Source organism: Chionomys nivalis, chromosome 14, assembly GCF_950005125.1.
Source record: "Chionomys nivalis chromosome 14, mChiNiv1.1, whole genome shotgun sequence".
Classification (NCBI taxonomy): Eukaryota; Metazoa; Chordata; class Mammalia; order Rodentia; family Cricetidae; genus Chionomys; species Chionomys nivalis.
The window spans coordinates 38,741,195-38,885,373 of NC_080099.1; the positions used below are offsets into that span (position 1 = coordinate 38,741,195).

The following is a 144,179-nucleotide window of genomic DNA, read 5'->3' on the forward strand; positions in this document are numbered from 1 at the left end:
AGGGGAATGGAATTCCTGGGTGGAGCTTGGATTTTCCACATCTTCAAGATGTACTTGAAGGAGAGAGGCATTCTTCATTGTCACCAGAGCTTCATCAGAATGAACATTTCAGGGCAGGAATAAGCTTGTCAGTTTAAAAGTCACTGCTGCAGTCCAATGGCAGGGATTTCCCATTTTTAAATTTATATCAAGCCAATGTCTTACTTTCATTTTGTTAAAAACATTGAAAAGTTACTATATTGAGAATTTGGAATAAATAATATTGAATATTTTCTTGATTCTTCAAGCTAAAAATAGAAGTTGTAATAGATAGCCTTAAGTTTAAAATCTTTGGTAAGATGTCTTTATATAAATTAAATGAAGCTAGTAAGTGTAAGACCTATCAAAGGGTAAGATTCAGAACACTTTAGAGAACAGAACTATGAACAAAGAGAAAGTTATAGTCATAGTAGCAAATTCTGCCTAGAAACATATTTTGCCATTTAAAATACACTGAGGTAAATGATCACAAATTAAATAGGAAAATTATATAAAACGTTCCCAATTGAAACATGGAGTATTGCTACAATCTCTTCATAAGAAAGCTATAAGTTATATGTCAAAAAACTTTCTCTCTTCATTTAAAATGTATATATCACATGTTCCATTTTCTCAAGACATTTTATTTTCTTTTGAAAATTATGTGAAAATTTTAATGATATACTTCAAGAGCCAGGATGGATTTTGTGTCTTTCAAAATGATTGGCATGGCAGTAATGTGCCTGCAATTTGGCTGCTCCCGTGTATAATTAAAGGGAATCTTAAAAGTTAAAAAAAATGATTGACAAACTCTTGGACTTTACAATCAGAATGTCATCAATTTGATCAATAGGAATTGTAATTGTAACAAAAATAATTATTTTCATAACTTTTCTGATAATTATATGACATAGATGTCCCATTCAGGACTGAGAACTCCACAGACTATTTTTCTTTGTACCTTGACCAGTTGTGGAACTCTGTGTTAATCTACATTCATTTCAGAGAGAAGCTTCTATGATGAGGCTCAAGAGAGGCACTCATTTGGTAGTATAGTGATATGTTATTAAGATGAAAAGTTGCCTGAGACGGCAAAGCCTAGCCCCCTCCAAGTGTGGTTCCTGAGATGCAGGAAGCAATTTCCTCCAGGCAACCCAGTGGCAGCTAAATGAGCGTGTTACTTGAGGGCCAAGGAGGAAACACCCATGTGCCCCGAGGATGGCTTCTATGGCGTCTGCATACGCATCTGGCAATGTTACAGATGATTATGGTTATAGCAATTCTACTAATGCACTTGTTCTTCATGTTCTTTCTCTCCTTCCACAACAGTGGCTTCTGAAAATATGGATGTGCTATATGATAAAATGAGTCTTCCTGATCTGATAGAGTGGGCAGCCATTGAAGCTGTAAAACAGGTTATGGAAAAAACCTGACTGATGAAAGAATTGGGGAAATCTGGGAAAACTGCAGAAATTGTTTTTTTATCTGATTATAAAACTAGGCAAAAGAATTATACTAAAACAGAAAAGAACTCGGTTGATGTGGGAGTGTCATATCAATCTGTTGATTTCATTGTTTAAGTAATAAAGAAACTGCTTGGCCCTCATAGGTTAAAACATAGGTGGGTGGAGTAAACAGAATAGAATGCTGGGAGGAAGAGGAAGTGAGCTCAGATGCAGGGCAGCTCTTCTGAGAGACAGATGCCATGCTCTCCTCTCCAGAGCAGATGCGATGAAGCTCCGACCCAGGATGGACGTAGGCTAGAATCTTCCCGGTAAGCGCTCCTTGGGGTGCTACACACATGAATAGAAATGGGTCAAGCAGTGTTTAAAAGAATACAATTTGTGTGTCGTTATTTTGGGGCATAAGCTAGCCAGGCAGCCATGAGCCGGACTGTGGGAAGAGGCCCGCAGCTCCCTACTACAGATGGCACCCAGACATGGATGACTGAATCCACTGAAAGCCTGAGAAAGCTTGGGAAAGAATAGAGTAAAGCATGTTTTCTTGGTAGCAGCAATTTCTCGGGTCTGCTCTGCTTGCTAGAGGCAAGCAAGCGCTCTCATCTAAGAGAGGCTTCCTGACTCAGCTTTAGCTGCAAAATCCTGCAGCTCATTAAGAGGTTCTGCCAGAAAACACTTAAATGGTATTGATAAAAGCTGACTGAATGCTTGTTTGTTTTCAGCTGTAGCAGGAAAAAAGTTGTGCTGTTTTAAAATGCTGGCATTCTGGTCCGTCCTGCCAGGGCAAACTCTGACTCTGAGGCAGGAGGTCAGCTACAGAGAGAGCATTTGACTGTTGTAGCTTGTTTGCTGGCAAGGACCTTGAAACGCCACAGGGTTGTGGTGATAAACATGGCTACAGCCGGTACCTCTGCCATGAGGCTGGAAAGCTAAGGAATGGGCTAGATCTAACCGGCAAAGCCACGGCTTTAGTCCTACCCATATTGCTCAGTAATTTCAAGGCTCGTGTGGTCAGAAAAAGAGAGATATACAGTAAAAGAAAGATTCAAAGTCAAAGAAAATGTTTAAATGATTTACAGTGTGTTAAAAATATATGCAGGCTAAAAATTTAGTTCTTAAAATTAAAAAAGGAAGAAAGAAAGTAGTTGGGTGTGGTAGTACACACCTTTAATCCCAACACTTGGGAGGCAGAGGGAGATTTACCTCTGTGACTTCAAGGTGTGGTAGCACACACCTTTAATCCCAATGCCTGGAAGGCAGAGACAGAAGGATCTCTGAGAGTTCAAGGACAGTCTGGTCTACAGAGTTATTCCAGGACAAATATATACAGAGAATATAAAACAAAAGTAAAAATAAACAAAATAGAGTTAAAATAAAGCTGCACAAAGATGGAAAATACACAGAGAATCTTGATACTGTATGCTATTATGCTCTCTTTGAATTGTTTGAATGCTGAGGAAGGAGCAACAGATGCTAAAAGATATTTGTTTATAAGTGCTGCTGAACTAATCCAAGATAGATATTTTCAAAATACCTTGACTTTAAAATTTGAATCTAAGGACATGATGCTTTGGAAAGGAGTTTCTTCTTTTGTTTTCACAGAGGATGAGACCCTGTCGATTTTTTCTATTCCAATATGGTATGATAGACCACGCCCTCCTGAAAGGTTGCTGTGAACACCTTCAGAAAATTACTTCACTCAACTGCCGACTGAGATGACCCTGGCACACAGGTTACTCCATGAAAGATCTGAATAACAGCGCCCCCATTCAGCAGGAAGCAGTTTGGAGAGAAAAAACTGCGCCCATGTTCCCATATATTGTTCATAAATGTTCTTTTACATTTAAAGAGGGAGATGATATAGATGTGGAAAATTTGCATTGATATGAATCTTGGTTTACTGATATTAATTTAAGGTCAATTTTATTATATGTATATGTATTTCTGATATTGATTAAGGTATTGTGATTGTGTAGTTCATGTAAAAATGTAATGTATATAGGTTGTTAATGAATAATCATCGATAATTGTCAAGCTTTTAGTAATGTTAGTTAGATTTTCTAGATGTACATAGATATATTTTAGATAGGCATTCTTCATATCTTTCAAAGATTATAAAATATGGCATTTTAAGTGTTTTAATAATTTAGGGTTTTTCTGACAATGAGACACGTCTGCTTCTGGCAGCACCAATCTACTTCAAGAAGAACGAAGATGGGCATCGAAGAGGCACCTTATGGAGTTTGGTAGCCATTTGGGCAAGAAACTGCTCTTGCCTGGACTATTGTATAAACTGGACACAGAGAACCCACAGAGAGAGGACTACTGAACTTGCCTAAAGGTGAGATGATCTTTCGGGGTTCCTGATTCATGAAAGAGTCTGCGAGACATTCTGCAGGACACAGCAGATAGTGACTGACTGCCTTTGAATTTTCCTGCTTCATGGAAATGTCTGCTGGATACTATGGGCCTGTAGGCCGAAGATGGATGCCCCAACGGTACAGAGAAACTTTGGGAGACTGTCCAGGCAGCGAGATGTCTCTGTCATTTCTAGAGTTTTGAAAATTGCTTACTTTTTGTTTGCTTAGGTAATATTGTATTCTTCTGGAGTCTTTGGTGGAGTTGAAGAATAGATAGGTATAGTTTTCCATTATTATGATAAAAGATAAAATAGATATAACTGTTGTGTTATATGTAATTTTGCTATGTTAAAGTTAAAGCCTTCCTTTTTTTTGTTTAAACAGAAAAAGGGGAAGTGATGTGGGAGTGTCATATCAATCTGTTGATTTCGTTGGTTAAGTAATAAAGAAACTGCTTGGCCCTCATAGGTTAAAACATAGGTGGGTGGAGTAAACAGAATAGAATGCTGGGAGGAAGAGGAAGTGAGCTCAGATGCAGGGCAGCTCCTCTGAGAGACAGATGCCATGCTCTCCTCTCCAGAGCAGATGCGATGAAGCTCCGACCCAGGATGGACGTAGGCTAGAATCTTCCCGGTAAGCGCTCCTTGGGGGTGCTACACACATGAATAGAAATGGGTCAAGCAGTGTTTAAAAGAATACAGTTTGTGTGGGGCATAAGCTAGCCAGGCAGCCATGAGCCAGACTGTGGGAAGAGGCCCGCAGCTCCCTACTACACTTGGTTATGATGAATAAAGTTTCTGAAGAACCTAAGGTTGTAGGTCTGACTGTCTATGACCTTATAAATCAAAATTGAAGTTATGAGGAACAACAATGAGAAAGGTACAACAATGGAGTAAAACCCACTGAACTATGTTTCTGTAAACAGCAAGTAGTTAGCTTTTGAGGTGAGCTCCTCAGAAGTTGCTTTATGATTAACTCAGCTAAGAATTAAGAATATAGTGGCTGACATAGGGCTTGGGAACTGGGAAAATGTCATAATGAATGATGATGTTCTGATTTCAAAGAATCTTTATACTTCTTGTGAACTGCTTGGCCAGTAATGATTAAGCTTTGGCAAAAAAAAAAAAGAATCATTTTCCTTGTGTAAAATTTACAATAAAAGACTGAGGTTTAAAGCTCAGGGCAGAAGAAAAAAAGAGGAAGCAGAAGAAGAAAAAGAAAAAGAAGGAGGAAGAGAAGGAGGAGGAGAAGAGGAGGAGGAGGAGGAGGAGGAGGAGGAGGAGGAGGAGGAGAAGAAGAAGAAGAAGAAGAAGAAGAAGAAGAAGAAGAAGAAGAAGAAGAAGAAGAAGAAGAAGAAGAAGAAGTTGTCTCGCAGCTGATAGTTAATCAGCTTGCATCAGAATCCTGTGTTCGTGCACTCATTTTGCCTTCCAGACATCCCAGAATCGAGACCCACTTCTCTGCTGAGGTTGGTCCTCAGCAAAAAGTGACACAAATGTTCGTGTAACTCTGAAGAACAGAGAATACTCATTCATAACTGGTAGGATTATAAACTCATGCAGCCTCTGGGAAAATCAATGTGGTGATCTTTTAAAGAGTTAGAAATAGATCAAGCTATGCCATTTCTCAGGATATACTCAAAAGACTCTATGTCCCTTTATAGAGACACTTCCTTATTCATCTTCATTGTTGTTCTATTTAAAATAGCTAGTAAATGAAACAGCCTAGATGCCCAGGAATCGATGAATGGATAATAAAAATCTGGTACATTTACATAATGGAATATTTTCATTGGTGAAGAAAAGCACTATGTATTATGAAATTTATATGTAAAGAGATGGAGATGGAAATAGTCAGTATAAGGAAGGTAACCCCAGCTCAGAAATACAAATACATATTTTCTCTAATTTGTGGATGTAAGCCTTGAATATTTAGATATGTGTGCTTCATTTGGAGTACCCACAGAGGTTAGGAAACTAGTAAGAGACTATAGAGCAGGACTCAAGGGAAGAAAGATAGAACACAGTGATTTAAAGTGGTAAGTGGTCTAAAATGGAGCAGGAAAAGTGGAATGGGTGTTCAAAAGCAGAGTACAAAAAAGAAAACACAGAGGAATAAACAACACTAAGAACCTTCTGAAAAAGTCATGTAAAACTTCTGTGCAGAAATTTCCCAAACTATAAACCTATACATGGATAAAATTAATCAAAATGGAATTATTCTATAATAGGGAATGTTACAACTAGACACTACAGAACTATAGATTAAAAAGTAACCTCTATTGGAGTTGTTGGCCAGTGGGGTCTCATAGATTCCCCAAATCATGTTTACTATTCCCATTGCTCTTGGTTACTCTCCAGAATTGATGGTAAGTCCCTATTGCTGAAGACACCACATACCTGAATCATAGAACATGGAGAAATCAAGCTGTTACTGTCTGGAAGCTTCATTGCTCATGGCTAGCTTTCATGATGCTTGGATGTGCTATCATGCTACCAGAGGAGGAAATTCTCATCATTCCTATCTAGCTGTAAACACTGTAAGCTACAATGCCAGGCCTGACAAGATATTGGTACAACTGTGGCATGAATATCCAGGGAATTAACCACCTTTTGGTTGGATTTGAGGACCTCTCAACAAATTGGAACCCACAGCTAGCACACCTATAAAGATGTCAATAACCTGTTCTTGGATAGGTCATAGGCCTAGTATTAAAGTGACTGCCAATGATATTCTTTAATCAATACATGATTAAATTCTACATACTAAACAAAGTCCACATTGCAATACTTTCTTTAGAACATTTATTTTCAAAGGCAAATATTCTAAAATGGTATCATGAGACCTAACACTGCCTTAATAGGTCTTATTTTATCTACAAAATGGGCCAGGTGTGGAGGAACCCGCCCTTAGTCCCAGCACTGGGGAATCAGAAGCAAACAGATCTCTGGAAGCCGGAGGCCAGATTTGTCTCATAGTGTGTTCCAAGACAGCCAAAGCCACAGAGTAAGACCTTGTTTTAAAACAGCAGACCATGGCTTTAAAAAATGTAATATTTTTAAAAAACTCAACCAATAAGATATAAGTATTCCTGAAAGTATCGGGGACCTTAACTGCTATAGCAAAAGTCAGCTGGTGATCAGGTGAGTCTGCCTCTTCTAAATCTGCTTTGGTTCCATTTGCTTGCCTTATTTGTTATAGATTGCACAAAGATATTGATTTTGACATCCCCCCCAATTTTCTCTGATTATCATGCTTGAGTATATAGGCAACCAAAGTCAAAATTGAAGGTCAGCTTTTTGCAATGTCCGTACTTTCAGATACCAGTTCTCCCTGTGTCTAGTTCATGCAACCTATCGCTTCCAGTTCCTTAATACGTCACCTATCTCGAAAAGGTTGAGTATGTGCTCTGTTACCATACAAAACCACACAGCATCTATCTATCATATCTCCCAGTGTGTCTGCTTGACTGTCTGCCTATCTGTCTATCTTTCTATCATCTATCTATCTATCTATCTATCTATCTATCTATCTATCTATCTATCTATCTATCTATCTTTCTTTCTATCTATCTATCTATCTATCTATCTATCTATCTATCTATCTATCTAATCTATCATCTGTTCATTTACTTAAATATTTATTTTTGACATGTCAGCTATTGAAACCAAGAACTTCTGCATGCTATCCAGATACCCTACTTCTGGGCTACTAATTTATTTTTAGAAGTTTTAATATATATATATATATATACACACATATACATATATCAAAGGATACTTAAATTTCTGATTTTTAAATCCAAGTATTTCTGGATTAATTAATTTGGCATTAATTAAGAATGTATTCAAGGTTAGGCTTAGAAACATAATATACATAACAAAAGAATTTTACAATCTTTAGATTCATAAAAACAGTAGGTAAAAGTAATTTTTTTCTTTTTTTAATGTGGTCACTAGACCAGTAGATCTGTATAATATAATAGTTACGTAATGGGCTTGACCTTCTGCAAGGCATTAGATAAGAACTCCCATGATATAACTGTTAATGGATAAAGATAGATGAGGTGATAAATTATAGGAACAATAAATGATAGGAACTCTGGGTCAATTACTCCAGTCATTACTGGAGTAAAAAAATTAAACCCAGGAGACAAACTTCTGAGGCAACCAAATCCTTTGTAACAGACCTGAATGAAGACAGAAAGCAGGCTTTTCTTTTCTTTTTCTTTTTTACTGATTTTTATTGAGCTCTACATTTTTTTTCTGCTCCCCTCCTGAAAGCAGGCTTTTAAATGTGGGGGAATATCTCTCTCTTTTCTCCCTTATGGCTCATTTTCTTGACTTACATGAATAGATTTTAAGTTTTTTTTGTTTTTCATTTTGGGAGGTCTCAGTACACAGAGGTCTTTTGAACTCGACATAGAGTCTTATTTCTGAGCTTTGAATAAAATTTATTAAAGAAATTATTCAAAAGAGTGAAGGCAATGGCATCCATAAAGCTATAAAAATCATCTAGGTGGGCTTCTGGGGGCACATGCAAAAGATTTTAAAAGAGAATCTCACACAGATATTTACAGAACCACACTTATGGTAGATTTAGTTACAATAACTTAAGCATAGACGAAAGTGAAGTGTCCTTCAGTAGATGAGTAGGTAAGAAAGATGATTGAGATTATATATATCCATACACACACATGCCCACAAGAGACACAAAAAAAGGCATGGTATGGTTTCACTTTTAAGGAATGTTTATAACACTCAAGAAGCATGTGCTCTGATATTAGATATTAGGCCTCGAAGAAAGAGCAATGTGGCTTACTGCTTCATGGATGTAATTGCAGTTTCAGGGAAACTGTAAAAGCATCCCAGGAACCCATCATATAGCAATGGCTGCTCACAAGACCTACAATATCTACAAGAACAATCAACTGCTATACACTTAAAATGGCTCAGATGGTGTATTACATGTTACAAATATTTTTGCGTAAGTTTTGATAAGTCCATGTTGGGAGGTAGAGGAGGCTCAGGAGTATGTGGCTGGTTCTGCTCTCATGGCCATTCCCATCCTTCTTTCTAGAACTTTCCTCACTGGGATCTACAGAGGTGAATTCTGAATTGTTTTGACACTATTTACTGGATGCATCATGTTTGATAGCTTCATTTACAAGATAATCTTATAATGACTTGACAGTAAATTATGAATCATATTATTTTTCTTTTAAATTCTACCAATTTACCAAGATGACGTATGACCATCAATGTTGTTGAAGCAGACATGCAGTCTTTTAATATGTATCAATTTGTTAACCTTTTGATGGACTTATCTAAAACACTGCTCTTTGAAGACTAAGTGGTTTTTATAGATTGGTCTGGGTTCTGTTCTTCAATATCCTCACACCAATTTGCACATATCTTGAATGTTTTACTTATAATATTGACTTACCCTGTACTCAAGGATCCCAGGATTAGCAAATCAGGTATAGACAATGCACACCAATATAAAGTGATACATTTCAGAAAATATATTTTTCAAGATGCTACGCAAACGTAAAGAACTAATTATTTTTGCTAAAATGGTGCCCAGAGAGAAGGTTCAGTTAATAAATAAGCAAAAGACACAGTCACATAATTGTCATTCTTGAAAGACCTAAGGGTTCCGTGGCAAAATGAGACTGGGGTAAGTGGAGATGATGGCAGACCCGGAAGAGGAGGGGCTAGAACCATGAGCAGGCTTGCAGATGTGCAAAGACTCGGGGTTACACTAACACCGAATGGTTCATTTGACTGGAATGTAGAATACTCAGCAACAATAATAAATAAGCTGACATTAGCCAAGACCAAATAGAGTCGGCATGCGAGGCCATTCAGAGTGGACACTGGCCCACAGTAAAGACAGAGACCTTTTGTCAACTGACAGCACTGAGAACTCTTGCTGGCACTCTGACCTGCCACCCTGAATCATAACAGTGAGTCAGCCTTTGGAAAGTGTGAGGTGGACAAACGAGAGCAAACTGCACCAAATTAAGAAGGTGGAAAAAAAGGAAACAGCCCATTTAAATGGCTGGCTTTGCCCAGTCCCTTTGAAGCTTAATTATAGCCATCAGAGGAAGCCTCTTAAACACTAGCTAAGACACAGCAGTGTGAGGAGGGGAAAGTTTGCCAAAGGTTTTTAAAGTCTCCGGGAAGCGGTACAGCCCATGTCAGGTGATTTAGTTCAAACAACTTGTAACAAGGTTTGCCTTTTAAAAAAAGAAAAAAAAATGATACTTTAAGAATTTCATATATAGGATTTAAAAAAAAATCCCATGATGTTTTGCATACAAATATTATCCCAAGCCTATCCACACTGGTCCTACCAAACTAACCCAGGGAACAGTTAGTGGATGTGCCTCTTTATGGCTTGACACAGTCCAGGCAGGGATGCTAATAAGCTTCAGCTTGAAAGTCAAGGCTTTCCTCTGACCCGCACACTTCCATCTGACCCAGCTTATCCCCTGTTTCCTCCCAACTTGGACCTGACCCAGCCTCAGCTCTGCTTCCTTCCAAACATTGAAGCTCAAAGAAGGAGACTCCTGAGTAAACTTGATTTGTCTCTTCATAAACTCTTGCCCATTTATGTTTCTGCTTGTTCATCTGAAGTACATTTTACAAGGTCTAACTGCTAGATTCTGATTTAATTTCCCGTGTATCCCAAAGCAAAGCATATTGTAAAATGAGTACCACAATTGATCAAGGCAGGAGGACCAGGAACCTTTTTGACCCAAACATGTTTTATTTCACAGCAGACGGGAGCTCTTAGACAAACAGCTACAGTCAAGCAAAGGCTGCTGAGCGAGGGAGAATCAGGTTCCCGCCAGCATCCCAGGAATGAGCTTCCTGATTCCAAGTGGTGAGCCCTAAACACACGCATCTATGAACAATACTAAATAGACTCAACAGGTTTTATGAATGCTTGTAAAAGCCAGTAGGATTTGATGTATATACAAATAAAAAGATAAAATATAAGTGTATGTGGGTAATAAATAAAGATCACAAATTTGAGAGTGGGTGGGAGGCATGGGAGGAATTGGAACTGGTAGAAGAAGAGTTAAAACAATGTAAATACAATATTCATGTATGAAATTCTCAAAATACCAAGAATATTAAGTAAAAAAAGAAAAATAATTTAGAGTTGGCTTCCAAGGCAGTATTAGTAAATAGAACTAAATTGTGGGCAGAGCTAGGAAGGTTTTGAGAAAACCTTTAGTAGAAAGCCTGTAATTTTGATAAGATTATTGGTGAGAAATTAAATAAGAAGGATGACAATATTGCCAGAAGCTGGAGGAAAGGGGCTGCTTTTTCAGATTAGTGGGTGATTTTTACCAGCACGGAGGTTCTGCAGTGACTTGGAAAATAAGGACATTCATATGCAGTGAATGGTAGATCTTGATGGTGGACATTAGTCAAATGTTAAAAGTGTCAACCGGCTTCATCATACTGTATAGTTCTCAATCAGATTCTTAAGAAAATGTGAAGGACCGGTGTTTTCTGGGGTTGAAAGCATAATCACTTCACAACCTTGATCAGGCACCAACCACCAATTAGGTTGCTGACAGGACATATATTAAGGGAAGGAAAAATCCAAGCTTAGAACTACCAAGACCTTTAAAACTTCAGGCAAGTGATGCCCAACCTTCCTAGTGCTGGGGCACTTTAACACAATTCCTCATGTTGCTGACCCCCCATCAACCACAAAATTGTTTTTGCTGCTACTTCATAACCATAATTTTGTGACTGTTATGAGATATAATGTAAATATCTGTGTTATCCTACGGCTTTAGGTGATTCCCTTTGGAGACCGAACTACTCACGTTGAGAGCTGCTGCTCTAGACTGACTTAGTATGCTCTCTCAAGGACCTTCAGGACTCAACAAAAAAAGTCATTTAAACATTCTAATTAGGCCATCTCTGCCATTTCTCTCTGAAGTACTGGACATTTTCTACCATGGCAGCTGGTTAAACTAGAGAAGAAATTCATGTAAAGTACTCAACAGAGTCTGAAAGGAAGAGTGGAACAGAGTCCACACGAAGTTGGCAGCATGTATTTGGTCTTGAGAAGGCAAGGGTGGAGAAACCAAGGTCTTCAGGCTAGAGTTAGCAGTTAGTCTGTAAAGTATAAATCTCAGCAGCTTTGTTGTGACAGAATTGATCGATGACAAGCTATGCATAATTCAAATGTACAATCTGAAAAGTTCAAAACTTTTACACTCTTTAAAGCAACAGCAGCAAAATTAATATATCCAACTTTTTCATGTTCTGTAATCCTTACACTACCATTAATTCACTATCTGTAACTTTAAATTTGAGCTTTTAAGAACTTTTGTAAGTAGAGTGACATAGAATGGACTCTTTCTTGTTTGGTTTTCTTTCCCTTAGCAAAACAGTTTTGAGACTCATCTCTGTTCGTTTCAGGGTCTTGCAATACATGTAAACTTTTTGTCTGGAACATCTATTCAAAACTGCTGTGCATTTGTAGTCAGTTGATAGTTTTTTTCTTCTTAACTTTATATGGGATTATGTCCAAGAAAAACACAAGTTCTGCTTTATATTTCTATTAAAATTTTATAGTTTTAGAATTTAGTAGTGAATTTAAATTCATTATTTAAACTAGTATGCATATAATTTGTGCCAACATGTATTGAAGATTACCTTTACTTAACTGATTTATTTTTACATATTTTGCTTTTAAAAAGCAAAACTTTTATTGCATCGATCTATTGTTAGACTCTCTGTCTTTTTGTTCTACATAATTATCTTGATTATAGATCCACACCCCTAACAGTTACTATGGATTTGTAATTAGTTCTAAAAATTGGCAAATACTTTAAACCTTCTTTTTAATCAATGCTGTTTAGACTATTTTAGAACCCTTATATTTCTATGTGCATGTTTCAACAGATTGTTGACTTCTAAAAGCAATAGTACTGGGATATCACCTCAGACTGCATTGACTGCAAAAATACATGGAGGTTCCCTGACAACCAAATAATTACCATAAAAAACACAATTAATACAGTTAGAATGATGCAACTGGTACAAGAAATGTTGTAAAAAGTATTCATAATATTAAGCTGATTGTTTGACCCTTCTGCTAAAATGGCAAAAGATGTAGTAACACAGGCCAGTAAACCAGAAATAATTGGAGAATCTTGAAGGGGGCATTTAAATACCATATAATTAGTGACAGCCAAAGATTTACACAAATGTCTTTGTAAAACAGGATGTTTAACATAGATAAACATAATAAAGACAATATCCAGCAAGGCAACAGCCAACATCAAAATAAATGGAGAGAAACTCAAAGCTCTTCCAGTAGAATCAGAAACAAGACAAGGTTGTCCACTCTCTCTGTATGTATTTAATACAGTACTTGAGGTTCAAGCTAGAGCAATAAGTTGACAAAAGGAAATCAAAGGGATACAAATTGGAAGGAAGAAGTCAAACTATGACTATTTGTTGATGATAAGATAGTTGCATAAGTGACCCAAAAATTCTACCATGGAACTGCTACAGCTGATAAACACCTTTAGTAATGTGGCTGGATACAAGATCAACTCAAAAACATTAGTAGCCCTCCTATATCCAGATGATAAATAGGCTGAGAAAGAAATCAGAGAATCATCACCCTTCACTATAGTCATACACAACATAGAATATCTTGGGGGTAACTCTAACTAAACAAGTGAAAGAACTATATGACAAGAACTTCAAATCTTTGAAGAAAGAAATTCAAGAAGATATGAGAAAATGGAAAGATCCCTAATGCTCTTAGATAGGTAAGATCAACATAGTAAAAATGGCAATCTTACCAAAAACAATCTACAGATTCAATCAAAATTCCTGCACAATTCTTCATAGACCTGAAAGAACAATGTAGACAGAAGTTTCTGTCTTGCCTGGTCACACAGCCATTCAGACCCAAAGAAACACAAAGAGGCTCATATTAATTATAAACTGTTTGGCCTATTAGCTCAGGCTTAATATTAACTAGCTCTTACTACTAAATTATCCCATAATTCTTGTCTATGTTTAACCATGTGGCTTGCTACTTTTTCTCAGTAAGGTATCCTCAACTCTGCTTCTGAATAATGACTGCATCTCTGCCTTTCTGCTTCCCAACATTCTTTTGGTCTGGTTGCCCTGCCTATACTTCCTGCCTGGCTACTGGCCAATCAGCATTTTATTAAACCAATATGCATGACAAATCTTTACAATGTACAAGAGCATTATCCTACAGCAGAAAAACAATCAACTTCATATGAATAAAACAAAGAACCAAATCCAGGATAGCCAAAATAATCCTGTACAATAAAGGAACTTCCAGAGGCATCACCACCCCTGACTTCCAGCTCTACTATCAAGAAATAGTATTGAAAACAGCTTGGTATTGGCAGAACAACAGACAGATGGACCAATGGAATCAAATGGAAGACTCTGATTGATACTAATACACATACCTATAAACACCTGATTTTTGACAAAGAAGTTAAAATTTTAGAATGGAAAAAAGAAAGCTTCTTCAACAAATGGTGCTGGCATACCTGGGTGTTGACATGTAGAAGAATGCAAATAGATCAATATCTATCATCATGCACAAAACTCAAGTTCAAATGGATCAAACACCTCAACATAAATCCAGCCACATTGAGCCTCATAGAAGAGAAAATGGGAAGTGGCTTTGAACTCATTGGCACAGGAGACCCTTTCCTGAATATATCACGAGTAGCACAGACACTGAGACCAACGTATAAATGGGGACCTCCTAAAACTGAGAATCTTCTTTAAGGCAAAGAACACAGTCAAGAAGACAAAATAGCAAGGTAAAGAATGGGAAAAAATCTTCACCAACCCCACACTGTGTAGAGGGCTTGCAGTCAGAAGGCCACTTGTTCGTTACTGGCCATGCAGCCCCCCAAAATTACACATAAACTATATTATTTAAAACACTACTTGGCCAATAGCTTAAGCATATTGCTAACTAGCTCTTATATCTTAAATTAACCCATTTCCATTAATTTGTGTATCGCCAAGTGGCTGTAGCTTACTGGTCAAAGGTCTAGCATCTGTCTCCTCTGGCAGCTACATGGCTTCGAACTGACTCCACCATTTTTCTCTCAGCATTCAGTTCAGTTTTCCTGCCTGGCCATACTCTGCCCAAATACAGGCCAAATTAGCTTCTTTATTCATTAATCAATCAAAGCAACACATATACAGAAGAACTTCCCACATCAAATGTTGGGTACCAGATGATGATGAATGCTATAAAATAGTCCCACATTAGCTCAGAATTGAGTATAATAAAGAGTTATTTGTTTAGGGATAGACTCACAAAGCAAAGTCCTCTGCACTAACAGGGAACAGGTACTGAATCCAGAAGCCAGGGGAGACAAACACATGCTTTACATAGGCATTTATAGTATAAAAGGCCATGGGCAAGTGGGCTGGTATCTTAAAGGCTAATAGCTGAAGAAGTTCCCACAGCACCCCCCCCTTTTGTTTAAATAAAAGAGTTCTAAGCCTAATGTAAAACTATATGTAATAAGAACAAGTATCATGTAGGCTCCAGTAAAGGCATCTGTCTCCTGGGGAAGCTACATGGCTTCTCACTGACTCCACCTTTTTTCTCCTAGCATTCAGTTTAGTTTTCCTGCCTAGCTTTACTCTGCCCTATCATAGGCCAAAGCAGCTTCTTTATTCATTAAGCAATAAAAGCAACACATATACAGAAAGACTTCCCATATCATCTCCCCTTTTCTGTTCAAATAAAAAGGAAGGTTCTAACTTTAACATAGTAAAATTACATATAACAAAACCAAGTAAGAATTACAGTTATAATATTTATAACTATTTTATCTTTTATCATAACTAGGAAAACTATAATGATAACCATCTATTCTTTAACTCCATCAAGGGCCCAGAAGGACATGATAATATTACCTAAGTTAACAGGACATGCATTGTAAGCAACTTCAAAAACTGTAGAAATGACAGAGACATCTCACTGCCTAGGGATCAAGGTCTGATCTCCAAAATATACACAGAACTCCAGAAACTAGATATCAAAATTTCAAATAATCCAATTTAAAAATGGGATACAAAGCTAAACAGAGAATTCTCAACAGAGGATTCTCAAATGGCCAAAAGATACATAAGGAAATGCTCAACATCCTTTGCCATCAGGAAAATGCAAATTAATACAATTGCGAGATATCATACACCTGTCAAAATGGCTAAGGTCAAAACCACAAAAAATTATGCTGGAGAGGATGTGGAGTAAGGGGAACACTTCTCCATTGCTATTGGAAGTGCAAACTTGCACATTCACTTTGGAAATCCATATGGCAGTTTCTCAGCAAATTGGAAATCAATCTACCTCAAGACCCAGCAATACCATTCTTGGACATATACCCAAAGGATGAACATACTTCTACTACAAGGACATTTGCTCAATCATGAACATAGCAGACTTATTTGTAATAGCAAGAACCTGAAAACAGCCTAGATGCCTGTCAACTGAAGAATGGATAAAGAAAATGTACATTTACACAATGGGGTACTACTCAGAGGATTTTTTTTTAAAAAAAAAAAATCAAGCAAACAAACAAAACCAAAACAAGAAAGCAATGACATCTTGAAATTTGTAGGCAAATGGCTAGAACTAGAAAAAGTCATTCTGAGTGAGGTAACCCAGATGCAGAAAGACAAACATGGTGTGTACTCACTCCTAAATGGATATTAGACATAAAGCAAAAAATAATAAGCCCATAGTCCAAAATCTCAGAGAAGAAAAGAAACAAGGAGAGCCCTAATGTATCCCCTGGGAAGGAGAAATAGACAAGATCTCCTTAGTAAATTGGCAGTGTGGAAGGAGTGGGGATGATAGTAGGGGAGTGGGAAGGAGAAAAGGGTCATAGGGAGGAGAATAAGACAGATTAGAAGGTCAAGTTGGGTGAAGAACAGAGAGGGAGAGCAAGTAAAGAGATACCTTGAAAGAGGGAGCCATTGTGGGGTGAGCGAGAAACCAGGCACTAGGAAAATTCCCAGGAATCTACAAGGATGAGTCCAGCTAAGAATCTAAGCAATAGTATACAGGGTACCTTAACTGCCCTTCCTCTGAAATCAGATTGATTGTCTGACAACTACATTAATTATTATCATTGAACCTTCATCCAGCAACTAATGGAAGCAGATACAGAGATCCACAGATAAGCCCTGGGCTGAACTCCTGGAGTCCAGTCATAGAGAGAGAGAAGCAATAATATGAGCAAACAGGTCGAGACCATGATGGGAAAACCCACAGAACCAGTTGACCAGAACAAGTGGGAGCTCAATGACTCTGGGCTGATAGCTGGGGAACCTGCATAAGACCTAGCTAGGCCCTCTGAATGTGGGTGACAGCTTATAGCTTTGGCAGTTGGTGGACCCACTAGCAGTGGAACCTTATTTATCCCTAGTGCGTGAACTGACTCTTCATAGCCCATTCCCTCTGGAGGAAAACCTTACTCAGCCTAGATACGTGGGGGAAGGCCTTGGTCCTACCTCAATTAATGTGACAGGCTTTGTGAACTCCCTATGAGAGGCCTCACCCTCTCTGAGGAGTGGAAGGGTGGTGGGGAGGGGAGGAAGTGGAGGAGCAGGAGAACAGAAGAGAGAGGGAACTGGGATTGGTATATAAAATAAGACTGTTCGCTTATAGACTTAGACTAATCATAGATTTTATCCTGAGAATCCTGAACTGAATAAATAACACCTTTAAGAGGAAATGCACCGGAAAGCCAATGAGGATAGCCTGAATTTGTCCTGACAGTGCCTCAGGTAGGAGTGTACTGATGGGCCCATAGACAACTGAGCAAGGAGTCAGGGGGAAAATCTTTAGTCCTGCCCAATTTAGTAAGAGAATCTTTGTCTGCTACAGAAACAAAACTTAGAGTAATGAGAATCTTCCACAGGCTATTTAGTAGGAGAGCTAGTAAGTGATGTACTGTAAATAGACTAACACAAGCAGATTGAGGGGACATACCAACAGTAGGAAAGCAGATAGGTAAAGCATTTGCATCTGTATAATTCAGTATCCCAGAAAATTTTGGATATATAAAAGCATCTCATCCATTTAGAATCATTAGGTACAATTTCAACTTCTTGAAAATTCCAAGTCAGCTTTCCATAGTAGAAAGTTTCCTCCTGTTAAGCGGGCCTTAACTACCTGGAACCAAACATATGGGGTCACCCATCGACTACTAAGGTTCTCAACTAAAGTCATAGTATAAGATGAGGTAGATCCATAATCAGCTGTAGCTTGTTTAATTTCCTTTAATAGTTTGTATAGGAGAGGCTCCCATAAAGGTTCATCAGTTTTGGGACCACAAAGTATTGGAAAACAGTTAACATTTTCCCATCCTCTTGTGCCTGTTTTAATGCTCCCTTAAATCCTATGCAATCCAAAGAGATTTTGAGAATTTAATCAGAGGTTTTTTGAAGGCAATTTATTAACCATTTTAGGGAGAGGCCAATCAGGATTATGATATTTAGCTGCCTCTTTCTCAAGGTCTAGTTCATCTTGTTGGTCAAGTTTTTCCTGTGTTTTCTCATCTTTATTCAAACCTTCTCTTTTAGGAAACGGTTTATAGTCAGAGTTTTTCAGAGATTCTTGTGAAATGCCATCTTTAAATTTATCTGAATAGTACTGAGAGGCTAAAGCAGTATTTCCTTCTTGTTTAAGATCCATAGCCACTTTTAAGAGGCTCCAGGTAGAAAAGGCAGTTGGTGGCATTTTTGAAGCACTGTGATCATTATACCATCATTTAAATTCTTCTGATCATTCCCAGATGTCTATATCCAGGATTCCTTGTTCTGGGAAGCAGGAATGTACCTTTTTTTACTTTTTTTTTTTTATTAAAAATTTCTGCCTCCTCCCCGCCTTCCTATTCCTTCCCCATCCCCCCACTTCCCACATCCCACTCCCCTTCCCCTTCCTCTCCAGTCCAAAGAGCAGTCAGGGTTCCTGTGGGCAGTCCAAGGTCCTCCCCCCCTCCATCCAGGTCTAGGAAGGTGAGCATCCAAACAGGCTAGACTCCCACAAAGCCAGTACATGCAGTAGGATCAAAACTCAGTGCCATTGTCCTTGGCTTCTCAGCAGCCCTCATTGTCCATCATATTCAGAGAGTTCGATTTTATCCCATGCATTTTCAGTCCCAGTCCAGCTGGTCTTGGTGAGCTCCCAATAGATCAGCCCCACCGTCTCAGTGGGTGGGTGCCCCCCTCGCGGGCTTGACTTCCTTGCTCATGTTCTCCCTCCTTCTGTTCCTCATTTGGACCTTGGGAGCTCAGTCCATTGCTCCAGTGTGGGTCTCTGTCTCTATCTCCATCCATCGCCAGATGAACGTTCTATGGTGATATGCAAGATATTCATTAGTATGGCTATAGGATCGGGCCGTTTCAGGCTCTCTCTCCTCAGATGCCCAAGGACCTAGTTTGAACAGACTGCAAGAGGTCTTGAATCAGGGTAGCACTAACTTTGTAATTTCTTCCTTTTAGGGTATGCTCAATGATGTTGCTACAAAGGGCAGTGTCCTTAGATTTACCCTGTCCCATAGTAACAGAGGGCCTTAAAGTGTCTCCAAAATGTCCTGAGATTCTCTACCCATACTCAACTGGCTTATTTCCAGTGAGACTGCAGATCCCTAGGTAGAATTCCTAGATATTTACACCACAATCAGTCTTGGGTGGGATCTTACCATCCTGAAGGTCATACACGCGTTAGGCACCAGTTGCTGGAGTCCAGCTTCAATGGGGTTCTGTGCTGCCGCCGGATGGATGTGTGAAGTCAGCAAAAAATAACCACAGTCTGTCTTTCAAACTGATGGTCTCGACTAGCACAGACCATCTTTATTTATACAAGTTCTAATACTTTCAAACATGGGCTATTTCAAAGCATTTCTCTTTAAGCATTTTCCAAGAATGATTAGCATTGACTCATTTTAGTTTCTCTTCCTTTACCACTCCCTTTACCCCTTATCATTATAATGCAAGCCAAATGTTTATATCTAGCCAGGCACCTCTTATTCACACTGTGCCCTGGCCAGCAACAAACATGTGGTTACAAAGAAAGAGATTTAAGTCCTGTGATTAGTTCTTAACAATATGATATTTTCATATTTTGAAATCAGCTGAATGTATTGTCATGCTTAGGTTATCATTTTCAGGTGTATGTCAGTTTCTAAGTAACCTGTACATCACTTTTATGTGGACTGCAGTTATCATCCTGGCATAAGTTTATAAGTTCTCAAAATAGTAACAATAAAAACCTAACTCTTTAATTGTTGGTACTAAATGTCCATTCTTACTGAAAATTTCAGCATGTGCCTTTCTCTTAAGAGAACAGGGAGTTTTATATTCCTTTGTTGATACTTTGACATTGGAAAAATATCTGAGTATACATGTCCTGGCGCCAGAGAGATATATGCCATGTTGTGTCCTATATCTTTTCCTCATTACTTCCTATAAGTTTTGAATCTTTTTCTTATATATGTCTATAAGTTTTTAATGCAATCTTCTAGAAAACCATTTTCTAAGTTTGTAAATTCTTTGGATTATATTTATCTCCTTTTAGAATAATTGAATATCAGTAGTCATTAATCTTAGTGAGTTCCTCTTGCTTTCTCATGATGATACAAAGGCAGTCAGGGGCAACAAGAGAAAACAGTTTCTGTAACGAATCAGAGGTTTTGTTACCAGTAACCTCAGGCACAATCAAGACTAGCAAAGCAAACTCAAGAGTTATCATAAGAATAAGCATAGAGAGAGTGTAAGAGATGCCTGAAGCCCATGAGCCTCTAGAATCAGCACAGGAGTCTGCAGTGTTGTTTCCGCAGGTTCTTGCCAAGCGGATGGGGTTCTTCAAAGGGCCTTGTCATCTAAGAAGCTCCATCTGCAAAACATTTATGTGCCATTCCCAGGGGTGACAACATGACATCTGCCAAAAACTTAGGAATATGGTGGCCTAGCTAAGGTCTGAACAATGACAACAGTGCTTGACAAGCCAACATAGATGGGGAAATCTTACAAGGCCTCACCTGAAGTAAAGAGCTGTTGGTAATTAACAGCTTCATATTGAGGTGGATCAGTCTTCTCCAGAGATAAAACTCTGATGGTCAGCCCTAAACACATGTTAGTAACACTAAATAGATTCAGTAGGATTTGGTTCAGATTTATTTATTTATTTATTTATTTATTTATTTATTTATTATGTATTGAGTACTTTGACTGCATGTATGCCTGCATGCCAGAAAAAGGCATCAGATTGATCTCTTTATGGATGGTTGTGAGCCACCATGTGTTTGCTGGGAATTGATCTCAGGACCCCTGGAAGAGAAAGCAGTGCTCTTTACCTCTGAGCCTTCTCTCCAGACCTGTCAGTAGGTTTTATTAATACATTCGTGTGTGTGTGTGTGTGTGTTTGTGTGTGTGTATTTGAAGGAGAAGTAAATAATTTCAAAAATATGGTGGCATCATAAGGGTTGGAGAGAGAGAAAGAGTTGGGGTAGGAATGTTGTAAACACTGTACTCGTGTACAAAATTTTCAAAAATAAAACAAATATTTAGAATGAATAAACAGGCAAACAAACTAAAGAGCAAAATCATACCTCTAAAAAGGAAAACCTAGGTAAACTAACATTGACAGTACCTAGGTCATGACTCATACAGAATCTCTTTGTCTTCAGTGTAAACATGTTTTTAGTAAGATTAATTATGATTTTAAATACATACTTTGTTAACTTTTACATTAAAAGTACAACAACTAATAAAATAAAAACTTTCAACTGATTAAAAAATATGTGAGGATATAGATTTCCTCTTAATTTAACAATTCTACATTATTGTATGCAGGTATGCATTGTTTCCTCCGAAATCTATATGCATTATCTGAATTAAAATATATAGAATTAAAATATAGAATTAAAAGTTTATTATAAATGCAATTTATTTTGCACTTATTGTTGTATCTCTCAGCCTTGCTTAATTCACTTACTGAGATCCTTCTTTTTTTAAAAAAATATTTAATTAATTTATTTATTTTACATCCGAGCTGCAGTTTCCCCTCCCTCCTCTCCTCCCATTTCTTCCCCTGTCACATCCTGTTCCCCAGTCCATTCCTTTTCTGAGGTTCTTGGGAAGCTTTTCCAGTCTTACTACAAGGGGAGGTACTTAGTCTTACTGCAAAGTTATATGCCATGTTTTGTTGATATCCGTGGGAGGCCTGCTCTTTTCTGAACTGAGTTCCTTCTTGAAAAATAGATTTCATCATATTTCCTGCATAAAACATCATGATATTCTTACTATCCTGTTGTCGGGGTTTCTGTCCTGCCTGGTTCCCACAATCGTTAAGTCCCAAAGATAACACACAAAGGTCTACATTAGTTATAAACTGATTGGCCCAGTAGTTCAGGCTTCTTATTAACTATTATAACTTATATTTGCCCATTATTTTTGACTATGTTAGCCACGTGGCTCGGTACCTTATTCAGCGGGGCAGTCACATTTTGCTTCTTCTGTGGCTGGGACAGGACTGCAGAGCAAGCTTTTCTCTTCCCAAAATTCCCCTGTTCTCATTGACCTGCCTCTACTTCCTGTCTGGTTGTCCCTCCTATACTTCCTGCCTGGCTATTGGTCAATCAGCATTTATTTAAAATATAATTGACAGGATATAGACCATTGTCCCATAGCACTATTCTTTTTCTTATAATATTTTTTCTCTTTTTTCTTCTTTCTTTTCTTCCTGCTTTGAGTAGATTTTTCAGTCCAATAATGAATGCAAAGGTGTGGAAAGGGTTGAACTTGCTGCTTCAGCCACTCTTATTAGTGTTTTACATCTTTGTGCTGTTTCTGAGCTTAGAGTTGTATCAGTTTTACTAATTGTAAGTGACTAGCTTTTACTTAATTTTTAGATTCACTTTTTTCCCTTCTGCTTTCTTGGGTTTTATTTTATTTGTTTTTCCCTTTTGATATTTATTTCCTTTCCTATGTTTATTTTGGTTTCACTTCCTCTTTCTTTACTTAAAATAGAGTTTATGGTCATGGTCATTGGCTTGACATTTTTCTTTCTATATTTTACTCTATAATTTATTTGGGATTTCTTTTTTCAGTCAGAGTATTGTGTATTCCAGACTGGCATCTAATTTTCTGAGGATGGTCTTGAACTCCTGATTCTCCTGTCTCTATCTTCAAGTACTGGGATAGGTGTGTTCCATAATGCCTAGTTGCATTTTATTTTATTTTTAAGATAGTTTCATACTGTATGTAGCTCAAGTCTACTTGTAACTCACTATTTAGCTTAGACTGACCTTAAAGACCAGGCCATCCTCCTGCCTTTCATGCCCGAGTATTGAGTTTGCAGATATAATCTGCCAAGCCCAGCCAATGTCTCCTCTTCCTCCTATAAAAAGAAAAAAATTATGTTTCTTAGAAAAATAGAAAGTTTTTAAATAGAAATAGTACATAACTAGATACGGTAGTAGGAGGCGACTATAGAACTTTTAGGATTGGTTTTCAAGTCTCATTTAAATAGGAAATGTGTTTGAGAATGGGGGTTCTAAATGTTTTCTGATTTGAACCCAGCTCTGCAATTAATGCTGAAGATTGCTGGATTATCCTGTCCTTTGGTGTGTATTATTTTATATTCTATTTTTTAATGTAATATTTTTTTAATTGTAATACAGTTTTTGAGTATTTCTCATGTTTTTGTAGTAGAAAAGATTATGCTGCTGTTTATTATAATGGTTTTTTTGAAGTACTTGTCCTTTTCTTTGGAAATTTTTAAATCTTCCTTATTTATTTTTTTCTTCGGGAATTTTTTTAAACAGCAGATTTAGTGCTCAGTTATCACAGAATAGAGCTTTGGATTTAACATCTCAAAGAGGAGTTTTGTCTCAGTTTTCAGTCATGCTTTGAACTCTCATGGAAAGGGGAGGAAATAGCGAGCGCTCTTGACTTCTTGCCTCTTCGTGAGCTGGCCCGCACTTCTTTCCTTCAGTATGTTCTTTGAAAACTGCACTTGTGATACTAATCTTTAATGTTAAATTATGTGAAATGCTGATAAAGCAGCATGTCATTTTACAGGTGAGCAAACAAATGCTCAGCAGGATGAACTGAATTCTCAACAGCTGTGCATCAGTGGATAAGGTGCTGGAACAGGATCACAGTTCTTTGTGTAATACAATCGTTGGTTTTCAAGCTTATAAACTACTTAATAAATGCATATAAAACACCTACAGGAATCAGCCCAATGGACACCAAGTTGACAAGTGATCAGCAAGCAAAGAATTTACAGTCCTGTGTGGAAGACAAAGATTCAGTTACCTAATCAAATAGTTTCAGGTGTGCTAGGGAGGTGGCGCAGAATGTCTTCTCTGTCCCAGGCAGTGATTTCTTTTCTTAGTCACGAGTCCTTTTGCAACAAGGAGGTCTATGGGGATGTGACTGACAAAGCGACAAAGGTTTTGCTTCAGGTTCAGATGCTATTCTGCAATATGGGATTTTCCTCTTTTAAAACTTAGTCATGATGATAACATGCCCTGATTTCCATTGGAACATTGATGTTGAGTAAGTGTGTACTCATAGAAGCTGCTCTTACAATACAGAATGCATGCTTTTGACAGACTCGTTTGTCCATGTCCCATTCCATCTGCTGGAAAATGTTCAGCAAGCTGAGGAAATTGAGCAAGGTGCTCCCCATGGCAGTGGAAAGATTCCATTAGGACTATTTTTTTCAAACAGATGTTGCATCATAAAGAGAAGTTGACAGGTTTCTCTTAATCATGTGCACATACATACACTTTACGTGTGTGATATTTGCAGTGGCTACTTCTCCATATGCTTTATTTGTTATTATTACTATTGTTACTATTGTGATGATGATTGATGGTTATGATGGTGATGACAATGATGATGGTGATGATGATGGTGATCAGATTTGGGGTATATGACAAAGCATGTGGTGCACAAGCATGAGATCCTGAGTTCAGCTATCCAGCACTAAAGTAAAAAGCCAGAGTGTGGCAGAAAGGACCCCCCCCAGCAAACCCAGTGGTGGTAGAAAGAGACGGGGAAGTCCTGGGGTTTGACCGGCTATTCAGTCCAGCCAATTTGTCTTTTCCAGGTTCAAGTGACATCAACCACTGTCCTTCACACGTTCATTCAGGTCCATGTATCCATCGTCCATGCACACAAACAGAAAGAGCCGAAAATAATGTCATCATAATCATGTTATATTAAATTGATATCTCTAAATGTAACAACCATTTTTAAGGCATCATTTTCTTAGAAATAGCTCTAGATAAGGAACAATAATTATGTGACTGTGTTTGGAAAACTCTGATGGCCATAATGAGATGTTCATCTAAGAGATTACAAAATAAAGAAATTAAGAATATAACTTTTTCCACAACCTCTCCAGCAAAGGCTATCATTGGTGTTTTTTATTTTAGCCATTCTGACAGGTGTAAGATGGTATCTTAAAGTTGTCTTGATTTGCATTTCCCTGATCGCTAGGGAAGTTGAGCATGACCTTAAATGTCTTTTGGCCATTCGAACTTCTTCTGTTGAGAATTCTCTGTTCAGCTCAGTGCCCCATTTTTAAATTGGGTTGATTAGCCCTTTACGGTCCACTTTCTTGAGTTCTCTATATATTTTGGAGATCAGACCTTTGTCTGTTGCGGGGTTGGTGAAGATCTTCTCCCAGTCAGTGGGTTGCCTTTTTGTCTTAGTGACAGTGTCCTTTGCTTTACAGAAGCTTCTCAGTCTCAGGAGGTCCCATTTATTCAATGATGCCCTTAATGTCTGTGCTGCTGGGGTTGTACGTAGGAAGTGTTCTCCTTTGCCCATGTATTGTAGAGTACTTCCCACTTTCTCTTCTATCAGGTTCAGTGTGTTCGGACTGATATTGAGGTCTTTAATCCATTTGGACTTGAGTTTTTTGCATGATGATAGATATGGATCTATTTTCATTCTTCTACAGGCTGACATCCAGTTTTGCCAGCACCATTTGTTAAAGATGCTCTCTTTTTTCCATTGTATACTTTTAGCTCCTTTATCAAAAATCAGGTGTTCATAGGTTTGTGGGTTAAAGTCAGGGTCTTCTATTTGATTCCATTGGTCAACTTCTCTGTTTCTATGCCAATAACAAGCTGTTTTCAATACTGTAGCTCTGTAATAGAGTTTGAAGTCAGGGATGGTAATGCCTCCAGACAATCCTTTATTGTATAAGATTGTTTTGGCTCTCCTGGGTTTTTTGTTTTTCCATATAAAGTTGATTATTGGCTTTTCCAGATCTGTGAAGAACCTGGAAACAACCTAGATACCCTTCAATGGAAGAATGGATGAAGAAAGTATGGAATATATACATATTAGAGTACTACTCAGCAGTAAAAAACAATGACTTCCTGAATTTTGCAGGCAAATGGACGGAAATAGAAAACACTATCCTGAGTGAGGTGAGCCAGACCCAAAAAGAGGAACATGGGATGTACTCACTCATATTTGATTTCTAGCCATGAATAGGGGACGTTGAGCCTATTATGCGTGATCCTAGAGAAGCTAATTAAGAAGGTGAACCCAAAGAAAAACATTTAGGCGATGAAAGGAGACAGAGACAAAGACCCACATTGGAGCACCGGACTGAAATCTCAAGGTCCAAATCAAGAGCAGGAGACAGAGCACGAGCAAGGAACTCAGGACCGCGAGGGGTGCACCCACACACTGAGACAATGGGGATGTTCTATCAGGAACTCACCAAGGCCAGCTGGTCTGGGTCTGAAAAAGCATGGGATAAAACCGGACTTGCTGAACATAATGGACAATGAGGACTACTGAGAACTCAAGAACAATGGCAATGGGTTTTTGATCCTACTGCACGTACTGACTTTGTGGGAGCCTAGGCAGTTTGGATGCTCACCTTACTAGACTTGGATGGAGGTGGGTGGTCCTTGGACTTCCCACAGGGCAGGGAACCCGGATTACTCTTAGGGATGATGAGGGAGGGGGACTTGATGGGGGAGGGGGAGGGAAATGGGAGGTGGTGGCGGGGAGAAGGCAGAAATCTTTAATAAAAAAAAAGAATATAACTTTTTGAAAGGATGCTTGCATGGAGTTTAAAATAAGGTTCTATTTGACTCTTTTTCTGGAGTAAACCAAGCTTTGACGGCTCAGAAAAAAAAAAAAAGGCTGTAATTTCCATTGTGTCCTTTTGGTTCTGGTCTCTATGTCTGTTCCTTTGACCTCGTGATTTTTATGCCAGGAGAATACTGTTTGATAATATAGGTTTGTAATATAACTTAAAATCAAGAAATTACTCTGTTCTTTCTTAAAATTTTTCAGACTCATCAGAGTCTTTTGTGCTTTCAAATTTTAGTTTCATTTTTCTATATTTCTGTGAAGGATGTTATAAAGATTTTTTTTTAAAAAAAATTGTAATTCGACAATCCCCTTTTTCTTTCTCTCTCCTCCAGCCCGGCAAGATGCCCAAGGGAAAGAAGGCCAAGGGGAAGAAGGTGGCCCTGGCCCCCGCCGTCGTGAAGAAGCAGGAGGCAAAGAAGGTGGTGAATCCTTTGTTTGAGAAGAGGCCTAAGAACTTCGGCATTGGGCAGGACATCCAGCCCAAGAGAGATCTCACACGCTTCGTCAAATGGCCCCGCTACATCAGGCTGCAGCGGCAGAGGGCCATCCTTTATAAGCGGCTCAAAGTTCCTCCTGCCATTAACCAGTTCACCCAGGCCCTGGACCGGCAAACAGCTACCCAGTTGCTCAAACTTGTCCACAAGTACAGGCCAGAGACCAAGCAGGAAAAGAAGCAGAGGCTGCTGGCCGGTGCTGAGAAGAAAGCTGCCGGCAAAGGGGATGTCCCAACTAAGAGACCACCTGTCCTTCGAGCGGGCATCAATACAGTCACCACTTTGGTAGAGAACAAGAAGGCTCAGCTGGTGGTGAGCATACTTTTCATGTTAGACAGACATAAATTTGACTATACCCCATTGAGCTGGTGGTCTTCCTGCCTGCCCTGTGTCGCAAGATGGGGGTCCCCTACTGCATCATCAAGGGAAGGGCCAGGCTGGGACGGCTGGTCCACAGGAAGACGTGCACCACTGTTGCCTTCACACAGGTTAACTCGGAAGACAATGGTGCTCTGGCCAAGCTGATGGAAGCTATTAGGACCAATTACAATGACAGATATGATGAGATCCGCTGCCACTGGGGAGGCAACGTCCTGGGTCCTAAATCTGTGGCTCGAATTGCCAAGCTGGAAAAGGCAAAGGCCAAAGAACTCGCCACTAAACTGGGTTAAATGTACTGCTGAGTTTTCTGTACATAAATATAATTATAAAACTTCAAAAAAAATTGTAACTCATCTTTACATTGGATTAGGTGAATGGACATTTTAACAAAATTCTGTGACCCATAAATATGGTGAATCTTTCTGTTTATTTTACTGTTTGAATTTTTCCTAGTTATTTTTTAATTGTTCAACAGCTTTATACATTTATCTAGCACATTTTAATTATTTGCTTCGCCTATTCCTTTCTCCTCTTCTTTCCTCTGTAACTGAAACCCTTTGTCCCAACAATGCGTCTTCCTGCTTTCATGTTTTCTTCTTGTGCGACCCACTGAGTTTTACCAGAGCTTTTTACCCAAGTGTAGGTGGCATGTTATTCACCAAAGCAAAGTCAAATGAGGGGTGCTGTATTAGTGGAGAAAATGACATGGTCCCCAAAGCTCATTTAAATGAAAATTGTCACTGCAGAGGTTACTTCTCACCTAGGTTAAGTTTATTTTAAAATATTTTATCTATCTATCATCTATCTATCTATCTATCTATCTATCTATCTATCTATCATCTACCTACCTATATTCAGATTTGAGTTTTAAAGGTCATTATTTTTGTACCTGAATTTTCTATGTTGATTTTACAATGTGAAACTTTACTGACTTCATTATTTATTTATTTACTTACTTATTTATATGCTTTCATTGTGTGCATGAGTGTTTGAGAGTCTGGTAGCCAAGGAAGTCAGGAGAGGGTGGTAACTTCTCTGAACAGGGTTTACAGATAACCTTGACCACTCGTGTGGGTGTGGGAACCAAAGCCAGTCCATTGCAGAGCAGCAAGGGCTTCAAGCCACTGAGTCCTCTCTCCACTTGTCCTCCTTTTGGCAGAATGTCAGAGGTTTCCTGCTTCTGAGATCAAGTCATTTTCAAATATAGATAGTTTTATTTTTTCTTTACTGATTGTAATCCTGATTTTTTTTGTCAGTTTTAATTTTTAATCATTTTAATCCCGATTTCTATTGCTACTACTTCTGGATCTATGATACTATGGAAATAACAAGAGCATCCTTCTTTGTCTTGTTCAGGATTTAGAAGGAAAACCTGTCAGTATATCTTTGTTGATTATGATGTTAGTTGTCAATTTCCCACAGATGGTCTTTGCATGATAAGTAACTTTTCTACTATTATTAAAGTGTTCTGAGATTTTGTTCAGAAAGAAGGTTATGTTTTGGAAATGTTTTTATTATATCAAAGACTGTATCTAGTTTTTAGTTTCTTTTTCCTTAATATAAAAAACGTTAACATAATTCTAAAGGTTTACATGCTAGAGGAAAAAGCCATCATTTAGTCATAATGTATAATCTGTTGGTATTTTGCTGAATTATCTCCTAGGATTTTATTGATATTTTTGCCTTGGTGTCCATCATGGTTATTAACTTGCCGTTTCTATTTCTGATATCTCTGCTTGGCATTATTACCTTACGAGTCTTGTATAATGTGCTTAGTAATAGCTCTTCCAGTTCTGTATGAGGAGAGGAATTTAAGAAGTAGAGGAAGTAACTATTGTTTGAATATTTGCTAGGCTTCAAATACAAAATAAACTCTTCCCGGACTTTTCCTGTTGGGGAACCTTAATTTCTAATTCAACTCTTTTGTTGACTGTTTAAACTTTTCTAGTCCTTCATAGTTCAATATTGGCAGATTGTATTTTTCTATGATTGTCATTGTATTTTATGTTATTGCTAAATGGATAGATTTCAGGTATTCTTGCCACACAAAAATAGCAAGTTACTCTGAGTTTGCTTGACTTGCTTTGGATTTGAGTCATGCTGTGTAGCTTGTGGTCTGCTTCTGGGCATGCTCTCAAAGAACATAAAATCGCCAACTCTTGAAGTTACACACTCCCATGTTTACTGTAACTTAAAAAAAATCCAAGTTATGGAAGCAATATAAGTGTCCAGCAAACAACACAAGTAACCTATGATACAAATAAAATGATAACGAGAGATCTTACCAATCACCACAGAATGGATAGGCTGGGAAGACTTGTATGCCAGTGATATAAACCATACACAGAAGGAGAATATTCCATAGTCTGACATATGAGTGGTAAAAAGAGAAAATATCAAGCATTTAGAGCCAGAGAAACAATGTACTAGTTACCATCAGCGGGGGGGGGGGGGGGTGTGAAGGAAGAAAGCAGATACAAGTCCGAAGAGCAGATATGGTGAGGCCTTTTGCTTAGCATATCACACAGTTGGGGCAGAGGATTGGAGAAATCAAGATGTTTACCTAAATTCTTTCTTTCTACTGGCTAGCATTTTCATTTCCAGAAGGTACTGTCTTTGCTACTGATAGAAGAAAAGTCATCAGAAGTATTATCCAGTGGTGAACACTGTGAGCTACAACAACCATCCTGGTAAGATACTCCCATTGATGCTAAAATTACATGATCTTGGAAGTGTTTGAGGGGGAAGGGTTATAATGATAATGCATGTGTACACATATGGAATTCTCAAAGAATGAATGAAAGGAAACATAATATGCCACGCATATACAATATACTACTCAGTCACAGAAATAATGGAAGGAGCATAAGTTAGTCAGGAGACAGGAATTTTAGTTTCAGTGGAAAATAGTAAGTTTCCAAAATCAGTTGCACAGTAGCATAATTTAGTTCTCTTCCTTCGAAACATATGAGAAGAAATTCCAAATATCACACCACAAAATGTTGTGCTCAGAACATCATACTATGCCTTAGGATTGTATCTATTTATAAGCTATCAAAATGTTTTATAAATAAATTTTAAGTTAAAAAATTAACCACTCTGGGGGTTTTTGTTGTTGCCTGTATGTTATTTTAATAACAATCGGTGTTCTTTTCTATTTAAATAAGCCCAGAACCCTGACATTCTTGAATTATAGTTGGAAAATGTATGAGAAAGAGTTTACTCATGTCTATGCCTTGGAATTAACTTGGTAAACTTGTTAACAAGAGCCTAAAACTAAAAGGAACTTCACAGTATTAAAGGAACAATTTTAAAATTACTTACAAACATGCCATTTGCTAGAGTATCCTTTGGTTAGAATACTGTGCTACAAACTTTCCCCAAGTATCCGGTCCCCATGTGAGGCCTTAATAAGAGCCAAACCTGATGTATATCAGACACTGTCATTTTTCTTGGGAGAAAAGAATTATTGTCTAGTTAAGTTATGAGAAGTCTTAGCTTACAGAGTATGTACAACTCCATCTGCTCTCAGACACCTTTGTAGCATTCAATCAAGCTGATGGCCTCCCAGGTATTGGTCTAAACTGCAGTACTTCACTGCCACCTGGTGGCAAGTCTGAAGTGGTTACAAGTCCTTCAAGGCTTTTATCCTGTGGAGAGAGAAGGGGAGACAAGGACTCACAGGAGAAGACAACCTCGCATTTCAATGCATGCTGTTCTCTTCTCCCTCTTCAGAAATGTCTACAGAAAAAAAAAAATACCAACAAAGCCTTTGACCAGTTATGTGTAGCATATTTTACAGACATGAGTTTCTGTTTGCTAAAGTCAATTGTACTCTTACAAAACAGTCTTGTCTTTTGGAATTCTTTAGGAAAAGAATAACATTACGTTCTAGTGCAAACTTTAGAAAATTCTAGAAGAAAAACAGGACAGTGGCATAATAAAGACATTTTCTTTTCTTTTCTGACAATGTGTTTCTGGAGAAATTATCTGTGATGTAGTATTAAAAAATTAACAAGACATTAGACTAAATGACATAAGACATTGAAGGATATTGTTTTTGAGTACCAAGTTATCTGCACTACTGACCTAGGCATTCACATTTGGGGATATTCTAGGAAAAGGAGAGCATAACCTATTTGGAATTATTCTGAACAGAGAACAAAGAAGTGAGAGGAAGGAGAGACAAAAGTGGCTACTACGCAGAACGATGCTGTGCAAAGGGCTCAGCAGATTGTAGGTTGCTCTCCATGGAGGAGAGAAGTATGCAAATTAAAAGATAACAGAGCCCAAGTCTTACACAGGATGCCAATAGTGCCTACTTAAGATAAAAGATTCACTCTGTGACCTTAGTGTGGGACTCATACTTTTCAAAGAGAGATTCATGAAGATGATAGAGAAGCAGAAGCACTGGAAATGATCCTCCCTCGAGCTCTTTATGTTCTTGTACCAAGAACTTAACGTCATGGGAGTTGGCACTCTATGAAGGCAGAATACCTCCTTTTCCCCCAGGGCTCTTTGCTTTCAAATTCTGAAGATGAAATCTCATTTTCACTGCAGTCCTTCATGCGCCACCTAGCCCTCAAGCTAGCACAGCTTGCAGAGCACTGACAAATAAAAAGGTCACTTTTCTCCCAGACCAAATGTGACCAAGGAGGATAGCACACGAGCGCCTGTGAGCCTGCTGACCCTCTTAGAAACTACGTGTACATGCACACAAATGAGTTATTATGACCTGGAGAGATATATTTTATATATCTCCCAAAGAATAAACTGTGTCTTCAGAAATTAAGAAAAAAAACTATCAGTGGGTTATTCATATTCTTCTGTGGAGAAAAGTAGGATCATTGAAGACATGGTGCCATGTTAGACATGTATAGATCTTCTGTATCAAGGCTCAGACCTTGATACAATGGGGCACAATGACACACTCTTGTTATTCCAACTGCTTGGGAGTCTAAGGTGGGAGAATTTCAGGTTTGAGACCAGTCTGGGCTTAAGGCCGACTGGGGCAATACAGAAAGACTACATATCAAAAAGACATAAATAATGAAAGTTCAAATAATTAAAGAGGGATTCACAAAAGCTGGGCAGCAGAGATTGATTAGGAAGGCCACAGTGTTCTATAAATGTTTAATTTTTAAAATGATAATGGAATGTAGAGAAATTTGATATGGGGAAGCCCTTGAGGTTTTATATAAATCATGCCATTGTTGAAAACGCTAAAGAGCTGATAAAAATACTGCCTGTCTTTGACCCATAGTGCAGATGTTCAATCTGCTTTACTAGTACTATAGAAGACACAGATTCAAGACACAAGCCAAGATGTTAAGGAACGTTTGTGTATTTATTTGTAGTGATCAGAATTGATCCCAGGGTCCTCCAAACTGAGAGATTGTGATTTACCGGTGAGTGACATCTCCAGGCCAGAATAGTTTATATATGAAGGAAAACATAGAAGGGCTCTGGAGCCATCAACTTCCAGCAGGACTTAGTCATCAAGAATCTGTGCAAGGAAAAGCAAAAGAAGGGGTAAGGAATAAGAAGGAAGTGGTTGTGCTGGCCAGGAATGGAAGATATCCATGTTCACTCACCTAACACCTTCCATCATGATAAAATTTAATTCTCCCACGAGACTTCCTAAAGGGAGGAATAATAATCATTTCATTAAGACATTTTACTTTGGGGGATTAAGAGACAGACCACAAAGGGAGCTGCTTAGATCAAAGGCCAGGGCATTTGCCACTGAAGATACTGATGACCTTTGGGAACTGATCTGTCTGATTGGGCCCGAGTTTGTGATGTACGAGGTGTAAGTGCCGTCAACTATTCGTGCACCAGTCTCTCCCTGCAACTGGATTAGTAACTATGGGGATGACTCGGGCTTTGTGGAGTCTCCTTTTTGTTCCCTGCACATGGTTACTAAAGGATTGCTAGAGGAAGGGCTCCAATCTGACACCTCAAGGAATGGTTTTCTTCTTTTAGACTATCCTGCCTCATAGAGATCAAAGCTGAAATCACCATGGCATTGCAATCTTGCTGCCGAATGACTAATTTCCTGTCATGTAAATCCAAGGATCTGAGTCATCCATCCCAGGCAATGGACCAATGTCTGCTGTTCTGCTAGTATAGTTGAAAGTTATAGACAAAGAAGCAGCAGAAAATATCTAACAGAAGATGAAGGTAAACATTTGTTCTAAAAATCGAAATGGTGAGGATTGGAGGTGTTTTAGAATTTCTGCAGTGAATCCATCTAACAAGGGACTATCAGGACTCAGAGAAAGAACTCAGCATGCACTGTTCGGTCTAATGGGTCCACCTTATACGCCAGTAGTCCTTCTGATACTTGGTTCCTCTAAGGATGGACTGTTTGCTGTCTCCACAAATGGGAGAGAAAGACCAATTTCATGGCTACTGGATGCAGGGTGGATAGAACTCACAACCAACAAGCTTAGTCTTAGTTCTCTTCCCCACCCCCACAGAGCACTCACAAGCTCTCAAGACATAAGATGCAGGGGTTATCGTAGGTTACAAAATTGGTGCCACAGATGGGTTGCTTTAAGCCAGGACAAGGATCGACTGTTTTATTGAGCCAGCTCAAATTTACTTTCTTATAAGGACACTTGATCTGAAATTGAGCAGAAAAGGGTATAATCAGAACTATACTCAAAAAACAGGTCACTTGTGAACTGCACTAATGGCATCAAAGCAAGTCACCACCACATTCCAGTGTCACCAGGCTCTCCCAGTCTGCATAAAGCAATGACGCTAGAATCTATGCACATTCCCTGTGTAAGTATCATGTTCTGTGGTCTGATAAGTATCATGTCCTGTGGTCAGGAGCTCCCACAGGCCTGGCAAGCTATAGTGAGGGAAAAGAAAACATCTAAATTTATGAAGGAAACAAAGCTTAAATCACAAGTACATCAAAAGTGAAAGAATGGCCTGCAGGAAATTCACAAAAATACCAAAGAAATAACCTTTAATTTATTCTTTCTTTCACTAATCAAACATTTGGTGGACCCACAATACACACAAGTTTGGGCAGGATAGACAAAAAAGGAAAAAACACCCTTCTGTTTGACTCAAACACAAGCTGCAGACATAATTTGAGCCTCTGTGCAGAGATTCCTGCACATTTTTCTGCTTTCAGAATCCAAGGGATTGCTGCGTTCCATATTTTCAACCTAGAGAATGTATTCTGTACACTCTCTCTACAGAAGCGCAACTCTTCCAGAGCAGGGACTTTGTGGACACTCGTGTCCATGGGTCTTAGAACTCCTCGTGGCTGGCAATTGGAAAGTGTTAGCATTCGGAAAGAGTTTTCAGATACCTTGGGATATTCTTGTCTCTGTCTCTGTCTTTGTGTCTCTGTCTCTCTGTATCTCTGTCTGTCTGTCTCTCTCTGTGTCTACATTTGGCTTGGTTCCCAGTTTAGATCACTCTATTGTAGACTCTAACGAATCATGGACCTATAACCTTCATGTGAATAGACCTCAAAGAATGTCATAGGTTTTATTGTCTTGGTAAACTTTTGAAATGTTTTTTTTTTTTTAAAAAAAAAAAAAAAAAAACAGTAAGATTCACTGGAACAGGGACAGTCTATGAACCTATGTATCCATGAGCACCACTAGTTTGAGTTAGTGAATTTTGAAGAGAAAAACCAAAAACATTAAGAAGTTAGTAGGGGAAGTTAGAAAGGGAGCAGAAGTAGACAAAATGAAGACACATAATATACCTGTCTGAACTTTTCAAAGAATAGATAAATAAAATTAAAAACTAAAACAATTGATTCAGAGCCTGAAGCGATGACTCAGTGTTTAAAAGCACTTGCTGCTCACTTGATGCTTGCAGAGGAGCAAGGTTAAGTTTCCAGCATCTTCTGAAAGCTTACAATAATTGGTAACTCCCGCTCCAGAAGGTTCAGTGCACATTTCTGGCCCCTGTGGACACCTGGCAATGTACAATACGCTTACATAGAAATAGGGGAAACACTCATACACAATTTATTTTAAGAATCTTTGAAAAATTGTATTCAAATCTGAGTCCTAGAAAACCTAGAGGGAATTACCTTAATAACTCCATGTGGTGACCACCAAACTCGAGCACCTGGAACTAGGGAATACATAAATATGTTACAGACTTTAATTCCTGATAAATCATAGTCTAATCTACTGCCTGGAGAAAAAAAAAGCTCCAATTCCTTACTATACAATTTTGAAGTAATTGAAAATAATATTTCTTTCATTTATTTTTTCATCCCCTTTAAGATATGGACTGGCACTCGGCTCCTGTAAATCACCGGCAGAGGGGAACAGTACATCACTGCTTAGGGAGGTTGCCATCCCAGAATATCAAATGCTTTCCTTGATTAATACTTGCCAAGCTGGAGAGGATTGGTATAGTAGGTAGTTGAGAAACGGGAAAGGTCAGGACTTTATAATTTTTTTGGTTTGTACTCTGCATTTTGCAGGAAGGGAAACAACACCTTCTTAAGTCAATGCTCAGTAATTTGTGATAGACGTGTGAAAAACCCAGAATGCTATTCTCCTTGTGATTCCCAGCATGATCTTTGCTCTAGAGAGACCACAGAGATTCTGAACCACTGGGGACCACTGGGAGGCATTTCAAGCATTCTTGAGGTGTGCTCTGCATGAAGAGATACTGCTGGTCACTTCCACTAACTACTTTCCCGAATATCAGCATCTCCTTGGCGCTGTGCACTAGGTCCCCCAACATGCATATAATATACAGGAAAACCAAAACTTTTACTCTCTGGCCCAGAGTCTGACCCACTGTTTCTCTCAGCATGTATGTGTGGACAAGCATGTATGCAGGTGTTTGTATCTATATACATATGCATTTTCATTACAATCATTTTAATTCAAAGCATTTACTTGAAGATTACAATGTTAGCATCCACAAAACTTTGTATTTCTGATGGAAAAAGCGAAATCACTTACCAGATAGAAGCACCGATTGTAGCATGATGAAGAACAAAAGTGACCACAGTACCTGGAAATATTTGACCATTTTTCCTTCTGGTACAGTCTTGGAATGCTGTTCTGAGATGCTGGCTCAGGACACCACCTTGTGCTACAATCAACCCAGGAGACATCATCAGAATGCTAAAACAGCTGCTGAAAGCCCAACCACTGCACACTTCACTTTAGCAGCCTGTTCCACACCACTTCAAGAATAAATACATGGGAAAAAATGAACTTTGACTAATAATCTAAATGATCAAAAGAGTATAATTATTGAGCACAATGACAGACCTGTGAGTGCTCAGGAAACTTAAGAGGAGCAGAAGTTACTATTCCGTGTGTACAATTATACTAGTTTAGTGTGGGGACGTTTTTACATCTCTTGAACAAGATACTCCTTACCCCCAATTCCATTCACATTTTTTTTTGAAAAGATGCAAAACCAAAATGGGGCCACTAGAGATTTCTAGACATTACTGGAGAAATAGGGGGAAGGAAGTCTATATTCTCTCGTGAAGTAGAGGTGGGTTCTTTGAATCAAATAAGATTAGTGGCACAATAGCCAGACTCGACTGTGTCGAAAATCTTCTGACCAAATGTTAAACTCGTCGGGGGTATTCTGGGATACTGAGAAGCAAGCAAGCAAGTAAGCAAGCAAGCAAAACAAATCATCATGTGGCCATATCCGGGCAACCCCAGTTCTAATTTCCAAGACATACCTAACACTGTCTCTAGAGAATACTGTCTCTCCATGACAGTTGGATGTTTCTAGCAGTAGATCCAGGATTCCTGTCTTGCCTGTGCTTGAGACAACTTAGGCACCAAGATCTTGCTAAGCCCCTAACTGTCTTCCCCTATCATCTTCTCTAATTCTTCAGGGATGAGGCAGCAATGGTAAAAGCCATCAGTCCAAATTACATCAGCTTTCCTCCTCTCCTTTCATGCCCCATGCCATAGCTAACCCACCTTACAAGGATGAGACTAAGTTAACGAGCTCCCTTTTGGATGGTACCTCTTCTTTAAAGTTCAAGTGTTGGGGCCTCCTGAGAGGGCAGTAGCTGCGTAGGAAAAAGCACTGAGGCATTGTGTGCTGGTTTGAGGAGGCCTTAGTAGATCCAACGTGATTCTACTTAGGTCGAGGTCAGATCTCAGCAGGGGATGTTGAAAAGGACTTGACAGGAGAGAACTGATTCCAGGAAAGGGCAGCCAGGGTAGCGTGTAAATATGCATGCTATACTTGGAAAAAGCATAGCCAAACACAGTACACATTCCCCAACAGTTAAGACTTCTCAGGCAGAATGAATAAAAACAAAACAAAGCAACAACAGCAAAGGAACACCTAAGGTAGAGAAGGCTGTAGCACTGATTGGTGATGCAGAGACCCACAGATGCCAGCAGCAGTGGGTACAGCCTTGTCCTGCAGGCAACCTGAGCCTTTCCATTATTAGTGGGGATGGTGTTAGCATGGTGGGGCTCCTTTGGCTGCCTGAGTTTTCTGCTTCTTCCTGGTTTTCTATGAAGAAGTTTTTGTTTTCTTCTAGGAAGGCAACACATACTCACTTAGAGAATTCAGAAGATAAACTTTAAAAAGAAGCAGGCGTTGGTGGCACACACCTTTAATCCCAGCAATCAGGAGGCAGAGGCAGGTGGATCCCTGTGAGTTTGAGGCCAGCCTGGTCTACGAGAGCTAGTTACAGGACAGACTCCAAAGCTACAGAGAAACTGTCTCGAAAAACCAAGAAAAAAAAAAAAGCAAAATGATGTGCAGTCCCACAAGTTAGAAGAAGTGCTAAAATGTTCACTTATCTATTCCACTTTAAAACTAAACTGATATACAAATAATGACTCATAATACACCATTTATGCCAATATTCAGTCATGTTTTTGAGTATACTTTTTTTTTTTTGCTTTTTGTCAATGAAAACTGAACTACCACATTTTCTCAGTTTCAGATAATCATTTAAAACTTGCAGTTATATGCTTCAGGCCAAAGTCCATCACAAATGTGAATGAACATTGAATTAATATTTTTCACTTGTTGCTAATATGGTGATTCTGAGTCTTAATTGTTATTAAAATTCTGTAATAACAAATTTGTATCTGCTTTTGCTCACGCATCTCTTACTCCATTTTAATATTTTAATGTGCTTGCCTATAAATATATTACAGATTCTGAAAAGAATCTGGGTCATCTAAAATATGAACAATTTCCATATGCAGAAATCTAGATTAAAGAAACAGGAAAGTCGATGGTGGACTATTGGGGGTGAGAAAGGGACTAGCAGGAAGGTGACAAAAGGGGGCAAGGAGAGAATGAATATGATCTAAACACATTATACACGAGTGAAGCTGTTGTAATGAAACCCATAGTTCTGTACAATAGTATTTCCAATGATGTTTTCATCTACTCTGTGTGTCATATTTACAATGCAGACCGCTTTGACAAAGTTGTACTAATCTGGGGTGAATGATTTATCCCCCAGTTCAGAAAGAAGAGGCACTCTACCATTTATGAAGGCTTAACAGACGTAGAACCAGATCTGGCAACAGCATTTTACCGACATGGGAAGTGATTTTCCTCTGTATTACAGAAATTTCCCTGTGCATTTATTTAGATGGTTTTTAGCTATGGTTATTGATGCAGGGGTCATAGGGTCAGTACCCCAAACTCATTCATTGTTAAAAAATAATACTGAGGGGAGATGGGAAGGGGGAACCCCAACTGGACATTTCTCATCAACAAACGAAGACTTGAGTTCCCAGGAAAGGGTCACATCTACTCAAATTCTTGGTCAAAGGGACCACATGGGAACTCACAAACAACCCAGGCTCTTGCCAAGGCTATTGTCCTCGTGGTATGATTGAGCATCATTTGGCTGTATGCTCAAAAGTGGTATTGCTGGGTCTTGAGGTAGGTTGTTTTTCAATTTTCTGAGAAATTGCCATGCTGATTTCCAAAATGGTTGTACAAGTTTGCATTCCCACCAGCAATGAAGGACCATTTCCCTTACTCAAATTCCTCTCCACCATAAGCTGTCATCAGTGTTTTTGATCTTAGCTTTTCTGACAAGTGTAAGATGGAATCTTAATTTGCATTTCTCTAATGGCTAAGAATGTTGAAAATTTTCTTAAGTGCCTTTCAGCCATTTGAGATTCATCAATGGAGAGTTCTCCGTTAAGGTCTGTACCCCATTTTTTTATTGTTTTTTATATCAAGTTTCTTGACTTCTTTATATATTTTGGAGATCATTTTTCTGCCTGATGTGGGGTTGGTGAAGATCTTTTCCAATTCTGTAGGCTGCTGTTTTGTCTTACTGACCATGTCCTTTGCCTTACATAAGCTTCTCAGTTTTGGGAGGTCCCATTTATTGTTTATCTCAGTCTCAGTGTCTGTGCTACTGGGGTTATATTTAGGAAGTGGTTTCCTATGCCAAGTGTACTTCCTACTTTCTCTTCTATGAAACACACAGGAGGACCAATGGAATCAAATTGAAGACCTGGATATGAATCCACACACCTACAGACACCTGATTTTTGACAAAGAAGCTAAAAATATAAAATGGGAAAAAGAAAGCATATTCAACAAATAGTGCTGACATAACTGAATATCAACATGTAGAAGAATGCAAATAGATTCATATCTATCACCAAGCATAAAACTCAAGTCCAAATAAATCAATTACCTCAACATAAAGCCAAAGCACACTGAACCTCATAGAAGAGAAAGTACAAACCACTTTTAAGACCAGGTTCAATGCCCATCAGTACATGGTGTACACAAAATGAACTCAATGGCACTTTTGGAGGTACTTTGTCTTATAATGTTTTGTCAGGGATTTTTATTGTTTTGAACCTTACAGGTCCTTTGTCTCTATATTATGGTTTCTGGTATTGTGTTTTTATGGGATTTCTACATGTTCAAACGAATGCATTTATCTGTGTGTAAAAATTAATAGTAATAATAGAGAATCTGAAATTACCTTCCACTTGAGAATAAATAATTAAATGTTTCTACTTTGATTTACTGCAAAATTTATTAACAGCTCCTCACTGATTTGATGAGTCCCATAGGCCTTGCAGAGTCTGGGATTCAGAACCAGGAACACTGGAAACACAAGGTGAAAACAAATGGTCTGTCCCTTTCTCTAGTGTCACCAATGTCTCCGTCAGGAAAAGCCACTAAATAAGTAATTATGCAAACTCAAAGAAGTAACTTCCATTATGTGAAGATTCTGGGTCTTGCAACAGTAGATTATTAATGATGGCCACTGTGTATTTCTTTCATCAGCATTATAAATGAAACAATAAAACCCACAGATCCAGTGTGTCAACTATGTAAAAGTGAATCCCAACTTTGTGGAAAAGGATGATTGCGTATTGCAGCCACACAGCTGCATTTAACAGACGATAACACTAAGACTAGTCTGTGAACATTATTTTATCCTGAAGCTTTCAGAGAAAAATTTTTTATGTAAGAAAAGAAGCCCAAAATATTTTTAGCATTTTCAAACTCACCTAAATCCCACTAGAACTAAGATTGAGAGAAGAGAATGGATATTGATTAATGATCAAACCTGTCTTAGGGCACCCTAATCTATGCTTCTTGTCATCTGTTGTACTAATTTTAAAGTGACAACATGAAATTTTCTCATTGGCTTACATGCAGCCAACGCCACTTTGAATCAACACACTCAAAAACAAATTCTTCCATTGCACAGCATAGGTTTGAGGGGTGTGGAAATCTCTAGTATTCTGAGACTGACCTATGACTCCATTGTCATTGTGCAGAAACTCTCTCCTCTACAGGCACAGAATTGTGGTGGAACAGCTGTTCTACCACCACACTGATCTTTTTTCATTTAGATTTCAGCAGACTTCACTTTTCAGAGAAGTCACAAAAATTGTCATTTCCACCATAGGCTGAAGGATGGAGTGTTTCCTTTCAATTAGGCTATCTGGAAGTCTCCGGCCTGCCTTAGCCACTCTTCCTGGTCTCTGCTCTTAACCAGTGGTTTGTGTGATAGGATCTGTGGTCTGACCTATGCTTTGGACTGGCCAAGTTGCTCTTAATAAAATTCATAGCCATGTCTGTATATATATATATATATATATATATATATATATATATATATATATATATGTTATTCTTTATTAAAAGAGCAATGAAATGATATTTATGTCAATGTTAATAAGTATACATAGAATATGATAAATCCTATTTTACTTCATAGAAATTAAATTGTTAAAAACATGTAACAGGAATTATCAAGGTGGAGGAAAATAAAAGAAGCTGTACCTTACACAGAAGGATAATAACTAAGAATTCCAAAGAATGTGGCCCTGATGATAAACTTACATAGGCCTGTCTGATTGCCCCTTATGTTTTATCACCTTTCAAAGGTGACTCACAGCCAAGCACTGGACTGAGCTCCTGAAGTTCAGTTAAAGAGAGGGAGGAGGGATCATATGACCAGGGGGCAGTCAAGATCATGATGGGGAAACCACAAACAGCTGACCCTAGCTAGTGGGAGCTCACAGACACTGGATTGACAGCTGGAGAACCTGCATGGTTCTAGGCCCTCTAAATGAGGGTGATAGTTATATGGCTTCATTTGTTACTCAGGGTCTGGCAGTGGATCAGGACTTACCTCAAGTGAATGAACTTACTTTTTGGAGCCCATTCCCTATGGTGGGATACATTGCTCAGCCTTAATACAGTGGGGAGGGACTTGGTGCTGCCTCAACTTGATATGCCAGACTTTGTTGACTCCCTAAGAAAGGCCTTACCCATTCTGAAGAGTGAATGGGGGATGGGAAGAGGAGGGAAGGGGAGGTAGGGTTGATAGGTATGTAAATTAAAAAAATTTAAATAAAAAAGATTTAGGTTTAAGTTCTAAACTTTCTTGTGCCTCACATACTGTTTACAGGCAGGCCAAATGCAGTTTCATGCAGTATTCTTTTTTTTTAATTGATTTTTATTAAGCTCTACATTTTTCTCTGCTCTCCTCCCTGCCTCTCCCCTCCCCTTCAACCCTCCCCCAAGGTCCCCATGCTCCCAATTTACTCAGGAGATCTTGTCTTTTTCTACTTCCCATGTAGATTAGATCTATGTATGTATGAATTGAAATGAAACCAAGTTTCGTGATGACTATAAAGGGTTGGATAAATCAAGGAGTTTTCATGAATATTGTATTAAAGAAGAACAAAATGGAATATAAAGGATTTCTTGTGTAGGCATCAACAAATTATTAAATACAACATGACAAACATCTGTTTCTCCAAAGCTCATGAAAATAGAATTTCCAGATTTCCTGCATATGATCAAGAAGACACGACAGAGAAACCCTGAAGTTATCCTAGTCCCGCCAGAATTCCCAGGAAAATAGTCCCAACAAAGCTTGTCCAATGGCTATTATCTTCTTTCTTCTTCTTTAATGACACAGGAAACTGCAGCATGGGGACTAACTAGTTTTCATTCACTTACAAAGGACAACAACAATCATAAAATCTCATTATATTTGGCTTAGTGGAGATTTATTTATAAAAACAAAAGAGCAGAGAGAAAATACAAAATTAGCTTTTTAGGTCTAAGCAGGTCAGTCACACTCTGAACATTTTCTTTTCCTGTTGCTGAGAGTGGCTGGAGACACGCAAGCTTCTCTGTGTACTTTCTGGAGTTCGTCCTGCCTCAGCCTAGAATCTTGGAGTAAATCTGGCACCTACTGCTACCACAGAACACCAGCAACTATATTCTGAGAATAGCAGAGTCTCAGTAGACAGCCTGGAGCCACAAGCTGTCTCAAGCCACCCCTCTAATATGTTAGCTATTTTTCAGTTGGCCCATGTCTGTTGTTGCATTGTTCACTGTATCCACCTCCAGCTACATATGGCCATCGAACATTTGAAACATGGCTGGCCCAAACTAGATGTACAAATAGTGGAAAATACACATCAATATCAATGATTTATTAAATAAAATATGTATATTAGTTTAATTCATATATTGAGATAGATAAAATAATTAGAATTAATTTTACTTGGTTATTTTGTTAACTACTAAAAATTTAAATTATATAAATGGCTCATACAACATTTTTGCTGGAGATTGCCATTCTAGGGAATTACATATATTGTGTTTTCAATTTCTTAGTCTTTCTCAGACTGTAGGTAGTAAGCCATGGTATTCGAGGTTTTCAAAATTAAAAAAAATATATCAAGAGGTAAATAATTAGATATGAGAAATTTCTGGATGGTTTCAATTATAGGACTTATAAAAATTGAGATGGCATTTATGGTACTAGGTAAAGGGTCTGATATGGTGACAGATAGCTTCACACAAGTATTAGCTGCCTGAGAGCCCATATTGTACCCACTCTCATTCCAGGGACTTATTCCCAACAATGGCAGCAACTTGTCTGCCAGTGTAAGACAAAGGACACCATATATCTAGCTTCTATTTTAAAAAAAATTCCTATGACCTAGCAGTGAGAAACAAATCCCCAAAAGGATGTTCTGCTGAGTTTCTACTTTTATTAAACGGGCAGTTGGGCAGACAACATTGTGATCAGATTTCCAGAGCACAGACTGGGTGGAGAGCTCTCCACATCCTCAGATCTCTGAGTCTAGAAGGAAAGAGGTGGAAAGACTAAGAACCAGCGAGTCCAATACCAACAGCTCTGTGTTTTCTGTAGTAAAAAGACGAATGAAGAATTCTTTATATACACAGATGGTGAAGGTAGGCAGTTCAGAATCAAGGCATAGCTTTTTCCTTACGACTTTCACCAATCATTGTTCATTTTTCCTGGAAAAGGAGATGAATAGGTTAGATGCTAAAACTCATTGAAACTACAGGAAGATGGTCTATACCAAGACCTCACAATATTATATTAAATCATGTTCACATTCTATATGCTGTGATGGTTATTACCTGATAATCTCCTATGCACCAAAAGTTGAGGTGAACACACAAACAAACATGGGTTAACTCTGCTATGGATTGCATGTTTCCTCATGATAGTAAGTGCTGTCATTCACGGCATCTCATAGATAAGGAGATTGCACATGAGAATTTAATGACTTTCAAAATTCTTGTTAGATCTTGCCTCTGGCACAATCCTTCATTACTTAAAGAAATCTATTTTTGTATAATCTACAGGTAAGTTCCATGATGTAGTTTTTGTCAATTTACCTACACAGGATGAGAGTTACAGGGAAGCGTGTTCCAAGGCTATTCTGTTAAATTGAACTTTCAGAAAATTACTGAGGTCGCTTTGTCCTAAGATGTATACTTAAGTGGGATTATAAAGAGGGAGAAGAGTATATTCATCCAATAAAGTGAGATGCAGCTGCTAAAGATTTGGATGTAAAACTAGCAAACAACTGTGGACTAGAATTGGCTAAACCTTGTTTTGTGTGTGTATAAAGGCCTAGAGTAAGGAAATGAGTTGCAAATTTTCATGGGAATGAGATGGAAAGTTCCAGGTCTCAACCAATTACAATGTGTCTTCTCACTGTTTACCTGAAACCAGAAACCTCCTAAACTGTGTTTTCCCTCACAAGGCAACACAGTTGATTAATTATTTACAAATCAAGTAGAACATTGACCAATTCTGTGCCCAAGTTTTGCGTGGTATCATAATGGAGTATAATAAAAAATATTTCTAGTAAATATCAGTATTGGAATCTTATTTATTAGATATAAATAACTTTCTTGAAATAAATTTAGTTAAACTAATTTATTTATTCTAATTAAATAACAACCATGTCCATATTTCTTTTTCTTCTAAGTTCATACTTTAGAAATTTTCTTAAATTCCATCTTTGGATTGATAATGATGATGATGATGATGACAATAATTGTAGATGCCATTAATTCTTAGATGCTATGGCAAGTATTCTAAATTCAGTGTATATTGAATGTTTTCAATAATTCATCGAGATATTAAGAGTATTTATGTGATTCACTAGAAATATCCTATATGAAAAACATCAAAAAACTAACCAATGTTTGGCTTATTGCACTACATTGTTTTCATTTAAATGCTTCTCTCTTATCTAGTTCATTTTCATCTAACCTGTGAAAGGGATTTTAGATAGAGTCACCAGGGAGACTTTCAAAGTAAGTAATACATGTTCAAGTATTCTGTTAGGTATTTAAGTAAGAGGCCAACTTTTAGCATTGAAGAAAATTAAATTCTTTGCAATACACGACGAAATAAGCATTACATAGAATTGGTTTCAATCCAGCTGTTACGATCTGCCTTTGTTGGCCTCCATCTCATCTTATAATTGGCATAAGCTTATTACCACATGCTTCAATAATTGCTTAATCATTCTGGTAAATGATGTGGACAATTCTCAAGTCATGATCTGCTAGTGTGACTTCTCTGGTCAGACAAATTCTTATTTTTCCAGTGCATGAACCAAATCAGAACCCACAGCAGCTACCACCATAACCCAAAGACCAATGGACTCACAGATGCAGGTGTTTCAGCAGGTGTTGTTTCCAGGTTGCTGCTCTCCTCACACTTCCCTTGACTACGTATGCGTGTATTAGTCTGACGGATCCTAAAAAAGAAGAGATGCTTCAATGATGGGAAAAATATTCAGATCTAATGATAAACAGATGTAGGTGATGTATGAATACCAAACAAACTTAATTAGCATAAAAGTCTAATTCACGGAACCATTTTCTGCTTAGCATCATCTAGTTTTGGTTACTCTCTTCTGTTCCTAACTTATCCTCTAGTTCTCAGCCTATTTCACCACATTTCAACCAAGATAGAATCATGTGATTCTTACTCCAAAGCTTTTGTTTTTTTATAAATTTTCATTTCAGTTGGTGTGTGTGCTCATGTGCGTCTGTGCATGTGTGTGTGTTTCTCTGTGTGTGCATGTGTGTATGACTGTGTGCCCATGGGTGTATTTGTGTGTACTGTGTGTGTGTGTATGTACTTGTGTGTGTGTGTGTGTTATGAGCACTGACATGTATGTACCATGGCACAGACAGAGAGGTCAGAGGATAACTTTTGGGAACCAATTCACTGCAATTACTGTGGTGGGTTCTGGGATTGAGTTCAAGTAGATAGGTATGAACAGCTAGCATTCTCACCTGCTGAATCACCTCACTGGCCCACGTGACTTTGTTTTGAAGGTCAAAATATTAGATCCCAGAAAAAAGTTTGACTATATCAAGTATCTATAATATAACTTTGGGGATAGAACAAAAATACACTAATACGGGGTTATTTCTTGATCCTGAAATGATACTTGAGAGAATTTCAAGACTTTTAACTTAAGAAATTTTGTGAAGGAAGATCCTGCTTCTCATCTGTGTTGCTGGGGGAAAATTCATAATCTGCTTAATTGAAGTTGATGCCCTATAGCTTGATCTAACCCTTCACTAAATATTGGTCCCTCTTCCATGAGAAAACCTGAGTCTTCTCTATGAGGTCTAGCCCCACCTTCCTTAGCCATGGCATGCACCCGTGGTAGACTATATAAATCATTTCATCACTTGAGCTTCTGTCTATGAAGCTTTCTTGATTAGACCTGGGCTGGAATAATTAATGAAAAGTTTGGTTAAATAGTATTGATAATTTAGGTTTTCAGGTTTATAATAAAAAGAAATTGAAGGATTTATTGCTAAAAGATAGTGTATATAAAATTCAGTATATGATAACTGAATTCCTAGAAAGGTTAATTCATTCCTTAAACAAATATTTAATTTCCATTGGTGTATTCAGTGAACCTGTGAGCTCATGGATGTTGAGTCCACACATAGTGCCACATATGTGTATATCAAAGGAGTTTCACACACTGTATCACATCTTTATGATATCAAAGTGATTTATAGTCTCACGAATGGTAGTGGAACCACGGCATTGAAGATAATAATAGTAAAGAAACTACAGTTAAACCACAATTACACAGACCCAGAAAAAGCAAGGACAAGATATTTTCTAATTTTTGTGAGTTTTGTGACATTTAATAAAAACATTTGAATTCTCTGAGTATCAGGTTCACCCATGCACCAAGACAAAAATAGAACTCTACATCAAGTTATGAAAACTTAATGATGGAATGGGAAAATGACTTATCACCACACCGTACAGGTATGATGACAAGTAAGTTCACAGTTTCTAGTTCACATTTCTAGATATGAAGAATTGCCACCATACTTCCAAAGAAATTGGTTGCAGGGAGGCTGTGAGAAGGTGAATGATAAGTCTAGGGACAATGACAAGTTTTTGCAAAATCAGTATTTGAGAAGAAAATCTACCAAGTGAAAACAATGAAAGAACTAAACAGCTCTTGCAATTAACCTATCCTTTCATATCCAAGTTCTTCTCAGTTATCAGTGAACTTGGTAGCTTAAGGAATAGTCTCCACCTTCTTCCAAGGAAGAAACTGAGATTTCATATGATGAGATAATTGGCGAACATCAGTGTTAAAGCTAAGGTCAGACATCACAAATGGCATTCATCTAGCATACTTTTTATTGCATGGTATTAGCTCCTTCAAGAAGGCTTAGAGATGCTGGGAAACCAATGACTGTCTTACAGTCATACAATTTCTTAGGCATTGTAAGTGGTACAGGCATTGTAAGTGGTACAGACACCATATATATGGTGGTTCTCAACTGTTTTCTCTTCCTGTATGCCAGATGGATGACGGTCACACTTTCATGAATCTATACAGTCTTATAGATGGGCTCTTCAATCATTGCGATCTCACCACCTGCTCCTTCCTCTTTTCCTATTACTCTATTACCTTTATGAAGTAATAGAGACGGGCAAGTATATTAAAAGGATACTGTTATATACTTTTCATTTTAAAAATGAACACATTTTGAATGTTGGGATGGTGGCAACAGATAACTTGAAATATATATCTAGTTAATATCAGAGCACTGGAAACCTTCTCACTAGAAGAGGAGATGGTGTAATATGGTTACTTACAGGTTTTCATGACAGAGCATGCAGGGGTTAGCGTAGGTTTGGCCATCATCCCCACAGACAGGCTGAATATTCTTTGGGCAAAGATAACCCATCCTGGGCAATATTCGGTAGTGTTTGCAGATGTCAGAGTCCTGCACAGGTAAAGTAGAGAGCAAAGTTGCTTAAGGATTTCAAGGGATTATGTGGGATTGGAGAAATATTGGTTTTCCTAATGGCACCTGATTAAGAACAGGATTGTGGTGTGTTACTCAAATGCATACATTATTTCACATCATATTGGGTGGGCTTTGGCTTCTTTTAACTAGAGAATATTAGTGTGCCAAAAAGAAACAAAACCAAAAATAACAGTGACAACCCCCTCCCTCCCAAGAATGAAGCAGTAAGTGGAATTCTTTAATGATCTGAGGCATAGTAAGCTAGGACATGCTTCTAGAAAGGAGTCTAGAATATTCATGCTAGAAACAATATTCACTCTTAATGAATTCCCTTTGCATTGACCCTTGGTGTGGACCTGCCTCTTTAAGATACTGGCCACTCTAAGAGATCAGACCAGTCTGAAAAAAAATTATTTCATACCTCCCTTACTAACTCTGGTCTCTACCTCCCCAGTAGCTACTCTGGTCTCTATCTTCTGTGGTGGCAAAAAGAAATATGCAAAACCCGTTCTTCCTTATCTCTGCCTCACTACCTCCTGTGTTATGATGCTTTCCCTGAGCTGGCTTTGAGCTGCAGGCTCCCCAACCGCTGGAGGACAGAAGCTGCTGGCATAATATTTCAAGGAGAAACTCCTTACCTCAGAGGAGCTGGAAAATCCTGGACCTCCTTCTTCTTTAGTAACTCTAATGTGTGATGGATTTCCTTGGAGTCCAGGCCTTTCCAAAGCTTCCTTTTCACTACAAGAAGAAAGAAAAAAAATATTAAAAAAAAATATGTGCAAAACCTCTGTAACATCTCATAGAAAGATGTCTGTCCCAGGAAAACATGGGGGAACCCTAGAGCACTCCATCAGGATATGACCAGAATGAGATACTTTAAAAGCACACAAAGGTGACCAATACTGAGCAGCACCGACAGTCCATCCCCACCACAAGAATATTCTCTGTGAAAAACTGAGGAGTATTGATGCTGTCTTCACGGGTGCTTTTAAGCATCATGGTGTCCACTCGTCTTTAAATGTGTTTCTTCATGAGTTAAATCATTTAGCCCTTGAGACTCTTATTTAATGCATTTCTAGGGCATAAAATTTCATATTTTTAAATGACTTTTCTTTTGGTTCTCATATGGTTTTAGATATAGGATTTGGAATGAGTGCCCTGGTGAGGAGACACACCTTCACTTGCTGTCTCCAAACCCAAGCACTCTTTCTGCTGTATCGGTTGTTTTAACTTGGCCCTATTACTGATTCTCTTGGACTTGGAAGCACATACATGTGTTCCAGCAGCAATTTGTAAAATGGTGCGCCCCCTGCTGGCTGAGCACAATGAGTTTACTCACAGGACAGCTCTGCACATGTGGCACTTGTGTTGATAGAGAGCTCCATCAGTACCAAGCACTGGGTCATCCTTTTGTGAACAGAGAAGCTTGTCATTCCTCATGAGCTTTCGAAACTCGCGGCACTCATCCTAGGGAATGAGATAGGGAGGTGAGCATGGGCTTTCCCTTTGTCACTGGGTGGTTTTCTCAAACTCAGCTTTAGGAGATATCTTTTGGCTCTGGGCTGGTACTCACTTCGCTGATCCCAGCCACGGAGGGCAAAGAACTCCTGGCCTGCCTAGGTTTTGCATTGCCTGCTGTGTTGTGACCTTCTCCACACTGGTCCTGAGAGGTAGAAAAACATAAGAAAAGGCTTGATAGGCGTGTCTCACCTCCTGCTGATTCGCTTGCCTATCATCTGTCCTTTCTCCCCTTTCCACGACCTTAAACCAAGGAGAATCTCAAAGCACTATAGGCTAAAAAGAATGTGATGACCACTGTGGAATGGCCAAGGGATGATATCTGCCTTCTTTTCAGTCTTGAGAAGAGAGAAAGTACTGCAATACATGCATACTACTGATTCATGGATGCGGACAACACCATCTGGAGAGAACAGAAGATATCAAAGACAAGCTGAACAGGAGGCTTGGGATGTCTGTTAGCTATAGGACTCATTAAGGTCAACATCAAGAAGCTACCCAAAGCCTCCTTTCACGTTTAAAGTGTCAAAGATGAGCATGTAGTTGAGGTGAAAGAAGTCTGTGTCGTCTAGTTTTCCAAATCATATTTCTGTTAAAGCAGAAAGACAAAAATTGACATATACTATAGGAGAACTCTAAGAATTTTTAAAAGATTAATTTCGTGTGTGTGTGTGTGTGTGTGTGTGTGTGTGTAGTGTGGGGTGTGTGTGGGGAATGGGGGATGTGTGTGTGTGTAGTGTGGGATGTATTTGGTGTGTGTGTGTTGTGCATGTGCTTTGTGTGTGTGTGTGTGGTGTGTTGATATATCTTACATTATGACTGAAAGTGAGAGTGTTGTCAAAATCAAAATTTAAAGTAAAACGTTAGTATCTTTCTTATTAAAGACTACATGGAAAGGCAAGTTATGTAAGGTCAGTATCTTATCTGTTAAAACACAACCTTTCCCTCATTTGCAGGCTGAGGACCTGAGTTTTCTTCATTCCTCATTTTTCTTTCAGTAGCTTCTCGTTCGCTGCAGAAAAAAAGAAACCAATAAATATTTCTAGGATTATGCTGAATTAGTATTTTTTCCAATGCTAAACATTAACAAACATAACACTATAGTCTCATGCCTTAAAAACACCTAGACACACGTTTCTATCTGTTGTCTCTGATGGATGGATTGTTCATATTCTACCGTGGCAGCACACTCAGCGGTCACTGATTCTTTTGCTTTCCTATCATCACGATTCAAAGAATTCTAAAGGGCTGTTGCTTCTTAAGGGAATGGGTTTATTTCAGACTATAGCTTCATTCTCCTTTCTTTGATACTTTGACAGTTGCTTTAACTTAAGCTCATGTAGTTACAATGCTTTAAAGTTTACCCACGTTTTAGAAAACAAACTAATCTTGAATCTCAACAAAAACTGTTTTGTCATTGTGACTCTTTCACATACAAGATGGCCTGAAGTCCCGTAACATACGTGGTCACATCAGTGACTGAGCTTTTTTGTTTAAAAGACACCAACTGCCCAGAGGTGGTGTCCAATCCCAGCACTTGGGAGGCAGAGACAGGCAGAACTCTGTGAGTTCGTGGCCAGCCTGGTTTACAAAGTGAGTTCCAGGACAGCCAGAACTGTTACACAAAGAAACCCTGTTTCAAAAAACCAAAATAAATAAATAAATAAAATAAGAGATAAATAAAAATAATAAATAAAAAAATCATTGACTTGTAAATGTATCAGGATTGTTTTCCACCTTAGACGACCCAGGTATGACTACACTTCTCATTGTTTACAAGAACAGATTCTTGTTGAGTGCTTTGAAAACTAACACTAGTCTTTATAAATGAGGATGTATTTGTCTACAATGTATAAAACCAAGTGTCAAAGGTTTTTAAATGACAGAAATTCCTTCCCATCAAACAAGCATGATTTATCCAACTCATCAACAAATCTGTTCATGTACAACATACTCTGACATACATACTTGTTAACATGTGATTTATAAAAATCATCAACAAGCACGCTCACATATAACATGTTCTAACACATGACACACTTGTTGACATGTGATTTATCAAACTCATCAACAAGCCGGCTCACGTACAATATGCTCTGACACATGGCACACTTGTTGACATGAGTCTTGCCATCTGGGCCTCGGATAGGATCATTTTCTCTGGTGCAGATCAGCTTCCCATCTCTCTGCATGCTCCGGAATTCATGGCATTGATCCTGACAAGAGGACAGAGAAAATATCACAACCTTAGACAGGATTTAGAGTCTGAAAGCATCATGAAAATTAGGCACGGACTCATAATGTTTGGAAGAAAATAGAGAAAATGAGATTTCAGAGAATAGATTACGATTTAAAGGTACTTTGTCCCCCTTGGCTTCTCCAGGGGAATTTCATCACTGCCTAAGACAGCACATCCCATTTGTACAAAGTCTTCTGTGATGCTGTATGTCCCAAATCCGCCTGTCTGCAGCTGTGTTCACTATTCCACATGTAAAAATAGGCCTCAAAATACAGAATGGACTGAAAATATTCACCTGGCAAGGCATTCAAACATGTAAATCCACAGTTCTGTTCTGTAATGATAGTTTTGCATTTATTGGTTGTGTATGTGTACATGTGTGTGGCCATGCTTACCATGGCACATGTGCAGACTCAGTGGAGCTGCAGAAAGCTTGGTTTTCTCATCCCACTACATGAATTCCTGGGATCAAACCCAGAGTTTCAAGCTTCGGGGCAATTGTCACGTTACCTTCTGAGCCAGCTTGCCACACAGCCACATCTTTAAAATATTTTCTGTCCTATGAATTGCATCAGCTCATATTATGTGCTCCTATTTTTCATTTTAGAAAAGACTCAGAAATACTAAACAATCAAGGTAAATGCTGGGTTTGTGACCAGCTTTCTACTGAGTGAGCTCCCTTATTTTTACTTCCTTGTTTTTCCATGGAAGAGAACAAAGCCACTAGTTTATAAGAAGGGAGAGCTGGAATTTTTTTATGTTAAAAAAATCAACCTTAGCCGGGCGGTGGTGGCGCACGCCTTTAATCCCAGCACTCGGGAGACAGAGGCAGGCGGATCTCTGGAGTTCGAGGCCAACCTGTTCTACAAGAGCTAGTTCCAGGACAGGCACCAATGCTACAGGGAAACTCTGTCTCAAACCCCCCCCCCCCCAAAAAAAATCAACCTTAAAACAATGCCAAGGGAAGTGGTTCCATGAGATTTTACCTTGAACTCCCCAACTCCAAAGAGACCTTTGGAGGCACTCTCATTAAAATACTGATAGTGGCTTAGATTGGGGTTGCCTTTTTTTCTCCTACAGACAATCCCATGCTTACTTTACCCACCAAATTCTTAAAGATATCTCTGAAATTGAGCATCTGATCACTATATTATTTTTCTCAATAATATCATTTTCAGAAGCAACTGCAGTTATTTTTTCCAGTTGCTAACAATAACACATGCACACACACACACACACAAGTACACACATACATGCGCAAGCACACACATACATGCACGTGCTCACACACAATATACACACATACACATACACACAAATGATAACACTCATTGTCATCTTACATTGTACTGCCAGCTTTCAGAATTTGACCTCCTGATCTACTTATTGTTTGTGTGTGGTCCCTGTCTCTTTTCTTAGTTGTAACATCAGAGAAATTCACAAAATAGATTTTTCAAACTGTTTAAACATAAGAGCAAATCTTATTTTGGTTTACATTATAAAAAAATATAGCTCTCTTTTGACAAATTTCAAAGAACTATTCTGTATATAGATTGCAGTTTTTTCTTTCTAATTGGATTTCATAGGTGAGAAGAGCTGCATCATAATGGCTATTCTGTGCCTTCATTGCGGAAAGAACTATTGATAATTCCCCAAATTGAACACTAGGTGGCAGTCAAGTGTCATCTGGTCACGTTACCAGGCATACTCCCAATTTATTTCTTGATTGAACTTTTTGGTGCTTTCCTTTTCCTGCCCCACTCTCAAGACCAAGCCCTTCCCGTGTCCCAAATACTTTTTAAAGCTTCAAATGAAATCTGCTGAGTGGATGGTCACAACACTGATATTTGTTGTTGGTCCTGAGAACGCGTAGCACCCACATTAGAGTTGTTTTTAAGTCATAAGTGTCATGCTCGTTTTGGTAGAGCTAGCCACGTCTTTTTCTGTTTACTAGCATATCCTCAATAATTGGGACAGAATGGGCACTTCAAAACAGTTAGTTACATTATTCCCTTTACAATGAATATTTGGGTGGGCCTGTGGCGTGAGAGTCTAAGAGATCAGAGCCCAGCCCGAAAGAGTCAGGGCGTACCTCCCCTGCTAGCTCGGGACTCTAACTGCCTTAGGGCTGCTTTGTTCCTTATCTTCTGTGGAGGAAAAATGAATGTGCAAAAATATGCCTTGTTATGTGTGCACACTGTCTCCTATGCATACGGCAAAGATTTGCACATAAATGCTCTTCTCCATACCCCTCCAACCAGACAGCTCTGACGCTGTGGTCTGGAACCGGCTTTGAATTGTGGCCAGGCTCCCCAGCCCCTAGAGCTCTCTCTGCCTCTCTGGCTCTCACAGTCTCTTTCTTGTCCCTTCCCTCTGTCAGGTATCTCTCCCATGCTGTCCACTGTAGCTTTTTCTCCCTGAACTAAGCTTCTTAACGTTTTTAGAATGTGTATAATGTTCTTTCACCTCACAGTTCTGTTATGCTGCCTCCAACATGATTCATCCTCCCTCATAATATTTACCTATGTCACCCTGGCCCAACCATGCTCCCATGGGTGCAAGGTCTTCTCTCCTGATTAAGCTCAATTTCTAAAAAGGTAATTTCATACTGTCTCCAAAGCCATCACCTCTGTCTCCTTAACATGAACCCCCCAAATTCAGGTATTAATGTGTCTGACATATTACCTCCTTATCATTCTTGTTTGTCCCTGTGTTTCTCTTGGCTTCATCCTCTTTCTTTTTCTTTTCAGCGGCCTCTCTTTCCCTGAGAGTAAGGATGGGAAGAAAGTGAATACGTGTCTCATTAGTTATAGGACTCACTTCTAAAGCGCTCACTGTTCTGCTCAAACTGCTGTAACACGGTTACTATACTATCTGGACGCACAGCCAAGGCACTGGTTGGAAAGACACTTACAATCTTTCCTTGCACATGACACACTTGTTGCCATGAGTCTTGCCATCTGGACCCCGGGTAGGGTCACTTTCCCGAGTACAGAGGAGTTTCCCATTTTTCATTTGGCTTCTAAACTGATCACATACATCCTGAAAATAAACAAGGAAAGATAATCAGAAATGCTTTTTTCATATAGTATTTTATTGGGTTTGAAAAGTCAAAGGTTTCCATTCACACATCTTGCAGCCACTTAACCTTGCTGAGTTAGGCAGGATTATGACAATAAGGACATCCATGTCCTTGTGTGGAGTGTGTAGATAGATATGTTATTTTATCAGTTAATGTAATCATCTAAATGGAGAATTAAGAGGACCAATCAGTTGTATTTGAAGTGCGAAGGTTATTTGGGACTAGTGGGGAGGACTCATTGCTACCATGAGGGTTCTTGCTCAAGCAGAAGAATGAGTCCCAGAAGGATAGAGAATCAGCCATGAGTAAGTATGCTGGCTGGAAGGCAGCCACAAATCAATGAACACAGGCGGCTCCTGAAAGTCAAGAGACAGCAAAGGAATTTCATACCCTGGGACTTCCACAAAGGAGCACAGGTCTGCCGACTCCTTGGTTTTAGTGGGGTCATTTGGAACCTCTGACCTCCAGGAATGTAAGGCAATAACTTGCAGTACTGTGAGCCAGGGTCTATAGTGACATTTTACAGCAGCAATATAAAACCCAGTGTTAGCTCTGACATTCTAAAAGGAAGATCTCCATTGGCTATATCAACAACAACCTCTTTCCACACTTTGGATGGTTTGCACCAAACGTTGGCACTGACTTACCTTCCCCGTGGCTGAGCCAGTCCCGTTTGATCTTTCCGCAGAATTTTTATTTCTTTCCTCTATGTCTTTCTGCCTATGAGAGAAAGGGCCGAATAGTTATCTTGTTGGCACAAATGCACGTGCAGGATGAATGTGTCTGAGGGCTTGTGTCCTAAACCTTCTTTTCCACAGCGAGTGTTTCCACTCTCTGAGAGCACAGCCTGTTCCATTAATATGATTCCAGGGCAGGAGGCCCCTTCACCACAAAATACATCATCAAATCATTTGATTACAGTCTTCACAATTTCTATCCAAATTCATCTCCACTCTTGGTCTACTTTCCTAGAGCGGTGGTCTGTGATTTTGATGTTAAGAAAAAAATAATCATTGTAATGTTATTTCTTAAAGGATGGCCCCAAAATAGCTAAATAAATGGTAAATTCAAACAAATTTAAGTCATAGCACTTCAATCAATTTAATTATTGAAAATAGAGGGTTCCTATAATTCCATAACATGCTGAAAAATCTACTTATGGTCATACTTTCGGTCAGACACCTCCACTAATTGCCTAGAGAGATAGCTCAGTTGGTAAATTGCTTGCCTCACAGACATGAGGACCCAGGTTCGAATCCCCAGCACCCACATGAAAAGCAGTGGTTGGTGTCAGGCAGATGCTTATAATCCCAGCAGTAAAGACACAGAGACAGGAGGATCAACGAAGGCCACTGGCCAGTAAAATCCTGGTCTTCCACCCACAATATACAATGTATGTCACACATGCTGATAATACAGAGTACGCTCTAGGTGGCCGTACAGAAGAACTGGACTACAGCTAGAGCCCACTGGCTAGAGCCCTCAAATCCACTCTCCACAACGCCTTTAAGAAAACCAATTTCATTTTTCTCATTAGTAGAATGTCAGCATTGGTATAAGTGTTCATCACATAACCCTCAGAGAAGTGAAGAATGAATGAATTATACTTTGTAGCATGAGAGATAGATGCTGCACATTTACTAATCATGCAATAATTAAATGTCACAACTAAAAGCATCCCTAAATGTTCAGGGTCAACTAGTTTATAGATGGGACTAGCACTAACTGTGTTACCGATCCTAACAAGATTAATCAAAGTGGCTGAACTATGTCACGAAATACTCTAATACCGTTCATGGGGAAAAATAAACCGAAGTAACTACTCCTGTTTTTGCAGTTAAGAATGTTTCATGTACTTGGCAGGAGCCTGGCTCTCTTAAACACTGTAGGTTTCATACACTTGGCAAGAGCCTGGCTCTCTTAAACACTGTTTAGCAATTTCAAATGACTATCATTAAATTTCACTAGGCAATGAACAATATTACGATGACACTGGGAGGTCACAGAATTAGAGTGGTTAACAGGACAATTGGCCACTTGATTATCTGTCCCCCATTTGGGCTTATGTTCCTTAGGAAACAAAAGCGGGGGGAGCATTGGGATTAATGAAAAGAACTTTCACAGAAGGAACCACAGAAAAGGAGAAATGTCATTCATTCAGGAGAAAGAAATGTGTGGCTGTCTTTTAGACACACTTGCTACGAGAAGCACTTACAGCAGCTCTTTACACATGACACATTTATTGTTGTATGGCTTCCCATCAGCACCGCGTACAGGGTCACTCTCGCGAGTACAGCTGAGCTGTCCATTTTTCATGCTTTCCCAGTACTGAGCACATTCCTCCTGAAAAGGAAGAAGAAAGCAGGCCACGTGGTTGTCTTTTTATTCCCGCCAAGCTCATGAAGCAAGCACCATCAGGAGCATTCTTTCCTTTTACCCTTGCAGACAGTCCATGACCTAGGGATGCCGTCCACAGAGAAAAGGGGCGCAAGAGTCATCTGTGTTCTAATTATGAAAGGTCAGTTTCGTGGCGCTTAATGTGTTTAAATGCTTACACGGAAAAATTATAAAGTGGCTAAAGTCTGAGAGCACAAATCTAAGGTTAGAAAACAGTATACCAAAGGGCAGATCTACGTTTCTCAATTAATTCCGGATCTAAAGAAGTCAAGAGTCACACAGCAGCAGGATTTGTTAGTATCTTAACCAGAGAGGCCAAGGTGGAAGACTGTTCTTCCAAGGACCTGTTTGTCTGGGCACTCTCTGCCTTTCCCTTTCCCTCCGGCCCCATCCCAATCTCACCAGCAATGAGTTCCACCCACACAGGACGTGAAAGCCAGGGCTATCTCTCACCTTAGCCTTCTGTCTCCCACCACCAGAGCCATGGCCTGAAGTGATTCTCTGATTTTCCTCTTCTTTCTTCCTTCTTTCTTCTTTTTCTCTGTCGCTGAAAGTCAGAAAGTAAAAGGAACAATAGCTTACTGAACAAAGATCACTTTTCTATGAGCCAATCAATTGGATCTAGATGGAATTTATCAGGGTTTGTTTAATATCTATGTTACAGGCCCTCTTCTTGGAAAAATACAGCAGATGGATTATGTGAAGTCCTTTGCTTGGCAAAATTTTCCTTCTACTAAGAGAAAAATAACATCTACTTAGCTACCAGCTAGTCAGAGTTTACTAAATGGTTTGCTCATTACCTTTAACTTTATTTCTTAAAGTTTTTTTTTTCATCTACAAGAGGATCCCAAAATCGTCATTTTCTTTAGTAAGCATGAGCTTCTTCCTCTATTGTTCACTTTTCAAAAACAAAACATTGAAATTACCTCCAACTGTATCTCTTCTTCTGGCTTGCGTAGCTGTCTCCCATTAATATTTTTCTATCACCCACCCCTCACCTTGACAACTTGTGTCTTCCTTCCTCCCTCTAGCTGGCCCTCACTGGGTAACGGCAACCCATCAGTCTCCTAGCGCCAGTCAGTCACATTCGGGATGTTAGACTTCTCTTCTACTGATCGCTGCCGCATGCATTTTCCCTAAACGAACCATTTTGCTGCCATTTCCTCCCCTAACTGAAACATTTCTATAGTCCTCACTACACGTAGAATTGATGTCCACGTCCCTGGTTTGATACAAAAAAGTTGGTAAAGCTTCTGAGTTCTAAGTGTTGGTTTCTTACATGCCACAGTTTTCCTAATTCGGACCATATGCAGTCTGTTATTCTCTCACATGGCCCTGCCATGTCATTTACATGTCTTTACCCAAATTATAACGTCCAGGTACATTTCCACCTAAAACTTTCTATTAGCTCTCCCTTCACTGAAGTCTGAAAGCCAGCTTTGTGTTTATTGCCTTAGATCCAGACAACAGCTGGTGGACTACTCCCAGTCCATAAGGATCAAAGATTGAAAGGGAGTGTTGTAAAAAATGGCAACAGTAAAGATTTCTGAACGTGTGATGATCGAAAATTAATTTCCAACGAAGCATGCAATGGATCCCTACCATTGCCTGTGTTGCATCACGGACTTTGCCTCAGCATTTGTTTGGAACACACAATATGCATGCTCTCCTCCGTGGGAGATGTCAGCTACTCCATGCCACAGAGAATTGCCTAAGATCTCAGCTCAGGCTCACAACTATTACAAGTTGTGGATTGCAGTGCTTTTGCTTTCCTATAAACTAAAAGTTTTATGTTCGTACAGGAACATAATGACTTAATTGTGGGAGCTAAAGACTTTTGGTCATCGTTCTTCAGCACAGAGGAAGCAAGCTACTTTATCTTTTGATTGCATTATATTCGAGTGTTTGATTTTCAAATTGTTCTGTGAGTTTCTGACTTGTATTTCATAAAATATTTTAAAAATAAATTTTGTCTTCAGATTAGTATTGAATTTCCAACAATTCCTAAGATGACTTCAAGTATACTTCTGCCATTTAAGACTACATACTTATGCAAAATTGCATTCTCAGCACTGATGATTATATGGTCAAAATAGTAATCAACTTTGAAAGATTTGGAAAATGTTTTGTGTCCTGCACTATCAAATATTCAGCCAAGATTTAATTCTTAATTTACAACTGAACAGTAGTGCCCATTCATTTGATTTTCTCTAATTCAATATATGGTAAATAATTGTTTTATTTAAAGTTCTTCAGGATAGTTACAAGTAAGTGTTTGATTTGTGTATTTATTTTACGTACCCAAGTGTACAATAAAAATTTCTCAGGGAAAAGGCGTTGTGAGTGGCAAAGGTTTTAAGAAGCCCCAAATTGTATGATCTCTGGCACGAATCCATCTCATTCATCTTTGTTTAATCATTATACGCACTGAATACTGTATTGCTCAGTAAATATCTCTTGGATGATTTGTATGTTTTAGATGTACTTCTACACTCTGTGTGAGCCATTACTTATGTTTATTTCCTGAAATATGATTTTTCCCAAAGTACTGTACAGAATGACTAAAAAATCCTGTGTATATTCTTCCTAACTGGAATTCTAAGATAAAGAGTATTTGACAATGGATAAATATTTTTTATCAGCAAATATGTGATTATCTGCTGAGAAAACTAGTAAGAAGTATGAGTCTAGTAGTATACTGCTTCTAGAATTATAACTATTGGGGATGAAAATAAGAGAGTCACCTAAAGATACTTTTCAGACAATCATTCCTTTCATGTGTAATGAATATCATGTATAATATTATATTGTGTAAGCCTGCCTGGAATATTGCCTTTCCCACTTTCCTCACTCACAGTAGGAACTGTCTGTCATGCATAATAGTGTGCATGGCTAAGTCTGCAGGCGTGTGGCTTCTCCTAGGAATTGTCCCTCATGTACAATAGTGTGCATGGCTAAGTCTGCAGGCGTGTGGCTTCTCCTAGGAATTGTCCCTCATGTACAATAGTGTGCATGGCTAAGTCTGCAGGCGTGTGGCTTCTCCTACTCTCTGGACTCACAGTAGGTGCTGCATGTGTGTCTTTTTACTCACAAGACAGCCTTGCACATGGCACACTTGTTCCCATGGGTCTTGCCGTCCGGGCCACGTACAGGGTCATTTTCTCGTGTGCAGTAAAGTTCTCCATCCTTTAAAAGACTCATAAATTCATTGCAGTCCTAAGAGAAGAAGAGAATTGCAAAAGTTTAAATATTTTCTTGGATAGAGAGAGGTGGAGGGGAAAGGAGGGAGAGAAAGAGAGAACTAAGGGATTTTTCCTACCTCTGGTGACTTTAACTTTCAATTCCTACCAAGTACATTGGACCAACAAATGACTTTGTGGTTTGTCCCCTTTGAAATTGAGCCCTGAATCCGCACACATGTAAGATTCTCTTAATAAACTGTAGTTCCTTTACATTTTAAAAACCATTTATTTCCCTAATGTGTGTGTGTGTGTGTGTGTGTGTGTGTGTGTGTACATGCACTATGACTCAGGAGTGGAAGTTAGAGGACAGCTTGAGGGATTCAGTTCTGCCCTTCCATCGTATGGGTCCTGGGGATTGAACTCATGTAGCCATGCTTGGTCACAAGCGCATTTACTCCCTGAGACTTCTCACTCCTCTTGCACTGTATTTTCTGAGGATTGGGTATAATTGTTGCTCAGAGGCTTCTTACTCATCTCAATTCTGTTATAAGGCGATAAAAACAGCACATATAACACCCATCATATTCTGAAGAAAACCTTCTCATTCACCTACCATCCATACTCTCTTGATTTCTTTTACATGATCCAGGATAAAGATGGCTACCGCTTTCTATTTAAAGACCTGAAGCTCTTCCATTACCTTTCCACATGCCTCATCCCCAAATGAAATTTTTACCAGATAAACTCAACAAATTAGCTACAGTGCTGCTTTGGGGGAGTACTGGAAAAGAACCTCAGAAAACCTTGTAAGAATCCTATACTAAAGACTTATTTTCCTAAATTAGTAAAATATGATAAATATGCTTCTTGAGATCAGTATATTAAGATGCAATATTATATGTCCTCCAGAAAAGTCAGGAGTTTTTTTCTTTTTCCAAATTATATTTTTTTCCAATATTTGGAAAAAAGCTTTCATCTTCCTCAACAACTGATTGAGTCCATTTATTACAATTCACTGAAACAGCTGACTTAGGTATCTGCAATAGTGTCTTCAGCCTCCATTCCTAGCTCAGAACTGATGGAAATAATATGTTTAGACATCTCAGAAAGGCTGTGTGAGACAAGGGGTTGCTTGTAGATTCTCATCAGGATTAACCCATGTCTTAGATCTTCCATACAAACTGCTCCCTCGTTGTGATTCTCAGTGTCTTGGTGGGCCTGCCAGCCAGGCTTTTCTCTTTTAGATTCTTTTTCTTTGAGTCTCTGACCAAGTCCACACATATTTTCTCCAGAAACTTCACCCTGAGGCTGGAGAGGGTAATTGGAATTCAGTGAATTCCCACCTCTGTTCTACAAAGTCTTTCTGGTATCCTTAAAAGCCACAGCTGAAGTGATGTTTCTTGACTGACATGCTCCCAGCTGACCAAATGGGGCAAGTCAGGGTGGGGTAGACTGGAACAGATCTCCAAAGCACCAGCAACTGTGTCTTAGAAAGGTCTCCCAATATTCCCTCTCAAGTGCCGTAGATGACCAGACACTGCAGAGTTGCTGTTTATGACATGATTTTAACAAGATCTGTTGCACTGGTTTCTCATCCTTTCCTGAGTAGAATAGAATCCCAAGTGTGGCCTGGCTGGCACTACTCTGTTCATGACTACGTCATGTTGTTAGAATTCTAATTTCCTACCAAGAAAGCTTAAATAACCATCCTTACCACTTTTGGTTGAATTTCCTCACCTATAAGATGGAAATAAGAATATTCTTCATGACTTAATTATGGGAAATATGCAGCCAATATTTGTTTAAATGCTTAGTGACTAAAGTCTAGAAAGTACCCAAAAGATGCTAGCTCTAAAATATGAACAACTGAGAAAATACACAAATCACTTAACCATAGAGTTAATTACTGGTGGCAATTAGGATTGATTTTGTGTTTCTCCTAATAGCCCTGTCAGAAGTTAAAAGTCAATAATGATAGAGAACACATTCCCGCCCATCTCTCTTCTTCTCTCACAATCGCAGCCACATGCCTTGATTGCTCATAATTAGAAACACGATCAGCAATAAATCTTGCCTGCCAAAGTGAAGGCGAAGGTGGCAACTGCATTATACCAAATGCAGATGGCCGTGGGGGAAGGATTTTATCCTGAAGACGTTGGAAACGTAAAACACTTGTGCTGTTTTTAATTTCAGGTTCACACTTCCCTGCAATTCAAGTGTGTAAGTAGTCATCCTCCAGGTTCAAAACTCAGGAGGTCTTCAGAGACTTGATTCTAGCGCACATGGCCTTTGATGGGTACAGAGAAGTTACCATGGTCTGTAGTAAGTTACCTTGAGTCAGTCACTCTGAACCATCAAAAATATTTCTTAGGGATGCTGCCTTTAAAAAAAATTTCTCCCTCATAGGTGATAATAAAAAAGTAAAGCAAAGTGTCTTAGGAAGATTTCTCGGTGTGGGGGCAGTCAGGACCCTGTGTTTAATGTCTTTCTTTCTATTTTATCCCCTGTAAGAATTTAGAAATATGGGTTCTAATGCCCCCCAAAACACTAATTTTGTAATCATGTTCTTCCTTCTCTCTAGACTTAAATTTCCATCGGACAATCTGAGGATGAAGTAAATTTGAAAGTGTGTAATGTGATCAAAGTTTGGCCATCTGCCCCCTGTACCATGATACTTGTGAAAAAAGACATAAGGGAATCTAGACACGCTAAACTGTGTAAGTCTATGGCTGTTTTTCTAGCCACAACTGCAGAATTAGTAGTAGTGGCAGAGACTGCATGGCCACACAACTGAAATAATATACTCTCTGGTTATTAACACTAGGATTTGGTGGCTAGATAGTAAAACTAAGGAGGTATGATAAAAGTTTTATGGAAACTGCTTGGTAATTGAATCTAAATATACAGTTAGAAAAAAATTCTCGTCAAACTCCGGACTATATTGACCCCCCAAGTTTCCTCACAGCCAGGATCATCAATAATTCTGTGTGATGTTTACAGCAAAATGACAAAACTTGACCTTTCCATCGTAATTTGAGCATCACAGGATAATTACCTTTTTAACATCTCTTTTAATCTTTACTCTGAACACAGCTTCATTTTCTTTTGCTTCTTGCTGGCTGCAAGAGAGGGATTGGCAAGAGTCAATGCATAGCATCTTAAAGAAAAAAAAATCTTAGGTAGAATGTCCTATTTACTCTACATCTCTGCTTAATTTGGTAATTGAAAAATAAATAATTATGCTCCTCTATATCTCTGTTCTTCCTTTTAACCTTGCCTAAAAATAAAATGTAAATGTTGTTGCACAATAAAAAATACATCTCCCACTACATTTTTATAGATAAAGAGTTGTCTTTTATACGAGAAAGCAACTAGAAGAATGATTAAGCACTAGCAAAATTTCTACTTGAGATCACCTAATGATTCCACCTTTGTATTTATTAATCATGGTGACGACCACTCATTATATAGAAATCAAGGTCCAGCACTTTTATGTTATCAGCTCTGAGGAAATCTATTATTAGCACATGAACCTACCATAATGCTAATTTAAGCATTCTTCAGAACACTGAAGCAGTAGAAAGAAAGTGCTGTCATTGTGTGTATTGATAATTCATCCCCCAAACTCATCACAAAGAAAGACAGGCTTTATTATCAATGTCCTGGACCAAGCTGGCAGTCCCACCTGTACATTTGACACTCAGCAGTACTGGCTGCAGCTGTACTCACAAGAAAGCTTCACACATGAAGCAGGTGTTTTCATGGATCTTCCCATCCAGGCCCTCAATGGGGTTATTCTTTCTGGTGCAGGGGAGCCGGCCATTTCTTACCTGGGAACGGTATTTACTACATAGCGCCTGTCAAAGGAAGGAGTGTTTGAGAAGCAGATCTCTAAACACTGTAAAACTTCCCCTACCTCCCACCCCTTTGAAAACTGTGATGTCTTGCAACAATATATCACAGATTCACAGACAAAGTGATGTCAGATATCAGTTCTAACTGATACCTTGTTCATAGACTTAAGTAACACATTATTTGGTATATAAGGCTGCTGTTAAAATTATTTAAAAGTATTAAACATTATTTTGATGTAGTAACTATGAGAGACAAAAGGCATAATAATTTAGTGTCTTGGTTTGGTAATAAAGTCTGTGGTATGCAGAATAATAGCTACTTTTAATCATTAGCTCTCACAAAAAAATGCTAAGCATAGCTGTGTGTGCTGAACTCCAGTATTGGGGAGTGGGCAGAGACAGGTAGACTGTTTAGCTAGCCTAGCTATAAAACTTCCAGGACAGACAGTAAGACCCCATCAAAGGGCAGTGAGCACAGAAGGCATAACTATTCCTATCTGCCCTCCACTTCCTACACAAGAGATGCACAACCACACATTCATATGCATGCACCACACACACACACACACACACACACACACACACGGAGAGCGAGGAGCCACCACCACCACCACATAGACAAAGGAGAGCTTTCAAATAAGGAGAATGCAAAATCTTGAAGTCCAACATATAGACCATCAGAGAATAAGAATAAATAAGTGTAGTAAAGAAGATAGATAATTTCTTAGACATGAGGATTTGAATTTATGTTCCCAGTTGTCAAAGTCATTAAGGATGCCAAGACTGATGATTTGGCCAAAGAGAATGATGACTGGACATGTGTGTGCCATGATGTCTGGAGCAGATACCTGTATTGCTTCTCTCTTCGACTTTCCAGCCTCAACCTTATCCTTCTCTCCTTTGTCATCTTTTTTCTTCTCTTCCTCTTCTACTAGGCTGCAATAGAAGACACAAGCTAAATTCGTTTCTCCAATTACTCCGACACATTTCCAGAAGGAATAGAAGGTCTACAACCAAATCTTGGAAGTCTCCTGGACACTGGACCAGGGAGATGGCTCAGCAAATGTAAAGCCCAATGACCTGAGTTCAGTCTCCGGAACCCATTATGGGAAGAGGGAAATAACTCCAGAAAGTTGTCCTTTGAGCTCTAAATGTGTACTGTGGTAGTACATGCTTGCACATGCACACACACACAAACACACACATACTGAGCTCTATATGTGCACACACACACAAACACACACACACACTGAGCTCTATACGTGCACTGTGGCAGTGCATGCCTGCACACACACACACACACACACACACACACACACACAGAGGCACAATGTACAAATGATGATAATTAAAAAATAAATATATAAACATTTCAGACAAAAGTTTCTTTCCTAGAAGGTGTGATTATTTTGGACAACATACAAAGATATCTGTCTATATTAAACTTCTTAAAAAGCAATAACAATGACAAAGAAACACATTTTTTTTAAAGAAACACATATTTATAAGTGTGCAAGGACTTCTGCTGATGTTATTTTCTGAATGTCACTTATTTTAATCTATAAGAAGCCACAATTATCTTGATTCTTTTCTAAATCATGAAACTTTTACCTCCAAAGTTGCTATGATGTAACTGATGATAGCAAGAAATGATGCCAAGTTAAATGGTGGAGACATCATAACTTAAACAATTCCTCATGATAAGATAACAATTTAAATATTTTAGCATAGCTAATTACATGACAATTCAAATTTTAGTTGCAATCATGATAGAAGCCCAGTAAGATTCAACAGTAAGCTTTATGAGGTCCACCACCAGCCTAATATTCTAGGTTTTGCTTTTGTTTTTGCTGTTATTTTGAGACAATGTCTTGCCATACAGCCTAGGCTGGCCTCAAAGCCACAGTCTTCTTGTTCTCGCCTCCAAGCCAGAGATTCAAATTTGGATCAACAAGCTCACCTCATTCTTGCATTTTTTTACTGACATATGACATGCCAAAACTCAATTTATTAGCATTTACCACATCTGATAATCACCATCAATGAGAACAAATGAGACAAACCTGTTTCTTCTTGAATTGTAGGCCATTACTTATCCTATTGAACTACTTTCACTGTCTCTTTACTTGAAGAATTATAGGCATACACTTAAGGATGGACCAATATGTAATGACTAAGATAATCAATAACTTTGTGTTTTACATAAATATAGTCTGAAGATAAATAAGGCTCATAACTTGAAGATAACTTTTCAACACTTATCTTGAGATCATTCTCAAGAGTAGCTTAGTAATGAAAACCATCAAAAGGTAGCTACTGAAATCTTAGTGGGCTGGACTCATGATTTCAGTATAAAATTGGAACAGGACACATTCTACATTATCCCACATAAGAGAACTCTGGCAACAGGTTTGCCCACATCACTTGGCAAAAGGAAGAGCTAGAAGGCTTCAACTAGCTTTACAGATAGAAGTTTTTGTACGTTTTAGTTTGTGAGCTTGTCTCTGAGGGGCTTTACCCTCCACTAAGGCACTTACCAAACCATACCTTCCACTGGCAGAGGGTAATGATCTCCCTAAAAGGATGAACACAATGTTCACTATTCCACTTCCTGGTCAGGTATTTTAACGGTCCTTGTACACTAGCTCCACAGTTTTCCATCCAACTTTGTTTTTAACCCATATCTGAATATATTCACAGAATCACAGACTGTCAGAAGTAAGAGAGAGGCCAAAGAAAACACCTGATCCAATCTGAGCTGTGCTTTCTTCTTTTTTGTAAATGAAGACAGTCAAGTATAAACATTTAGTGATGAGTCTAGCAACTTGACATAATAAGAAGACAGAAGGAACAGAAGTGAATAGAAAATGATGTCACTTTATTGTTCAATGTTACTTAATATTACATTCATCTGTTTATAAGGTTTTTCTAGCATACACCCTGGAATCTCAAACCCAGGGAAGGATAATGGTGTACGATTAGTTGAAGACACGAGGGTGCATACTCACAACACACTTGCACACATGGCACACTTGTTTGCATGTGTTTTTCCATCTGGGCCAACAACAGGGTCATTTTCCCTAGTGCACATGAGCATCCCATCCTTTGCTTGGTCCCGGAACTCACTACAGATTTCCTGGAAGTTGAAAAAGATGCGTCTTAAGGAAGGCAGTTACTACTTCTCCGGTATGTTATCTTACTATGAGTAATAAATAATGTTTAGTGATTCAGAAAAATTTAAGGAGAAATACTAATGTTGCAATAAATCATTAAGAACAAGATGCTCATCAAAACCTTGTATGAGCCAGGCGGTCGTGGCGCACGCCTTTAATCCCAGCACTCGGGAGGGAGAGGCAGGTGGATTTCTGTGAGTTGGAGGCCAGCCTGGTCTACAAAGGGAGTTCCAGGACAGGCTCCAAAGCTACAGAGAAATCCTGTCTCAAAAAACCAAAAACCAAAAAAAAAAAAAAAAAAACCTTATATGCCCTTATATGCACAAGGGTTACTCAGCTGTAAGAAAACAGAACCCATGAGCATAAATGATAAATTAAGAAAAAATTGCTGAATTTGATAACTTGGGGCCTGAAAGACAAATGCTTTAGGTTCTCTCTCATATGAGGATCCTAGCTTCAAATATATTGTTTTACATGTTTATTTAAATTGGATCAAAGAAGAAACCAGGAGACAGAAAGATGCCTTAGGAAGGAATACACAGTGAGGGAGGGAGGGTGTAGACTGTAGATAAAGCAAAAATGCCCATGACAAATGTGATAACATGCCTGCTTGGCATTGTGAGTTTGGAAGGATTGGAATCTTGTACTGTCCCCTTGATGCAATCTAAATGTATGGATCATGTAAATTAATCTTAGTAATAGGCACATGAGAAGTATTAACAATCTGTGCCTAATGAACTAAACCTAATGAAGGCCAAGCGCATGAAAAGAAAAATCCCTTACAAAGGGTCGACCCTCTGATCTTTCACTATAAATGATTCTCAAAATTTGAACAATAATAAAATAAAGTTGGTGTTTTGCAAGCATCTGATCGTGATCATTTTTCTAGTTAAGATCTCTCTCTCTCTCTCTTTCTCCCTCCCTCTTTCTCTTTCCCTCCCCCACTCATCCACTAGCCACTGGTATTACCTGTTTCAAACTAAAAATATCCCAGGCTTGTCTTTAACTTCTGGGCTCAAATCAGCCTCTTGAGAGCTGGACTATAAGTATGAAATTTACATGTTTCATTTGTTTATCAGGCATGAGGTTTAGACAGCAAACACTATGCTAATGGGCAACTTAAACATCATGCCACCATGGAACCAAAACTGTAGGGCACAGCAACAATAGATCTGAGAGAATTACCTTTGCAGCTTCTCTTTTAACCTTCGCTCTTGCTCTGTCTTCTAGAATACTACAAGAAGAGGAGGAAGGAAGAGAATATGAAGAAACAAGTCTTATTGCTAGAGCAAAAATTCATCAAACTCATGGGCTCATCATTGATCGGTGTTTTGACTTATTTCAGGCTACCCTGAAGCCCTGGACTCCAAGCTTGTGAATTGGATTGTTAATTAGTCAATGAATTAGCATGGCTCCATTCTCTCAAGAACACTGTATGAAGGAGGAGCCTTTCCTGCCCAACTGCACCTGTTCAGCATCTCCTCATCCACACTATACACCTTCCACCACCCCAGCCACTGACAACCACTGCTCTGCTGCCTGGCTATCTGGATTTTATTTGAAGTTCCCCTTAAAAGTGATCTCATGCCTTCTTTTTGTGTGTTTCCTGACTAGTCTACAACTGTTTCTATCATAATAGTCACATTCTGAAAGCTCTCCATTTGTTTTTTTGTTGCTATTTGCTGATGTTTAAATGTGACCCTCGAAGCTGAGAGATACATAGACAATGAAAATGCATTTTTTTTATCTCCATTTGAAAACCCTCATGCCAAATCTTCCCATGATAGTTCCCATGACCTCGCACAAGTCTAGGGACCCCTACTGTACTCACAAGAAAGCCTCACACATGGAGCATGTGTTGCCATGGAGTTTCCCATCTGGGCCCCTGATTGGGTCATTCTCTCTGGTGCAATATAGTTGTCCATTCTTTCTGACCTTGCGGTATCCTTCACACAGCTTCTGCAAGGTCAAGGGAGAAGGTGGAGTTAATCAACACATGTTTTGTCAGAATACAAAAGTTACTGATATATGAATGTTTATTTCTTAATAGAGAGGGCTCTTTAATTTTAGGATACGTAGTGGGTTAGCCTAGAGTAGATTAAAACTTTGAAAGAAGCATAAACATTGGTGTGTGTGTGTGTGTGTGTGTGTGTGTGTGTGTGTGAAGGTCTCAGGACACATATCACAGAAGTCACAGGAAACTTTCAGGAGTTGGTCCTTGCCTTCAGTCTACCTTATCCAGGCAAGGTCTCTTAGATTCTGTTGTTGTATGCGTGAGTACTCCAGGCCGTATAGTCAAAGAGTTTCTTGGCAATTCTCCTATCTTTCCCTCACATCTTCCTATAGGTGTGTTGTGATTACAATGGCCCACATCATCTTTATTTTATTTTATTAATATAGATTCCGGTGATTTAACTCAAAGTTAAATCAAGCTTGGTACCCAGCACCTGTTCCTGTGAGTCACCTCCCTAGACCTAAAGTGTGGGTTTTAAGCAAGACATCAATATGCAGATAGTTTCTGTAGTATCTCAATGGTAGTGTAAGGGAAAGGACAGTCTAGAGGGAAAAGTAGGAGACGTTCATAATCAAAACAACAGGTGATGATAATATAGACAAGTCTCTGGAGATGAGTTTTGCAACATTTCAGACTTAAAAATCATGCTTTCTGACCTGATGGAGTCTAATCATGTAAAGACAGTTATCACCAAGCCCAATGACCTGAGATCTATGCCCAGAATGTACATGGTAGGAGAGAACCAGCTCCTCCAAATTATCCTCTGACCTCTATTCTCCATATGTACTCCTTGGTAACCATGTACTGACACATATGTGGGAGCAGGCATGCACACATAGCATACACACACACACACACAAACACATGTGCATATACACACACGCACACACGCACAGACACAGGCATACACACATAAAGTAAATGCTAAACTCTCTTTTAAGTCTTGCTGTATTGTGTGTGTGTGTGTGTGATTGGTCCTTTTTCCCCCTTGAGACAGGGTTTCTCTGTATAACAGCCCTGGCTATCCTGGAACTCACTCGGTAGAACACGTTGGCCTCAAACTCACAGAGTTCAACCTGCCTCTGCCTCCCGAGTGCTTGTGCCACCACTGCCTAGCTAAGTCATGCTTTTTTTTTTTTTTTTTTTTTTTTTTTTGGTTTTTCGAGACAGGGTTTCTCTGTGGTTTTGGAGCCTGTCCTGGAACTAGCTCTTGTAGACCAGGCTGGTCTCGAACTCACAGAGATCCGCCTGCCTCTGCCTCCCAAGTGCTGGGATTAAAGGCGTGCGCCACCACCGCCCGGCTAAGTCATGCTTTTTTGAAAACATGCTTTTAACACATAATTCAGCTGTGAAGTTACAAGACTCCATCACAAGAAGGGTACGTGGAGCAATCCCCTGGAAAGTAGTTTGCAAAGGCTAACGCCCATTCTTGTATGTTCTCCCATTCTAGTACGTTCTCTTAACAGGAAGAATGTATCAGTTTCACATAGCATCCATTAAAGTCAGGCCCCACTCACGGCATATGTTTCTGAGTCTTCAGACCCTCTTCTGCTTCTGGTTCCAGCTTCAGCATTCTTTTGCTCTTCAGCTTCAGCTTTGCTGAATAAAAATAAATAAATGAAAGGGATCCACTGATTTCTGCTCATTGCTCATTTCTTCCTTCTCAGCCTGGGGACAAAGGATTGGCCCCTTTATTTCTATGTAATAACAAGAGGTAACAAAACTCCTTGCAATGTGCTATCATCCCATAACGTCTTCAGAGTTTTCCCCATCAAAAGAAAGGTGGCAGTAGTAGGTCTGTAAACACGCTTTCTATTAACTGTCTTTCTGTTTGTGGTGAGAAAAAGACCATCAAAGAAACATCAATACTGGAATCGTGATGACTTTCTACTTAGAGGCTGAGAAAGACCTTCAGAAAACAAACTGACATATCTTCTCTATTATCAGGAAAGGTGAGAGGCAGAGTGGTCTCAGCGATGTTCTCATGTCAGAGTGCACCAATGCCTTCTCTCACATTTCTGGTCTATGTCCTATATCATGCACATCTTGCTTTCATTTGCGCTTAAATGTATTGCTCATACCTGACTGTTTTATTGAAAACACAAAAGTGCAATACATGGATATAGCCCAATGATTGATTGATTTTATAAATATATATATGTGTGTGTGTGTGTACTAAAAAAAACTAAAATTGTTGTATAACAAAATTATATTGATAACATTTAAAACATATATGGCTATCAACGAAAACAAAATATTTTTGTATTATAAATATAATCAAATACTTCATGTAAGTTCAGTGAAATAATGTGAAGAGTATTCTAAACTGTGAAAGAGAGGCAGTAACTCTAACTTGCTGAGAAATTTCACAGCATGGAAAGTACTATTTCAGGTGATTTTATAGGTGTTTGTGGTTGCATATGGTATGTTTGCTTGTGGACCTTAACTCAGTTCAGTCCTAGCGTTAGAATTTAACCATCTTAGAAATGCTTAGAAGGTTTGCACAGGATACTGCCAATATTTATTCAGGTTCATGTTTTAGCAAATTCCCAGGTTAAGAAACAGAAAATAGGCATCTTAAAGCAAGTAATGATAAGCACTTACTCCTAGCTCCGTATTACAAACATTTTCCATGTAGCTTACTCAACTGCCTTGTTATTTTGAGTCAGTTTCCCGTGAATGAAGCTGTTCCTGTTAAATCATATGTAAGGATCTTTTTCTTTGTCACCTCAAAACTCCATACTCACAAGAAAGCCTGGCACATGGAACACAAGTTGCCATGCGTTTTTCCATCCAGACCTTGAATAGGGTCATTTTCTCTGGTACAGAAAAGTGTCCCGTTCTTTGCACGATCCCGGAATTCACTACAGCGTTTCTTGACAAGAGAGATGAGACATTTTAGATGCAGGACTATGTGCTACAATCCGTATTTCTCAGCATTGCTTATAAGTTAAATTGGGCAAGAGGAATAAATGGGGAAAACCAATACTTTAAAGATTTAGTACTTTAAAATGTTATACTTCCATCCTTGTAATGTTCATATTCAGCAACTGTGGTCATAGTCATACTATTAATAAACATATTATAAATCATTATAAATGCAAAATGCTTGAGTTTCCTTTTCTAGACAAGCGGGAAAAATAAGTAATTGTCATACACAAAATTAAGAAATGTAGCCGGGTCTGAATTAAGTATATTCTAGTACAAATGAAAGAATGATTCATCAAAGTTCCAAGCACTCTTGATTTAGCTTTATTCTGAGCATATAGTTAGGAAAATCATAAGGTAAATTTTTTCCAAAAGCTATTATCATTGTCACAGTCATAGAGGCAGTGACTGGCATATTTAATTGAGACAATATAATGTTTCAATAAATGTAGCAGTTCAAGAATTCGTTGGGTAATGATAGGGAGGTTTTGAAAGAGGTTAAAAAGGTGCCTTCAAAACCAGTTACAATATGCAAACATTGAGAGGAATTTAGGTTTTATTCTTATGAAATGAGATCATGATAAATATTTATAATAAAGCATAACAGTATTACAACTTTGCTTTAGAAGCAATGACAAGCAGGTCTATGGATGCTTTGAATGAATAGAGATTAAACTTTAAAAAATTAATTATATTATTCAAAGGGAAGGAGGGAGGAAAAGGAGGAGAGAGGGAGGTAGGAAGAGACCACAAATGAAAAATAGAATACTATTTCAACACATTTAAATGGGAGTATTAGAAGGATTTGGCAATATACGATTAAGAGCAAAATGGAAGGTGAAAATGAGGGCTAAGCAGAGATAGAAGGCAGTGAATTGCTTTGTAGAACTGTAATCAACAAACCATAGAAGACCAAAGAATTACAAGAATTGGATTAAGTAGGATTTCTACAGTATTAGGAGGTTTTCTATTATTATAATAACGCACCATGACTGAAAACAACTGGGAAGGATAGAATTTATTTCAACTTAGAACTCTCAGGTCACATGCCCCTGCAGAGGGAAGTCAGGGCAGAAATTCAAGGGAGGAACCAGAGGTAGGAACGGAAGCAAAGCCTTGGAGGAACACTGCTTATAGAGAGTTCCTTATAGCTTCTTCAGGCTACTTTTTCATGGAACCCAGGACAACCAGAGTAATAGTAGCAGCATCTACAGGGAACTGTGCCTTCCCACATAAATCCAGAGTAGGTCACATAGGGGTACTCACTGTCATTTTGGTGGGAGCGTTTATTCTATCCATGTTCCCTTTTCCCAAATGTCTCTAAGTTTCGTCAAATTGCTATAAAATTGTCTAGAATGTGGAACTATTTTACTAATATGACTTGGTGTTTTCCTCCAAATGGATGTAGATATTTAGCATTGTAATTTTGTTTTAAGTGTAGAACAATTACTGTAAAAAATTTTCAGGATTGGGGATAATATTAACCAATATTGACAATGTATTCTGAAGTGGTATGCTTGCACACACTTAACACAATGGAAGTCGCAGTTAATTTGGCTCACTAATCCTTACCTCAATCTCCACTTTAGCTTTAGCCCTTTCTTCAGCGTCTCTCTGTTTTTTCTCTGCTTTACTTTTTTCTTCCGAAAATTGTCTCATGCTGGAGAAATAAAAAGAAGAGATAATGTTTCAAATCTTCATTTTGCCCAATCGTCACTAGGCACAGAGCTAGCACTGGAGCTTTCCTGATGTTGGTAAGGCACCTCATATTTCCGAAAAGCCCTTTTATTTTGCATGCGTACACATACATATGCACATGCAAGTACATACTTATGTGCATAAATATTTTCTATCTTCCTTACTTTTAAATCTCCTCATTTTAAATTGTATGTTTTAAAGGAGGTAATAAGCTTTATATCTGTTGACGTTTTTATTGTTGAATTTTATTTTACTGAATATATTTCGTTCTGTTTTGAAACATGCAAATGTGTGTACACAGACCCATGCATTCCCTCGCTGGAAGCTTTAACCTTATGGACAGCAGGGTTGTTCATGAATGACAATTCATGTACACTTTATTCAGTCATCATTCTGTTAGCATCTAATTTGGGGGACAACAATGCACCCAGTCTTAAAAAAACAAATCAAACCTATCCATTGTTCTCTTAGAATTTACAGCCTTAGAGAGAACAGTAAAAGTCAACCAATAATCTTAGAGGTAATTATGTAATTGCCGATTGTGATGATGATTATGAAAGACCATAACTAAGGATTATGAAGATTGATTTCCAACTAGGAAGTAGGAGGATTTATCTAAAGTAGACAGTCTTAAAACATCCAGTCTATAGGGAAAGGAGACACTATCTTCTCCGAATACAAAGACGCCTGCGTTAAGACAATACTCAGCTCAATGTGTTTGCTCACACTGGTAAGTCCAACATTTTGGTGGCTAAGGTCAGAGGTTTGTCAAATGTTTGAGAGTAGTCTGAGCTAGATAGTGAATTCCAGCCTAACCTGGACTACAGACTTTTATCAAAAAAAATCAAACAAATAGAAAAACATAAGTTTATAACTCAAAGGCTATGCAGTGTGGCAAGGCCTGTAGGAGCTGTGTTTTGGGTTCAGCCTTTGTCTGTGACTTATGGTCTCAGATGATACCGAGGATGTAAAGAATTTTTGAAAATGTCCTGTCAACCCTTACACAGTTAGTTAATTACTGAATATAAAGTCTTTCCCCATTCTGTACTATGACTGGTTCACTAAAAGGTCACAAAAAAACCTAACTCATGAGAGTCACGGAAGGTGTTGTAAGCCTGCTTTCTAAAAGGAAAGTGGAATTAGTTTGTGCTCAGACACATTCACATACCATTTGCCAGATGGGCTTACGGTTTTAGGAGGATGTCAATCTGTTCAAACACATCACAGTGGCAAAAAGCCTCACTCCCAATTGCTGTCACTCATCCATCAGTTTACTTCTCCACCTTCCCAGTGAACTGAGGAGTAGCTGATACACTCACAATATATCAGCACACAGGGCACACTTGTTCCCATGCATCTTGCCATCAGGGCCACGGATTGGGTCACTTTCGCGGGTACAAAAGAGTCTTCCACTTCTCACTTGGTTTTCAAACTCCTTACAAAGTTCCTTTGGGGTGGGGAAAGAAAACAAGCAAATATATTTGTCATTTTCTGGTCTTTAATCTTGGCATTTTGAATAATAGATTTATAATCACAGAATGACAAATCTGGGAACATTGAGAAACACAAGCATTATCTAAATGAGAACTATCTAAAAGTGGATTTTTTGCCAAGTTAATTGACACTCGTAGCATCTGTGTGGGTTATTTGTTAAACTAAAGGAGCTGTGGAAACAGTAAGGCTTTGCAAGCCTTTTCTAAAACTAAAAGCAGTTCTTATTGTTTTCAAATATTCAGGGAAATAAAAAGGTCTCTCATGATATTCCCACAGAAGCCCAACCAAACGAGAATATTGAACTTTTGAAAATTTGCTTTAATGTAACTTGAAAGTCAAGAGCAATGGAGCATTTGCAAAGAGACAGGAGCAAGGTGATATCCGGCCATTATATGAATACTGCTTCTATCGACTCTATTCATTTCTGACTCTGTAGGTGATAAAATCTCAGAGAGAGGGAGTGTAACCCCCTCTACTTTGATCAATACAAACTGTCCTTACCTAGAAGTTCTAAAAACAGACATGATTCAAAAATGCAAAAAAGATTCGTTGCCAGTCATCTTGATAATTTGATTCTGAACTTTCTGAATTCTATGGTTTGGTAAAGAATAACACACACACACACATACACCCACAGACATGCACACACACGCACACACGCATACATGAATACAAGCAGTACTAGGCTTGAGGACCTCTATGTGAACTAGCCTACATTGTTTTACTGTAGCTCAATCTATAAAAACAATGATTAACTGTGTGACCTTCAACTTCTCACCTCAGCCAAGACAGCGTAAGCAGCAGGCAGAGAAAAGGAGTAAGGGGACATTGGTGACTGCACTGTGCATCTAACTCAGTGCGTGACACTAACAAAGTCATAGCACCTTTGGAACCTCAATGTTACCACCTACATAGCGAGATTTTTCTAGCTAAGTATTTTAATTTGCACTTTTAGTTCAAATTTCTTTCTGAAGATGCTTTTTAAAAAGAATCCTTTCTGCATTAGAATAAGATACTTGTTTTGAAAGAAGTTATATATATGTTCTACACTTTCTGGGTAACAAATTTGGAATAAGCAGCAAAGCAGCCACCTGATCATCATAACACAGCCATAAAATCAATGTTCCATGATTTCCATAACAGCAACAATAATAATTCCAGTTTATAACTTATGATTCATTCAAGAAGATTCTGAAGAAGCACTTTGTGAGCGACCCACTGACAGGTTAATTACAGGGCAGACATTGAACCATCATTGAAAAGCAGTCCTGCTTAGTCCAGTGGTGCTTAGTGACCATGGCCAACAAAAGGAAGAGGCTAGGATGCTTGGGGCTTGTTGGAAAACAACCCTTTTTACATACAATAGATGGGAAACATGACAGGTTAGCCCAGAGTTCCAGGCTGAAATACACAAAGCTCACACAAAGCATGGTATTCCATCTTTGACTAATGGTCCATGGAGAATTCTGGGTATTGGAGGTGAAAACACAACATAACCAGAAGGTAAGAGTGAGGTCTTTTAGCCAATGTCTTTATTTTTCTGACAAGAAAATCGAGGCCCAGAGAGGAGGTCCTTTGCTCTCAATACCTACAGCATGGCAGAATGAAGACCAAAATGTAGATGTCTCCTCTTTCTAGCAAAAGTCTAGCGAGTTAGTTAAGTTAATGCTACCTTTCCCATTGAAATAGGGGTTTAATAACCCTGGTGATTTAAGATGCCAAGGCTGAATTTATAACATCAAACAAATATGACGAAACTGAATTTTGAGAGTATTTTTAAGCTACCATCTTTTTATTTAAGCAGAAACAAGACCTTATTAAGAAGGGTCTTATTGAAGAATGACCACATAGAAAAGTGAATAAGAAGTCCATTTCTTTTAGTAGAATTTTAGAGTAAAGCACTATTAGATACACTGCTTAAGAGTCTGAACTATTTAGAAATTTTCTTACCCAGTAATGTTATGTATAAGGTTTTATACAAGTTTTTAAAAATGTATTTAAAGCAAAATGGTTGTGCGTCACACACAGAGAGAGAGAGAGAGAGAGAGAAAGAGAGAGGGGGGGGGGGCAAGAGAGCTGATGGAAATGACCAAACACAAAGTATTCTGGTACATATGTATAAAACTGTCACCATGTAACCATTTTATGCTAATCTGAAAAAAATTTATAAGAGGAAAAGAGATAAATGGAACTTTGTTCGTGTAAAATTTGTTTTTCCCTTCCTTTTGTGAGGGGAAGAAAATAAAGGGTAGGAGTGATATGTGTTGAACTTTAGATGAGAAAAGCTGGTTTCAAATGACCCAACTGATAACTATACTAGAAATAGGATAATTGAGGAATTCTAATTAATATGAAATCCATGCAGTAATATGCGACAATGACATTATTCTGTTCCTTCAAAGGTGCAAGTGAGTATAGGCTCACAGGCTTCACTGTGGCAGCGAACCATTTACCTTCTCAGCATCTCGCCGAATTCTGCTCTCTCTCTCACGTGTGGCATTTTCTCGAGCTTCTTTTATACTGTCAAGGGAACAGAATCCTCTTACGGTCCAGGCCTATTTTCAGTGTCCACCCTGTTCTGAGGCACTAAACACTTCCACATCTTTTACCATAACCTGTCGAGATCAGTCCTCTCACAGGAGGCAAGCACTTCCCTGTGTTGGATGCTGGCGCCCTAGACATTGCCACAGATAAGGAAGGGTGTGAGGCTGACTCACAGCAGGTCAATTAGGAGCTTTGTTCTGCAGAGCCAGCTGGGTGTGCCACCCTGAGTGGCAAACAGAAGATTGCCAGGAAAATTCCCTCCGACAAGCAGAACCAAGAGCCTTGAAACAATGCTCTGACAAGGGTGAAACCAAACTGAGCCTTTCAGGTATTGCCATACCACACCCTTCTGGGCCACATGTTAAACCAGATGTTGATTTGCGTTCATGTCAGAGCAGGGTTATTTATTTCTAAAAGTTAGATTTGAACTGATCTGGAACCCATCTGTAGTCTCAGTCTGCTGTCCCAGGCTCATCCTGAGTAAATCCATCTAGAAAAGTCAGGTTCTCCTTGTCTGTTAGGACTTAAAACAATGAATAAATGAAGCCAAAAAGCTACAGGATTTGGGGCAGTTTGAACAGACGCTATATTATCTTATTAATCTTCATTATTATTGTTACCACTTTATAATACTATTTAAAATTATGTATCATTGCTCAGTGAGGGTCCCTACATGAGCCCAAAGGAACCCTGCACGTCAAATGACCAATTTTGATTATCCAATACTTAAGTGCTTTCTACGTCAGTCTTTTTTTTAAAAAAATCAATGTATAAGGCATTAGATATCATGACAGCATTTAAAACAAAGCTTGTTTCAGACCATTCTTTCTGCTCTTTATTTACTCTAGCCTTGCCCTTCAAGTCTTAAAAGTATTATATTATGAAACACTGTGTTTTTTAAAGGCATTATACATTATAAGATGAAGTTTCAATTTTTTTTTTGGAAATATTGTAGTAAAATGAAGAAAAAGGCAAGAAGTCCATCTTGTAGCTAGACCTATTTCACATTATAAAGACAAATGTTCACAGGAACCATGAAGAGGACTTTATCACTCTGGGACTCTCAGGGCAGGAAATAAGGGCCTCCATCAGTTCATCTGGGGATGCTACTTACAAGAGTTCAGCACACATGGCACATCTATTGCCATGGGTCCTCCCATCAGGACCACGGACTGGATCATTCTCCCTTGTACATCCGAGTCTTCCATCTTGCACATAGGCCCGAAAGTCACTGCACACATCCTGAAGAAGAGGGAAAGGAGATGACACATAGAGGCTTGCAATACCATGTTCAACAAAGGCTGGTCCCAGAGAAAGAGCTTTGTGATTCTGTGTCACTTGCATTTAAGTACCGAACTGTTCATTTTCTTATTTGCTTGTTTGAAAAGAGTGCTAGAACTCAAGTGGATCATTGTCCTTGCTCTCAACCTGTTCGCAATGTCCTAGGTGCTAAAGGCAAAGAGGACCTTAAAACAGCGAGTACTGAAAGCCTTGGAGGAGGCTGGCAGCTTCAGGGACCAAACCGTGAAAATAAGAATTGGCATTCAACTAGGAAATTAAATGTGATTTGTATGGTGCTTTCCATCTTCCTCTAACTTCAAAAGCTCACAGAACCTTAGCTAGAAAATAGCTACTTAGTTAAATCACATTTCTGTAAATGTTCAGTTCAAGGGTTCCTCATGGTGAGTGCCCATACTAAGGTTTCAACTCTGGGGCAGTGATGGAGACATATCGTGTCCATTCACTCGCTTCTCGGGAAATTTTTTTCTTTCTTTCCTTCCTTCCTTCCTTCCTTCCTTCCTTCCTTCCTTCCTTCCTTCCTTCCTTCCTTCCTTCCTTCTTTCCTCCCTCCCTTCTTTTCCTTCTCTCTCCCTCCTCTCTCTCTCTTTTTTTTAAATAGCAGAAATAGAGTTGAACTTCTTACTATCAAAGTAAAGTGATCTGGTTTCAAGAACTCATTTGTTTCTTCCCTGTCAATAGGAAGGATGCAGAGTTTCAGAAAAGTAAGAAGCACCCCTTCCTAACATCCCAACCTAAGAAGAAGCACAGCTACTTTTGCCCTTGCTTGCTGGTTCTCAACTCAGGGGGCTCACATATCAGGTATCCTGCCTATCAGACATGTACATTACAATTCATAGTGGTAGCAAAGTTACACTTATGAAGTAGCAATGAAATAACTGTACGGTTTGGGTGACCCCCACATGAGGAACTGTATTAAACACAGGTCCGCTGAGAACCACAGCTTCACACTGAAGCCAGTGTCTCTGCCTGGCGCTTGTCCTTACCTTCTCGAAACTGCTGCTGCCACATTCACCTTCACTTCTTACGTCAACTTGTTTCTTGTTTTTCCTGGAATCAAAAAGTTTATTGACACAGAAATTAAGATGATAGAATTGCCCATCCTGCCTACCTCCTTGCTGTATTCTCATGCCTTCTGTACCTGAAGATAGTGTTATGGTTTAATATTTAGTCAGCTAGCATAGTGAAAGCCTTCGTTTATCACTTTAAAAAATCACAAGGAAATAGAATCATCTTAGGCTTAGGTTTCAGGCTCATGGTTGGTACCTCTCTAAGGACTTTTCTGTTTGTGGTAGACATTTTTAATTTTTATAAAAAGTTAAATTTTAATTTTTTTTATTTTTCATTGTAGGACTCTTTTATGCTACTTTATTATACCTTACTTTTTCATGGAAAGCACATAAAGTCTTATAATTAACTTTGCTCAGTCTAGTAGAACTTTAAAGAATATAGAAAACAGAATCATAAATGTAAAATAATTTCTACTTTCTATAGAAGAAGCTTATAATTCAGCATGTGGATAACAATAAAAAATGCAAAGCTCAAACAAAATTAAAAATGGAAAGTTAATAGGAAAAACAGATTTCAAGATATGTAGTCAGACAGAAAGTATTAAAGGTAACCTGGAATAGTGTGTGATGTCTTCTGAAAGTCAGAGCAAGAAACAACACAGAGTCATATGGCATGCTGGGAGAAAGTATCACACGGATCAGAGATTTAAAAAATTAAACTAGGAACTCTCACTTAAGATACAGTAAAAATTAAATGTTCAGTGTGATTCAAGTAGTATTATAAGATGCGTGCCTTAGAGAAAGTAGAATGTTCTTTATTTGCCTATTTAGCTTTTCTATTTTAAAATTGTATTGCTTTATTTATGTGTTGATCTATTAATTCATTTTTTAGTGTGAGGAGTAGAAGTGGGTGTTCTTGTTACATCATGCAAATGGAAGCCAGGGTAGAAAAGACTAGAGATGGTTTTCTCTCTCTACCATGTGGGTCTTGGGAATAGAACTCAGACTGTAAAGCTTGCTGGCCACCTCACTGGTCCTGGGTTTTGTATTTCTATATATTCACTCTTTTAGCAGTCTGGAAATACAATCATGGATAGATCAGAAGGGCTAACTGCAGTTTTGTTTTGGTGAAAGCCTTATAAAGGGACAAAGTATTAAGAATCTCAAAGAGTAATTATTGCTCAATTAGCCTATTGAATATCGAATATTGGTCATTGTGTTTCCAGAAACAAAAGAGCAGTTCATTCAAGTTCGAGGTCATGAATGGAGGCTGCAAAGCAGGTGTGCATCTTGCTTGTAAAAGAAAATTAATAACCATAATAAGCATCGAGGTTGGAGGAAAGACACAAGGAGTAAGGTAGGCCAGAGAGATGTGATATCTATTTGGCATAGAATAGATATTTCTATTGAAATATTCAATAGAATATTTCAATATTCAAAAATTCCAATTACATTCTATACAATATCTTAATTTCCTGATCATTTAAATGTTATTTGATGATGAAGACACTCTACACATAAAAGAATATAACCAGAGATTAGCACACTGATAGATGATGGAAGATAGATATAAATTAGATATAAATGCTTGGGTGTATGTAGCATCTTTTTTTTTTTTTTTTTTTTTTTTTTTTTTTTTTTTTTTTTTTTTTTTTTTTTTTGATTTTCGAGACAGGGTTTCTCCATAGCTTTTGGTTCCTGTCCTGGAACTAGCTCTTCTAGACCAGCCTGGCCTCGAACTCACAGAGATCCGCCTGCCTCTGCCTCCCGAGTGCTGGGATTAAAGGCGTGCGCCACCACCGCCCAGCTGTAGCATCTATTTATATGTATGCATTTGATCTGCATGTCCTGTTTATTTCACAGAGACTGTGGGAACAGCCAAAACGCTTGCACTCCGAAGTGCTTTGTAAGATATGAAATGTTTTACTATGTACATTTCCTTGAAAGAGTAGAAAAGGAAGCAGTGCACACATTTTATTAGAGATTAATTTGCAGCAGATGAATTACAAATGCTGCCGGTGGGGGGGCGTGTCATGTAACCGCACAGACATCACGTCTGCTCCATAGAATACTCACTCATTCTCGGCACACAGCTCACACCTGCTGCGGTATGTTTTCCCATCTGTGCCGCAAACTGCAGAAGCAGCAGAAGTACAGATAAAACTCCCATCATTTCCTCTTTGCTTGAAATCCTCACAATTCAGCTGCGTGAGACATAATTGAAGAACATCAAAAAGTCAAAATATCCCTAAGAATACACGAATAAGTTAGTATCTTAAACCCAGAACATCATGCACTGCAGAAAAAAAAAAAATTAATGTGGAGGTTGGTGAGCTAAAAAAAAAAAAAACAAAAAAAAACAAAAAAAAAAAACTCTTGACCATGAAATGTAGTCTGAAGGCAGAGATAGGGTTAGATTTGTATGATTTCAGCCACCTGCTGTCTGGATGAGATAGGCCAAGACCTCATTAATGAAACTGAACACACTTTGTCTCAGCCAAATTCTGCCTCCACAAAGTGATAATGAGCCCCAGCAGACGATGGGCATAGAAAGCTTCTGTAAAGTATTAACTATGGAAACGTTCCATTATTATACATTAGGATAGTGATTAAGTCAGATTTCCCGCTTCCCCATTCTACTGCTACCGCTGTGTGATTTGAGCAGGTAGTTTAACTAGTCTACACCGAAGTATCCCCATTTACAAAGTGGGTATAATTTTACCAACTGCTGATGCCCCAGAGATACTTAAGCTTTTAATGTAGGCACTTTAATTGGGAAAATCTGAACACAAAATGGTTTGTGATCTTGTTGTTATTTAAAACGCCGTGCCTACTCACAACCAGGGAATGCGAACTAACTATCCTTCAAAGGTGATGATAGAAATCTCCAGGTCACTGCTGTAATAGCGTGACGTACACTTGAGGACAAACCTGTATGGTGAGAAAACAAGTGTGCCCGGCAGTAACTGAAGACAAGTATTCCAACCTTAGCTCTGCAACCCACTCAGTTCACCTCTTTGAACCCCACTTTCTTCATGTGAAAAATGGGAACTTACCCAGCCCACATTCCACATTCAAGGCCAGGATCAAAGAAACAATTAGGAAATGTGATTTGGAAATAATTATTGTGACATAAGCTAACAAAAATTACATCGTGTAATTTCACTGTAACTTCCACCTAAAACCAACTCAATTTAACTGTCAATATCACACTGAGAACCAATTTTTGGTGGTTTTAAGATATTTCAATAGTGTGGATTGAACATATGATAGTGCCAGTGATGACTTAATAGAGTGCAAATGTAAAAAAATAGAATGTATGCAATTGCAGGGAATTTAAGAGCAAGAGGATCAGATTGGGGAATTCTAGAAGGTAAAAGATTAAAGCGGCAAGAGAAATGACAGCATGGTCCCTCCTACCAACTGTCTCATGTATTTCAGGAGAAGTTACAGGAAGGAAATAAACTCACATACACATTATTGCACTCATTTATTTTCTCACTTATTCTAGAAAATTCGTGACAAATTTATAAGACTTTGGGAAGTCTACTATTTTGTAGGATTGCATTGTAAACAGAGCTAGGATACTGTTCTGAGGTGTTTGCATGCTAACAGGAAGATCACAGCCACGTAAACAACACTTTCATATCATGGTAGGTGCTACAAAAATAAGCCCAAGACTGTAACACAGCTATAATAAACTTCACTGAAATGCCAAAGTGCCAGAAACATCTTTCTGAAAAGATTATTTTTGTGATGAAGTGATATTAGTGAGAAGGAGCTGACCCGCAGAGAGTTGAGGAAGAGCAGAAAAGGGCAAAGTTTGTCGAAGTGGGATCATGCTGTTTGAGCAGCAGAAGAAAGTGTGGTTGTCACAGAGGAAAGGGCAGGTGAGCCACTCACTTTTCATAAGATGTCATTTTTATAAGGTGTAGAAACATCCATAGGAAACTGTGAATCAAAGTGACTGACATAGAACAATGGTGGCCCTTGCCCTTCACCAGAAAAACCAAGGGCAGCATACTAGGTCACAGGTGTTGGCTGGGGGACAACAGGGTGAGTCAAAAAGCCAGCTGGGAGGTGACAGAACAGGTGCAGGCATTTATTACTCCACCTCCTTGTCTTCCAGACTCCAAGGATGGTGAATCACAACCTACAGAAAACACCTCTTCCTAATGCTGACAATTATCAAGCACTGGCAGATGGATCCTGACCAGGAAGAGAGGCAGCAACTGGGCCAGATTTCAGAACTTTCAGCTCTTGCTCTTATTCCTTGTCCTAACAATCCATTCATCAGAAGCTTGATCTTGGACATTAACTCATTTTAGGAGGAAGAAAGCTAGGGCTACTATGACATTTAATGTTTAAAATATGTACCTATCTCAGAAATAAAACAACATCAAATAAATACTATCTACTGAAAACCATGAATCAGCTGAAGAGGAAATTGTCAGGATGAATAGAAGGATAATTTACCAAAGGTGCAAGCATTCTTCAGAAAATAAAAGATACTTTTATTATGAAACAAGACAATATAATTCATAGAGAAACAACAATATATAATAGAATGTCCACACTTAGAAAAGATTTAAATAGCAATAAATAAAACAATACAAAGAATAAGTGAGATATGTACAAACAGATAATGAATTTTAAGTGAGACGTTGAGGTCCAGGGAATCTTCTAAAAGGCAATAGTAATGAAAAATTTAAAACACAAAAGCCTAGTGAAAACAAAAATAATAATTTCACAAAATGGGAGAAAGCATAAGTATAAACGTCTGAACAAGTAAGGAAAATTCATAGATTCTATGAAAAATGAAAGATAAAAACAGTTATAACAACAGAATGCTAAAGTCTAGTTAACCTCAAGCTTCTTGAGGAATAGCAGATTTCCAGGATGTAAGCTGAGAAATAAGTTCATATTATGAAAGAAGTTAGATATCAACAATTGAGACAGATATGAGCTAAACTTGTAAATATTTGAATGTATGGATTTTAAGTTTGGGGCAATCATAATTAGAGCAAAAGTGTATATGTCACATTTAAATGGCCACCAATGGGAAATTGAAAACAATAAACTAATTTGAAAATGATTTTAAAAACTGAAGATAACAATTAAGAAAAACAAAAGAAACAAGTTGGACTATAGCAGAAGTAACAGAAAAAGTAAATTAATTAAACCCACAAAGAAAGGACATAATGTTGGAGTCATTTAAAAGTAATATCAAAACATATATTTTGTTGATTGTAGGGAAAATTTAAAAACTAAAAGATTTACTATGGTTAAACTCACTGGGCCACAAAAATATAGGAGTTCAAGGAAGGGGACGTAAACATGGTGAGAGAGACAGAGTGGAGGCGAGAGAAGCCAGAACACATTATATAAATACAAAGAGTAAGTCCAATAAAAAGCAAAATTATAAAAGGATGGTTTTTTTCTGGTAGGCTATTTAACTAGAGGATCAATTATAAAAATAAAACACATGAATCAATTTCATCTTCTTTTCTCAAAGTGGATTAATTACAAAGAGATCTAAAGATGTAAAAGTAATAAGGCATACAAGTATTTAAAATTAAAGTAGGAAAAATATGCAAAAGTATGGGAATAGGCAGGGAGTAGATGCACAATCTTAGCCACAGTCTGGATACATTATTAGTGATTAATCAGATCATTATGTAAAGCAGAATTAGGGGACGAGGAATGTGTAACAATAATAAACATACACTCTCCCAACATAAGCCCTCCCTCTCCCAAATAATTCAAACTATGTAATAACATTTGACAAACCAATAGTTAGAATAATAGGCTTTAGCAAAGACTAAGAGAACTATTCATTAAGAAAGAATAAGGTTATTAATCTTGTAGATTTTTGAAGAAAACTAACAAATGAAAACAAATAATATTATTTTATGAAACATACGAAGTAAATTATCAAAGTAAAGTATGCTTTCATTAACAAAAAGCCAAATTTTCCTGAATAACCATTATCATATAGTCTATATTTCCTAACCAAATTTCATTAACGTTTAGACCTAATATAACAACACTCTATAAAAATAAAATAATGAAGTACTATATTACTTTGAATTAGAGAGTATTATGAATTATTTAGTTAATAATGACAATTGATATGCCTAAGATAAGAATGCTCAGACTGTCAATTACTAATATTTTATATATGCTAACCTATCAACAAATGCTAGCGAGGTTGGGAATATTTTCATATTCCTGCTGGAATATAAATTGATATAATCATTATGGAAATCACAATCAGGTTTCTCAGAAGACTGAGAATAGAAATATATAGAACTAGCTATTACGACTCCTGCCCACATACCCGACAGACTCCAGATCAACATACCATGGAAATACTTGCACAGCCGTGTTTGCTGTTGTACTAGTCACAATAGTTAAGAAATGGAAGCACCCTATATGTTCATCAACAGATGAATGGGGAAAGAAAATGTGATACATATGCACAAATTGAAATTTATTAAGCAGTAAGAATGAAATAATCACATTTTAAGAAAATAAGAGTTCAGGTGTGGCACCATTATGTTAAATGAGCGTGTGTATGTATGTGTGTTTATATGTGCATGTGTTTGTGTGTGTGTGTGTGTATATGCCTGTGTGTATCTCTGTGTGTCTGTATGTGCCTGCCTATCTGTATATATGCATGTGTATGTGTATCTGTGTGTGTTTCTGTTTGTCTCTTTTTCTGTACATATCTGTATACATCTCTGTGTGTCTCTTTGTGTGCATGTGTCTGTGTGTATATTTGTATGTGTCTGTGTGTGTCTGTATGAGTCTCTGTGTATGTGTGTGCCTCTGTATGGTATATCTGTGTGTGCATGACTGTATTAGTCTGTGTGTGTGGTTGTCTTAATCCGTATATCTCTTTGTGTTTATCTGTGTGTGATGAAGTAGAAAGCATATGTGGAAGACGAGAACTTGAAGGATGGAAGAGGGAAGTATAAAAACGTATATCAATGATACCCATGTGACTATAAAGGCATAATATGGTACACATGTGGCATAAATGCATGTTAATGTCACATTGACACAAAGGCAGAAAACAAAGATTTAGGGGGAAAGACTATTAAAGAAAGGGTAAAAAAGAACAAAGTAAAATAACATATGTTTGAAAATACATCATTTGGTATGCTAATTTGCAGATCTTTTAAAAAATAACAATTGATATAATAGTCATCAAAAAACAAAATGTTGAAGTAAACAGGAACAAACAGAGGTAAGATCTGAAGACCATGGAAGATGCAAACAATAGATAATATTACTGGCATGAATGTTAAAAAGATGATTAAAAATATAGAACTGTAATTAAAAATAGCTGTACAAAATTTGTGCTAATACAGATGAAAATTAAAATGAATGTATGACTGCACAAATATGCTAATGATGAAATAAAAATGTTGAATACATAAATAAATATTATTTTAATTGACATATTAGTCTGTGATAGTTCCTCCCTAAATTACTATCTAAAGAGTTTTACAGTCGAATTTTCTTAACTTTTAGAAAAATTTTGTGAGACATAATAATTTACAATTACTCCAAAAATAAAAAAGTTGTAACATTACAGAGGTATTATTTATGTATCATAAAAGTCACTCAAGTAATAATACAGTGATTTTCAAATAAATCTACAGAATTGTAAAGCTGTCACCAGACACCAGTTTGGGAATATTTCCATCTACTTTAGAAATTCCCCAGGGCCATTACAATCTTATTGCTTAGATCCTGCTTTAGGCAACGGCAGAATATCTTTCTGACAAAATGTGCTATTTTTGAATGTTTCATACAGATGGAATTATAAATATTATTGTTTAATTCTAATTTCCTTAACTTTGCAAATTATTTCTGAGATACATTCATTTGTAACACTGACAGTCACACATTCCTCCCTATTTTTCAATGTTACTTCAGTTCATGCATATTATTTATCAGCTCACCTCTGGACATTTATGCCTTGAATTGATTAAAGTTTTGAAATATTCAAAGCAAGACTTTCATGCATGCAACATGTCTGTCATTGGGGAGACTTTTTTTTTCACTCACTAGGTTCCTAGGATTGCATTTATGGGGTTCTATGGTGAATCTATGATTAAAGTGAAATTTGGATTAAGAGAGAGAGAGAGAGAGAGAGAGAGAGAGAGAAAGAGAGAGAGAGAGAATGAAATCTGTGCTATTTCTTAGTTATGTACATTCCATGCATCTACCCATGAGTTGACATGCTGAACCCATCATTTTATCGTAAAGGTATGAATTCCAAGTTTCTTTCTATTGATATTGAGTAACCTTGCATTGTTTGACACTATCGGTTTATAATTCAATTTGAGCTTGTTTATTAAATGCTCCAACCCTTTTATATAACTTCTAGGATCAACTGTGCAATTTTCTTGTTAAAATATTAGTGTGTCAGACTTTGTTGACTTCCCATGGGAGCCCTTGCATATTGGGAGGGGTGGATGAGGGATGGGCTGGAGGAAGGGGGGAGAGAGGAGGGATGGGAGGGAGAACTGTGGAAAGTAAAATAAAATCAAAAAATAAATAAAAAAAGAAAGTAATCATGACTCTATTTTGACATAATTTATGCTGAATTAATAGATTTTTTTAAAAGTTGCTATCTTGAAAATATTGACTTTTCCAAATAATGAGAAGGGGTTATCTCAGCCTCAACCTTCATGGCAATGTGTCACTTAGTTATGGGACCATGTGCTGAGAATTACTTTGCTTAGGTGATCTTATCTTTGTAAAAACATCAGAGATATAACTACAAAAAATTACATGGTATGATCTACTTTATTAAACTATATAACACACAGACATGTACAGACACACACAGAGACACAGACACACACACACACACACACACACCTACTGATTCCAGGACCATTATGAACAGAACAACAGAAGATTAAATCAAACCAATAAGATGATGTAATCGAGAGACACAGGAATTAAATGTATGATCTGGCTTGTGTCACATGCCTCTGCTTTACATAGTCGACAGTGAATAGGTTTGTTTAGCCCAGTAGCACTACAATCATGTGACCATAACATTGAGCTGCCATGCTGGGATTCTTATGAGGTTTCTAGACAATGGGTGTTTCAGTTCTGTTATAATTTTGTAGGTCCTCAGAGTTCCTGAACATATGATACATGACTGTGTTTAAATCCTTCATTTCTCTTTGAGATGTTTTGCAGTATAAGCCACACACTTCCTATTATGGATTTTGTGGTCTACAGATTTAAATTAATAGTTTTAATCGTGAATTATTCATTGCTAGTGCATAGAAGTACAGTTTGTTTTTACAACTGGGCTTGTACATTGAAACAATTCTATATGCATTTACTAGCACTAATGGTTTTGCTTTTGTGAGCACTTAGTAATTTACCTGCGTATGTATCATATCATAATTCTGTAACTATAGATATGTTGTTGCCTTTACAAGAACTGTGTATATATTTAAATAAAACTGACTATAAATGACTAGAAGTTCCAGTTCAATGCTGACTAAAAACATTAAGAATAAACAACGATTTTCTCTCATTAATTTTAAGGACAAAATATTTATTCTCTTATCTCTAAACATGATGCTGTTTTCCATAGTTGTTCTCCGTCAGGAAAGCTTTATACATAAACAGTTATTAGCTTAGCTACTGGATTTTATTAACTCCCTTTCAACATCTTTTGCATGGTTTTACCCTCTCTTCTATTGATATATCGTGCTAGACTAATAGATGTTTGTTGTTGTTAGTGAACTTTGAATTTTTATCTTGTTTCCACTTGCAGACTGCTTTATCTTCCCAAGGCTGTGGATCACCCTTTTGTTGGGGTTTCCACATCCCTGCTTAACACTTGTCAGTAGCTTCCAGGTCTTATAATCTCCTGATGTGGGTATTGTTTCAAAGTAATGCTGAGTGAGGTGGTAATGAGTCCTCTCTTTTATGAGAGTCTATAGAGGATTAGGATTATTTTTTCTCTTAGAACCTGAGAGAGTCTTCTGTGCCTGTACTTGTCTATGATTAGCTTTAATTTCTTTTCAGGTAGCTTATTCTATTGCATCTGTATGGGTGCTTTTCTTGTATGTATATGTGTGCAGCATGATATACAAGAGGACAAAAGAGGGTATCAGATCTCCTAGAAATGAAGTTACAGATGTTACAGATGTTAGGGGTTCTGGGAGTAGAACATTCTGGGAATAGAGCCATGTCTCCAGTCTGACTCAAGTCGCTAACTGAATTAGATTTGATTTGATTATTTATTCGTTTGTTTGTTTATTGTATGTATCTGTGATGTAATATGATATGGTGTGATGTGGTGTGTGTGTGTGAGAGAGAGTGTGTATGTGTGTGTGTATATGTGTGTAGGCACATGTGAAGGTCAAGGAACTTTAACTGCCTTAGATCTTTTTTGATTATATGTTCATCTGTTTGTTTGTATTAATATATCACAGTAATACATAATATAATAAATTTGCTCTAATATTTTTAGGTGAGTCCCAGAATAGTAACATTTCTATTTTAAAAAGTAATTTATTTGTAGTGAAGCTCTGTTTCTTTCTTCTCATTCTTTCCTTTAAAATTATAACATGATTGTTTCAATATTTAGTGTGCATCTTCAATAACTATTCCAAGTACTTTTTCTGTCAAGTTAAACAACTGTTTACACTCAGAAACATTTTTTGATATTTCTCTTATATATGAAACTTACATTCTTCATTTTCACCATTCACATTCTTAAAACAATGTACAATATACAAAACACCACGGAGACGAATGATTCTCAATTCTCCCCTAATGTTTACTTTTGTTCTACTTTCCCCTACCTTTCATTACCTCTTTGACATCTTCCCTCACATGATTTGCGGTAGCTGATGTCTGCTAAGCAAACATAGGCAGCTGTTATCTGCAAACCTGGCTTCTTTTTTAAAAATCTCCTGTGACTTGGGAGCTTAATGGGAAGCCATTGAGTTGACATAAACTTTGGTCAAATACCTCTACCTAAAAAGATTACAGATGGAGTTTTGGGCATGGGGCGACTATTACATTTCATCTTCACCTGGGTGCCTTGTTTCCTGAGATCTTGTATAGCTTTAGGATTGACGGGGAGTGAAATGTCTGGGCTTCTCGAGACTTTGAGGCCTGAGACACCTCCCCCAAGCAGGACTGTAACCCCAGGTACATCCTCCTTGCTCCTGGTGGAGACCATCACATTCACAAAAACATGTATGGGCGGTGCAGTTCTACGTTATCCCCAGTTAGTTCTGTCCCTTTTAGCAGTGCACTGCAGCTGCCGATGCCCAGGGCTAGACTGGCATAGAGCCTCAATAGCAACTGGAGAAAACAAGAGACAGCTTATTGCTAAGCCAAAGAATCACCCTTCCCATTCTTCCTTTTCAAAGTGCAGCAGTTTCCAGCACAATTGCATAACCTGTAGATAATTTTCAGAGCACTAAAGAGATGTTTGATTAATTCTTTCTAGCTTATATCTCATTTGAGGGAAGAGATTTCCTGATTTCTGTATAGCCTGAAGTCTCAGCATGTAGGAAATTTTAAAGGTTTGATTCTAAACTTGATAAGAATAATTAAAAACAAAAATGTATAGCTCCTTTGCCTTTTACACAAAATTGCAAAATCTATGAAGAATTACTATCCAGAGTACATTAAACTTTATTCTGAATAACTATGGTATAGCTTAAAACAATAGTCTCATGCCAAGAAATTATTATATTAAATGCTAAAATTATTTTAACAATTACAGAAAGTCACTTGATAACAACCAGCACACATTCAGCAGATTGGGAATCAATAGAGCTTCCTGAAAGTTGATAAAACTCATGCTAACTCCCCAGAAGATAGTTAGCAGATAAAACTGTGGAAGTGTTCCCTTTAATATGAGAAAAGAGGAAGTGCTCTTTAGGTGTTTAATCCCAAATCCTTGCCATTGATGTAAGGAATAAAAGAGAAATAGAGAATTAACTAATATTGAAAGAAAATAATTAAACTATAATTAATACAGATTATGTTATCAATTGCTAAGCAAAATATATCACAAGGATCAAGCTAAGAGAATTAACATAGCTGACAGAATTCCATCATTTTATATTTTAAGATTCCCACTTAAATTTTAGTAAATCTCATTCTACAGATGTAAACATTCAAGTAGTAGTAGTCTTTAAATAGATTTAAGATAAGGTGTTTGTGTGTGTGTGTGTGTGTGTGTGTGTAATGAGTGTGTGAGGAGACTTAAAGAAGAGAAGAAAGGAAGTTGCAGAGCTGTTTCAGAAGAGAAACTCAGATTTCAAAGGAACGGCCAGTCCTCTTAGCTTTTGTAGCTTAAAAGGTAGTCCCTTTAATTATAGATAAAGGATTTGCAGGTATTGGTTGGCTGAGTAGCTGGCCTGGTATTGTTTAAAGAGTAAGACTGACTGAGCCCCGAAGAAGAATTTAGTCAACTATGTTTATCGCGGAGGCAGAGAAGTTCTCAGACATTCCTCGGCTGCGGTGTTGCCAAGGAAGAAGGTAGCTGGGTTAGACCATGAATGATACTAGTAATTAGGGTGTGTCTACCTTGACTGATCATTTTAATTGTATGTCAGGGCCAAAGGAGGAGGAAGAGAAGTAAGAAATTAAAGAAAAAGCAACATAGGGGACAGGAGGTAATGCCCTGGTCAGGCTAGCTGGCAACAGCCCGTGTGTGGTCAACTAAAATTGTGAGATTTTGTAAGACAGGCATTTCCATTAATATGGAAATGCTTATTTTATTTATTAATGTTTTAAGAGTTATTTTTGGATTTTTCTATGATAAAATATATATCCAGTGAAATGGTTGTGTAATGCTCCTTATATATTCAGTGTGTTTTTTTCCTTTTATTTTATGACTTGGTTTTCTTTTAACCATTGGACACTAAATTCATGCAAAATATTAGCTTGAATCCCAACCTGCAAAATAGAAACACATGAGTCCAGTTGAATTAAATTAGGAGAACACTCCAAGTGTTGTATAAGAGAAAAAGAATGGAATAAAATAGAAAAAAAAGGGCAAAGAAACTGACTGAAATGCCTGCCAATGCATGTTAAACACTGTGGCTGGCTTTTAAAATTTAGTTGATAAAATAATGACAGCCAGATATACACAGATTGCCCATATTACACCAAAAATACAAGTTCTGAGAGGTGTTATGATCTCTGTAGTTCAAGAAAGGTTCATACAGAAACTAGACAGACAGGAGGTAAGAGAAACTCTCAGAAAGCTCTCCCCATCCGGCTAGCTCCTCCTCTCAGCATCTGTCAGTGTTTCCTGAGTTGGGTCATGGGTTGGGCCTATGGACAAGCTGTACCAGATACTCAGCCCACCCTTCTCTAAGTCACATTCCCTCCCTTCTAAGTGGTTGGCTTCACAACAGTAATTAGGAAGCAAACAGATAACTCCAAATAGAGTCCAGCATCTTTTTGAAAGTAAATGTGGCTCACCTTTGCTGGGGCAGCCGCCCTGGTAGCTCTTGATAAATCTCCCACGCTCTTATTGGACTTGGCTTCTTCTTCTTCTCTGAGAAAGAGAGAGGACTAACATAATTTGATGTTAAAATTACTTGTTGCTCAGCAATCTTTAGGAATAAAGACAGACATGATTAAGTTGCTTTTGACTGCTTACTGTGCTCAGCCTGACCTGCCAGAGTGAAAATAGTTCCCATAATGAATGAGCAATGAGCAAGACCCTCCATGCTCCAAAAAAAAAAAAAAAAAAAAGAAACTTGGGGTTTAACTAACATACCTGACCTTGAATACTTCCTTCAGTAAGATGACAATGTTGCTACTGTAACCACTGGTCTGTGTCATTATTTGCAACATTTGAAAGACTATTTACATTGAACTTGACAGCCCATTATCAATGGCAAGATAATCCTAGCAAATCATAGTCTTCTTCTTCCCAGGTGAGCCAACTATTTTATTACACAGATAAAGAATAGCAATTTAACAAATGACTCTAATATTAAACTATTTTATTATTGTTTAAAATTATCAGTAATTACTTTATTCAAAGATTTGACTTCACATATATGACGAAAGGGAATCTTTGCTGTGAACAAGATGCTTGCTGGTTAATGTGCAGCTTTCAAAAAAATGAGAAAGTGTTATTACACATGCATGGAATCCCCCACCCTAAATCCTGCCTGCCATGCATCTTTATCCCTTCAGCATAAGTAACACATACGTCTAGTGCTTTGTTACGTCAATATTATTGAATACGTCACATTAAATCGTTGACAAATGCCATCATGACTTTTGAAAAACCAATTATAGGATAATTGTCTTAAAAGGATAAGCCTAGCATTGCCTTGATATGAACACTGAAGTCTTGAAAGTATTCAGAAATGAAGATGGGATCCCTACTATACAAACATATCAGTGGCCTGCAGGTGTATGTCAGTGGTACAGTCCTTGACTAGCATTCAGGGAGCCTTAGGTTCAATCTTTGACACTATAAAAATATTCAAAAAGAATCTTAAAAAGAATTGTGATACTCTGGTTCCAGGATTTAGAACTGATAATGCAAACCTTCTACTGCCTTCTGTTTGTCGTTGAAGAGAAAGGAATCGAGCTCAGGAACGTTGAACAGATGCTGAGACGTTGAGTAATAAACCTGGTAGATTTCCAGTATTCTTTCTGAGCCCAGCAGTGAAAGCTGCGTTGAGATTTTAGTCCACCACACCCTCGTACAATCCTAGCCTGTTCTCCCTGGCACTTCAATGGGTCTAAATGCATTCTCCACAAATTTCTCTGCTGGCTGGCAGCCACTAGACCAGTCTGCTTTCTCCTCAGAGAATCTGCTCGACCAACCTCTCAGCCACGGCAGAGTCAAGTCTTAACAGGCCCAGGAATCTGTCTTAAGTTCTTTGTATCTGAGAAACAGGAAGCTCAAAGTAGAACTACATCCTGAGAATACTACAGGGTGCTGGTCTTTTGCATGGGGCTCCCTGACAGGTCTTTGAAATCCCATTGAGTGATCATTAAAGTCTTTCTGTGTGCGTGGGTGACAATTATCCAGTTTTATCTGATGGGAGGTGCCAGAATGATCTGTTCACCCTGTGTTTTTACTCGCCTAGGTTTAAAAGAAGATTAAGGTGAACGAAAGATTACAAACAGACCACCTTCATGCCCTCGTTATTTCAGAGGCTAGCTGGTCATTTAAACATGTGCAAGGCAAAGAATTTTACTCACAGTATCCGTTTGCAAAAGATGCATAATTCGTTGTCTGAGCCATAGGGATTTGGAATAGGTTCGTTGCTTTCGGAACACAACTGCTTATTGATTTTCATCAATGCTTGAAGTTTTCTACAGACGTCCTAGAGAAAAATATAGTTATACCATTTAAGAACTTCGTAAAACAACCTTATTTAATAGCATCATGCCCATGCAAGGAAGTCATTCAGTCAGTTTAAACAACACAAAACAATGATTCTGACTTGCCCATTAGAAACAGTAAACTCACCTAATAAGTGTTTATCTGATACAACTGATTATACAGAAAAACGTATGGAGACGTGTTATAAATACTCATTTAGTAAAATATTTTCCTTTCTTACTATTGTTATGGTGACACTGGATGTTATAATAATAATAAGCTAAGTAGATGCATTAAATACTAGTGAGTAGTGAAACAATAGTAATAGCCACTAGACTGTGAGAGGATTGCTGGGATACCGAGACTAAGTGTATGAACACTGGACTCTACCAAGGGGCCCTGCCACATACTCTGGAATGTCTACTGCATTTCTCTTAGCAATATTAGCAGTTATCAAATGTTTGCAAAATGTTCCTTCATATTTGGAAGACAAGTTTCTATAATAATTCATTCCCAGGACAAATTCCAGATCCTTTGGCCTTATAGTAGAGGCTGACTTACTTCAGCGCTACTGGGGCTGAAAATTCAAGACTCTTCCCCCAAAGAGTTAGGACAGGCTATGGTACTTGGAATTCCATTTTAACCTCTAGCACACTGTCCAGTACTACTGTTATCTGTATAACATCCTCAAAGACATGTTGTGATCTTCTTGATTTGGACTTCATTTTGGTAAATGCCAATGGTCCCTCTTTATCAAATTTAAAAGGCTGTGTGGAGACCATTTTGAATTTTAGAAGCCACAGGAAAGGATAGTGGAACAGTCTCTAAAGTGAGGAAAATTTGTTTTCATTCCGTGCTCAGCGTGTTTGACTGACAGCCTGCTCTCTGTGTTACTTTGTCCTTCCTAGGACTGAAGTATATGTGAAAATCAATAGCGCACTTGTGCTGGGGGAGTGAGCACTCATTCAAAATGCTATCTTCACCACCAACGAGCAAAGTTTACTAGGTCCTTAGATCAAACTTGCATAATTTGCCATTGATGCTTTCTTTAGATTTTCCCCTAAACAAATCCTGTTCTAGATACTTCCATCAGAAGGAAAATAATAAAGCTAATTTTTGTTCCAACTATCAAACATACCTCTTCCAAGGAATTGATCATAGAAGTCTATGGACTCTACAAAAGCTTTATAATAATTGAACCCATCAAGAATCATTCATTATGAGATTACTGTTAAATTCAACACGATAATACACTAGTAAAGGAGCAGAAGCATGCTGATCTGAGAAGCTCACAGAGAAGAACGGGTACCATTTTATCTAATCCAGCTTCTTAAATATGTCTGGAAGTTTCAGCTAGGTACAGAACAATTAGTAAGCAGACCAACCCATCCCTGGGAAATCTTGCTATGGGTGACCTGTTAAAACATCTTTGACTGTTATCCCTGTTCAGTGATCTCTCAGAGAGACGAAGTAGCAATTTATGGTAACAGAAAGGAGCTGGCCATCTTGAGATCTGATGTGTGGTTCGTTGATGTTTTACATCAATTTAGAAACTTACTTCCTAGATTGCCAAATGAGAATGGTTCTATAAAGCTTTCAAAACCTTATAGCAGAAAGGCTATAAAGCTTAGTATCTTCACAATAAAATCATTATTCTTGCAAGGTAGATATTGGACAACATATATAGAAAAAAGGAGTTATGATAATCCTAGAATGAAACTCTAAATAATTTTAATAGTTAAATCATAAAAAAAATCAATTCTAAGCAGTTTTGACTAGGTTCCATAATGCCACAGTTAAACTCCATAATGTTATAATTAGATGTAATTCCTTAAGGGATCCAGCTTTAAAAACAGTAAGTTAAGAAACTTGTTCACAGTGTTCAGTGTGCTCAGAGATGAGCCACTGGTATTCTGCTGAGGTTTAAATACCCTAATCTAGTTCCCTGGGATGCAGTGAAAGACCATACAAATGGAAAGCTCTAAATGTGCTTTTTTGGGGGGTGGGGGGAACTGAGCGTCCTTAAAATGATCAAAAAATCGGAGGTTTGTACTGGAGCAGATCCAGACTGAGATGTCATCACTCAGAGCCACGGAGATGACTCTGCCATGCAACTCCAAGCCCTCGGAAGGTGTTCTCCTTTTCCACATCTCAGAAACAAACTGGATCCACCTCACGTCAAGTGCTCTTGTTGTTGTCTTCTGTCCATCCACCTACCTGGCAATCAAATCCTCCAGGAGCTGGCCTCGCTCCCATTTTTGTATTGCAATGCTAACAGTTTTGTTTTGGCTTTATAATGACCCTTCTCCAATGACAGATTTGAGCCTATATATAAGATCCTTTCTGGTGGCGACAGTGCCAGTCCGTGGTGTTCTGGCTCATGTTTGAAATATTTAACACGATTCTATGATGCTAGGAAGACCTCAAGTTAATGAATTTTCAGAAGAACAGCCAAGATCCCAGCATCATGAAGAGTTTTCTGTTGGGGGACAATATCCAGAGTATTCTCAGAAACTTTCCCAGAGTGAAGACTGTTTTCTTGTGTGCATCTTGCCTTTTATTTCAGTATAATAAGGTAGTTAAACCTGTGGTTTTCAAGAAGATTTTCAGCACAGTAGAATTCGATGATATCAAAGAAATTCACTGCAATTTTTCAACCATTGCTTGTGATCTGAAGTTTTAACATGTGTCCTGCTCTCTAAAACCCAGACTCATGAGCCATCACTGACTAGCCAAACTTGAGTGAAATAATAGAGGCTATATATGTGAAATCCTCTAGAATATTTACGGAACAATGTTTCTTTTCTTAAAAACAGTTACAGTGAGATACAAACAATTTAATAATGTTTTAAAAGAAGTTTGGTAGAAAGAAAACCTACTTAATTGCTTTGTTTAATTTTCATGACCTTTAAGAGATGTAACAAATTTAGCTTCACATACAATATTATTTTAAATGATACAGCAATGGCATACAGAGCAGCTTGTGGACAAAGATAAAATATGTACAGGACAAAGACATGGCCTTTTCAATTACCTTTCAAATAGATATAAAATGTATTTCTATACAAGGAGGTTCTTTTGTTTCTCAATAACAGGCCTGTCATAATCACCTGAATATCTTCCTGGATCCAGGGTTCTGCCCTCGCAGGTGCTTCTACCAGGGCTGCTGTAAGCTGTCAAGATCTGTCCTGGCCTTTGATCCTTGTTCCCACGCTTTCTCACCATAGAACACTCTGTATGTTTTTCCCATTTAGAAATGGAGACTTCCTTTAGTTCCTGGAATATTCTATATCTTGCTCTTTTTTCCCTAGCACTATTATTGAGAGAGCCATATATTTTTGCAATTTACCTGTCACAAAAACTAAAGTTTCAGAAGGCATGAGTTTTATGTCTATTGTTTACTTCAGAAAATACTGGTTTATCAAAAGAGATCAGAAATATTAAATAGATATGTGTGTATGTGTGTGTGAGTGTATGCGTGTGTGTGTGTGTGATAATTATGTACTGTCACAGACACGTATTTCTTTGCATAATGATTACCTAAAATACATATATAGTATCCTGGATTTTTTACTTGTTGAGTGGAAAAATAGCAATTTCTTGGTTGATTATTTTATGTGTGTCTATGGAGTTTTAAAGTACTATTTTAGCATGGTAGATTGCCTCTTGCAAATGCCTTATATAAATAATATATTGAGAGAGAAGGAGAGACAGAGAGACTAAGAAAGAGACAGAGAGATAAATATTCATGTTTGATGCATAAAGGCCTGTTTTTGCATTTTTAACTAAAGTTATTATTGCCTGTCAGTATGCTGTCTGTATTATTAACATGAAAATGTTGGCCAAAAATCAATTTTATTTTGGTAACTTTGAAGGAATTAAATGAGAAGAAGCAAGACTGACCTGGACTGAATCCCCACTGACGGCATCTGAGACAAAAAATGCAGAAAACAAGGTTAAGAGATATAAACTTTTTAATAAATTAGACATGATTCTCTTAGTGCAAGGCTCTTACTGTTTTACTGATAATATATTCTACAACCACAAATTATCTTGAGTGCATTAAGATTTATGGTGACAGATCTCATGATAGCACTGTCACAAGGGCCCAATGCTCACATTGTACTAAACCTACCAGATTATCTACTTTGCCCCATAACTCATTGAAGAGTGAGACACAGCCTTCCTCCTTGACAGATGGTAGCATAGTGCATATGCCAAATATACCATACCAATTTAAATATAACTTAAAACACCCAAGTAGTATAAAGCTAAACTATATATATATAGTTTCATTTTCTGAACTCTGGCTATTCTACTTCTTTATTACAGAAGCAAAAATCAGAGCTCTGTCAGAAATTAAAGTCATAGGCTATTACGCTCTCATTAAATTACTCTCTTATACCTTCTATTTATTTTATGAAATGACATCATTTGTGTATAATGATCTCAATAGCTTTATATCCGAGGTTCAGTGTCATGAAAAGAACTGGTCAGAGAAAGGTAAATCTATGTAGTCCATGTCACCCTGACAAGTAAACACAAAATTAGAAAATTTATTTTCTAGCTCTTACAAAAGTCCTTAATTCTTCAGGAACAATATTTTAAATTCATTTAGAATTTTAAGACAGAATAAATGTAAAAGAAATTTTTGCTTCAAAACAAGAGCAGTCAATATAATTTCTTTTTACTATTCACTTACCCACATAGTTTTAAAATACATGTAGTAATTGCACGCCAGTTTTAGTATCTAATGCCTATAGGTAGAACAAACTGGATGCTTGGATACAAAATAATCTATTGGCTTTTCAGAACTAGTATAAAATTATCAGAAGGGCCTCTCACAGAAAAAAAGTTCAATTGTTCTCAAACCATTTTCATTATTAAGGATAGTTTGAGGTTTTAACATTCTGTATATAATTACATATGTGTTATATACATGTACATATACAATATAATACATTATTCTATATATTATATACATACATAAGTATTACACACACACACATATTCTAAGTGGGGGATGGGGAAGAAAAGTCCCTTCCCCAGGCTCTGAGATCTATGGCAAGAAACTTTCAATGTGTGCAAATTGCTCACCTTGTGTGAGATAAAGAGCCAGGGTCAGAAGCATTAGCACTGGGTCTGTCTTCATGCTGACGGTGATGTAAGTCAGTTACAGGTCTGCTCTGGGCATTGCTCAGCTGGTGCTCTAAGACTGATCGTGTGAGCCGTAGCTCACTTTTATACACAGGGTGACACACACACAGAACCAGTTGTTCAGGCTCATGCTAGACTCCTTAGACGGCACCAGTTGAGTTTCCATCCTATAAGATCCTGCCAAGGTATCAGATTTAAGCAGATAATGCCTATTTCTAGCACAGTAATATGTTTTCATGATAGTCACTCCAGAAGGCTAGAGAAAGGACCCTACTGGGCGCCTATCATTTCTAATCCTATATGAGCTCCCCTGTGATGCCAGGCATGCTACGGCCTCATCAAACTTGTCTCTCTCTAACTGACCTCCCTTCATAAGTGAGAGGGGAAGGGAAACATAGACAGATTCCTTGTCCTATCCATCAGGAAAAATGTAAAGATTTCCACATCTGGGGAAGGTTGTGTCTAACGAGAGAACCTGGGGTTTGTGTGGATTCCATCTGTAGATATTCCCAAGTGGGACTTAATGACTATATAGCAACTACAAACTTGGCATTTTTTCCCTTCACACACTGATAAAAGCAGAAACTGTGAACACAGGTCTTATATATAACGACTTTTTAAAACTTCCCTTGGGCTCCTGATGGAGTTCAGTGGTGAGGCACTTGCCTAGCATGTGAGAGCTCCTGGATTCCATCCCTACCTAGAGCCATAAAAACAATTCTCAATCAAAAGATTATTTTATCCTCACCAAATACTACACTCCTCCTAAAGAGTAAATGTTCAAGACTAAACTTTCCATAGCCCATACATATCTAAATTATGCTGTTTCTACTAAATTAAATTTATTCTTTTGTTACTTGGCCTTCCTGCAAAGAAAAAAAAGTTATTACACATTATAAATGTATGTGACCTTTTCTAGTACACTGTTTGTTTTTCTCATTCTACAAAGTGTACATTTTATAAGACAGCTCTTCTTTCACTGTTGGCTTAGATCTCCCACGTAAAGGACATTGGGAGTTTTTGTTGGACTTCTAACGATGGAAGTGAAGGTGCTTCTCACTATTCTACCGGCTTGTGGGACCCTTTCCCTTCTCCTGGGTTGCCTCGTCCAGCCTTAATATGGGGGTTTGTATTTACTCTTATTACATCTTGTTGTTCTGTGTTTGGTTGATATCGTTGGGAGGCCTGCTCTTTTCTGAGGGGAAATGGAGGAGGAGTAGATCTGGGGACATTGGGAGGAGGAAAGAAGGGGAGGCTGTGGTTGTATATATAGTATAAGAGAAGAATAAATTTAAGAAAATAACTGAAGCCACAACCAAATCATTTGATTTCAGTAATTCTCAGGGTTTCTACATACATAGGAAGGAAAAAAAAAAGTCATGAAATCAAAGAACTTTGTATAATCTCGGCACTTTTAAAGTCAGAATTTTCCACCTTTTCTCATAAAATAATTTGTAACTCATAAAACAACCATTGATTACTAACTTTTATCACATTGTCATTACTCAATAAAAGTAGTGACCGTGGAGAGCAAGGTCTATATATCACTGTCCTAACTTTAAAAACCAGAGTCTGTCATACCTCAGTGTAAGGAAAACGGGCCAGGGAGTCAGGCGGTCTGTTGCTGCTATTCCTGTCTGTGTGACTACTGCATAATGGAAATGAACCAGCTTTGGATCCAAAACTTGACTCACCAGTTACTATGTTGCCTTGGGCAAGTCACTTCCTTCCTATGAGCCGTAGTTCCCTAACATGTAAAACAGAGTAAGTAACGCAAGGGCTGTACCATTGGAAGGCTCAGATGTTACCCAGGTGCTGTGATTGTGTGTGCATGCAACTTTACTACTCTAACAATACCAAGGCTATGTGGTGAGCTTCGTTCCTAAAGACAGCTGGTCTCCCGTCATGAAATGTCAACCTGCTTGAATCTGGATCTCAACAACAGTTGCAAGTTTACTGAGCATCTACATTCCAAAGTTAAAACGAAACCTCTTTTCATTTCATGATTGTGCTTATAGGAACATCCTTGTTCCTATTTTTAAAAAGCCTTTTAAATATTCATGTACAAAGGCTAATATAGTTTATTTTGCATTTTCCCAGCCAGGTCACTGAAACTCTCTGAGTTTAGTAGTAGGCAAGTTAATTCTTTCCAATAGAATCAGTGCCTGTGTTAAATGCCCTGACGATACCTACTGTGGACCAGGTGAATCCTATTCTCACGGGTGGATATAGAGACAAGGAGGAACAAAAGAACCAACAGGTGAGTGCCTCTTTGAAGAATCTCTGCTATGAGGAAACCTGAAGGAGGTGGATTCCTCCCTCTTGGCAAAGGGCTCCTCGCTGACAGCCAGAGCTTCCATTCCCAGGAGGGGAAGAACACCCAGTTCCCCCAATAATGAAAGATCCCATTGGCTGCCCATGGCCATCAGGGCTTTCTCTCCAGTTCACTTCAGGAACGTTGCAAATCTGGAGATAATTAATCATATGCCCTGTCAACCACTCTTTGTTTCTTAAAACCACAGTTGTTAAATTCAGATGAATGAGATTGTCGTTAGGCTTAGATTAGTGCTAGACTATCAGAGACTCTCTCTGATCCACATTCTGGTTTTCTGAACATTTATCAGAGATACAGAACTCTATTTACTCTTTCTAGAAAGGAAAAGGATTATATGGTAAAAAGTGTAAACTTTCCAATTCTGTTCATTTGTCATCCAGATTCAAATCTGAACTCAAGTGAGAGGTACTGACAAAGAGGGGAAAAAAAAATAGGCAGAATTTTCATAAACCAGCAATGTCCCTGAAAACAAAGAATATTTCTAAACATCAAAGTTAGTCTTCTCTTTTTCTATGCTTTAAGTTTCTTTCTTTTCTTTTCTTTTTCTTTTTTCTTTTTCTTTTTTTTTTTTTTTTTTTTGGATTTTCGAGACAGAGTTTCTCCATAGCTTTTGTTTCCTGTCCTGGAACTAGCGCTTCTAGACCAGGCTGGCCTCGAACTCACAGAGATCCGCCTGCCTCTGCCTCACAAGTACTGGGATTAAAGGCGTGTGCCACCACCGCCCGGCTGCTTTAAGTTTCTTGATGCTTCTAGTGATTATTCTTTTTTTCAATCCATGATCTTTTATAATTCCTCAGCTTTCACTACTGTCTTTTGTTTAATATTATGTTCATTTGATTTTCTTTGTTGATTCTCTCTGATTTTCTTGCTCTCTCTCTCAACACACACACACACAATCTCAATAGTCAAATAGATGATGATAATGAAAATTGCTGTCCTGGTTTGCTTTGGGTTGCTATGAGAAAACACTAAGATCGCAAACCCAACCTGGACAGGGGAAGATTCACTCAGTTAACATGCCCCTTCACTGATTTTTGTGAAGGAAAATCGGGGTCGGAATGTGGAAGGAGGGCCTGAAGCAGGGGCCATGGGAGAGTACTACTTGCTGATTTGCTGTATGAGGCTTCCTTAGCCTCCTTTTATATACCACCCTGGAGTTCCTGCCCAGGGCTGGCACTGTTCCCAGTGGACTGGGCTCCCCACATCAATCATAGATCAAGAAAATGCTTCCACAGACTTTCCCACAGGGAATCTCCTGGATGCACTCCATCATTTAACACACCCTTTTTTCAAGTTGGCAAGTTGACAAATATCAAACCAAATCAAAACAAAACAAAAACCACACAAGTGTAAAGGTCTTCCTCTAAATTAAGAGTTTCCACTTGCAGTGTGGGCTGTAAAACAGACTACAACTTTGCAGCCTATCAGCTTTCACTTTCAGTAGATTGCTTAGTACACTACTGGGAATCCTCACTGGTTTATTGTTAAATATGCATGTTAGTGTGATGGAAGAACTCTGAGCACGTTTAAGATGGGCTAGGTTAATGATGCCCAGTAGATTAGAAGTATTAAATATATTTTGGGGAGTAAAATATGTAGTTGGACTTTCCTTGAATTGTCAGCTCCCAGATAATGGCTTGGAGACTTATTATTTATTATGAAAGCCTGACCTCAGCTTAGACTTCTTCCCAACTAGTTCTTAAAATTTAAATTAACCCATTTATATCCACCTATGTTCTGCCACATGACTCATTACCTCTGTTCAGTACCGTGTGTCCACTTCCTGTTTGCCTGGCTGGCAAATTTCTGCCTTTCTGATTCCTTCTCCCTGTTCCTCCCCTTCCCCAGAAATCCCACCTATTCCCTTCTGCCCATCTATTGGCTATTCAGCTCTTTATTAAACCAATCAGAAGACGCCTTGGAAGAGACACATATTCACAATGCACAAAAAGATTATCCCACAACAAAAATATGCATAACAAAATTTACTAATCAGCGTAAGTGGTGAGTTGGGAGACAATAAGAACCTGAATACTGCTATACAATTGTTACCACTTGCTATCCTCCGTATTTTTAAAATTGTGCTTTTATTAATTCTTTGAGGATTTTATACAGCGTATTTTGATCATATTCAGCTTATTATAAACTCCTCCCATATCCTACCTGTCTCTTCATCCACCTACCTTCATTCCTCCAACTCTCTATTTCTTTTTTAAGCTCATGGGTCCTGTTGGTGCCCCAATTACTTCTAGGCATTGGGCTTGTCCTTAAGTGTGGACCTTATTCCGGTTGTTACACCACTAATGAAAACTGACTTTCCTTCACCCAAAGCTATCAAATGTGAACAGTTCTTGAGATAGGGGTGGGTATTATTTCCCTCTCCCCTCCTCCATGATGGGATTTTTGCCTGGCTTGAAATTTTGCAGGTCTTGTGCAATCACAATATGAACTGACAATCTCTGTGAGTTCATAAGCACGATTACTCTGTTGTGTCTGGAAAGGATTGTTTCCTTGTAGTCATCCAGAACCTCCAATTTTTACAATCTTAACACCTTCTCTTCTGCATAGATCCCTGAGATTAAGGGTGTGATGGGATATGGACATCTCATTATGTCTGAGCATTCAAAGTCTCTTATTCTCTACAAATTCTTCAAGTGTGAGTCTCTTCATTATTTGCCATACACTGGGGGAAAAGAACTTCTCTGAAGAGAGATGATAGGTGACATAATCTATGGTATAGTGATACAATGGCAGCAGTTGTTTTAATGCTATGACCAGATAGTAGAAGAATGGTAGATTCCTTTCTCCATGACCTAGGTCATCAAATGCTCTTGACTTTCCTGACAGTGTTTGTTTGAGTTCCATTTTTGAAGTACAGTATTCTCAACTTTTTATGGAATCTTAGGACCCCAAAATTTATTAGTAGAGAAGTATCTATATCTTCTAATATATTTTAGAAGATGAAACAAAATACTTATTTTCCTACTTTTAATTCCTTCCTCCCAGAATTCCATTATACTTCTATTTGTTTTTTGTCTTGTTACTATTTTGGGGAAAGATGCCAACTGGAAGACACACTTTACTGAAATTCTTATCTCAGAATACTTAATTAACAATCCACTTCACTCCCTCTCTGAGAATTCCTTTCTGTTTATTTGGAAAGACTAAGAATGGAGGCGATAAGAATCTATTTGCATCTAAGAATAGAATGAGAAGGGTATTGTTTGTTCAATGAGTATATAGAGTGCTATTTATAGATATAATTATTGCTTTTATTAGATTAAGGTTAAGAAAACAAAAAGACTCAATGTTTAATTTTTTAAAGAAAACAAACTATCTTTTTTTCATTTTACATACCAATCCCACTTCCCACTCTCACCCCTCCTTTACCACCATCCAAGCCCACCCCCATCCACTCCTAACAGAGAGTAAGGCACATTGCTTTGGGGGATGTCCAAGGCCCTCCCTACTATATCTAGGCTGAGCAAGGTATCCATCAGAAAAAAAAAAAACCAACAGTATAAGCAGTAGGCATAAATCCTGGTGCCATTGCCAAGGGCCCTGTAGTCTGCCTTAGCTATCCAATTGTCACCCACATTCACAGGGACTAGTTTGAACCTATGCTGTTTCCTTTCTTATCTGGCTGGAGTTGGTGAGCTTCCATTAGCTCATGTAAACTGTTTCAGTGGGTGAACCCCTCATGGTCTTAACCTTTTTGCTGATATTCTCATTCCTCCCACTCTTCAACTGGACTTTGGGAGGTCAGTCCAGTGATCCGATGTAGGTCTCTGCCTCTGTTTCCATGAGTTGGTGGATAAAGGTTTTATGGTGATATTTAAGACATTCATCAGTCTTACTACAGGGCAATACCAGTTTGGGCCCCCTCTCCTCTATTGCTTAGGGTCTTAGCTGGGGTCATTCTTGTAGATTCCTAGGAATTTCTCTAGTGCCAGGTTTCCTGTTAGCCCCATAATGACTCCATCAATCAAAATATCTCTTTCCTTGCTCTTATCTCGGTCTTTCCTCCATCTCAACTATCTCATTCCCTCACAGTCTCCTCTCCCCACCCTCCCTTTGTGGTGGAGGTCCTACTGTCTATGTGTTGCTTTTATTGGTTGATGAATAAAAGAACTGCCTTGGCCTGTTGATAGGGCAGAACTTAGGTAGGCAGGGAAAACTGGGCTGAACTGTGGGGAGAAGGGAGGTAGAGTGAAAGAGAGACACCATGGAGCTGCTGGAGATAGACACCAGTTAGAACTTTAGCTGGTAAGCCACTGTCATGTGGTGATACACAGATTAATAGAAATGGGTTAAGTTAAGATGTAAGAGTTAGCCAATAAGAAACTAGAGCTAATGGTTTAATTAATGATTTAATTAATACAGTTTCTGTGAGTTTATTATGATTCTGGGCAGCCGGGACCACTAAGTAGCCTGCTACAACACCCTTTTCTTCCCTTTCTGCCCTCCCTACTTCCTCCACTTCCATGTTCCCAATTTTGTCAAGTGATTTTGTCTATTTCCCCTTTCCAGGTGGATCTAGGTATGTTTTTCTTAAGGTTTATTTTGTTACTTAGCTTCTCAAGGATCATAAACTATAGATAGGCTCAGTATCCTTTGCTTTACAACTAGTATTCACTTATAGGTGAGTATATACCATGCTCATCTTTCTGGGTCTGGGTTACCTCACTCAGGATGGTTTATTCTAGTTCCATCAATTTACAGGCAAATTTCAAGATGTCATTTTTTTTTTTAATCACTGAGTAGTACTCTAATGTGCAAATGTGTCACATTTTCTTCATCAGTTCTTGGGTTGAGGGCCATCTAGGTTGTTTCCGGGTTCTGGCTATTGCAAATAATGCTGCTATTAACATACTCAAACAAATGTCCTTGTAGTATGATTGAGCATCTTTTGAGTAGGTGCCCAAAGTGGTATTTCTGGGTCCTGAGGTAGGTTGATTCCCAATTTTCTGAGAAACCGCCATACTGATTTCCAAAATGGTTTTACAAGTTTACATTCACACCAGCAATGGGCGAGTGTTCCCCTTACTCCACATCCTCTCTAGCAGAAGTTATCATTGGTGTTTTTGATCTTAGTCATTCTGACTGGCATAAAACTGTATCTCAGAGCTGTTTTGATTTGCATTTCCTTGATGGCTAAGGATGTTGAACATTTTCTTAAGTGTCTTTGGGCCATTTGAGATTCTTCTTTTGAGAAGTCTTTGTTTAATTTTGCACCTCATTTTTAATAGGGTTATTTGAAATTTTGATGTCTAATTTCTTGAGTTCTTTATATATTTTGGAGATTGGAGACTAGTTCTCTGTCTGATGTGGGGTTGGTGAAGATTTTTTCCCATTCAGTAGGTTGCCTTTTTGTCTTATTGACTGTGTCCTTTGCTTTACAGAAGCTTTTCAGTTTCAGGAGGTCCCATTTATTTATTGTTGCTTTCAGTGTCTGTGCTACAGGGGTTATATTTACGAAGTGGTCTTTTTTGCCAATGCGTGGAAGACTACTTCCCACTTTCTCTTTTATCAGGCTCACTGTGGTCAGATTTATATTCAGGTTTTTAATCTCTTTGAACTTGAGTTTTGTGCATGGGGATAAATATGGATCTATTTTCATTCTTCTGCATGATGACATCAGTTATGCCAACACCATTTGTTGAAGATGCTTTCTTTTTCCATTGTTTATTCTTAGCTTCTTTGTCAAAAATCAGGTGTTTATAGGTATGTGGTTTAATATCTGGGTCTTCAATTTGATTTCATTGGTCAACCTCTCTGTTTTTATTCTAATACCAATCTGATTTTATGATTGTAGCTCTATAATAGAGCTTGATGTCAGGGATGGTGATGCCTCCAGAAGTTCTTTTAGTGTACAGGATTGTTTTGGCTATCCTGTTTTTTTATTTTCTCTATGTGAAGTTGAGTATTGTTTTTTCAAGGTCTGTGAAGAATTGTGTTGGGATTTTGATGGAGATTGCATTTAATCTATAGATTGTTTTTGGTAGGATTGCCATTTTTATTATGTTGATGCTGAGCATGGGAAATCTTTCAATTTTCTGGTGTCTTCTTAAATTTCTTTCATAGAAGACTTAAAGTTCTTGTGGAACAGGTTTTTCCACTTCTTCAGCTACTGTTACCCCAAGATATTTTATGTTATTTGTGGCTACTATGGAGGGTGATGTTTCTCTGATTTCCTCCTCAGTTTCTTTATCATTTGTATATAGGAGGTTTACTGATTTTTTTTTTTACTTGATCTTGTATCTTGCCACATCACTGAAAGTATTTATCAGCTGCAGAAGTTTGCTAATAGAGTTTTTGGGGTCACTTATGTATACTATCATTTCAACTGCAAAGAACAAAAGTTTGACTTCTTCCTTTTCAATCTGAATCCCCTTGATCTATTTTTGTTATATTATTATTGCTCTATCCAAAATTTCAAGAAGTATGATGAAGAGATATGGAGAGAGTGGACAGCATTGTCTTTTTCCTGGTTTTAGTGGGATCGTTTTGAGTTTCCATTTAACTTGATATTGTCTGATGGCTTGCTGTATATTGCTTTTATTATGTTTAGATATGGTCTTTGTATCCCTGATCTCTCCAAGACCTTTTTCATGAAGGTGTTTTGGATTTTGTTGAATGCTTTTTCAACATCTAATGAGATAATCATTATGTTTTTGTCTTTCAGTTTATTTATATGGTGGATTACATTGATAGATTTTCATATGTTTAAACATCCCTCCATCTCTGGGATGAGGCTGACTTGATCATGGTGGACGATTTTTTGATGTGTTCTTGGATTCAGTTTGCCAGTATTTTATTTAGCATTTTTGTATATATATTCACGAGTGAGATTGGTCTGTAATTCTTTTTGTTGGTTGAGTCTTTGTGTGGTTTGGTATCAGGGTAGCTGTAGCCTCATAAAAAGGGTTTGGCAATGTTCCTTCTATTGTGTGGAACACTTTGAGGAGTATAGATATTAGCTCTTCTTTGAAGTTCTACACTTTAACCATCTGGTCATGTTTATTTATTTATTTTTGTGGTGGCTTTCTGCTTCTATTTCCTTTCAGGTTATAGGTCTATTTAAATTGTTCACCTGGTCTTGATTTAATTTTTGTATATGGTACCTATCCCAAGAAATGTCCATTTCTTTTACATTTTCCAATTTTGTGGAGTGCAGATTTTTGTAGTATGACCTAATGATTTTCTGGATTTCCTCAGTGTGTGTTGTTATGTCCCCCTTTTCATTTCTGATTTTGTTAATTTGGATATTCTCTCTCTGCATTCTGATTAGTTTGGATAATGGTTTGTCTATTTTGTTGATTTTCTCAAAGAACCAGCTCTTTGTTTCATTGATTCTTTATAATTTTTTTTGTTTTTATTTTATTGATTTCAGCCCTCAATTTGATTTCCTGTTTTCTGCTCCTCCTGTGTGAGTCTGCTTCTTTTTGTTCTATAGCTTTCAGGTGTGCTATTAAGACACTGGTGTGAGCTTTCTCCTTTTTATGTAGGTACTTAGCTATTAACTTTCCTCTTAGCAGTGCTTTCATAGTTTCCCATAGGTCTGGACTCATTGTGCCTTCATTTTCATCGAATTCTGGGAAATCTTTAATTTTTTGCTTTATTTCTTCCTTGACCCAGAGGTAGTTTATTAGAGCACTGTTTAATTTCCATATGTTTGTGGGCTTTCTGAAATTAGTGTTGCTGTTGAATTCTAACTTTATACCATGGTGATTCAATAAGATACAGGGGATTCTCCAGTTCTTTTGCATCTGTTGAGGTTTGCTTTGTTACCTAATATGCATTCAATTTTAGAGAAGGTTCTATGAGTTCCTGAAAAGAAGGTATATTCTTTTGTGTTTTTGTGGAATGTTCTGTAGATGTTTGTTAATTTTATTTGAGTCATGATATATGTTAGTTCTCTTATTTCTCTGTCATGTTTATGTCTGATTGACCTGTCCATTGGCAAGAGTGGGGTTTTGAAGTCTACTATTAGTGTGTGGGTTTTGGTGTCTAATTTAATCTTTAGTAATGTTTCTTTTACAAATGTGAGAGCTCTTATATTTGGGCATAGATGTTTAGGATTGAGACTTCTTCTTATGAGTATAAAATGTCCTCCATCTTTTTTTGGTTGAATTTAGTTTGAGATCTATTTTGTTAGATAATAGGATATCTACACCTGCTTGTTTCTTAGGTTCATTTGACTGGAAAATCTTTTCCCAACCCTTTATTCTGAGGTAATATCTGTCTTTGAGTTTGAGGGTGTTTCTTGTATATAGCAAAAGGCTGGATCCTGCTTTTGTATCCATTCTCTTAGCCTGTGTCTTTTTATAGGTGAATTGAGTCCATTGATATTGAAATATTAATGACCAGTGATTGTTAATTTGTGTTATTTTTCTGTGGTAGTGCTTAGTGTTTTCCTTTTTTTTGGTTTTGTTGCTGTGAGGTGATCTGTTGCCTGTGTTTTTGTGTGTGCAGTTAGCTTCTTAGGGGTGGGGTTTTCCTTCTAGTACTTTCTGTAGGAATTGTATTTGTGGATAGGTATTGTCTAAATCCAGTTTTTTCATAGAATATCTTGTTTTTTTCCATCAATGGTGATTGAAAGTTTTGATGGGTATAGTAGTCTGGGCTTACAACTGTAGTTAGTCTCTTAGTGTCTGCAGAACATCTGCCCAAGACCTTCTGGTTTTCATGGTTTCCATTGAGAAGTCGGGTATAATTCTGATAGGTCTGCCTTTGTATGTTACTTGACATTTTTCCTTTGCAGCTCTTAATATTCTTTCTTCTTCTGTATTTTTGCATTTTGCATTATATGGTAAGGGGATTTTATTTTTGATACAGTCTATTTGGTATTCTGTAAGCTTTGTGTTCCTTCATAACTATATCCTTTTTAGGTTGGGAAAGTTTTCTTCTATGATTTTGTTGAATATATTTTCTGTGCCTTTGAGCTGGAGTTCTCCTTCTTCTATCCCATTATTCTTAGGTTTGGTCTTTCCACAGTATCCCAGATTTTCTGTATGTTGTATGTTAAAAATTTGTTAGATTTACTGTTTTCTTTGACCAATGAATCTATTTAGGCTACAGTATCTTCAACCCTTGAGATTCTATCTTTCATCTCTTGTATTCTGTTGGTTATCATTGCCTCTGTAGTTCCCATTCATTTACCCAGGTTTTCCATATCCAGAATCCCCTCAGCTTGTGTTTTCTTTATTGCCTCTTTTTCAGATTTCAAGCTTTTAACTGTTTGCTTTACATGTTTGATTGGTTTTTTTGGTTCTTTTTTTTTTTTGGAGAGATTTATTAATGTCTTCCAATTTTTTGTTTGTCATTTCCTCCCTTTCTTTAAGGGCATTTGTTATTTCCTTTGTAAAGGTCTTCATCATCTTCATAAAGTTGCATTTAAAATTAATTTTTAATGCATTAAGTATTACATACAAAGTTGTGATGTTTTGCTTTTAAATACAGCATCCAACTTCTCCCTATAGTTACTATTGCTTGAATCCCCTCAGTGTTATCATGCTAAAATCTTGTTAAGTCTCAATTGCTACTAGGATTTATTCTAACAATTTGAAAACAAAGGTTTATGGGGCTGTCCTCTTTAAGACCAACAATACCCATAAAGCATAATATATTAATTCTGAAATACTACATATGTAGTAAATAGTAGTAAAAAAACACTGTAAATTTATGTGTGTAATTTTTGTATGTGCTGTCAGCAAATATAAAAATGTTGTCTGACCTCTGTAGGCTCTAGGGATACATAGAGTAAAATAAAAACAATATTAGGCAAATATGATTTGTTATTATGCATTTTCAAGAAAATATAAAATTTGTTAACATGCATTGTGCACTTAACACATAAGACAATGAATGTAATGTGTCAATACAATTTTGTGTGGTTTGATGAAGTCCTACAACTTTCCTGAGGTCATTCAACTTACAAGTAGTTATCTTTGTGCATGGCATTATGCAAGCTAGACAAAATCCATTCTCCAAAGCATTATAGACATATTTACTCTTCCTATATTTCCCTGAGCATCTACTGTAATAGCCTCTGTTCAAATAGTTGTAGTATGTTTAGAAACAATTAACTATAAGTATTTGAAAATTCATGTATTCTTGTTAATTTATTCAAGTAAAATCAAACTCTAAACAATCCTCAAGTTGTTACAGGCTAAGCTAGTTTGTACTACATCAACTTAACAAATAGAGATGGAAATAGAATTTAAAAACAAATCAAAACAAAACATAAATGTTACATAGCATAGTAAACATTCCCACATCTGCACTAATGCAGACATTCAGTGTTTTGAACTGAACCATATTCCACCCTCTAGTTTAACATCATATGCAAGCTCCATGCAGTGGTTAAAGAGAGGCTGTTGGAGTGGGCCTTAAGCAAAACTTACCGGTGTGCTTACATGAAGAGGAAAGGTAAACCCATGTCAGGCATCAGGCATACACAGAGGAAAGAACACACACAGACACAGTGAGGAGGAACTCATCACAAAGTCAGTGTGAGGCTAGGAGCAAACCTGTATACACCTTGATCTTGGTGTCTAACCTATAGGAGTGTGGCAATTGATGTTTCTGTTGTTTCTTAGTTTGATAGTATGGTAGTGGTTGTGATTGTGGTGGTGGTGGTGATGGTGGTAAAGGTGGTGGTGGTGGTGGTGTTGGAGGTGGTGGTGGAGGTGCTGGTGATGATGGTGGTGATGGAGGTGCTGGTGGTGGTAGTGATAATGGTGCTGGTAATGATGATGGTTGTGGTAATGGTGGTGATGGTGGTGATGGTGGTGGTGTGTGAGTATGTGTAAATTTTTTGACAAGCTATACGTTCACTCTATATATTAGTAGAGCTTTACAGGCAGTATATGCAAAAATATAAACACTTACATGGTGGAAAACTGAGATTTACATCAACACTTGTCTTTGTACTAAAGTTATGAAGCTGTAAAACAGCCCTTGGCATTTGTTGAAGTAGAAGATACTGTGTCTTGGCTGAGAACTTAGCTTTCTGTTTTTGTTTTGTTTTGTTTTTCTAGACAGGATTTCTCTGTAGCTTTGGAGCCTGTCCTGGAACTAGCTGTTGTAGACCAGGCTGGTCTCAAACTCACAGATATCCTCCTGCCTCTGCCTCCCGAGTGTTGGGATTAAAGGCATGGGCCACCACTGCCTGGCTTTGCTTTCTGTTTCGCCTCTTTGTCCTGATGCAAGAGATCAAGTCTGGATGCTGCCTCTGACCACAGTCCAATTCTCAGCCAGAAGACTCCCTACTATTTTATTTATTTTTGTCATGCAGAGGATTAAACCTGAGCCTCAGAAATGCAGGACAAGCCCTCTATCACTTAAGACCCAGAGGGTACACTAAAGGAACAGTGTGAGGGAGGTTGGTAACTCTTGCTAAGCTGAACTTGTGTGCTAATTGGCACTTAGGGAGGGTAAGTGCCTACCTTCCCACAGACATCTAAGACAATAAACTCATCCCTCATTTCTATGCATTAATTATAAATCAAATGTACTTCATTGTGAGATTTCTGTGTAGTTTTAATAACTTTATTATAAATAGTATTTTTATGAAGTGAAATTAATTTAATCTTGATTTAATCTTTTAAAATTATTTATCTTACACTTTGAGATTATGGTTTATTTATAGCATTTCCACCTTCCCTTTATTGACCCCAAACCAATCATATACCCCTCTTCTCTTTCTTTCAAATTCATAGTCTCCTCTTTCTTTAAATATGCAAGTACAGCCTGCTCAGTCTTTGTAATTTTACTGGTATGAATGACTGCAGGACTGACCATGTGGTATTGGGTATCTTCTCTGTGGAAGACCATTTCTCCCATCCTCAGCTTACTTTAGTGACTTTAGTGACAGTTAAACATACATGTTATGTGCTTTGTAAAAAAAAATATATCCTTCTCCTCATTATCCTACCTTACCCTTCTTCCCTTTTTGTAAAAAAAGAATTAATGAGAAAAAATAAAATTTAAAACAACCCTGGTAATTAAATTCACCTTTATAATAACAAACAAATATTTTTATTTGATCTTGATTGCTTTCAGAAAGGTCAGGTGTGTTGGTGTTCAGTTATGGTCCCAGAGCTCAGAAGACCAAGAAAGGAAGATCATAGGCATGAGAACAATATGGGCTTCCATATAGTGTGAGTCAGTGAGATGTAGTCTCAAAAATTAATAAAATAATAAAATAAAACATAGACTAAAAGAGACGTTGTTTTGTGGCCAGTGTGGTTCATGTAGTACATATGAGTCTCGTTTATATTATAAAGCACAAGACTTAAAAATTAAAAATGAGAGAGTGCAGTTAGGGATTGTGCCAGTTTCGCAAAGTGGTGGGTGCAGGTTCTACTCCAAAATCTTCATTAGTTCTGGGTACCAGGCATGATTTCCTTCTTGTTGAATGATTTTGAAGGTCAATAAAGAGCTGTAGGACTACACTTATCTGTGGGTATAAAAGAACCATTACTGGGGTAGACGATTGGGGTGCAAAAGGGAGGAGAACAACAATCCTTCCCTAGTTAGAGATTCCATCTTTCCCATTTCCCCCTTCAAATAACTTGTACAATGTTCTTCCCCTTTATCTTTGCATATATGTAGACGGTTACAGAAAATCACATTCAGTCAAAACGCAGAGTTGTGGATCTCAGTCCCTACTTACACATCTACAATCCATCACTGTACCGAGGGCTCAGGGACCTTTGCAGAATAGGGACAGAAAAATTGTAAGAACCAGAGGAACAGGGAGATTGTGTCTCTCGGAGTGTGAGAAACTGCGTTCATAATGTCTCATCAGTATAACTGTCTATACATGAACTGAACAAGGGTGATACCAATGGACATACTACAGTGCTTTTAAAAAAGGTCAGGCTTCAGCCTTAAGCAAGGAACTGAAGAAAACTAAGGAATGCCAAGGTAAGGAGAAATAGTCTTCCCCACAGAAGAGCATATCAACTAGCTATCAAATACCAAATGGTCAGCCAATTTGATAACTAAATGATATGATGTGAATTGATTGATACATACAATTAAATATCACAAGATGGTATGATGTCATATTCATATACTGAGACTGCATAATGTGTTTATATACTTAGAAATACACACACATTTTAAAATCTGTATGCAACAACATTTGTTGAAAAATGTTATGAATTTGAAAGGGAGCAAAAAGGGATACATGAAGGAAAAAAGGGAAAGGAGCACTTATAAAATTATACTATAATCTCCAAATACAAAATAAATATTTCTCTAAAAGAGAAGCTAGAAATATGGTTCAGAAAAGAATACTTGCTTATTCAGAGGACCTGGGTTCATTTTCTAGCATTCACACTGATGCTCATGTATATCACAACCCTCCTCCCAAGGCCTGGTAGTCTATATCAAAGGTGAGGCAGGAAAAGTATTAAAGTCAGAGACAGTGCATGAATACAAGCAAACATTGTCTTTAGACACAACTGGAGAGATGCTCATGTGAACACTGTAGTTGTGACAGCATGCACAAGACAGCAAGTTCAAGACAGACAAAATACCAATATAGAGAGGTGAGGTTGGCATGAAGTTCCAACTTTAGCAAAAATATTTCTTGACAATTGATGGCTATTGGGAGAGGGTAAGTCAGTTTCCTCGAAGAATGTAATATTGTTAAGTTAAACGTCCTCCAGTGAAAGGACACACATCTACAACAGACACTGGGAGCACAAACTGGACTTCTTGATGGCTGTTTAAAAGGATAAAAAAGACTATACAAATTTGGATGGATATGGAAGTGAGGGTGGATATGGGAAGACCCCAAGTACTAAACACACACACATACACACATTAAAGATGTAAACCCTGGCATTCTACCACTGCACTTTTTACTGCCAAACTAGGCCAGAAGACTTACACTTTGATTTTATATGTTTATAGTAGTATCTAATTTATTTTTGTTAGAATTTAGGATTGAAATTCAAAACCTTGAAGACATAAGACAAGTATTCTATCCCTTGAATCTTCAGAGGCATATGATTCTCCTCATGAAATACCACAAATATTTACTAAATGCCCGTGCTGGTCTGGCCTCAAGAGACTTAGACTTAAGAACAAGACAAAGCACCATCTGACTTCTAAGAGATCAAAGATAATTTATGAGAAGACACAAGGAAAATAAGTCACTGTCCCACTAAATCTATGAGGGAACTTTTAGGAAGATGTCAATTGAGAAGCTATTGTATATTACAGAGATTTTACTTGTTAAAATAAAGGGATTCCAGATTAAATTATACACATGAAATTCTTTTCAATATACATATTTTATGTACATGAGTATTCTGCCTGAATGTATAATATGTGCACCAAATATGGGCCTGTTGCCCTCAGTGGTCAGATGAGAGTATCACATCTCCAGGAAATGAGCTCTGGATGGTGGTGCTGGCAATCTACCATGTGGTTGTTGGGGATCAAACTCGGGTACTCTGCAAGAGTAGCAAATGCCTTTAACTCCTGAGCCATCATCTCTTCAACTGCCTCTGCTCAGTTATTTTAAAGAGTAAGCTCCTATTATTTGGTGAAGACTAGCTGAAGGGAAGCATCTACATTCTAAGAATGAACAAAGAAGAACCCATTATACTACAAGAAAAAAGAAGGAAGTCTATGGGAGCTAGAGCAAAGTGAGACACCAAGAGAGAGGGTGGTACGAGTTATCACTGACAAGCATGAAGGAGACTATATAACCTATGAGAGATGCAATCTGTGCAGCCAACCATTCAACCTCAAAGTAACATGAAGCCACAATTGCACAATTCTTTTGATTATTCTGTGGGACATGAATAACTCTACTGGCAATTCCTTTAAACCCTTCTGTAAGACTATAATCTACCAATAGAATTTTTTCCTTGCTGAACCAATAGGTGATCGTCAATGGAACCATAGAAAGAATTAAGAGACTTAATTTATGTAAACCATCATTTGTAGATGGGGTGTGCAGTATACAGGAGATGAAAAAAGTAAGTTTGAATACTGGAAAGTGAAGCATAGTTTTCCAAAAAATTTCAGTTAACTGGAATGAACCATTTCTCAAATAATTGTAGGAGCTAAAGTTTTGTCCTTGCAATTCCCTCCTCTTCCTCATCTTCCTCTTCCTCATCTTCCTCTCCCTCTTCCCCACCCTCTTACTTTTGCTGGTGGTTTATATACCCCTATAACAGTAGCGTGCCCCTCACCAAATAGCTACTTAGTTGTCTATCTGCTTAGGTGAAATTAAAATTAATACAGACATTATTTTCATATGATGGACTTGGTTCTTTGAAATGAGTCCTCCTGTGTGCTGTTAGTATCTTTCATTATTAAGTCCCTACTGTAAAATTGCATGATTGAAGAAAGTATTTTCTTGAAAGTAATTTAAATGTTTCTTGCCTAATCACTCTGTATCAGGGAGGTGTAGATGCCAACGATAAACAGTCTTGGTATGGAACACCTAGCACCAGCCTAAGATGTAAATTATACATGTTTTCCTTTTTCCCTTAAGAAAAATGGGATTATGTTATGTAGAAAAGTAATAAAAAGTGTATAGTAGGCACCATGCCCTGGGTAGTCAGGCAAGCAGACAGAAGACAGCCACAGCAGGCACAACTACAATGAGCAGATATGTGGCGGGGAAAATGGACAAAAGGAAAGTCGAGTGATTCATACACTGTGGAGAGACCAGAACTGAAGAAGCAAAGGTAGGGAGGAGCAGGCTGATATGGGTGGCCTATGCTGCCGCTTGAGGCCATGGTTATGTCTTAGCCCCATCTGTGGCTGAGGGCCTTGTCTGGGTCCATGATCCTACCACAATTGGAATCTGTGATGATGTCCATGGCCTGTGTTACTAGCAAAAGCCATGAGGATGCCTGGGAATCTGCTCCATCACCTGAGACCATGTTGGTGCCCAGGGGCCATGCTGCCACCAGGGCCATACCAATCTGAGTGGCCTGTGATGTCACCCAGGGCCATGCAGATGTCTGGGATTGGGCTGTGGCTGAGGGCCATGTCTGGGTCTGTGGCTTTGCTGTCGTCAGTGTCTGTGATGACGTCCATAGCCCATGTTACCCCCAATGGCCATGCAAATGCCTAGGTTTCAGTATGCCACCCGAGGCCATGCTGCTGTCTAAAGGTCACAGTGTTGCTGAGGCCATGCCAATCTGAGTGTGCTGAGCTGTCATCTGGGGCATGGTGACATCTGTGCCTAGGACCATGTCTGAGTCCATGGTCCTGTCATGACCGGGATCTGTGTTGATGTCTATTGCCAATGAAGAGGAGACCTGAGAGAACTGGCCCCAGTATACTGGGCACTTGAGAACTGGTCCTGTCTGGTCACCTCAATGGGAGAACTGACCCCCTTCTCCAAGAGAACTGGTCCTAGTGGTGAAGGACAGTTTGGTCTGCACACAGGAGAGCTATTCCCACTCCTCACCTGGGGAGAGCTGGTCCAGATGCAGGGTGTGGGAGAACTGGCTCTGACCCTCACCAGAGGGCAGTGATCCTGGTGGAGGCCAGAACTGATCAGTTCCTACCCTGGTGTGGGAGGTCCTTCTGGCTAGGTGTTGCTTTCATTGGTTAATGAATAAAGAAACTGCCTTGGCCGGTTGATAGGGCAGAACTTAGGTAGGTGCGGGAAAACTAGGCTGAATGGTGAGAGAAGGAAGGCAAAGAGTGAGACACCATGGAGTATCCAGAGACAGACATGCTGAATCTTTTCTGGCAAGTCACTGCCACATGGCAATATACAGATTAATAGAAATGAGTTAAATTAAGGTGTAACATTTAGCCAATAAGAAGTTAGAGCTAATGAGCCAAGCAGTGATTTAATTAATACAATTTCTGTGTGGTTATTTTGGGGCTAAGCTATCCGGGCGGCCTGGATGAAAAAGCGGGCCCTCCTCCTAAACTACTCAGGCCCACATCCTAGATGTTGAGTTGGCCTACCCCAGCATCTATTCCATCTATGACCTACTGGAGACCTGAACCATTGCTGTAGGATCTCCATGACTGAGGTAATAGCAGGATAGCAGAGTTGAATTTTAGCAAGGGTCCAGTGTTGATGGTGTACCAGAAGCCAGAGGCCTTGAACCAGAAAACAACTCATTGCAAAGAACATTTGCAAGAAAAGCTGTTAGGGTAAAGGTTATACTGCATGTCATACTGAAGTTTCTAAGGCTACTATGGCAATGGATATGTGGGAAAGACAGAAGTGAATGGTTTTACTTTATTTTGTGGGGAGAGGCTACAGGGGTAGAGAGCAGACATAGTGGGACTGGGAAATGGATGGGACTGGGGTGCATTATGTGAAATATCTAAAGAATAAATAAAAGGAATTATGTTAAAGATGTATGCAGAACTACACAATAAAGACTAAACACATTGAGAACTCCAGAAATCTGAATGTAGTCCAAGGATTTGGTAGCACGCTTATTGACTTTGGGGAGGTTAGCTGGAGGGATAGGTTAGCTCTTAAGAACTCTGGCTCCTCTTCCACAAGACACGGGTTCGATTCCCAGCACCTACCTAGGGGTTCACAACCATCTGTAACCCAGTTCTAAGGGAATCCAAGGCCCTCTTTTGGCCCCTGTGGGCACCAATAATGAAAATGTGCATAGACACAGAGGCAGGCAAAACACCCACGCACATAAAATAATAAAATTGAGAAAGAATATATGGGAGAATAAGTTGACTTTAAGGAAAAGCATTTCCTTTATGAAATGACAAGAAAAGCTGCATCCAATGGTATCACAGAGTCAGAAACTGTGCCTTCCTCACCGTACAGGCTGAGTTTCTGGACAATTCACAAGGCCTTGGACTAAATATTCAAAGGGGTTTTTCCTGTGTAGAGGATGATAAGTTGCCAGAGATCGAATATTTATTCCTCTAATTCTACTCAGCAGAACTTAGTAACAGAAGATAAACTCATTACATGGTCCTGAGGGATAAAACTTAAACCACTTACACATACACACAAATTTACACAATTCACCAACCAAGAATGTATTAATGATGCCTGACATTAATTTAAGAATCCAAAGGCCTGCTAACGAGCAAGAATCTATGACCTGTGGCAAATAAAGATCAATCAGAATTGACTGAAACTTGTTTTGCAACTGTTATGGGTGTTAGGATCAAAGAAAAGGAAACTAAATGAGCTACTAGAAACATGTTTCACATTAACAAAACATGCAACATGTACACATGAAAGGTTTTAAAAAAATAAAGAACAGAAATTAAACTTTGACCTTAAGGGAGAATGGACTAAATGTAGTTAACAATGCATCTGACTATATATATAAATAACATACACTATATATATTATTACATACATATAATATAATGTATATTATATACACACACTCATGGAGTAAACTTGAAAGCACACAATAGGAACTGAAAACAAAGTAACTATATAACATGAATATTGGAAGAACTAGAGCAAGCTAACTGATTCACCTCTGGTCTCCCAGTGTAGGACTTGGAAAGAAGCAGGGAGCACAAAGCAGCAACAATAGCAAGTATTTCCATACTATAGGTTCCAATGATCTCAACGAATTATTAACAGTAAAATTAAAGCAAATACAAGAGTCTACGGAAAGAATTGCTATCATAAATATCAGAAATTTCCAAATTATTATTGGGAAATAAGGTCATTAAAAAGACTGTACAGAAACTTCCTTAAAGGAACAAAAGAAAAAAAAATAACTGTCAACTCAGATAAAAAATTTTATGATCAGAAAGATTGCCTGTAAAAGTGAAGGTCCAAAAAACCACCAGAGAAAGTTACTATAGGGATGCTAAAAGAATATATTAGTTGCTAAAAATCCGCACTAAAAGAAAGGTTGAGATTTCCAGGAAGAAGAAAACATACCTTAAAGAAGTACAAATGTCCAGAAAGGAAAGAAAATAAAACACTAGAAAGGGGAGTTGCATAGGTAAAGATACAAAAAATTCTTGTTTTCATATATTTTTTAATGAATGAATTATTTAAAAGTACTAACAACCAAAGATAATTTTCAGCTAGTAAACTAACAGACAGGATGCTCCACTCAAGCTTGCAACTTGTCTAATGGAAAGAAGACATGAAATAGAAGAAAGACTGTTTTTACTTACAACTTAGGAAGGGTGTTTTAATAAATACCAAATTAACTGTTCTGTGATTAGTTAAGACAGCAACCCAGATTTCCAGTTGACTTATCTGTTATCAAGGATAGTCACATTTGCAAGGTCTATGAGATATACTGCTTTCCATTACTTTGTTTTTTGACAATTTCGTACATGTATATAGACTATTCTAGTTATTTTCCCACGACATACACCTTCTCTTTTTCCTCCTATTCCTATCCACTCCACCCACCTCCACTCCCATCATCCCTACCAGGCCCATTTCCAGACTCACGATTCCTGATTTTATCTGTGTCTCATTTAGATTAAATAGGACTACATGTGTACCTGCTGGATTGGAACTATCATTTGAAGACTTGGTGGGGTCATCAGTGAATGCACAACTGAAGGCAATGCCTCCCCCTTCTGTGGTTCTATTATTAGTTCAGCAGTGAGCTCTTCCTTCATTAACATCTGATTACTGAGGGACCCATTCTTGTGCAGACTCAGTGTAGGCATTCCCAACTGTTGTGAGTTTTTGATTTGCAATGGCTGTGCCAAGCCCAGAAGATGGCATTTTGCAAAACATTTTCTCATATTTGAACGAGAATTAAAAAAAGAAAATAGCATCCAAACAGACTAGGCTCCCACAAAACCAGTCCATGCTGTAGAATCAAAACCCAGAGACAGAGACCCTCATCAGAGGAACAGACTGAGCTCCCAAGGTCCAGTTGAAAGGTAGAAGGAGGGAGAAGATGAGCAAAGAAGTCAGGACCGCGAGGGGATGGTCTACCAACTGAGGCAGTGTGCCTGTTCTAATGGGAGCTCACCAAATCCAGATGGACCTGGTCTGAATGAGCATGTGATCAAACCAGACTCTGATTGTGGCTGACAATGGGGGCTGACTGAGAAGCCATTGATAAAGGCACTGGGACTTGTTTTTATGGCATGTTCTGGCTTTTTGGGACCTTAGTCTATATGAATGCACAGCTCCCTAGACCTGGATGTAGCGGGGAGGGCCTTGGACTTTCCACAGGGCAGGGTTCTCTGCCCTCTCTCAAGCAGGGTGGGAGAGGGAGGAGAGGTTGTGGGGAAGCGGGAGGGGATTGGTAGGAGGGAAGGAAGTGTAAATAATGGAATGGAAACATAAATAAAAAATAAAAAATAAAGATATTCCTTAAAATCAATCTGAAATGAAACACAGAAAATTATAACTTGTAACTTTATTTGGGTAGAGAACATTCAGTTTTCTTTGAGTTTTCAATTTGTTTGCAATTCACAAATGGTGTAAGATTGGCACATATTACCTTTTTATTGTCAGGATGAAATATACTGTACTTTAAAAATAAAATGAAAATCTTTATTCTTCCACTGGGGGGAAAAACCCGTGCCATTGTCCTCGGCTTCTCACTCAGCCCTCATTGTCAGCCACATTCAGAGAGTCCAGTTTGATCACATGCTCATTCAACCCTGACTGCTCTTAAGACTGGAGTGGAGGGGAAGGGGGATGGGGGAATAGGAGGGAAATGGGAGGAGGGGAGGAGGTGGAAATTTTTAATAAATAAAAAAAAGAAAAAAGAAGAAAATAGCACAAATTGAAAACATGTAATATAACTAATAAACTGTTAATGTTGTATTATTAATAATCTATAAAATAAGTAGTTATTTTTCTATGATAGTAAAGGAAACATAAATATTTATTTTAAAGTAATATATGGTTATTGTAGAATTAGATTTAAAAAGCAATACCTGTCCATTTGTTGCTTGTTAGGTATATACATTAAACACAAAATTGCAAGTGGGTTAAATGTGAAAGATAGGTCAAAAATGATGCTAACATTAATCAAAAGGAAACTTGAATAGCTATACTTATATTAGGCAAAATGACTTCAAAACAAAGGTTACCAGGACTGACTGACAAGAATTTTGTTTTGAAGACAAAAGACACCCATCCAGAAGACTCTTGAATCCTAAAGGCTTTGTACCTAATAACAGAGAGGTAGACAAGAGTTTATTTTCAGTTAATCATTTGGTTAGGTTGAAATGATTGTCAAGTAGTATAAATAAATGTCATGTTATCAATTTTTAAATTACATCAATTTAGAATTTTGCACAATGAAATAAAAATGGTTGAAATCCTTCATTACCAAACATAATAAATTGATAGTTTTACTTCATGTGACTCAAAAAAGCAAAGCTGGGAGCTCGATCCATTAGAAGAAACAGCTGTCTAAAGACAGTCAGATTAGAAATAAGAAGCAGATATTTACTTCAGCCAGGCTGTTTCATTCTCAGGAGACATCAAAAATGGGCACAGTTGTAGACCATGTACATAAGCAGATGCTAACTGGGCCAGCAGCATACTAAGTAGATTTAAACTATAAAATTTGAGTGCTACATAAAAATTAACAAGAAGTAAAGATATAGTTAAGAATATAATCAATGTAGATATTTGAAACTGAACATTTTCCTTTTCTCTAATCATAAAGATTTACCCCAATCAAAAATTATAGTCGATATCCATGTATATAAAGCAAATTGAATTTCTCCAACTAAAGCCTGAAAGCCTTGCAACATATTTTCCCCAGGACACAAGAACAAGCATCTGTTTATATCATGATGAATCGATGACAAGACAGAGAAACAATTCCAACCAAGCCTAGCCAGCTAGGTCAATGGGTGCATCAAGTTACAGGAGCCCAAGTGAGGGGTTTCTTACAGGAATATGTCTGACTCAGAGAGAGCTGTACCATGAAACGGCCTACCTCAGCATGGATGGTGACTCACAAAATCTGCCTTTCTATCTCACTGCCCATCTTGTAGGCATCTCTGTTAGAGTTGGTTGTCCCTCAGCAAGAGTCTACTGCTTTTGAAACATTGCAGAGGGCACTTAGGAAGCTTCTCATTTTTTGAGGCTCTAAGATTCATTATCTCTTGAGTCTTATGAGTCTCACCCCTCCTCTGGTTGGGAACACTTCAGTTCAGAGGAAACAGCTGCACAATGTCTAGGGGAAGGTATTGTTGGAGGCTCTTCATTCATTTCCTGGCCGCCCAGACTCCTGAAATAATCACATAGAAATCTGTATTAATTAAAACACTGCTTGACCTATCACTTAGGCATTTTGCTAGTTATCTCTTATGTCTTAAATTAACCCATTTCTATTCATCTGTGTATCACCACATGACTGTGGCCTACTGGTAAAATTCCATCCGGCATCAGGCATCTGTCTCCTGTGGCAGCTCTATGGCTTCTTTCTGACTCTACCTTTTTTTTTCTACCAGCATTCAGTTTAGTTTTTCTACCTAGCTCTATTCTGCCCTGTCATAGGCCCAAGCAGCTTCTTTTTTCATTAACCAATAAACGCAACACATATACAGAAGAACTTTCTACATCAGGAGGGAAGGATAAAATAAACAAAAAATAATTGCTCTGGTCAAGAGGCTGTCACAACCTACAAAATATTAAGATGGTGATACTTATATCAGAAAAATAACTGATTAAACAGAACTTAGTAAATAATGTAAAGTAAGCATAGGTAAATATATAGGAAATACATATTATTTTTATCAAAACAATGAGCACTGACTGTTTTGAAAGATATGGCCTTTGAAATTTGCCTCAAGGCTTAAGCATATTTGAACATACGGGGATGTGATACGAGGGGTGTCAAAGCAGAGGAACACACAAAGACCCAAGAACAATGTGTGCAGAAGCCCTGTAAAAGAATGTATGGTCTATGTCAACAGTTATAGATACATGACAATGAAAACAGCAGAAAAAATTTTCAAAGATAAAGTCTATGAAAAACTTACAGCAGTAGTGTTAGCAAGAACAAAATGTCAGAAATAACCATCAACACTAACAACTAATGAATTCTTTGCATCTGTAGCAACTCAAATGGATTTTAATGATCTTATTACAACTAAAAGTGACCTTTCTCTAAATAATTTTAAAGTATATTTTGACTGATATAACATCCTCAAAATTATAGAATTGTAGACATGGAAACACTAGTGGTTTTCAGGAGTTAATGCAATGGACAGAGACTTAATATGACTATAAAGATAGGACATGACATTAAAGGTGATGAAAGTTTGGCAACTTGTGTATTGTTAATAAATCATGGAATGGCTTGACACCAAGTACTTAGGTAAACTGCATACAATTATATTGTACTGCAATTAGGACTTAACTATTACAAACCATGGGTCAAGAAGACAGAGGACCTCTGAGTACCATCTTTTAAATTCCCATGAATTTGTAGTCATTTCTCAAAATGTTATTGAATGACATTTATTGTAAAATCCTACATATATTTACCATTTAACCTAACAGTTTAACTCTTAGATATTTGCCTAAGATAAATTTAAATGTTTTCACATAAGACCTATAAAAATCACTCACCATAACATGATTTCTTATCACTAAGACCTGGAAAAGCAAATATTTATGGGAACTCATAAATGGGCAGACAAACAATAATACATCTGTGCAAGGGGTTCCTACTGAAGAACAAAAATAAATGTACTGCCAAACTTGCTATAACATATATGAGTCTCAACGGCATTATTCTGTGAGAGGCAAGACATAAAATGTTGCATGATTCCATTCTTTGACAGTTTAAAATGAAAATAATTTAGAGATAATAATTAGGTCAGTGATAGCCATATTAGAGGTCAGAGGAAGCTTGTCAACTTCTGGGGTGGTGGAACTACTATGCATCTAGATTGCAGTGTTAATTATATAATTGATTAACTATGTCATAACGCAGCCCAAATGGGAAATCTTTCATAAAAATATTTTTAAAAATTCTACTATAGAATAAAGTGCATTCACCATTAGACTGTTTTTAAAGAGAGCACACTTTATATACTATGGTAGATAGAAATAAATACCTTCCTACCTAAAGATCCTAATATTTCTTACCTCTGGTTAGTGTATTTACTTCTATATTTTGTTTCTTTTTCTACTTTTGTCTGGTAAGATTTTCTTATGAAATGATTACCATTTTTGAGACTAGAAATGCTTTTTTCAGCAATTATTAGATATTTGGGGAGTTTCATGACATTTCAATGCATTGACCTTTTCTTCCACAGTATTAAGGATCTCCAGAGAAAGAGAACTAGAGACAGGTAGACCAGATAGCTTGAGAAAAAAAGAAAGCTAGATAGATGATAGATACTACAGATGGATAGAAAATATTATATAGATGCTAGATACTATAAGTAATCAAGAGAATATTGATAGATAAGTATAGGTACATGCATAGCTATTAAAAACATAATTTTATAGAGGTGTTAGATTTTATAGATAGATAAATAATTGATATGCATGTATATGGATGATTGATAAGACTATACGTAGGATTGATAAGAAGTTAGAGATGTAGAACTATAGATAAATTCCATTCCAGATTCCCCAATAAAGCACTTGTAAATTTCTTGAACCATCCTCTCCTAGTATGCTCTTTGATGTCTGATAGTAATGGTTTCTCCAACCTACACAAAGAAGATGAATGACATTTTATAAATTTTGCCTCAGAACCATCTTTACCTTAGTAAATAATGATTACAATACTTTCCACTTGGTAAAATTGCTAGGCACATTGGGACAATGATGTGAGAAAGCTGTAGCAGTTGGCATTATTAGCATGGGGAACTGCCCATGTGACATATAATAAAGTTTGCTTTAGAGCTGGTTGAAAGTCTAACTCATAAATGAAGCATTGAGCTTGGAGTAATGCTAACTGTACTTAAAACTATCTTCTTTGTCATGTGACCACTGAATAATTTACCTAAATTCTCCATGTTATTTTGTTTTATCATAATGAAACAAAGAATTGCTAATAGTGACTGCCCTGAGAATTAAGTGAGTTAAGTCATGTGAGGTCTTTAGGTGATATTTGGAAGCATAGGACATGATCAACCTTAGATGTCTGTTAGTAGCAGCTACCTGCCTGCTTATGTTACATTGAGATCCTAATGGGAAAGAATCTACTTGTAGGTCTCTGTGAAGAATATAATATGAGAAGTACCAAAAATAGTATCTGATTTTAAGGATGGAACCTCATAGCCTCCAAAGCGTTAGAGTCTTTTACTCATCAATGCCCCTTTCCTTGGACCGCTCATTGTTTGCCTGATGCTGAAACCTTTGCAGGGAACTGGGTCACTTTCAATGAACAATAGTCACACATGGCTGGATAGACTGACAGGTCATTTGGTCCGTGAAAAACAACTCATTCTACGCACTGAAACGTTCAAACACTTCCCTTTCTTTAAAATATGAAATGTTGAATTCTCAAGCTGGAGGAGAAATGCTCTTTTGTGTTGTTCTCAGTTAAGTCACTAAGACCATGGATGCAGTCAAAGTAACATCGGTGTGATATTAGGAAGTCTACTTTGAATTTCTCCCCTCACTATTGGCTGATATGAGTCTGTCAGCACAGAATCAATTCCTGGATTACTCATGAGGTGAGGCAACGTGGAAATGGAAAAAGGAAACAAAAATTAGATAAATTAACCTATTCTCATGACTACAAATGTAATGAACATATTGCTTTCAGAATCATAGTATCTAGAACAAGATTATATATTGAATTAACTAAAAAAACTCCTTTGATGAATAAGTCCATTATACATAAGAAAATGCTATAGATAAAGGAGGGAAGGAAAGATGGAAGAAAGGAAGGAAAGAAGGGAGGAAGGGAAGAAGGGAGGGAGGGAGGAGGATGAAATAAATGTGAGGTTTGGAATAAAAACCCAGGTCCCCACAACTGGCATTTGATCTTTTGGTATGCTTATTTATATATATGAAGCCATAATCAATTTTGTAAATAATATTTGTACCTACATATCAGTTTTGTCTTGAGTATCTAATCATAACAACATAAGTAAAAGTCCTCTTTGAGATGACTTAGTTAAAGTTAGCTGCCATTCCTGAAATCCCAAGGCCTATTTTAGTCCAGATTGAAATTGTGTGTCAAGCTACATCAGTTGTTTTTCTGACCTGGAACACTATACAAGGCCAGTTCTAAGTCTGAAAAAGAAGAAAGAATAAAAGGTAAAGAGAGGAATTAGCTGACGTAAGGAAGAAAGAGCTGACACTTTTCCGTTTTGCATCTAGATTAACTAATATACACAACTTTAAATTCAAATGAGCCCTTAAAAAGTCCAAAGTGCTGCTGTGTCTGGGTGTGACTGCAGAATGGCCCGACTGTGAGGGTGGTTTGCAGCGGCACCTGGCCAAATCCACTGTGGGTGTGGAGACAGCCAGTATCGCTCCACCCTGCTGTCGTGTTGCCTAATTAGCTGCTGTGTGGAAAACAATCTTGGGAGGCCGAGTAATCTCTCATTTTAGAGTCATGATGCAATGGCGCAGTGGCAGCCTACTTGTGGCGGAAATGCTGAGTGTCCACTGACGTCCGTTTTCTGGGAAGAGAGGCGAGTATAGAGGTCTGAGGAGCCACAGAACCTCATGCTGGAAGCCTTGCTCACTAACATTTACTAGTTCAACAAAAAGTACTTACAAAACCAGAACAGTTTGAACTCTGCCCTCCTTTCCTAGTTGCTATCATTGTAGGGCAAGTAAGTGCCTTTGCTGGGTTACAGTTTCTCTATGTATGACCTAAATCAGGAAGGATTGCTCAGAAGGATCCTTGTGAATCAGAAAAGAGAAAGAAGGAAAGCCATTGAAGGTAGACTTGGGTAAGAAAGCACATTTGCCCCTCTTCAACATATCGTTTCTAGAAGTTTATGGTTCAAAGACCATAGGTTCTTAATCAGGACTTAGAGCAGGTAGGAACTATAGCATAATTGAATACATTGGGTTCCCTTCCCTTTATTCCGGTCTCAGCCAGGCAGAGAATACTGATTCAAGGTCAAAGTGATAGAGCAGCAGAGGCCACCAGTTCCAGTATCGCAGTTCCCAGTACTGTGTGTATCTTATCTTTTATTTTCTTTGAAGGTTTTTATTTTTATTTGCTCTATGTGCACGTTTTGGCCAGAACTTATGTCTAATCACTATTTGAGCATCTGGTGCCCTCAAAGCCCAGAAGAGGACATTAGATACCTTGAAACTGGAGTTCCAAATGTTGTCAGTTTCCATGTGGGTGCCAGGAATCGAACTTTCTCTTTCTCTTCAGAAAGAGAATCCTGTGCCTTCAACTGCTTGCTAAGCCACCTCCCCAGATCCTGTAGCACTTTTTCCAAAATGCATTTATGTGCACTTAGGGACTGGTTGTCATTTCATCATTTTATATTCCAGAGAATGTACTCAGTCTTGTGTACATAATTTAATGCAGAGTTTGAGTCTAGATTACTAAAGTCATTATCAGATTAAAAGTATAAGTTTTGATCAGCTTTACTCTTTCCAGCAGCCCCCACTGGGAGGTTGTGCAGCCCTTCAAGGACATTTGGCAATGCCTACAGTTATTTTGGTTGTTGTATCTAGGAAGGTGCCATAGCTTCTGGAGGAAAATAACCTGAGATGCTGCTAAATATCCTACAGTGCATTAGACACATTCTCAGCAAGGGATAACCCTGGTCAAAGGGCCAATGGAAAGACGCAGAAGCCATGCTCTGTGCTTTTCAACATAAATGGCCATAAAGACTCACTAATCATCTTGGTGACTAGACCATCATTTTATTACAAAATAAAAGCCCTACTATGATATTCAAAGGGTGATATGGGTACTTACCAAAAGAGTTAGTACATATTCTGATCTTTCATTACTTACATTTTGAAATTAAGATATAATTCTGTCATTTCCCACTTTCCTCTTCAACCCTTTCCATCTACACGCCCCACCCTGCTCAGCCTCATTTCATAGCTTCTGTTTATTTTCTGTTCCATATATTTAAGTGTGTATAGTCCTAGATATATAAATACAGGCTGCTTTGTATAATGTTACTTTGATGTATATGGATGATTTCAGGGTTTATCACTTCATATTGAATAACTATGAAATGATCTATTTTGTACAGTTCCTTACTAATGATTTGAAATATTAGTCTCAATATATGTGCGCAAGATACATGACAAGCCTGCTAGCAGTCAGGCACTTCCCCATGGCCAGAGACAGGGCAGCTTTCAAGATACATAGATTAGAGGCTTTAACTTTTTTTTTTTTTCCACTTTTCTCCTTAGTTTGACTCACTCTGTCTTCCAGTATCTTCTGTCTAACTGCCAGGTCCCTCTTTCTCAAACAGCTTTGTGTGTGTGTGTGTGTGTGTGTGTGTTTGTGTTAATTGTGCAAAGTAAGGAGCTTCATTTAGCAGTTCTCACAGATACATACCATGTATCTTGCTTACACCCACCCCTCCACTATCCTTTCTTATCCCTCCCATCTCAAACCTTCCTCTTCCCATATTCCAAACAAGGCTCTCTTTATAGTCTTTTCATTTTCATTGCATTCTGATTCCAAATATGAGAGAAAACACGTGATACTTGTCTTTCTGAGCCTGAACTGTTTCATCTAACATGGTGTCTCTATTTGTTTATTCTTTTTTCTTTTTGTCTTTCTGACCTTGAACTCATTATAAAGTCCAAGCTGTCAGAGAACTCATGATCCTCTTGCCTCTGCCACTAGACTGAAAGATTACAAATATATACCACCAACTCCAACCTATTTTTTTATGGCTGAATAAAATTCCGTTGCATCTGTATTCAACATGTTTATGCATTCATCCACCGATGGACACCCAGGCTGGTTTCATAATTTAAATAATAAACACAGATAAGAAGATATCTCTATGATATGCTGCCTGGATATGTTTAGTGAAAAAAAATCTTACTAACCCAAGCATGTGCAGTTTGTCATATTTTAGAGTCTGTCATGAATTTCTGTCTCCTTACTCTGATGTTGGGAGCTGTAAACCCCCAGATCCTGAATTTCTTGTAAACAACTTGTTTTCTCCTGATCTAAGTGCCGACAGCTGCTCTGAGCACGAGATCCTCAGGAGTTCCTGATAGCAGGGGAATGGTTTCTGGTGCGTTTGGCTGGGGCGTGGCTATCCCTATATAAACTGCCCCTGGACACAATAAAGAGGGCATTCTTGGGGCATTCTGGTTTCAAGGATGACCTGTGTCTCTATCTGTGTGTCTTGTTGTGTTTCATTCTCCAGCCCCTTGCCCAGTTCACGAACTGTATGGTAGAGCATAGAGCACAGACGGGCATGGTGAGCTACACTCTGCTAAGCAAAGTCTACCTTGACTGTATAGTCTAAAGTTTATATAACTTATCTTCCTCTCTAGTTTCTTCTCTGGAAACTGCCTAGGTGTCTCTTGTAAAGTTTATCTTCACTATGTCTGAACAATTGCTTAAATAATAAAATCTTGCAAATGAAATCTTGATTGTGATCACTATATACATAAGATATATATGTGCCTTCTTTTCAAGGGGAGAAACAGGTGTTATGTCTAGCCTCTTCCTTCATCTCAAGGACAGGAAGCATACTTCTGAATTACCTGTGTAGCCAGTAAAAAAAGTAACCCTATCTTGTTGATTAATTAATTCTTGATGAAAAGAAAGAAAGGAAACATCGACCATTTGGAAATGTAGGCAGTGCTGTGGTTCTTAGATCTCACATACTCTGAGACGTATTATAACTCGCCCTAGTCTTCACTTGAAAGAGAACTGTATTTTTTTTTCATATGGACCATGTTCTTCATATGTGCCACTCATTCCTTCACTTAAGGGCAGCTTCTATCATCATCTTCTATTTCTATCAAAACATCCCCATTCATTCACTGGTTCAGAGAAACTGAACATCAGTTTCATTCTGTGGTAGTTATTAAAAATGATTCAGGAACTTTGTCTTTAGGGAAAGACATGATGCAATAAGAGAGATCAACCAAATTCTCACTATGGATATCTTCAAACACAAGTTTGCAGCTGCAGAACGATAAATGCAGTATGAAAATCCACAGAGTAAATGCACAATCGATTATGTGACAGATAAAGAATAGATTTTGGGGAAATGAAATTTGACAGATGCCGTAGGAGATAAAATACCTCTGGGTTTCTCTCTGGATATGTGGGCGAAGTTAAGGAGAGAAAGATTTTATGGAAAAATGATATTACAAAGTTGAGTCTAATTCTAACAAGATAAACTGATTATGCAATTTGAAAATATACTGGATCTAAAAGGGACACCACACCTAGATTCTGCTTTAAACACAACTTGTTATACTGTCTGTCTTATCTAGGATTCACCAATATCTAACATCCTCTTTACAGAAGACCTATCTGGGGGGTTCAGTGTTATATTTAAATAGATGATTTTGTTAACTTTTCTATTTTGAATATTTGTTTAATGCACCAACAATTTTGCATGCCAAACTGAAGTGTAGTTTCACAAGTTAAAAAAACTAATGAAGAGTTAATTGATTTTATATAATCAATAGTGACTTGCCAATTTTTTTTCCAAAGTTGGAAAATGAAAATTTAAAGTTTTAAAGTTGCTAAAGCAGGAGTTCTTTCTGGAGCTGAAAGGTGGGACACTTGGTTATTATGCGCATGGTGTTAAAGTTGATCTTCAGGACACACACACACACACACACTGTAGGATTTACTTGTAGAGATATATCCATATAGCTGTATCTATATCCATCTACGCTCCTCTCTATTTATCTAATCAAGCATTAAGGGTTAACAATTGTTTCATAAATGCAACAAAGAATTGATACCTCTTAGAAAAAAGTATGCAACACAGGTTAGTGTTCCTTAACAAAGCTGATTGCCAGACTATTAATACCTGACAGAAGAGAAATGTTTCAAGGTATCCAGATATGATACAGTGACTAGATCAATTGCTTGGATACTGATTTCAAGTCATCTACTTTAGGGCAAAGTTCATTCTTTCTTTGTCAGATACTTTTTATTACATATAGAGAGAACCAAGTGCCCTTCAATCTGAAAATATGAGAGCAATAAAAATGGTGTCTTCCACAATACCTGTCATATCTGCAGGAAGTTGTTTCACCTGATTTATTTAAGGAAGGAGAAGTTAAAAACTTTTCTTTGATCATAGGTGGCTTAGCCAATAAATGGGCTAAGGAAGATGCACAGTCCCAGGCTGTCTGTCTATTGGTTGTGGATGCTGTGTGAAAAGACATTGGCTAAATAAGAGATATTTATTTTAACTAAACTGTATTGCTAAAATTTGAGAGTGTAACAAAGGGGGAACCAACGAAAGGTCAAGAGGAAGAGGAGTAACACACAAGTTTATCACTGAAAGCAAGAACATTGGTAGTAAGAGAACCCATTGGTCCCAGATATGAAGGCTTCTCAATCAATATTCTGATTATATGACACATTTTTTACAAGATACGAATCTAAAAATTGTAAAGTTGCTAAGCATCCAAATAAGAGGACAGTCTAAATATAAGTTCTCCTTTTGTGATTATGCTCATGTTGCAATTAAATATCAAAATTTTAGATGGATGGTGGTGGCACATGCCTTTAACCCCAGCACTTACAAAGAAGAAGCAGGTGGATCTCTGAGTATGAGGCTAGCTAGTCTACAAAGCAAGTTTCGGGGCAGCCAAGGCTACACAGAGACACCCTGTCTCAGAAAAAAAAAAGTAAAATAAAATAAAATAAAAAGTGAAAAGTCTTTAAGAAATTTTTGACAAATTATGTCTTTGTAGGACTTTGAGCATATTTTTGGTCAGTTGGTGGACTATTTATTTTGCCTCAGAGTGGTCTCAACCCAGTGCCTTTGTAGAATTTCTTTAGGGTCACTTTATATTCCTTCTTATTAAGACCCAAAGCATACAGCCTGAAACGTACCCATCAACAGCACTTAAGCATGTAGTAAGGGCTGATCTTCCTAAGTCCATTTATATAGTGAAGTCTGTAACTTTCCATCTTTTATGACTAGAACTTTACTGCCAGTAAACAACAATCTCCTCTTCCCTTTGTTTCTGACCTGGAATCTGATATTCTGTCTGTGAGTTCTATGACTTTACTCACATGAAGTTGAGCTGTTTGTCCATGATTAATTTCACTTAGAATAATAATGCCTTCAGCTTCATTTATGTCTTGCCATAGCAAGATTTCCTTCTTTGTTGGCTGAATAATATCCCATTGTGTGACTGTATCAGCCCCTCCCTGGGCTCCTTTTGTCTTCCTGCCATGTGTTCTCTCACGAAGCATTTCTACTCTGATAGATGGCTTGGAGAAAGCCTCTTCTCCTTAGAACACGGAAAACAAACTAATACAACGTATTGCGGCTATCATCTGGCTTAAGGTTCACAATAAACCTAACAGGAGGACCATCCCCAAATTAATATTAGGAACGTAGACTCCGAGTGAACTAACTTACTCTGAATTATAAAAGCAACAAGTAGCACAGACTTCATGCTTAGCAGGGTCTTATGACTTACAAGATTTAAATTTCCAGAGCCATCAGCATGCTTCCTATTGACTGTCTATTTGACAGGGTCTAAGAGAACATCTAGAAGGCAAAGTTCTGGCCAAATCTGTGAAAGAGTTTCTATTAGGCTAATTGAGGCAGAAAGATTCACCCTAAATGTGGCCAGTGCTAGAATTCATCACTCTATGTTTTCTGCCTTCAGAAGCAGTAATTTGAAAGGTTACTGAAATAATCATGATCCCACATCACTATCTGTTAACAAAAGGACCCATTTTCCCCCAAATTTGACCATATTTTAAACTCATATTATACAATAATTCACTGCTTTAATTTTACTTTATTTTTTTTTTTTGATTTTTTTGAGACAGGGTTTCTCCATAGCTTTTGGTTCCTGTCCTGGAAATAGCTCTTGTAGTCCAGGCTGGCCTCGAACTCACAGAGATCCGCCTGCTTCTGCCTCCCGAGTGCTGGGATTAAAGGTGTGCGCCACCACCGCCCGGCTTAATTTTACTTTTACTTTGTGAAAAATATATGCGAAGTGCCTTGTGATTCCCATTTTGTAGGAAAGGGAACAGAAGATGTCACCCAATGTGAAGACTGTACAAAGTCCACAATGCGGGGGGAGGGTCCATTCTTTTCAGCCCACCTTTCCTGCCAGCCAGGTGTGTAACTTCAGAACAAGTAAATCATGTCACTGTTATCATGTCACTGTTATCATAAAGTCAAGAAAGAAGTAAAGATTAGTGAAAATTGGCTCCAAATTGGCAAGTCTATCTTTAATAAATGTTTTTCTTCCCCATCCCCCATGATCCTACCTACACCATTTAAAAAACTAAGTAATGAAATTTGCAGGCAAATGGATGGAGCTAGAAAACATCAAATTGAGTGAGGTAATCCAGACCCAGAAAGACGATTATCATATGTACTCACTCAATATCCATTTTCCTGTCATACGTTATTTAAATCTGTTCTATATCTCAGAAGCTGTAAATACTTTTATATGACTTCACCCCTAAGCAATAAACATTTGCAATCATTTGCCATATTCCCATCATATCCATACACCCTTCCCACACATGGAATACATGCACACATAGACGCATATGCCACAAAACACCCTTCTCACAAACATATAAAACATACACCTACACAAACAGGTTTAAGTTACTAAACAGAAAAAACAAACCTTTAAGGCAAATTGTCTCTGTAATTTTTTAAAAAAAAAGATAAATGAAATAAACAATGAAAAAAAAGATAAACTAGAAAGAAAGAAAGAAGAAAGAAAGAAAGGAAGAAAGAAAGAAAGAAAGAAAGAAAGAAAGAAAGAAAGAAAGAAAAGGCCAACCCGAAAAGCTACACATTTCTCTACATTCTTCTGTGAATTGGAATTCATTTTCGGTCTTTTTCTTTGAGGGTGACTCATTGCCCTACCTGTCTCCACCATTCTCAATTTCAAGCTTTGTCCGACTGCATTCCTGTAATACTGAAGCATTAAAACAAAGCAAAAGCTTTAACAGTACAGTTCGAGACCTAGATCCTGAACTCAACATTGCCCGACCGTGAACACATCAACTCCACTACTGTAGAATTTTAGAAATATTATACTAATAAGGTAAAACATAAATACTCTTAAGTTTTACCATCACTCAATAAGTGATATCTGTTCCTAGTTACTTTTAAAAATCTTATTTTATGATTTTCTTTTAAAATTAGGAGTAATCTAAAGTTCCTGTGCTTTTGTAAACTTTGAAATTTTCATACATGCATATAGTATGCATTTTGAGCTCGTCCAACTCCCTTCAAACCCTCTTGTTGTCTCCCCCAACACATCTACCTTACAATTTTATATCTTCTATTCCCTTTCATAATCCTCCTACCCACTGAGTCCAGTTAGTAGTGACCTTGTGAGTTTAGGTATGATGTCATCTTTGGGAGTCTGGACAACCTAACAACAGCCACTCCTCAGAGAAAAGTGATGGTTCCCTCCTCAGCAACCTTCAACTTTCAATAACATCTCAGCCAGAAATAGCCCCTCCCCATCCTGCTGGAGGAACTATAGCTGGCTTGATCGTGTGTAGACCTTGTTTAGGTAACCACAACTGCAGGGACTCCATGTATGCAATAGGCATGTCATGTCCAGAGGACAGCATTTTATAGCGCCTCTCCCCATCTACCAGTTCTTACATTCTTTCTGTTCCTCAAAATGCCTTCTAATAACGTTTCTTAACCAAGTTTTGCTTTCTATTTCTCTCTGGTTTTCAAAATCTCCAGAATGTGATCATTGGAATACATTCAAATCAGCCCTTTGCCCTTGACACTGGCTGTACATAGCTCTTCATTGGCCACCTATGAAAAGTTGGGATTTTGGAACTAGCCTCAGGCAAATTTGAACAGCCCTTGGCACTTCAGGCTATGGGATCCCGTGAATTTGACTTAACTCTATTTCATCTGTGAGAGTGTACAGCTAATATGAAGGTTGTTGCTAATACCTACAGTACTAATAAATATGGGCATGGCACCTAGAAACTCCTAATAGTTGTTAATAATGGAGATGAATAAGTATAACTGGCCACCTGCACAAATACAAAGAGAAGAAATGGTCTCTCTCAGGGCTTCGACCAAGTCCTAACTACTGCAGTGCTTGAGGGTTGGGCCACATATACAGTTTCATGTTGTTTCCTGTTGGTGAAGAATGCCTTGTTGAAGGTCGCAAGACCATGGTGATGATGAGGAGATTCTTTTTAGTTCTGCGTCTGTAAATTTAGTCAAGTTACATTACTTCTTATCTCCAATTGCTCATGAATTTTAGAGTTACTATCTCATGATTAAACAAATTAAAATTAAGCAAATTACTCTATACACATTTTATGACAGTTTCTGCTGTATTAATGTATCAATAGATATTAGATATTATGGGCTTTTTTTCTGTTCAATAGTCCATGGATACTCACGTGCCTCAATTGCTCCCTGTCTTGATTTTTCAGGCAAGATTCCTCATTGAACACAGAGATCATAAGCATGTGAAGATGAAGTTTGCCTTCCTTTGTTTGTTTGTTTTTCTTTCAAGAAAGGGTTTCTCTGTGCATCCCTGGATTTCCTGGACCTTACTCTCTAGATCAGGCTGGCCTCAAAGTCATAGATCCACCTCCCTATGCCTTCCAAGTGCTGGGATTAAAGACATGTGCCACTACCTGACCCAATCAGGTGAAGTTATCTGGTCAATGGACATGAAGAATTCTTTTTTCTCCACCTCATTAGTGTTGGGATTACAGGTGTCTAGGCTGCCATACCCAAGTTTTACACAAATACTGGATATAGGAATGCAAGTTCTTATGATTGGGAAGTAAATAATTAATTCATGAACTGTGCCATCTTTCTGGATTCATGTATCATTGATTTATGTTAGGAACATGTATTTTTGAAATATTCAACAAATTGATGTCAATTACATTCAGTCTATTGTGTTATAAAACAGTATAATTATTCTTTTATGTTAGTGAACATTTGCTTCCACTAACTGTCCTCTTCCCATCCCATTTTCCCAATTACTTTCCAATACCTGCTTCCTCTAGCTATCATCTCACCGTCCCTCTGCTCCCAATGCCTATTCCAGATTCTGATAATCACTAGGATATTCTCAGCTTCTTTGAGACCAACTTTTACTTCCTCATACAAGTGACAAAGGCATTTGCCTTTTTGTGGTGCTGAATATGGTTCTCTTAACCTACTGTATTCTGGTTCTATCCGTGTTTCTGAAACTAACAGTATTTTTATGGCTGGATAATATTCTTTTTCATGTATTTAACATATTTTCTTTGTCTAATTTTTTGTCAGTGGTCATATAGGTTAATTCCATAATCTTGATTTTTCAGAATAGTGGTTTAGTAAATAGGCAATATCCACTCAATATAATAATTTCCATTTTCTTGAATGTATGCCAAGAAATTGATTTTTGGATAACAGTTATACTTATATATTTTGAAGAAATGTTATACTCTTTTTTCATAATGACCACACTAATTTAAATTTTACAAATGGTGGATGAGAATTTCATCCTTTTTTTGCCTTCTGCACTGATAACACTAGTTGAGGTTTTAAAATTTTTAGTTACTATTTCTTGATCTTTGACATTCTAAATGAGGAGAAATGATATCTTCTTACAATACTGGCTTTAATTTTTCTTTTGATTAATCATGTTGAGAATTATGTCAGATATTTCTTAGACATTTGCATATAATTTTTCAAGAATGCTTAGTTAGGCATTCAACTTCAGTAAATATTTTAAATGAGGTAGTCCCAATCTAATACTTTGTTCTTTATGCTAATGAAATAAAGTTAGTGTCATTGCAGTATTTTCCACTAAACAAAATAATATCTTAGGTGTACCACTAAAATTACTCATAAAATAACAGAGAAACAGCTATTTAGGCTGAAGCTCCTAAACTTTCCAGTCCCAGTCTCCATTACTTTAGCCTGTCCACAGCAGTGGTTACAACTGAAATGTAATTTCCCAGGCCAATATCTTAGAGCTCCTGTCTGATTTCCAATGTCCACTCTTCCAATGAAACTTATAAATTCTTTCTCTGGAAAATCCCATGAATCCCTGCACTCCACCCAACCTTTTGAAGGAAGCTACTTATGTCTTGCCTATTCATATTGCTCTGGCCTCTCCTCAGCTTTCTTGATTCTATTTGAATACTACTGTAAAGTCATTTCTCACACAATGAGACGACTAGCCAGGAAAAAAAATGCATTAGAGCACTTAGGTCATATTTTACAGCCTATTGAACATTAAACTTCACATGTGCAATTATATACAAGCACTATCCGTGTCTCACTATCTCTGCTTATGATCCTTCAATATCAAATTGTACTATTATTTTAAAGCCTCAATTATTATATTCTGGAGCCATGAACACTATTTAGCTCTTCCAACTTATGAACCCCCTTTCTACTTAAGAATTGTGTGCCAGGTACTTCATCTTCCCAGAAAACATAGTTTTATGGATGCCTGGTTCACAAATATTTATGAATACATATTTCATCATAACTCTTAATTTTCAGAGACCTCTATTTACAATAAATCTAAACCAGACTCTCTTTTGTTCACTTCCAAGCCCAGACAGTTTCTAGTGTGTTATTTATCTTCCTACCTCTGTAGACACAATTACCATATTGAGTCACTTTTTATGAATATACTTATTTCTTTAGGGTTTTGTTTTTCTGCAGAGAACTCAGATTCCATAGAGTAAGCATCTACCTCATAAAGAACTGTTGGTTCATGCAAATATATTTTATTGGTATTATTATTGTGTTATTTTTATAAGCTTTTATTGCCTAATTTGAGAATTTCCACTTGATTTTTCCTATTATAGAGGAAAAACTAAAACCATTCTTTTTCATCATGAATTTTATAATTTGAATACCTCCATTCATGTTTTCTTATTCTACTATTGAAAAAATAATGATCCCATTAATTCAATATTGAGAAATTTGACTTTTCCTTACATCTCCTCATTTTATCTTGTCCAAATTGTTTTTTCATAAGCCACAGTGTTTAGCAATAGCGTGTGAGTTACCTTGAGGACCTGTTCCAGCCACTTAGACTATCCTGTCTCATCTGAATATGCCCAACAACCCAAAGAAGTAAGTACCATTATAGCTGTTCTACAAATAATACTTAACATTTGTTAGTGAGTTATTCTGGGTCAAACATCATTTAAAATGTTACTAGTTAACCAACTCATAGAAATATATTTTAAAATCAAGAACTCAAAGAGCAAAGAAATCAAATAAACTCCATGTAGTCTCATGCATATCGTTAATAGCAACTTTGAGACTGAAACCTATCTCATTTCCTTAACTTCTGTATGATACTGCCCTGCCTAAGAAGAAATTTCTTTTGGAAGAGTTTGAGAAAATTGAGATTAAATGGTAAAATATGGTTCAAATATGGAAAAACAAACAAAATACTATGCCCTAACCCACTAAGGACTTTGCTTTTTCCAAAGAAATTTATGGTTTTCTCAAAATCATGAAATGTCTCTTCTCTAGAGAAAGCGTAAGGAGCCAAGGCCTTTGTTGTACACTTGTGCCCTTGTTCAGACTCTTTATCCTATTGCCCCAGTCCATTCTCTTTAGAGTATTCCCCATCCATTGCATTGGTTTAAACAGTCTGGCTGTCCACTACTTAGTGCTCACACCAACCTTTTCCCACCAAATGTGAAGAAGCAGAACAAGCGCAGGGATGGGGTTTCTGTGAGAAATTAGAATTGCAGGAGCACAGGGTGGTTGACTTCGTAGAAAAAACAGCAGCACTCATGGCCAACTTGGACTCCACATGATCCCTGTTCCGGGAACTCTGATCACTTTACATGCATCATTTCATCAGTCCTTCATGGGAACCTGGGAGGCAGCTATCCTTATCTCCTTCCCAGATGAGGAAATGCAGACTCCAATTTACCAGGTTGCCCATGGTCTTCCAGATGGGAATTAAGAACCAGAATTTGAATACCAGCCTGCCTGACCTTGGAGATTTAGCCTAAACATTACAAATGTATATTGCCAAACAGAAGTAGGCAGGAGTTTTGAATAGAGTTTTATTTTAATCCTGTTTATCAATTTTTTTTAATTGCAATGTGTGTAATCCAACTTCGTAAGTCACCTGGGAAGAATGTGGGATGTGGGAGAGCTCAGATGTCAGTGAGGGCACCCATAGCTGGAACACTGGTTCTAACCTTACATAATGCAGGTGCATAGAATGTTCCCCGACCAGACACGCAATGCCAATGCTCTCACTGGATTACGCATCAAAACTGTCATTCCCAGTATTGTTATGGTGTCATGGCAACAGATTCAGGTCAAAATTCCTACATTTTAACTATTGCAAAACAATGGAGAGAGCTTTTCACTGACTTCCTGACTTCAGAAAGGTCTCGGAGTTCATCTAGCCAGATCATTTCTATCTCGTTCTCCTGAAATGGACTCTTTGGAGGCATTTAGGTGCTTCATATCAATGTGAATCAATAATCTCAGTAGCATATTATGGTTGAAATAAATCATACACAAAGTATGACAGGAAATTATCTTCCTTTTTTATGTTGGAGCAGGTGAAATATATCAGTGGTCAAAGAAACTGTTATCAGGGATCCTTCTTCCCTACAAAAACACTGTTAAACTGAATATGTAATACAGTTAATAAATTAAATACATTAGTTAATATGTGAAACATCTAGAATTTCTGAATTTTCCCAAAATGATGGATAACTTTTCAACTAACAGTCCCTGCGATGTCATTTTTCAGCTTAAAGAATTGCTTCTACAGTTAGTTTGAGAGGTTTTTATTAAGAATTTGA

The 144,179-nt window shown here is 37.9% G+C and overlaps 2 protein-coding genes and 1 pseudogene across 2 annotated transcripts; 1 reads left to right on the plus strand and 2 right to left on the minus strand.

Annotated features, from left to right (window-relative positions):
• The first annotated feature begins 27,385 nt into the window (after positions 1–27,385).
• LOC130886881 (60S ribosomal protein L7a-like) lies at positions 27,386–28,252 on the plus strand (annotated as a pseudogene).
• Positions 28,253–33,517: 5,265 nt separating this feature from the next.
• On the minus strand, positions 33,518–36,956 carry Spink14 (serine peptidase inhibitor Kazal type 14 (putative)). The gene is made up of 4 exons (XM_057788240.1): positions 36,887–36,956; positions 35,995–36,038; positions 34,415–34,551; positions 33,518–33,563 (listed from the first exon to the last, which is right to left on the minus strand). Exons 1-4 carry the CDS (start codon positions 36,954–36,956, stop codon positions 33,518–33,520), a joined length of 297 nt encoding a protein of 98 aa, XP_057644223.1.
• A 7,486-nt stretch (positions 36,957–44,442) lies between these two features.
• Spink5 (serine peptidase inhibitor Kazal type 5) lies at positions 44,443–101,982 on the minus strand. The gene is made up of 32 exons (XM_057789284.1): positions 101,928–101,982; positions 100,734–100,759; positions 96,707–96,831; positions 94,958–95,033; positions 83,534–83,661; positions 81,434–81,497; positions 80,263–80,390; positions 79,058–79,124; positions 76,430–76,557; positions 74,985–75,072; positions 73,232–73,359; positions 72,002–72,083; positions 70,302–70,429; positions 69,656–69,704; positions 68,306–68,433; positions 66,146–66,233; positions 65,173–65,300; positions 64,499–64,562; positions 61,353–61,477; positions 58,715–58,808; positions 58,080–58,207; positions 56,512–56,584; positions 55,697–55,824; positions 55,468–55,546; positions 52,632–52,759; positions 51,483–51,555; positions 50,599–50,688; positions 50,365–50,492; positions 49,664–49,763; positions 48,871–49,001; positions 46,387–46,477; positions 44,443–44,532 (listed from the first exon to the last, which is right to left on the minus strand). The coding sequence occupies exons 1-32, from the start codon at positions 101,980–101,982 to the stop codon at positions 44,443–44,445; spliced, it is 3,138 nt and encodes a 1,045-aa protein (XP_057645267.1).
• Positions 101,983–144,179: the final 42,197 nt, after the last annotated feature.

What these genes read in the sequence shown, in the direction of transcription:
- Spink14 (XM_057788240.1), bottom strand. Translation starts at nt 36,956, where the DNA reads ATGGTCAAATATTTCCAGGTACTGTGGTCACTTTTGTTCTTCATCATG. An exon ending in CACCACATGGAGTTATTAAG is followed by an intron (nt 34,552 to 35,994) that starts GTAATTCCCTCT and finishes GCTCAATTTCAG; the next exon opens with ATCAAGTGTCCTTATAAGAA. An exon ending in ATCTTATGTCTTGAGAGCTT is followed by an intron (nt 33,564 to 34,414) that starts GTGAGTGCTCTG and finishes TCCTCCCTTTAG; the next exon opens with GAAGTCTCGTGGGAGAATTA.
- Spink5 (XM_057789284.1), bottom strand. Translation starts at nt 101,982, where the DNA reads ATGAAGACAGACCCAGTGCTAATGCTTCTGACCCTGGCTCTTTATCTC. An exon ending in GCAGCAGCAGTTTCGAGAAG is followed by an intron (nt 80,391 to 81,433) that starts GTAAGGACAAGC and finishes CCTCTTCTTCAG; the next exon opens with GATGTGTGCAGTGACTTTCG. An exon ending in GTCATGTGTAAAGAGCTGCT is followed by an intron (nt 56,585 to 58,079) that starts GTAAGTGCTTCT and finishes TTTCTCTCATAG; the next exon opens with GCAGAAAGACATAGAGGAAA.